Below are 144179 nucleotides of genomic sequence, written 5' to 3'. Positions count from 1 at the left end.
CCAATTTCTCCACATGATGCATATCATAGGTAATTTTAAATTCTGGGAATTGAAGTCCACCCACCTTAAAGTTGCCAAGTTTGAGAAACACTGCTTTAAACAACTCACATCATAAACGTCCAAGGTCACAACCAGAAATTCCAATTTATAATAAAACAACGTTAGCAGGCAGAGCTAACGTTCCCCCCCTATTTCACTCACGGACCCAGGTATTAGGATATTGAGGGGTCTCCTGCCTCCCCTGCAACAGTTGAGCAGCATCAGGTGAAATGATGTTGCTGACAAGCAGGAATGGTATCTGCTAGGATACATCTGGAAAAACAGTCAGGAATGGGTCCACCAAATTCAAACTAATTTGGTTGCATGATCAATGAGTAAGAGGCAGCTGGGTTTCTATTCCTCTGTATCTTCAGGGTGGGTTCCTAGAAAGACTCGGATCCAGGGTGGTCTGCTGGGGGGGCAGTCAAAAATCAAGGCCATGGGACTGAAGCCCCAACCTTTTTTATGTGGATTGCAGATGCCTCCTTCAGACCCCATTCCTCATGCCTTCCTGCCCATGGTTCTGCCCCATAGTGGCTCACCTTTCACCTCTCCCCTCTGGGTACCAGATGAATGCATGGGTTGGCCTCCAACTGTACAGTATCAATTCTGCATTGGGCCAGTTTCGCCCCGACCCTGCTGGTCTTCCAGAAAACGCTCAAGATCTGGCAGTTTGCCCAGGCATGAAGGTTGGGAAGGCTAAGCCAAGAAGAAGAGCAGTGTAATGGAGGAGGACTCTCTCCCTGCATCCCTTTCTCAGAGATGACATTGCGTTGACCCAAAGGAAGATATAACAATGGAGGACCTGCCTCGTCCAAAGAATTTCAGAAGGCTGTCATCTCTTGTGATGACATCTGGCCTGAGGAGGTCGACATCTGGCAAGATCTCCCATACAAATGTTACCATCTCGCAAGGTTTTGGGTGGTGGAAAATCCATGAGGTGGCATCTGGGCTCTCAAAAGGTTGGTCAGATATGGACTGCAAAGTGAGCGTCAAGTGCGCAAGTATTGAAAAGCACTGAAGACCGTTTATTTCTTTAATGACATGCTTCATTTTTTGGGGAGGGGCAAACAGGGAAAGGATAGTTTTATTTCCTCTCCCTTTCTCTCTCATATTTTGAAGCCATCCAGCTTAGTCTGACTCCTGACGGTATACATAAAACAGAAAAACAGCACAACTAATCCAAATAGTTGCCCGCACAATCCGCTTTAACCACCTAGCTCTTGAAAGTCTGTCAAACAAAACAGCTTTAAGGAAGACGGTTTCAGCCAGCTGGCAAAGGGTGCCAGGCACGGCTTCCAGTTTTAGGGACTGGAATGCTTGTAAGTGGCCCGCCTTAAGGGTTGTTGTGCAGGAAACAGTTGGGAAGCTAAAGTCTGTATTCCTTGGGGCAGCCCTCAGTCCACAGAAGGTCCATGCTTAGGCTGGGAGAGTTTCAGCCTCCTTCCCACCAAGAAGAAGAAGAGGAATTGGCTGAGTTGACAGCCACAATTTGTTTTGACATAATTTGTTTGGTTATAGCTTGGCTTGTTATGTGACCCTGCCAACAGTGGCTTAATTAAATGGTTAACCCAGTGTTTCTCAACCTTGGCAGCTTTCAGACGTTTGGACTTCAACTCCCAGAATTCCCCAGCCAGCAAGAAGTCCACACGTCTGAAAGCTGCCAAGGTTGAGAAACACTGGGTTAAACAAACCAGGACTTAAAGTGGCCCATGAACCAGGTCACCAACTCTGGCCTGATCAAGGCTGGCTGGGGAATTCTGGGAGTTGAAGTCCACACGTCTGAAAACCGCCACAGTTGAGAAACACTGGGTTAAACAAACCAGGGCTTAAAGTGGCCCATGAACCAAGTCACCAACTCTGGCCTGATCAAGGCTGGCTGGGGAATTCTGGGAGTTGAAGTCCCCATGTCTGAAAGCTGCCAAGGTTGAGAAACACTGGGTTAAACAAACCAGGGCTTAAAGTGGCCCATGAACCAAGTCACCAACTCTGGCCTGATCAAGGCTGGCTGGGGAATTCTGGGAGTTGAAGTCCCCATGTCTGAAAGCTGCCAAGGTTGAGAAACACTGGGTTAAACAAACCAGGGCTTAAAGTGGCCCATGAACCAAGTCACCAACTCTGGCCTGATCAAGGCTGGCTGGGGAATTCTGGGAGTTGAAGTCCCCATGTCTGAAAGCTGCCAAGGTTGAGAAACACTGGGTTAAACAAACCAGGGCTTAAAGTGGCCCATGAACCAAGTCACCAACTCTGGCCTGATCAAGGCTGGCTGGGGAATTCTGGGAGTTGAAGTCCCCATGTCTGAAAGCTGCCAAGGTTGAGAAACACTGGGTTAAACAAACCAAGGCTTAAAGTGGCCCATGAACCAAGTCACCAACTCTGGCCTGATCAAGGCTGGCTTTTTCACGTTTTCTTTGGAATGTTTTCTTTCGTTTTTGGACAGACTCCTTTACGGGGGGAACAGACCCACCGCTGGCTCCCCAACCTGCTGCCTCTCTTCTGCTTCTGTGTGTACAGGCTCGGTTTGCAAATAGTGACACGGGAGAGAGATCAGCAAGTTCCCTGACCCAACAGGAGAACGATGCACTTTTTTTTTCCAAGGAAAATAAAGGAAGCGAGTGATCTCACCCTGTAGGGACGCCATGTGCTCAGCGCAAGCGTGGCCAGATGCTAAGCAGTAGCTACTGGGCCTCGCCTGCTTGCTGCTCAGCTTCGTACCACAAACTCAGGAGCAGAAAATAACTTCCAGATTCATTCCTAGAGGCAGGAGGAAAAGCATCGCCCTGTTAGCAAAAGGGTAACATCCTCTCACCCTCTTTCCTGACGAATGGAGCTGTTCTGCGATGGGTCTGCACTTCAGAGGAAGTTAAACTTCAGCTTCTCAGCTTGCACTGGGGTCTGCTTCAGTGGGTCTGGCAAACTTCCTATAGAATATCCCAGCTTTGGTTTGAATGGCAGAGCAGGGCAATCTCAAGATGGTGCAATAAAAGTCTTTAAAACAAAAAAAAGAAGCGATTCATGTTCCATCTCGCAGTACAGAAGAGGTCCCGTCAAGAACAAGCATCAACTAATATTTACAGAAGCAAAACTGACTCCGTTTTTAATTTTTTGTTCTAAAATGGTGTTTTTCAAACTTGGCCACTTTAAGATATGTGGACTTCAACTCCCAGAATTCCCCAGCCAGTACTGGCTGGGGAATTCTGGGAGTTGAAGTCCACACATCTTAAAGTGGCCAGGTTTGAAGAATGCTGATCTAAAACATTGGATGTAAAATCATGCTTTGCCATTGCTACAGCTTAACATATTACATACATACATTGCTACAGCTTAACATATTACATACATAAAGCTTAACATATTACATACATCTGATATCACACAGTGTTTGTGCAAAGGTATCTGAGGAGGTCAAAAAAGTCAAGATGGCCATGGCCATGTCATTAAAGACCTGCTCCTTTTTTACATGTAGAGCCACCAACTGAAAGCTAAAAATTGACTAACCTTTCCCAAAATGGTGCCATCCAGATGAACTGGGTACATATGTCCTATTTTCCTGAATCTAGGAAGGGCATCACCTGGAAAAATGTCAATTTAGACCACGGTGGGCAACCTGTTGGCGACTTGAAGCCATCCTTAACATCTGGAGGCAGGACGTGGCATATAGCAGGCAGGATGATTATATAACATTGTCGAGACCACGTGAAGCATGATAGCAGGCCCAGCTTTTATTTTCTGGATATGGGACTGATATGTGTGTATGAGTGCGCACATGTGTGTTTAATTACTTCAAACCATTGTAGGGCTTATATAACAATCTGTGTATTTCCTGAGTCAAATGACAGGAAACTTTGTCACCGACTTTCAGCAATGTGATGCAAGGAGGTTCTCAGGACTGCAAAAAAATTCTCAAGATTGTAGGTGTCCACTTGAGTTAAACCATCAAAGCAATTTTCTAAGGAAAAGGACTTGGAACATCTTGGAGGGTAAGGTTTAACTCTTTCCAACGGTCCTGCTTGGGGGGCTTTACCCTCAGCTTGGCACACAGACATTTAGCAGATTAAACTTAACATGCATGCAAAGGACATTTTAACCTGGAGTGCTTCTCTGTCTCAAAACGCTGGTCAGAGCACAGGAGCAGAGATGGAATAAGCCCGTGGCAACTTCAGCGGCAATGATCATGTCTCCGGCAGAGGACTTGAACCGCAATGTTTCTTCCCGTTTATGAGGAGTCTGACCTTCAAGATTTAAGGGGAAGAGGCTTTCCAGCAATCCTTTATTAAGTGGAAAAGAAAAAAAAATCACACCACTTTTTCCATTGGGCCTCATTTTCGTTAATTTTTTGGCATTGCCCCGAACATTTCCAGCTTTTAAAGTTTTTCGTTTTTTAATGATGCTCTGTATGAATGGGTGGTTAATGCTTCAGAATTTGAGTCCAAGCCCCTAAGGCAGTGTTTCTCAACCTGGGCAACTTTATGATGGGCGGACTTCAACTCCCAGAATTCCCCAGCCAGCCATGCTGGGTGGGGAATTCTGGGAGTTGAAGTCCGCCCATCATAAATTTGCCCAGGTTGAGAAACACTGCCCTAAGGGGAACTTTGCTGCAAAGTTTTAACATTTTCCCCAACCTGGTGCCCTCCAGCCCAGTGGAATTCTGGGAGTTGCAGTCCTAGGACATCTAGGGAGAAACATGGACGTAACAAGACCCTCTCTTGCACTCCTGCTATTCATGTCATCTTGACAGTCATGGCTTCCCACCTCCAGCGCAGACAACAAGCATCTCTTTAAGAGCCGTACAAAGCTTCTTTGAAGAGTTGGGCCTGCTGGCAACTCTCCGTTCCAGAGCACCAGGAAGACGTTTTCCAAACTGTCACGCTGATTCTACGAAGGACAAGGCAACCATGCAACAGCCCTTATTTTCCTTCCTTCCCTGCAGAGCAACCTGCGTCTTCAACCTGTACCTTTCCCACTATTTCCCAGTCTTCCCCTATTTCTGCATGCAAACGTAACTGTGTCAAAAGTTTGGCGATGCCCTGCTGAATTTTGCCAAATGCCCACTTGAACCTAAATCAACAGTGGCCAAGTAGGATCCCTCAAAGTAGACCACACCCAGGGCAGAGGGGGAACTTCAAGGGAGCAGCCATGACATTCCCAGCACTCCTAGAGCAGGGCTGGATGAAACCAGCATCTTCCTTCCATCAGGAGCCAGTCAGAAGCTTTTGGAAACAAGAACACAGTTGGCTGCACTACTGTGGTCTCCAGTTTCTGGTACGGAGAAGCAAATTTGCAATTTCTTTCTACCCCAGACCAGTTTCTGGATGTCCTGGTAGGCCACAGATTAAGCATGAACCAGCTGTGTGCTGCAGCTGCCAGAACAGCCAACACAATCCAGGCTGCAGCAATACCGCAGCGCTGAGATCTTGGGAAGGGCAAACTCTGCTCTCTGCTGCACTGGTCAGTCTGTCCCTGGAATACCGTGACCGGTTTTGGTCACCGCCATACAGGTCGTCCCCGGGTTAAGAAAGCCTGGTTTATGGACGACCCCTAGTTAAGAACGGAGCCTATTGTAGCAAAATCCAAGTTAAATACACAATGGTTTGAGTTCATCACACAATACTACTTACCAGGAATGGTTCAAGGAACTGGGTCTGTTTAGTCTTAAGAAGAGAAGGCAAAGGCGAGATGTGATCGCGGTCTTCCAATCCTTGAAGGACTGTCTCAGGGACACCGGGGTATGGATCTAGGCTCAAAATAAGGAGGAATTTTCTGACCACGGGAGCTGTGAAGCAGTGGGACAGCCTGTTCTTGGTGTCCTGGGGGCTTCATCACTGGAGATTCTCAAGCAAAGCCCTTTGTCTGGGAGGATCTGTGAATTCCTCTCTGGGCAACGGGCGGGACCAAGACCTCCATGGCTTTTCCAGCGCGACGATGCTCTGTTTTGTCAAGATGCTCTTTCATGTAGCAGTTATTAGTTGGGAATTAATTGAACACATACCACATTCGGTAACATACCCTATTACCTCATTGAATTGTTGCAATGTGTTCATTTCCTGCCTTTCAGGATAATATACTTCCCAAGGGGCTGTATAAATACGTAAAGGTTTGTTTTTTCAAAAATCCAATTAAAAATAGGGAGAAACAAACTTCTGGGACTGTTCCCATAGGACATTTGGAGGTGGGGGGTGGGGGGTAGGATTGATATATTTACTTATTATAGCAGTGCTTCTCAACCTTGGCAGCTTTAAGACATGTGGACTTCAACTCCCAGAATTCCCCAGCCAGCCTTGCTGGCTGGGGAATTCTGGGAGTTGAAGTCCGCATGTCTTAAAGCTGCCAAGGTTGAGAAATACTGTATTATAGTATGGATCTCTGAAACCTCAAAGTGGTGCTCTCACAGTGTTGCCTCAATTCATTCCCCAAAACAACATTCCTGCAAGGTAGGCTGGGCTACCCGATTGAGTTTGGCCCAAAGTCACCCCGCGAGCTCCATGATCAAGTGAGGACCTGAACCCGGGTCTCTCTAGGCCAAGCCCCAAACATTAAGCACACCATTATATCAGCTCTGCACAGCCATTATATGCAACTTCCACCTAGGTATGTATGTATATATTTTAATGCATCTTTTTCTCCTAAAATGTTAGGGCCAAGAAGAGGCCCTCGCAGATTCCAGGCATTTCGGCTGGGTGTGCCATAACTGTGTTCCTCCTGGCAGCTCAGCCATTTCATCTAAAAGGAATCTGTGGTTGATTTCTTTTACATCCCTGGGTAAAAATAGAGTCCTCTGTCCATCCTATTTTGTATCTGAGGAGGTCTTGGAAGCCGAAGGACAGTAAAATCATTGAGGAAACTGTCAGGGTTAAGCCCCACCAAAACAGAGAGAAACGGTCCAGTATTATCACCTGCTAATTCTGGAGGACCAGCTGAGGAGAAGAACTGGGAAATGGCTGGAATTAGTGGCTGAAACTACATTTGCAATCCTGGGTAGGAATTTCAGACAAGTCTTGGTAGGAACCTGATGAAGAATTGGGGATGGTCTGCCTGATGAAGAATGGGGTTGATGGTCATCCTGGACGATGAAGAATTGCCTGATGAAGAATTGGGGATGGTCATCCTGGAGAGAAAAGGAGGAGAGACATAATATTAAGGTTCAGGTACATCATGTAACATAATAGGGAGCATTGTTGGGGCCTTCTCCGTGGCCACAGAAACAAGGACCAGAAATAACAGTATAATATAAGGAAGGACTTCCTTGTGGTAGGATCTGTGCCAGACTAAGGAGGCTGTGGGTTCTTCATCTCTGGAGAGCTTTAAGAGGCTGGACGGTCACCTCTTGAGGATGGTTGAATTGGTTCTCCTGTACATTGGAGAGAGTTGGACTAGATCAGTGTTTCTCAACCTCAGCGCCTTTAAGATGTGTGGACTTCAACTCCCAGAATTCCCCAGCCAGCATGGCTGGCTGGGGAATTCTGGGAGTTGAGGTCCACACATCTTCAAGGCGCTGAGGTTGAGAAACACTGGACTAGATCATCTTTGGTGTCCCTTCCAACTCTACCATTCTGTGATTCTTGACACTGAACTGGTAGAAATGTTGGCACATCACTCTTGAAACGGCTGTCTCATGGATGGGTGGCTTTTTGCTGGTTTAATGTAACAAATATACAAATAGACATTATATAAAAATATAATGGAACAGGTGAGCTTCTATCGCACTGTTGTGGCTGCCCTCTTGACTTTTTGACCATACCCTGCACCCCTGCCCTGTGACCATCCAAAAAGATCACCCCACCCCATTACTGGGGTCAATCCTTTCCCTACCACAAACCATTTTTCAAGGAAGCCGGTTGAATTTCCCTGGCCTAACCTCCAAGGATGTCCAGGAACTTCTCATTCTAAAGAAGCAGATGATGCTTTTATAATCTAGAGGGCTACCCAAACAGAAGATCCCTCGTATGTAGGACCTGTTAAGAAGAGGATCCCATAAACCAGGGTTCCTCAACGTTGGCAACTTTAAGACGGGTGGACTTCAACTCCCAGAATTCCCCAGCCAGCCTTGCTGTTGAAGTCTACCCATCTTAAAGTTGCCAAGGTTGAGGAACCCTGCCATAAACTACAATTCTTTACTCCAGACCGTTTGATACAAGAGATCAACCCATCCTGAAACAGAGTAGATGAAGAACAGAGAATGAGTGGGATTATTTGGGGAGGACAATACTAACGATTGTCTCAAGGGTTGCTATGGAGGAAAAACTTCCTTATATAAAAGAATCTGCTTTAATTCTGAAAGAGTGTTCCTCGATCTCCGCGCATGCAATTGAAAAGCAATACCAAACGTAATTCTTCCCCCGACTTCCCCGCACATGCACGGTATAATCAATGCAGGCCCTTTTCCTAATGCTTTTCTCATTCTGTTTATTTTTCTAACAAATTCTCTGTCTCTCTTTTTCTCCCCCACCCCAAAAACCCCAAGAGCCAGAAATGACGTCTCCAACATCAGAAGGGAGAAAACTTCAGTTGAGCGGAATGCGGCTTTGTAAATAGCAAACCGCAAGTACTTGATGGGGGCAACAGAGGTGAACTTTCCAGGTTAACTAATTCCACAGTTTAGAAAAAAAAAGACGGGGGGGGGAGAGAGGATATTTAAGAAGGTGCAGGGCCACCCTTAGAGTCATAAGCTCTGAGAATGAGGGCCATCAAGGTTGTTCTTTCCTTGCTGGGCTTCGTCTGTTATGTGTCAAGTCAGATGCCGGGTGGGAGAGGTAAGTGAATTCAATTACCTTTACAGGAGGGCTTAATTTCAGAAATCGATTTCAGATTTCCAGGTGGAGCACGATAGATCGGGTCTTTCTCGTCGTCGCCGTTTTTCCCTCCACCCCTGTGCTCGTTTTCTTAATAAATTCTGTTGCAGTTTCATTAGGATCGAGTTTTTATAGACACGCTTTAAGCCGGCAACAAATGTATTGAAAGGATTACCCGGTAGATTCTGAGTTGAAGATTTGGATTTTAAAAGTTCAGCAGAAGCCTTATGCAGAGGCTTGTGTTTGAAGTTAAACTTTTTACTTTCGATCGTGGAATATTGTTGCCCTTTATGGCCACGCAATATTTAATTGTATATATTTAATGGACGGCGATATACTGCCGTGCTGATTCATAATTATAGACAGCTACACAGTCTAGTAAAATCTCCCTTTCTCTCTACCCCTCACCCACTGGCAAAAATTGAGGAAATTCCTCCAGATTTGGGCACAAATAAGAATTTAATGAAATCTAGAAATGGGAAGCAGAGAAAAAGATTGTTCCTGTCTTATAAGCGGCATCACCGAAGGCTGGATGGCTTCTCGTGGGCAGAATTGTTCTGTACTATGGAACTCACTGCTACAAGGTTCGTCGGCAGTGTTTCTTGGAAATTGGCAAAAGAGGGAGGGTGGATACCCAATAAATATCAGCTCCCTGTTAACTGCTGTCTTCTTGCAACCAGGCAAACTAAAGATCTAGTACAGCGTTTCTCAATCTTGGCAGCTTGAAGATGTGTGGACTTCAACTCCCAGAATTCCCCAGCCAGCCTTGCTGGCTGGGGAATTCTGGGAGTTGAAGTCCACACATCTTCAAGCCGCCAAGGTTGAGAGTCACTGAACTAGGAGATGCAATGCATTGTTACCATGTTAATTTTGTCTGTTGTTCACTTGAGTTTCTTCGGTCCTTAGTAAGTTTTGCAGCCATAAACCCAGACAAATGGGCTAGTTCAGAACCAAGTTAAACATATTGTGCAAATAAAGGTGCTTTAAAGAAACACACTTTTTCAAAGGAAGCCTTTTAGCATCCGATCTGAGCCTGAAGTTACCAGGGCTGGGGGTGGTTGAAGGGAAGGAATGGGTGCTTAGGGCTGCTTTGCAAAATGTGTGTTTCTTTAGAAATACACAGGCTGAGCATAGATTTAACTGCCCTAGTCTGGCTGCCCTCCAGATGTGTGTTGCAGAATGTGACTTGCAGAATTCTTACCTATCTCTATTCTGGAATTTTAATTCCCGTACCTCCGGAGGGATCCCTCGCTGGCAAGACTGGCTTAAACTAAGAGGCAACTGAGTTATTCTGCCAGTCATAAGCAGTTGCCCCTGTTTGAAAAGCCCCACAAACTTCGTATCCCTCCCGGGCTGCCTTCACACAACAGCCTTGACCAAGTCAACTGCAAACCGAGCCATTGTGCTCTCACGACTGCTAACTTGGTTTGTTGTTATCCTTTGGTTAGTTGGGTTTTTTGGGGGGATTTGTGACCTAGTATTTTATGGTTCTAGATATTGCACAAATGCAGAAAATTTCTCTCCTCCCACGGTCCCTATATTGTCTTGTGTGAACAAGCCTCAATGTGTACAATCCTGGTCATCTCGAGTTTGCATCATTGTCAGCTCCTTCCCGCCCCAGGCTTGCAATAAACCAACAACTGTGTTAATCAAGTGTTGGAGGGTGGGGGGAACCCAGTCTAAGGCCCCAGTTGATGAAAAATCTCTGAGTGACCATAGGCCAGTCTCTCTGGGTCACATTCACACTACATGTAACCCAGTTACTGAATTAATCCACGTTCTGCCGTTGCAAGCTAACCAAATGAGCGAATGCAATGTGGTAAACTGAAGGAACAGAATAACGGGGAACCTGAACCTGCTTAGCCCTGAGTGTAAATGCAGCAACCGGGTTTTTCACTGTCTTGGTTCCTTTTAGGGAACTACACCTTCTCTCCCAGCCCAGCCTCCCTCACAGGGTTGTTGGGGGAATAAAATCAGGAGCAGCCTTGTATCCACGGCCTCCTTTTGCTTTCAGAGAAATGACAGGCTATAAATACCTCAAGGGAGTGACACCACCGCCCTGCACCTCAAAGGGACGCTCTGCATTTTTGAGGCAGAGAGGAAGGGCCTCTTCCAGGAGCTTTGGGGAAGAAGGGCGATGCATTATTTAGCTTTTACAGCAGTGTTTCTCAACCTTGGCGGCTTGAAGACGTGTGGACTTCAACTCCCAGAATTCCCCAGCCAGCATGGCTGGCTGGGGAATTCTGGGAGTTGAAGTCCACACGTCTTCAAGCCGCCAAGGTTGAGAAATACTGTTTTACAGGGAGGCATTTGTCTTAACAGGAGCAGGCATGTAAGGCAAATAAATGACTGGGCTATTTTCCTTGCAGGTCAGAGCTGCCAAACCTAACTGGGGCTGGCATGCTTATATAGGGCATTTAGTTGTGTGCACACAGACCAACCCCCCCCACCTCTGAACCCCTGGATTGCAGCTAGGAACCACACAAGATCATTGAGTGCAGAGCCCTGTCCCCAGCGTCTCAAAAAGGATATTGTGGCACCAGAAAAAATGCAGAAGAGGAGAGCCAGAATGATGGCAAGTTAGACGCCCTCCTGGCAAGGGAAAACCATGCTCTGGGAGGGGCTTTAAAGTTTGGGGGGGAAGCAATAGAGGGGAGCAAGAGGGGGTGTGAAACCCCCCCAGCACGGAGAAGGAGTCGGGGATGTTTCTTTTCGGAAGACAGTCGCCGAGGTTCCTCAGCTTAAATTGCCTGGAAGCAGAGTGAGAAGGGACCCCAGGCCCTACAATACATCAAGACCCCATGGAACTACTGACCACGAGATGTGGGGATAGCAAGAGCTTGAAATGGCTTCGGAAAGAGATTAGTTAGATAGAGAAGAGAGAAGAAGTCTGGCAGTTACTTATCAAGGCAGTTAAATGGGACTTCCATGTTAAGTAGCAGTCTACCAGTTTCTCAGCAGTTATAGCAGAGGAAGACTATTCCCTCAGCGCCCAATTCTCTCTGCTTGTCCCATGTGAGAACCAGGACGCTGGACAAGTAACTTAGTTGTTTGTTGGTTTATGAATTATATCAACACCTGTCATTGTGACATTGTTATAGCTTTGATCTGAGCGATCTCACCATTCTTAGGCCGGGTGCACCCAACTGGGAAAACCTCAAGCCGGATTAGCAAAAGACAGTGGCCTTTTTCTCATGAGATGGGGTGCCTAAACTATATTATGGCTTAATAAGAGAGCTTGCTTCACACAACCCAAGAAAATAGCTAAGTTCTCCCATCATGCTGAACAACAGACTGCCCAGTCTTATTTTAGCCTATCTAGGGCAGTGTTTCTTACCGTAGCAACTTTAAGATGTGTGGACTTCAACTCCCAGAATTCCCCAGCCAGCCAGGCTGGCTGGGGAATTCTGGGAGTTGAAGTCCACACATCTTAAAGTTGCTAAGGTTGAGAAACACTGCTCTAGGGTGTTGTGCAAATGCCCCTTTATAATGGGGGGGTGGGAATTCAGCGCCCAGTTAAACAGAGTTGCTCAATACAATCCCACCCTTGACTTCTAATTTGCTTAATTAACTATAACTATATCTCTCAGTCTATTTTTAAATGTTGGTAAACGACCCAGAGCCTTCCTCTGCACAGCAAGGTGGGCTATGAATTCAATCACAGATAATTCAATCACATAAAACTAGAACCCGAGGTCCATTGACGGGATGGAGCGCTAGTGGGGTTTTTTGGCAGGCTTTGGGCAAATCTGTATCTTTTCCCAACCCGAGGCCTTTTCAGGTGCTTTACTCTCATCAGGAAGAAGTAAGATGTGAGCAGCAGAATTTTTAAACATTTTAAAAAGAAGTCCTGACTTTGGGGCAGTGTTTCAGAAAAACACGGGCATTTCAGCCTTCCCCAGTGGGCGCCCACATCATGGGTTGCAACAGACCTAGTTCCCCCCTTCGGCCCTATGAAAATGTGCAGAGATGAGGCTGGATGTCCTGGGAAGGGCCACGTAGCTTCCCGAAGGATCGCAATCGGAGATGCTTTTGATCCGGCCCCGCTTAGCGCTTCCCTTCTCTTCCAGGAGGCGACTTCTCTCCCCAGATGCTCACCGAGATGAAGGAGACAAACAGGGCACTGAGAGAAATCAGAGAACTGCTAAAACAGCAGGTAAGAAGGAAGAAGTCAAGCCCCTTCTTTGCAAAAAGCTGAATTCTTCTTTGCAGCGGAAACAAAACAGACACAGCCCTGGTCCATTTTCAGCTGCGGAGCAAAGAAATGAACCTCATCCTCTAAAATTGCCAGCTGGGCGTTCGGTTGGGGGAAATGTTGCGGCTGCATCCGCAGGAAGCGTTGAACCCGGATCGCCGAAACGCGTCGTCGTCGTAGGTCGTATAAAGGAGGGAACGATAAACAAATGAAATCAGCTGAGTTCCCACCAGACGCGACGCGGCAAAAAGAAAATAAAAGTTAGCCCGAACCAAATTTAGCATGTTTCCCAAGCACAAATACCTTGATTTGGAAACTGTGCCAATAACCTGGGCTCCGTTTTGTGACGGAGAGAATTGCATAAATGCTGGTCACTATGGGAGGTTTATGCCTCAAGGTATGTAGGGTACCAGGGGGGTCGAAAAAGGCAAGATGACAAACCCAACCCTGTGGTTGAAGCCCCACTCTTTTGTGTCTGCATTGTGGCACACATTGAAAAAAAAGGGGGGGGTCATTGCATAGTTGTGCTGCCATCTTGACTTTTTTGACCCCTCCCTGCAGACATCCCTGCAGGGCAGAGTCCCAGAAAAGGGGCTAGTAATAACCCAGTGAAATATTTTGCATGGGCAGAGTTCAGTGGCAATTCGCTAATTAGTCCTTACACAAACCAAACTAAAGGCCTGCCTGGATTTTTCTGCAGAGTAATTTTTAGGGTGTGAATGTGCATCCTTTTCTTGAGGCTATCCAGTGCCTGACTGTGATACAGGAAGACTAGAAGCTGAAGAAAGCAAGATCTTGCTCTCTGGAAAGATGCATAAGGCTTCTGGGAAGGAGATGTCTGGAGCCAAAAAAATAACCCTTGGGCCTCCACAATCTGGCAAAAGAAAAAAAAGGAACAGCTGTGTGTACTAAATAGAACCTCCATGGGCAGGAGCAGTTTACATCTGACTGCTAAAATTCCGAGGCTGATGGTGGAGGAGGGCTGTTTGCCTTCAGGCCCTGCTCATGGACTTGCCTGGAGTGCCCAGCTGGCCACTGTGGGAAAACAGGACACTAAATGAAGCCTGAGGCGAGGGGGCACCTCTGATTCAGGGAGGGTGCTGGGCTCCCGCTGGGGAAGGGAGGCATCTGGCTGGAGCTGGAGCTCTTCCACCAGACTCTGCTTGGGTTCGCAAACGTCTCAGCGCAAGAGGTGCCTGGGGTCTGTGGGGCGCTCCCAAAAGTTGGGGGGACAGCCTTTCCCAGCCCTGCTCTGTCTGCCTGACTCTTATGCAACCCCGCATTCCCCGTCCTCCTTCCTTCCCACTCCTGGCCTCTCCCTGCCAGCTAACTGGAAAAGCAGACGGGCAGACCCCACATGCCAGGACAAACTGTGCAGCCCAGGGCTGGCGGGGGACGGAGGGAGGCAGCCTGCCCTTCCTGTTTTCCACTCCTGCTTTGTCCTAAATAAAATCAGCCTCTGGAGCGGTCCTGGGCCGCAGCCGGGCAGAGCTTCAGAGGCAGCGCTGGAGACCGGATACTGGGGAGATCTTGTCCAGTCACCACCATCCCCACTTCCCAGCACCCAGGGCCTTTTCTGTCGGCCTCACGGGGTAAATAAGACGGGAATCACCACCAGATGAGCTAATTCTACTTTATTGTAAAGCTACATTGATAGAATCCTGCAAGTCTCAAAGAACAATCCTCCCCCAGTCTCCTTCACAGCCCAAGAAACTAGGGAGGGTCTCTTCTGAGTTTCTTGCCCTGCCCACTATCCAGCTCTGGGCTGGGCTGCCTCTTATCTGACCGTTCCCTTGGGTGCGTCTTGTTGCCCTGTCTCCCAAGGTCTTTCCCACATACCGTGACAATTTCTTAATCTTACCATGAGATCTTCTTCAACGGCGTGTGATGCTGTCCATGAGCAGGGCTTCCCCCCTTCGACCCAGGGCTCCTATGATGAGGGCTAGCCATGGAGCTTCCATATTCAAAGGCAGTGTATCTCCTATTATCAAACCTCAGAGAAAAACTCTAGGGGTTGATTTCCTCCATTGTATCCCGCTGTGGACCGCTTGGGAGGGACTGCATTGGCAGCCAGATACTTCACCTGTATGTATGTGGGAACTTCTTACGGTTCCTATGGAGTTTCCCAGCACAGAGGTAATCTATCTACAATTAGCATATGCCAATTGTGGACACTTTCTCTTGTTTTTCGCAGTGTTTTTCAACCTTGGCAACTTTAAGACATGTGGACTTCAACTCCCAGAATTCCCCTGGCTGGGGAATTCTGGGAGTTGAAGTCCACACGTCTTCAAGTTGATGAGGCTGAGAAACACTTCGCTGTTAGAGTCATCTTACAGAAGTCTAGCATGGTGGAACCTCCAAGCACAGGGACAATCTATCTGAGGTTGGGAGGATTTCTGCAGAAAGAAGAATGTAGGACTAGCTGGATCCTCATCAAGACCCAACAAGGCAATTGTTTATGCCCCCCTCCCCTTTCTACGCTGCTTTTTCCATTACACAATCCCTTTTCAACAGGAGGAAACTTAAATGCAACCCCCACCTTCCCTACTAACCACCGTCCTTTTCTTCTGGAAGTGCCGGTCTTTAAAAATTTAATTTTCTAACCAATGCATTTGGCAGGGAGGGAGGGAGGGAGGGAGGTGCCCTTCGTCCTTCTGGAAGAGGACGTTCCTGTCTTCTCTGCCCCCACACAACTGGGGCAGAGAAGCCAACCCAGTTCTGCTCTGTCCTGCTCTCCAGCAAGGTCTGGATTTGATTAAGGACCTGAAAAAACGCAGTTGCATGGCAGTTGTTTATACATGTGCTGGAGAGCTCACTGTTTGCATTTTCTTCAGGTGCAATGGATGCTCACGAAGCCACCTTCTTCCACCTAACTGTGTCCCCCCCATCTTTCAGTTTGGCTGAACAGAGAGCAGGATCCAACCCTCCTATACTTTGAATTCAAATGGGTTGAACTGGTAAAGCAGTGTTTCTCAACCTTGGCCACTTGAAGATGTGTGGACTTCAACTCCCAGAATTCCCCAGCCAGCTTCAAGTGGCCAAGGTTGAGAAACACTGACCTAAAGACTTGCAGCTCTCCAAAGGGGGTGGGGGGAGGATTTAATATGGTCTTCACAAGGGAGTTCAGTGAACATCCATGGACAATAAGCATGAAGGGTATTCAATTCAATCAAACATTCTCAGTGATTTCACTCAGTCTTTCTCCCAGCTTCTTCAATCCTGTCCTTAACCTTTGGGGGGGTCTATTCGCCCCCACCGTGCTACTCCAAGCTCAAGCTGCAGCCTTTGACCCCAACATGGGGGCCCTAAGTTTTGGGGGTCTATTCGCCCCCACCGTGCTACTCCAAGCTCAAGCTGCAGCCTTTTACCCCAACATGGGGGCCCTAAGTTTTGGGGGTCTATTCGCCCCCACCGTGCTACTCCAAGCTCAAGCTGCAGCCTTTGACCCCAACATGGGGGCCCTAAGTTTTGGGGGTCTATTCGCTCCCACCATGCTACTCCAAGCTCAAGCTGCAGCCTTTGATCCCAACATGGGGGCCCTAAGTTTTAATCGCGCCTCCCGGAGGCAGGCCCTGAGGTCCATCCTGCCAATGCTTTTCCATCTGCTGCTGGGCATCCTCAACGCCCCCCCCGGGGGTCTTTCTCATTCCAAATATTACCACGTTTTGCAGTTACTAGGGACTATGAACTTCTTTTCCCGATTACGATCTTCGCAGGTCAAAGAGATCACCTTCTTGAAGAACACCGTGATGGAGTGCGATGCCTGCGGTGAGTCACGTCGAAAAGTGTGGGTGCTGGTTTTAACACTCATGTTTGAATTAGATGATTCAGACCAGAGATCTTAAATTAAAGAGATATTAAACCTTGAAGTGAGAAAAGATCCAGCAGCCAGACCAGTTGAGGATCAGAAACAGAGGCTGTGGATCACTTTTTCCTGAATGGGGTCTTGCCCATCGGCCCCCAAATCCTGCTTTGACAATACAACCCCTGCCAGCGAGGTTAAATAATTAAATAAAATAATAATTAAATAATTACTATTCATTGTCAGTCAGTTTATTAGTCTTCGACCGGTACAAGACGTTGGTCCCTAGTGATCTGGGAGCACTTATCCACCTATCTTAAGCAATCAGTAAATAAAATTGGAGACAAAATTCAAATTCTTCTGTAAAACAGAGGACTAGAACCCGTGAGTAAAGTCCAAAAGAAGCAATAAGTCTAGGTTATAAGCAAAGTAGTATCTAAAATTACATCAAAAGTGATCACAAGCAAAAAGCATGCTGGAGTGCTCTTCCTATGAGCTGAGATTGTGCCCCTTGAGGACAAGGGGCTACTGAAACCACAGCACACATCTTGCTATACTGTATTTTCTATAAGGACTCACGGACCCATTTCATAACTTCTCATCTGGTAAAATATCCTGGAAATTCGGATCTTTTTTACGTGCAGGTGTTGTCGTCTGATCAGAATGATTCCGTTTCCTTGAACGTAGCTAAAGCGTGTTATACTGTTTGTAAAATTAGGCAGACTTTGACTGCCCATTGATGATCCCACCAATCTGTAAATATATTATCGTGTTTTCCTTTACGTATTTCATTTTTAATGCATTTTAATGAATTTTTTTAACGTATTTTTATTTGTAATTCTGGTCTGTGACCGTAATACATATGATGAGTATTCTAAAAGTGCAAACGTGTGAGGATATCTAAAATAACATAACATTTAATAATAGGTAAAATTATGTAAAGGGCATCTGTGTAGCAGGAGCTTGGCCTATCGAGGTCGGGCGGATCTTACATGTTGGAATAAATGGCAACTTCTTTGTAGAAGCATCTGGTCGCAGGCTGAGTCCGAGTGAACAGGGTATCTGCTGATCCAGTGTTTCTCAACCTTGGCAACTTGAAGACGTGTGGACTCCAACTCCCAGAATTCCCCAGCCAGCATGGTTGGCTGGGGAATTCTGGGAGTTGAAGTCCACACGTCTTCAAGTTGCCAAGGTTGAGAAACACTGCGCTAATCGAAGGGATGATACTATTCATTGTAATCTGAGATAAACAAGGAGGAAACAGTAACCCGTTGAAAGCAGTAGAGAATTTTACCCCTTCTTTGCAAATTCCTCTCTGCCAAAGACTCTGCATTTCCATTTAGGATTACAGTGTTTTTCTCCTGCTAAGCAGCTGAGAATGCATGCGAAGCTGCCTTCCACTGGCAGATAAGAATAAATGGTTGAAAATGAAGGAACGAGCAAAAATGCCCGAAGCCACAGGCTTTTCTTACATTCTTACCGCTTACATTACATTCTTACGGCTAAGAATGGGTGCCTTTAAAGGCTACCTGCCAGGGGTCTCGGGGGAAGGGGGTCACAGAAGTCAAGATGGCAGTCACAGCCATGCGATTAAAGCCTCACCCTTTTTTTAACCCTTTTTTTTAACATGCATTTTATGTGCAATAGTCTGTGAGAATAACCTTGGGAGACAGGAGGAGGAGGAGCCGCAGCCTAGACAGTGGTTAGACAGCCTAGACAGACCCTCCCTAGTACTTTGGAAAGTAAAGGCAAGGGAGGGGAGAAGTGCCTTCAGACTTGCAAGATTTTGTTATTGTAGCCCAGTGTTTCTCAACCTTGGCCCTTTTAAGAGGTGTGGACCAACTCCCAGAATTCTGGCTGGGGAATTCTGGAAGTTGAAGTCCACACATCTTAAAGTTGTCAAGGTTGAGAAACACTGGCCCGTTTCTTGATTTAAAGGGGAATTATTGCTGTTCCCCTCCAAAGATTACCAGGGAATGCAAGAGAACATCAGTGACATGCAATAGCCAGAAAGGAGAAAGAGAAGGGGAAAGGGGAAGAAGGAGGAGGAGGAGGAGAAGTAATAATGGAGCCAACCAAGTCTCTCTCTCTCTTTCTCTCTCCAGGGATGAACACCGGCGCAATAGGGCCTGGAATCAGCCTGACAGCTCTGAACCACTGTTCCCCAAACCCATGCTTCCCAGGGGTCACTTGCACCAGCACCCCGAGCGGCTTCCACTGTGGGTCCTGCCCCTTGGGTTACACAGGCAATGGAACTCACTGCACTGACATTAATGAGGTCAGCTGCTCCAAAGGGCGACTCGCTGCCAGAGTCCTCCCAAAGAAAGGGCTGAGGAGGGTGGGTGGACGTGGGATGGGGGCTCCTGCCCTTGGTTTGCTCTTTTGCAGAGTCAGGCTCCAGGGGCCTTTCTCGGATTCAAGCCAGCAAAATCCCTGGGAGAAAAACAGACATTTTCCAACTGTCCCCTGGAATGAAATCCTTTCTGCCCCTAAAGTGCAGTCTTAGAATCTCAGAAGATCCTGGGACGTGTTTGAAGCTGTCTGGCTTCCGAGGGGAGGGGGCTTATTTTTCCTTGCATGGATCTAGAATAAGTTCTAGAGTGGAGGCGGCCCCTTTTTGTAGTCCTGAGAGCTCCTGAAGGTTGGGGGGACACAGGCTGTGGAGGGCTGGGGGATGATGCTCTGTGAGGGGAGACCCTTGTGGAAATGAGGGTGGGTAGAATTTTCTGAGTTTTTCTTCTTTGGGTAGGATCTCTCCTTCCCTTTTAACTATGCCAAGTTAGGCTTGAGGTCAGGGCTTTCCTCCTTAAAATGGTGGCGCATGAAAAAAATGTCTTGAGGACTGCAGGCTTAGGATTATAACCAATATTTTCTAGAGCTGTTGGTCCTGGGGGTGGTGTTTAAGGGTGGTGGAGCCAGGAGGGTGGGGTGGAGGTCAAAACACTCAAGATGGAGGCCATGACCACATAACTGAACCTTCAAACAAATGGTCAGGACCACCATCTTGACTTTTTTAACCATCCCTGTGGAGTCCCCTGAGTGTAGCAGAAGGAAGAAGCAGAAGGCTTCATATCCCTTCAAAGACACGAAGAGCTTTCAAGGGCCAGTGTTCCTATTCTCATATTGCAGGCTGGCATGGGATGGGATGAGGTAGATCTTCTTGTCCCAGTTTTCTGCTGGTTTCCCAGTCCTGAAAGCAGAGTCCCACCAGAAAGTAGGACCCTTTCCCCAGCAGGAATGACACTGCTTCCATTCTTGACCACCCTTCTCCAAGCTGGGGTCCTCCAGATATGTTGGACCCTCTTCCCAAATCCATGGCCAGCCCGCTGTTTTTAGAAGTGTGCGTGTCTGAAGGACACCAGCTTGCAGAAGGCTTTTCTTGCAAGCATGACAATGTCCTGCCCTCACCTTAGTGCTGTTCCATGATCTCCAGAGAATCAAGCTCTGGAAAACGTGGAGATGGTTGGGTTCACAGCCAATAGAGCCCCACCCCTTTGCGGACCAAGGAGATTCAAGTTGGATTCAAGCTGCTATGTAGCTGTTTCATGTTACTGAGGTCCAAGGTCCTGATGGAGGCCCTCTGCCCATCTCAGAAATGCCCTTTCCCAACAGGGTGCCTGGATGGGTGGGCCGCAAAGGCACAGATGTCCTCTCAGTCCCCAATGAGCACAACTTCTCTTTGCAGTGCACAGCCAACCCGTGCTTCCCCAGAGTCCGCTGCATCAACACGGCCCCTGGTTTCTACTGTGAGTCATGCCCACCTGGCTATAGAGGACCGGCGCTGGAAGGAGTCGGTTTAGCATTTGCCAGGACCCACAAGCAGGTAACTCCGAGAAGGATCTTCTTCTCTGAGAGGAATTTATTAGCATTGGCAGCACAGATACTGAAATTGGAACAATACAGAGAAGATTAGCATGGTCCCTGTGCAAGGATGGCATGCAAATTCATGAAGCGCTCCATGTTTTTCTCCTAGAGTAATTGAGAGTTGGGCAGCATACAAGTTTTATTATTATTATATATACAACAACGTGAAACCACAACTGCCAGTTCTTTAGCTGATGTTGGCCGTCATTCACATCAAGTTCTTCCCAAGAACCTAAGACAGTGCTTCTCAGCCTTGGCAACTTTAAGACGCATGGACTTCGACTCCCAGAATTCCCCAGCCAGCCACGCGTCTTAAAGTTGCCAAGGCTGAGAAGCACTGACCTAGGATGTTGTAATGTATTGGCTTAGTATATGTACAGATCCAAGCAGATGGAAATGTTGTCAATGCACAGATTTTCTAAGTGCCGTCTGAGATTTTTTGGTATCGCACCCCATGTGCCGATAACCACTGGAACCGCCACAGCTGGTTTTATGTCATAATCTTTCAACTTCGATTTTGAGACTTTGATACTCTGTGATCTTCTCCAATTCTTTTTCTTCTATTCTACTATCCCCTGGTATTGCCACATCAGTTATCCACACTTTCTTCTTTCAACCACAGTTAAATCTGGTATGTTATGCGATGATGATGATGATGATGATGATGATGATGATGATGATGATGATGATAACAACAACAGCAGCAGCAGCAGCAGCAGCAGCTTTTGCAGAGGGGAGAATGGGTGGAACCCTATTCAGATTTTTTTTTTTTGCAAAATAAATGAACAAAGCAACCATTTTCAGTCTGGATGGTGACTGGGGAATTAAATTGGTGAATGCATTTTCACGTGCTCTTCAGGAACTTGGGAAATCCAGAGCTGCCTTTATGGGGGAAAAAAGATAATTTTATCCAACTGGAAGGCCGAACTGGAATTTTATCCAGATGTGATATGACTCCCTGGGGACTGCCATCTAGCCTGACTTGGCACCAAATGGGCACATTCACATGTAAACATAGGAAAAATAAATGAGGGCCATGGTTGGGCATGACTGGAGGTTCATCTATCCCAGGATCTCCAGGGTTTTTGAATGGAGAATGCTCTCTGCTGTTGTTTTATTTTATTTATTGTTTAAATTTTAAGCCACCGAATTGCCGAAGCTGGGGAGGAGGGCAGTTTACAATAATACAGGCTACGAAATGCAATCCATGTTAAAGCCTACAGAATAAACTGAAGTAAAGTACAAAATAAGGACAGCACACAAACTAGGCAGCAGCAAGGCGGTGTTCAAAATCGAAAAGAATAGGGATTAAAGTACAATTAAGACACAGTTCAAATACAATTAAAATTAAAAAGCTTGGGACAATGGAAAGATTCAGCTGGCACCGAAATAATGCTAATGGGGGCACTGGTTGGGCTGCCCTTCTGTAAACAGGGTGCCTTTGCTGAGAAAGCTTGTAGAGAGAGGGTAGCGTCATTTCATCCACGGTGTCCCCATCACTTCCTCCTGACCTCTGTGTGTTTCCTTTGCCAAACAGGTCTGTAATGACGTTAACGAATGTGAGGAAGGGACCGCCAGAGTCTGCGTGCCAAATTCCATCTGCATTAACACCCCGGTAATTCTTCTTCGCCAGCCAGTCTCATACCTCCTCAAAGCTGGGCTTTGTTACCAATGGAGTGGGAAACAACTGGAGCAACCTTCTCCAACCTGGTGCCTCCCAGATGTCTCAGAGTATCATTCCTATCCCCCAGCAATTTGATCTTGCTGGGTTGCTTAGCTTGTCAAGATTGGCCACGGTCAGTTAAGTGCCGTCAGCTTCAGGCAACTATTCTGACTCACACTGCTTCCATCCCACTGATGCTTCAAAGGCTTGGCTCTAGCCAGCAATGCTGGCCTAAAAATCCTCATGCGTCTGTATTTGGACAAGCATCAGAACGCATGTCCCATTGAAAGCCATGGATGGCATCCAGTTGGACACGCATCCACTGAAAACCGGGGGAAGAATCTGGGTTTGGGAGGCCCATTAGAGCGTGTGCTCCAATGGAACCAGTGAGCGATGTCACACTGGAAGGCCTTGCGCTGAAAGCAAAGGGAAGCATGATATCTGTTGCGTATTGGGGAGGGATTCTATGAATCTCAGGGCATGACAACCCCACTGGGGTGCTGTAATGAAAATCAGAAAAAAGGATTTTTGGGGTCCTTGATGTTCTCTGAGTGGGGTTATTTTCCTACAGATGTTTCATTACCAGGCTAGGTAACATCACCAGGGTGAGGGAGAGTGGGATTTGTTCCCTGTTTATCTACAGTAGCTTGCCCTGCCAGTGTTGGTGGGTGGGTGTTCCTTCTTCGTTAGTTTCTTGAATTAGGATATTATTTCTTCCCTGATTATTTATCTGGTGCTGCTTCCTGCTTCTCTGAATGCTGGATGTTGGGGAAGATGTGCCCTGGGCTGTCTGTGTCCTTCCTTGACTTTTGGTTATGTCTTTTAAATGGTCTGTGGGTGGGATTATCATTATGTGTCTGTTGATGGCTGATTTGTCAGAATGCCAAAAGATTCTTCAGTGGATACACGGCATTTCCTACTGAAGGCAATGGGTGCTGTACAGACTTAGCTAGCAGGAGTCACTCCATCATCTGAGACAGCAGATGGAATAGTGTGAAGGGGAAGGAAGGACTCACGGGAGTAATGGAACTGGTTTCGCACATCTGCTGGGGAGGGAAGGGGATGCAAATCCAGCTGGTTGACTACCACATTTCCTTCTGGCAGGGCTCCTACAAATGTGGGGCATGCAAGAGCGGCTTTGTAGGGGACCAGACTTCTGGCTGCCGGGCCAAGACCAAGCGACGTTGCCCCAACGGTGAACTGAGTCCTTGTCATGAGAAAGCAGAGTGCATTGTCGAGCGTGATGGGACCCTCCTCTGCAAGGTGAGTTGGAGGCTTTCCTTGGCTCTTCACCTACTTCCCAAACAGTTCCAAGATTTGGGAAACTGATGCTGCAGTTTCTCTGTTTCGAATGGTGGTGAAATTTGGGTTTGTTGAACTGCTCAGAACCTGTTTTAGGTTCAACACTGGGTTACACTCAGTTTCACAGGACAGGGTGCCTTTGGGTGCAGAAGCTGTCCAATTCCAGGGAGATTCCATCTTTAGTCCTGGACAGGACTGTCTCTCCCGTATGGAATTAATTTGTAATCTGGATTCATCACTCCTGCTGGAGGGACAGGTGGCAGCCGTGGCTAAGAGGGCCTTTGAACAGCTTCATCTGCTAGGCAAGTTATGACCCTTCCTGGTTTAGGAAGACCTTTTCACAGTCACCCATTCCTACTACTGCAATGCACTTACTTGGGGCTGCCCTTGAAGACTCTTTGGAAGATCCAGCTGGTCCAAAATGCAACAGCTCAAGCAGAGATGGACGCTTCCTGGCTTGCACAAATATCACACTACTTCAAGAGCTGCACTGGCTACTAGCCAATGAGATCTGGAAGAATGAACTCCCTCCATATCTCTTCTCCAGGGAATGTTATCAGCAAGGAGTAGAGTCAGGCCTTCTCAGTTGCCGTTGCCTTTCTTTGGGGAACAGCATTTTCCCAGAAATTTGAATGGCCCCAACTACTGGAATTCAGAAACAGTACAAAAAGCCTGGCTGTTCCTGCACTCTTGGGGTGGGGATGGTGTTTCCTTTCATAGTAGGGTGTCTGCTGGATTTAAAGTGATTTCTGTTACTTGGTGTATAATCTTAGTACTGTATTGGTGCTGTTCTACTTTCAGTTTCTCATCTATGATCGTAATGATTCTACTGTTTTAACCTGGTTTACAACTGAAGTGCTATAGCATATCGGCCTAGGATATAAGAAAACCAACAAATAAAAAAAGAGGGTTTCTTTGAAATTACTCTCCGTTGCTTCAGATCAAATCAAACCTTTATCACGGCCTATGGGCCAGAAACACAACAGTAAAATACATAGACCTGTAATTATTAATAACACTTTAAAAATGCATTAAAATTACATCAAATACATTATTATAGTAACTGTGGTACACATAGCAGTGGCAATCACCAAAATTTGTGCTAAACTCCGTTGCTTCATCGCCAGGCAGAGTATAGCCTTGAATAATGTTTACTGGAGGGGGGAAGACCTGGGGAGTAATTTTTGTTATGAAAACAGGAATGTTAAAGCTGCTAGCAAAGGAAGAACAAGCTGTTGATCAAGGGATGTTGCAAGGGGACATGCAAGTTCCTGGTCTCTTTTAGAGGTAGATGCTAATCCAGGTCTTGACTGAGTCATTGTCCCACGTGGTGGTGGTGGTGATGATGATTTAAATTTATATGCTGCCCAACTCCCAGCGATTTTGGGTGGTTCAGAAGTAGGATTTGGTTCCTCTTCCCTGGCAGGCGTGTCCTATGCCTGGGTCTGCCCCGATTCAGAGCTGGGGTCCTTGTTTTCCTTGGGAGACGGTGGCAGACATGGGCATTCATGATTCCCTCTGCTTCTAGTGCATCGTTGGGTGGGCAGGAAATGGCTACATTTGTGGAAGAGACACCGACATTGATGGATTTCCTGATGAGAATCTTAGTTGCACTGATGAAAAATGTCGCAAGGTAAGAGACTTCCTCCGAGTTAGGGGTTCCTCAGCCCACAGCCTTTGGGCCAATTCTGATTTCATCTGTTCCTCTGGCTGCAGTGGGGATCAGGGAAGCCGCCCCCAAGGCAGGGGAGGAAGAGGGAGGGAGGGAAGTTTGGGGAGCTCATATTTCATTGGAGTGATGTTCATTATTTTGGGGAAGAGGAGAAAAATCACAGAACAACTGATATTATGGAGAGAGACACGGGCATACGAGCATCACCTTAGAATTTGTTCTGTATTCACTCCCAATCCAACCCCTTTCTCAGTCAATGTTTTGTTACAGAATGCATTAACCCTGCTAGAACTCTTTCTAGATGAAAATTTATCCTAGAGATTGTTAAGGAAAATATTGAAAATCACATTTTTAAAATGCTTGTATTATTATTATTATTATGGAAGCCCAAGTCTTTAATCTCAGAAGCATCTGGTTGGTTGATCTTGGAATTCATAGATTTTAGACCTTGATGGTCATAGCACACTCAGAAATTGGGGGAAAGGAAAAAAGGGGCTTTGAAAGTAAATTAGAATAATTTCAAAAATGTGGACGATGTTACTCAAAGGCAACCTTTCTGATCCTTATCCAAACAAGCAAAGAAAATTCAAAGAGATAGAGAAGTCGTATCAAAGATCTATAGCTGCAAATCAGATGTAGCTTTTTCCTTACACTATTATGTGACAATTGCCATGCCTGAAAAATCCACAATTGATTCCTGATAGATTGATTAACCCGAAGGACTACGTGTTTCTATTGGATCTATCAGTAGTCATATTGATACTGTTAATATTAGTCCCAAATGTGACAAGCAAATATTGTATGTATTCATGACCCAATTCCTGAATTTCATCTCCAGCAACAAGGCAATTTTATGCAGTCCTTCTTAAGCAATGTTGGAGGAGTTCAGTGTGCATGAAACAAAATGTTTTATTGCTATTAACCTCATGTGAATGCCACTGGAAATTAATTTCACGTTGCTTAAGCAATCCTCTGCTGGTTTTAACAAAACAGGACATTCCGGAGGTCATGTAAATAAGTCAGTCTTGTTCTCAACTTCTTTTAGCTTTCTATATGAAAAAGTTACCGGCTATAGTTAATTCTGCCAACATTTGTAACCACAGCAGTAGCATCTGGAGCAAATAGACCAAATAATAAATGTTGAATAAACTGCCAAAAAAATATTCTGAGATAAATCAACCCCATTTTTAATTCTGCACAAGCCTTTCAAATGGTTTCTTTGGAACCGAGTGGATTCAAAATAGTAAAACTCTGAAAGGCCCAGTTTACTCTCCCCTTCTCCCCAATAGACGTAGACACCATTTTAAAACTGAAATTGTCCTGGGATATAACTTTTCATGAGTAAACCGATTACACTTTTATCTATGACCCAATAATTTCAGTATTTATCCGGGTTTCAGTGGGGTCAGAGAACCCTCAAGCTGAGTCGAAAGAAGAGGTGAATTATGAAGTTTGTTATTTCAGCCAGCAAGTAAAGCCGGGATAAACATCCAAAGATTAGCTTGGAAGTATGGAAAATTAAATCCACCTTTCTCAATACATACTTATAATTGGTCCAGTGAAAACCTTGCAGGACGCCTTTGCCAATTAAAGGCATTCAATATCCTCTACATTTGTTAAAATAATATGATGGAAGATTTCTCAGTGCGTAGCAGCCATGGAGCTGAATTTCCTTTAATCACATTTCTCTTAAAGCAAATAGTCAAAGAATTCTAGATCATCTCTATAAATTAGTGTTTTTCAAATGTGGCAACTTTAAGATGTCTGGACTTCAAATCCCAGAATTCCCCAGCCAGCAAAGTCAAGATAGCGGCCATGACAGTGAGTTTGAAGCTTGGTGATGCACAGATAAAATGGCAGGGCTTTGATTGCACTGTGGTGGCCGCCTTGTTGACTTTTATGACTATACCCTGCAGACCCCCTTGGAAGTGTATTTCTTTGATGTATTTTTGGGAATTTGACTTTTTCAATCATATTGTTGGACTCTGTAAGCTTCCTAGATCCGACCGGAGTGGTGCAGAAGTCAGAGAAATAAATAGATAAATGTCTTAATTCAAAAAAATATATATCTTAATTTTCCTGGCACCTACAGACCAACATGGTCCAAATCTAATAAGGGAGATGTGAAAAATATTTTGCCGAGTAATTAAAAGTCAGCACCCCAGTTAAATGGTATCTGGTGTCACGGCTGGCACCCTCAGGATAAGATGAAATCTCTCTCAAAAAGTGACATTTCCCCTTCAGGATAACTGTGTGACGGTTCCCAACTCCGGCCAAGAAGATGCTGACAGGGATGGGATTGGTGACGCGTGTGACGATGACGCAGATGGAGACGGGATAAGAAACTCAGAGGTTAGAACTTCTCAAGACCATGACCAGCGGTCTTCAGCCTGTTTCCCTCCAGGGCAGTGTTTCTCAACCTCATCAACTTTAAGACGGGTGGACTTTAACTCCCAGAATTCCCCAGCCAGCCATGCTGGCTGGGGAATTCTGGGAGTTGAAGTCCACCTGTCTTAAAGTTGATGAAGTTGAGAAACATTGGTTTATAGCAGTCAACAATCAGGAGTCTGGTAGGACCTTTTCCAGTTAACCAATTTTCTTAAAAGCCACCAGCTTTTGTAAGGTGCAGCTCACGGCACGCGCTTGATGAAGTGAGCCGCCGTTCATGAAAGCTGATGTCTTTTAAGAAAATTGGTTAGCTGGAAAAGGTCCTGCCAGACTCTTTCCAATTTTAAGGAACGTTTGCTTATGTGAATGTTAACCTAATGTTATGCTGTGATTCAAGTGGATAACATTTCTTTCTTTGTTTAAAAATAAATGTAGATGGCCGCCCATCTCATATACGTGACTTTGGCCGGTATATGCAGCCAGCCATACACAAGACGGTTGATTCCCATATATTTCCTAAGACCCAAGAATCCTTGTTCTAACTCCAAGCCATTGTATGATGCCTAAAGAGAACATCAGCAGCTTTGGGACATGATGCTGGCTATTTCAGCAGATTTTCCCAACTTATCCTGCTTGCCAGCTTTCCTTGAAACATCTGGGTATTGCAGGGAAAAATCAACATCTGGACAAACAGGCTTTGTCAGCTGTTCCAGTTTTGCAAAGCTGCCCTGGTTTTCCCATTTCCTCCTGACTTACTAATCCTCGCCCCTCCAGGACAACTGTGTGTTTGTGCCCAACTCAGACCAGCGCAACACAGACCAGGACAACTTTGGGGATGCTTGTGACAATTGCCGGAACATCAAGAACAATGACCAGCGGGACAGCGATGGCGACGGATGGGGGGACCTGTGTGACAACGACATGGATGGGGACCGTGAGTTTGGGCAGTACCCCCAAAAGCTGGGCTCAGAAAGTGGGCAGTTATAGGGCCCTTTTAAAAAAAGTCTTTTCCCCAGAGACTTTCACAGAGCAGGATCACCACTGTGCAAAGCCTGTTTTTCAATCATGGTTTGTTGAATATACCATTATTTATACATGCTACTTTTTAGCTTGCTCTTCATTAAAAGGAATCTCCCAAATGTCCTAGTTCACACTATCGATGCCATGAACTTGGTACGTATTCTGGCAAGTGTGCCCCATTTGGGGTGCCCCCCAAATTTCCCAGCCTTGTCACAACTGAGGCTTAAGAGCAGAGACCCCATCTTGTACCCCCTTGACCCAGCGAATCCCCACATTCTTTGATTCTTGTGGTTTCACTCCTTCTTTACAGAAATTAAAAATGTTGTGGACAACTGTGTGAGGGTCCCTAACACAGACCAGAGGGACAGTGATGGGGATGGAGTAGGCGATGTGTGTGACAGCTGCCCCTTCATCAGTAACCCAGATCAGGTAAGTGAGACATTGGCTTGGATTCATGCAATATGCTAAGTCAGTTAATGACCTAAAAGGCTGCAGTTGCTGAGCGTAAGAGTCAATTGCCAGATTGATAAAGGGTTTGGAGACTGTTGTGTAAACAGCCAGCAGCAAGCTTCCCTGTCATCAGTGAGGAGACCTGTCTCCTCACTGGATCACAGGAAGGCTGTTAGAAAGAGAATCAGAAAACCTCCATCCCGAAGTACGTAAGGGTATATTGGTTCTAAAGGGGAATTGGTCCAGTGCCTGGAATTCTTGTAACCCCCTCTTTCATATCAGTGAATCTTACTTGTGAAAACTGTGTTTGGAGAAAAATCACTTGGGTTTTAGGCGGTTACCAAGAGTCTGGTTAACAATAGTGTTAACCTTGCTTAGGATTTTACAGAGCAAATTTGCCTCCCTCCACTCTTAGCAGCAAAAGCCACCCTTGGAAAAGATTCCATTACCCACACCTGTAGGTCTATGCCTTCCCACCCAAAGAAATAAGTAGGTTAGGCTGACATGCAAAACTAGTGCTTTGGGGTGAATCCAGAAAATGCTTCATTTAGAAGCTGAGTTAAGTGTATTATGTGAACTTATTTCTTTGGGTGGGAAGGCATAGACTAAACTACAGGTGTGGGTAATGGAATCTTTTCCAAGGGTGGCTTCTGCTGCTAAGAGTGGAGGGGGGCAAATTTGCTCTGTAAAATTCTCTCAAATATTTCCCTTATACCTGATTGCCTCTGGCATCACGGCAGTCCTCTGCCATTACGACGTTAGCCATCATTCCCAATCTTCCCTTGCAAAGCTGAGTCAGGGGAGGTATTCTGGGGACCCCCAAGATGAGTCCATGTGCAGAACATTTCTTGGAAGAAAGAAAGCCATCCATACCATCACTCGTAGATCCTTTGCCATTACCAGAGACAGTGCACGCTCACAAATACTCCACCAATTGAAGGCCAATCCTTTCTTTCTTGTGTGCAGGAAACGGTGTCAAAAAAGGGTGAAATTCTGTGACCTGTTTACATTATACCCATTATAAAGTCCTATACTCATTTCTGAATTCTACCTGCCTTAGATCTGCTCTGGATTATTCATTAATCTAGCCCCTTATTCAGTGTCCTGAGTGACAACCATTGTCCAAGATCTTGAACAGAGAGCTGTTTTTCCCAGCCTTTTTCCTAAGGCATTTTTGGAACAGAGATACCAGATTGGATGTATAATATTTTACATCTAAAAGACTGACCGCTGAGCTAAGGCCTGCCCCAAGTGAAATCTGAGTCTCTGAGAAGAGCTGCAGAAAAGTGAATTCTGTAGTAGTTTCTGGAAGTACAGAATGTCCACCCAACCCCCCCGATTGCAAGCCATCTATCCTGGCTTGACAATCTTTCCAATCCAGCTCTCCACTGAAGTGTAGAGGGCTGTTTTAATTGGAATTTCATTAGTCATAGTTTGGGACGGGGCCTTTGCTTTTCATTCTCCTGGGTAAATTAGCATGGAAAATCAAGCACAGAATGTAATCCTTATCTTTTGATCACGGGAAGCCCCTACTTCAAATGTTTCTGTAAACAAGTATGGCTTAAACAATTCAATAGAAATGTAAGTTGAGCGCAAGGGTGTGTTTACGAATTTGGGACTTCACGGAGAAGATTTTGAAGATAGAAGCATTGTTGGAAATGGAAAATATGTTACTTAAAATATTCAAGAATTCCAAGTCTGCATTTGATAAAAGCCTCTTAGGGAGGTTTCTAAAGGAAGGGAGCTTAAAAGAATTAAAACCGCTGTGTACTTTTCATTATTTAGAAAGATACTGACCACGATCTTGTCGGTGACCCCTGTGATACCAACCAGGACCAGTGAGTTAAAGAACGTCTGCCATCATTCCAGATGCGGGGAGGTTTGAATTTCTGGATGCATCCTTGCAAGAATAATTGCTCAGTGAATCCCTTCTAGCTGGAGGGAGACAAACTCAAGAGTAATAAGTCATACAGAGATGCTGCAGGCAGACTCTTTTGGTGACACACTGAGTTGGGGGAGCTTGAATGGCTTCAGTTACCAGACAGGACAGAAAGCTGATATGACTACCTTCTCTTTCCCCAAAGAGGTGGAGGAGGAGATCCACGCAGAGCACTGCCCTGCTACATCAGGGGCAATGGGGTCATTCAGGGTTCTCCTAATGTCAGGATCCAGCGAAGCTCTAGGCTAAGCTGATGGGAGAACAGTGAGGTGGAAATGAAGTTCTCGGTGGCTTCATTGGGAGGCACGTGGCTTGGACTTGGGAGTCTGAAAAGAATTCAAACGGGCGTGCCAACAGCAGTTGTGCAAGCAATTTGGGGGAGAATGAGCTTGGGTAGACATCTCCAAGATCTCCCGTTTCTGCCCTTCTTTTATTTTGGTCATCCCTAAACTTTACGTTTTCTTCTCTCTTGTCTGGCAGAGATGGAGATGGCCACCAGGATTCCCGTGACAACTGTCCTTCGGTGCCCAACAGTTCCCAGCTGGACTCTGACAGGGATGGGATTGGAGATGAGTGTGACGACGATGATGACAATGATGGCATCCCAGATCGTAAGGCCCCAGGGCCTGACAACTGTCGCTTGGTCCCCAATCCTGGCCAGCAGGACACAAATCGTGAGGATCACGTGCTTTCTTTCTCAACTCTTTCCCCGGGAGGCTTTCAAAAATGCACAAACGCAGAACAGTTGTCCCTTAGTGCCCACAACCAAGCCAAAACAAAATTGAAACACACACACACACACAATCCTGGATGTGGAGTGAGGCATAGAATTCATGGAGTCCACCCCCTGCCAGTGCAGGATCCACTAGGGCAGTGTTTCTCAACTGTGGCAACTTTAAGATGTGTGGACTTCAACTCCCAGAATTCCCCAGCCAGCCATGCTGGCTGGGGAATTCTGGGAGTTGAAGTCCACACATCTTAAAAGTTGCCAGAGTTGAGAAACACTGCCTTAGGGCATCTCTGACAGATGTTCAACCATCTGTTTGAAAACTGGAGGTGAAGAACTCATCATGTAGCAGCCTGTTCCACTAGCTGACAGGTCAAAGACAGGAAGTTTCTCCTCATATCTACCCCGAACCTTCTTCCTTGTCATTTTAACCCACTGGTTCTAGTCCTACCTGTTGGGGCTGTAGAGAAGAAGTCCACTCCCTCTTCTGCATGACCACTTTTCAGAAATTTGAAGCTTGCTATCATACCTCCCTCCAGTTGCCTTTTCTGTAGGTCAAATCCCCAGAAATAAGTTTTAACCATTCCACGTGGGGCTTGGTTTCCAGACCCTTCAGCATCTTTGTAGCTTTCTTCTGAGCAATTTGTCACTGTCCTTTTTGAATTCTGGTGCCAGAACTGGACCCTGTTCTCGAAATGGGGTCCAGCCAAGGTACAGTAGGGGGGCACCATTATTTTCCACCATCTGGATTCTATGCTCCTGCTGCTGCACCCCAAGATAGCATATGTCACCTCCACTTTCACTTCTTCTAGTCTGCTGTTTTATAAATTCACCGAAAAAAAATTAGTTAGGGCACAGACGAAGCCTATGATTTGCACTGGTTCTGTTTTGAGGGAGGGGAGCATTTCCAAGATTTGCGTAATGAGAGCAGAGAGCAAGTCCTCTGCAAATCTCTGAAAAAAGACTTTGATCCGTGCTTAATATGCTGCGTGGCTGTAAAAGTCCCATGTTAGCTAGTATGTGAAGCGCGTGGCCCTGGTGCCACCTTGGAACCCCAGGAGATGGCGGGAAGCTGATCCCCACTCCTTCTTCCGCAGGGGACGGTGTTGGGGATGCATGTCAAGATGACTTTGATAAGGACCTGGTGATCGACAGGATTGACGTCTGTCCCGAAAATGCTCAGGTGACGCTGACTGACTTCCGGGCGTTCCAGACAGTAGTGTTGGATCCTGAAGGTGATGCACAGATAGACCCCAACTGGATTGTCCTCAACCGGGTTAGTTATCAGCCCTGAGGCTGCTCAGTTATGCCCCGACGTGCTTGTTCTTTTGTGCCCCAACGCTGCTCTGCACGATCGAAAAAGCTTCGGACCCTTCTTTTCGGCTGCTGCTGCAGAATGATTGCTTTGCTCTCCAAATGCTCTGGTGGAGGGTGAGCCTGGATCTTCTATGGGAGCATCTGAGACGAGTCAGAGGCGTCTCCCCCCAACAAAGAACTCAGGTGGTACCCCAACTTTCACTGCCGTACTTTCCAATCAGCACAGCCAATGGCGAGGTTGACAAGGAATGATGGGAGCTGAAGTCCAAATGGTTGGGAATTGTGGGACTTGAAGTCTAACTTGTCTGAACAGCTTCAGGCTGGGAAAGGCTAGACTTCTGTGATGGAGAATAATTGGACTGGAGGACCTTTATATCCTGCTCCGGCCTGGGATATCACTTACCTTCCCAGGTGAAGATGATCCAAGGCTGCTGGGGCAAACCCTCGGCCACCATGGACACAATTCCGTTCTCCATCCAGTTAATGGCGCAGGAGGAGCAAACCAGGGTCTGGTCCAGAGCAGCTCCGTTCCCAACAATTTAGGACAACATCCTCCTTTCTCAGTTCCCCTACTCTTCCCCAAGTAAAGCAAATTGGGGAGTAACAGAAGAGACCCATAGCCCCCTCCCACTAAAGGGTTCTCTGTCTGCTGTTTGAAGGCAAGCCATCTTGAGGACCAAGCATGGATTAAAGAGCCATGCGGACGAAGCATACGTGTAGCCTAAGAGGTCCCTAGGCCTCACTTCTTTGTCTCCCTGCCTCTAATGTATTTCTTCTGGGATGTCTCTTGCACTGAAGGGTAGACTATTCCTGAATGCTGAGGCTCCATTTTGCTAGCACAATAAGTAGTGTTGAGATACCCCACTCCCCCATTTGTCCCATTTACAAAATGATATTCTTCCAACAGCAGGAGCCAGTCAGGGTTTCCACTCAGTGTCTCTGTTTCTCGCTTCCCAGCAATCTACAGCTAAGGTCCTCAACCTGGTGCCCACATGCATCACTCCATTGGAAGACAGTTCCCTTGGCACTCTCGCCAAACTCCTTTCCCTTTCTGACATTTCACACTTTTCATTTTTTTAAAAAGAGGAAGCAGATCTGCAGCCAAGGAAAACATCACCCATCACCCTCATTTTTTTATTTCCAAGAATGCTTCGGGGCCCAAATAGATTCCCTAAGTTTTCTTAAGAAATAAAAATGATAATTGTATTTCTTATTTCTTAAGAAATAAAAAAATCACTTTCAGCTTTGTTTGAAAGTGCGTACACTGTCTAGAAAAAGGCCATAGATGAGCAAGTCTACTGAAGAGTGTCTTGCTGAAAGACTACAGGGGGTATTCTGTGAATAAAATGATTTTTGTGGCATCTTCTTGATAGCCATTTTGTAGGAGGGCAAAAGCCCCGTTCCCCTATTTGTCACTTTCTGAAAATGTCCACGTGTTCTCGAAATTTTAGATGGAGGTTGGGGGCTCCTGATCTATGGCATTAAAAAAGAAATTCAAATTTTTGCAGGGCATGGAGATTGTTCAGACCATGAACAGCGACCCGGGTTTGGCTGTGGGTAAGTTACAGTGCAAGCGCTGAAAGAAAGCAATCACTTGAAAAATATTTTCAACAGACGCTCAAATATATATAAATCCTATATTAGCAATAATCTAACTTTACTGCAGTCCTTAGTATCTTTAACAAAAATACTTAAATCAATTATAAATCAGGCATAATTGTAGGTCGGTCATACTTAGTAGCAAGAGTTTAATAAAGAAAATAGATAATTTATGAATTGGTTGATGAACAGTCTTTCTCTGCTTACTTTATAGCAGTATTTCTCAACTCTCAGAATTGCTGGCTGGGGAATTCTGAGAGTTGAAGTCCACACATCTTAAAGTGGCCACGGTTGAGAAACACTGCTTTATAGAATACATATTCTGTGTATAACATTTAGCAAAAACAATGTATAGGCAGGAATGCAGAATCCTTAACTTAAAAGTTAAGCAAAAAGTTTAGGGTTCAAGATAATCAAGAGACGTGATGTGCATAGGAAGGAATGACTTCAGCCTAGCTACTACAATCTGTGATTTAATATCTCACAGGGCCAGACCTTTTAGCCTGCTTGCTACAAATGATCAGCTGGAGACTTCTACTTTTTTTCCAAGTTGCATCTCCTGGAAGGAGCGAAAACAGGCTGAAGAAATATATAACCCAGGAAGGAGAATGCAAGAGTAGCATGACATGCAGGATGCAGAAATGCTCCTTCTCGAGGTCCCCATGCCGTAATGCTCGCTTTTTAAGAGAAAGTCCTAGGGAAGAAATCGCCCAGAAGGGCCAACCCATAGAAGCCAAGAGTTAGAACAGAAGCCCACAAGTCAGTTGCAACGTTCAGCTTTCAGTGGCCTGTCAGTGTGCATGTTCCACGTAGATGAGGCCCAGCCAAATCTTCAATTTCATCTGGCCTGACTCAAGTTGGAGCAAAGGTCATTACATATAGCGAATAGGTTTACTCCTATCTGATCGTTTCCTTCTTCAGTCCCATTAATGGCGCTTGGGTGAGGGTTGTATGTGTGGTTTGGAGGAAAGCAGTGCACAATCCAGGGCTTGAGTTTTGCACCGCAGATAGACTATCGCCCCCCAAAGCTGTGAACCTCTCCGTTTTGGAGCTGGCGTGGGGAGAGCTAGACCGCTGCAGTGGAAAAGGGAGGGAGGTATGCATAAACAGAACACACAGTATTTGATGGAAGCTACTTCTCAGCTTCAGTTACTCGAAACGAGGCATGTGCACATTTCCTGAGAAATGTACCCATAAATTGCAACCTGGGAAAGCACAGGGTTGGGGTTGGGAAGAGAGGGGCTGCCTACAATGGGCTGCCTGTCCATTGAGAAATCAAGCAAATATTAAAGTCTCCTGGACTCTCACAGCCAAAGAAAGTCACCTCTAACATTGTTACCTCTGGAACAGGGACTTGCTTGTAATCTAGCAGCTGAATTATGATTTCCCAGGAATTCAACCTAGTTTATTGCCCTACTGCTGTGGCACAGGATGCTTCCCTCCCCCAGCCCCCCAGTCTTTTTAAGAACATCACTGTGACATCTGCTGTCCATCCATGAAGATTCACCTGCCCAGAATCCAGAAACGTGCGTATTTAGAAGTATAGCAGGGTGTGGAACTGCAGAGACCTAGATTCTAGTCCCCCTTGACCTGAAAGTTGGTAACTCATGGGGTTACTGGGACGATGATAAAAAAGAAAGACCTCCATGGAAACTGTCTTGAGCTGCCAAAGAGGGGAATGTGTTATGCTATGAGAATAACCTTGAGGGACAGGAAGAAGAGCCGCAACCAACAACAGTCAGAGAAGAGAAACTGAGTCGGAAGCAGGAATGTAATTTGAGAAAGCGTCTCAGGCTTGACCCTCCCTAGTTTTCTTGAATGTAAAGCAGGGAGGGTGGAGCACATTTAGACTTGCAAGATGTCAGCCCTATGAGGTAGTCCAGACCAGGAAACCAAACTTGTGAATGATGATACTACTTTTATTGTGACAGTAACAAAGTCTTGGAAGTCTGAATGCACATCTCCCTTCCCTGCCTTTACATTCAAGAGAACTAGGGAGGGTTAAGCCTGAGAGGCTTTCTCAAATTACATTCCTGCTTCTCTCTGACTGTTGTCTTGGTTGCGGCTCTTCTTCCTGTTCCTCAAGGCTATTCTCACAGTATATTACATGAGCTACAAGAAATAAAAATGCAATAAATATTGTGACACCCTTTGTCCTCTCCCTCACTTGGGTTTAGGGTACACTGCATTCAATGGAGTGGACTTTGAGGGCACCTTCCATGTGAACACAGCCACGGATGACGACTATGCAGGGTTCATCTTTGGCTACCAGGATAGCGCCAGCTTCTATGTGGTGATGTGGAAGCAGATGGAACAAACCTACTGGCAGGCCAACCCATTCCGAGCCGTGGCCGAACCTGGCATCCAACTCAAGGTAAGGGCAGAGCCGCCCTCTGGCTCCCTTCTCATCACAGCTCAACCAGGGAGGACGATCAGGGGAAGGGAGAAAACACAGCCCACTTTCAGGACACACCTGAATTTCTCTGGAAGCCATCTAAAAATTGGAGAGAGAAATGGTGGTGTCTTCCATCTCCTCTACCTGTTGGCACAGTATTAGGAGTGGGAAAGAGGGTCACACCATTGCTTCTCCTGCTCACAACTTTTCCTCTCCTCCCCAGGCAGTGAAATCAAAGACTGGGCCTGGAGAATACCTGCGTAACTCCCTCTGGCACACGGGGGACACTGCTGACCAGGTCAAGCTGCTGTGGAAAGACCCCCGGAACGTCGGCTGGAAAGATAAGACTTCCTACCGCTGGTTCTTACAGCACCGGCCCCAGGTGGGCTACATCCGGTAAGGAAGCAGACTGGTGGTCCAGGGCGGTCCCATTCCCAGCTCTGGTCGCAGAGCACCACAAGGACTCCACTTGGGTACATCAGGGATGGCACCTTCTTGGTGGTGGCTCTGCAAATGGGGGAACCTTTCCTGGTCCAACTGACTGGTTCTGTTCCCAAAGTTTATATAACGTTGGGAGAATTCGTTCTTTTAAGGTAGTCAGTAAGGCATCTGAGGCCAAACCTGTTGTCTTTGTAGGTTTGACCTGGGCTTTCCTCTCCAAAGACAGCCCCATGCTTTAAACTGAATAAGAGATTTTATTTATACAGACAGAACGTTAAGAAAACATCAGGGAGAAACACATGCCAGAGTAATAAAAATGGGGAAACCAGATAAACAATGAAAAACAAATAAAAACGTTTAGGAGCATATGGTTACCTTAAGGAGAAATATGGAGATTTGGAACATCCATATTCAGTGTTTCTATCTAAAAAGACTTTTGTATTGCTAAAAGTAACAGATTAGGAAATACTTTAAAGTAACTGAAGACTGAGTGAAGAAAAAGTCTTTACTTTGGAGGATATTTAAAGAATCTGTTCTGTTGTCTTAATTTTTCATCTAGTGCTATTTCCCATACTTTTAAGTATCCTGGATTTTTTTTAAAAAAGCACCTTACAGTTCTGTGAAAAAGAACTGAAGTTTTTTGCCAGTTCTGGGGCACAGGTATGCAGAACATCCAAAATGGAGCAGCTATTACAGTTTTTCAGCATTACCGAATAGTAAAATGCACCTATCAGAAAAAAAAAAAAATGAGTATCTTGGGAAATATGAATAAAAATTAATTACCAGAGATTGGGTAATTGAGTAAATTGGTCATTTTCCCAGTTTCCTTAAAAACATCAAATCAGAATGAATAAACTAAACGGGCATTGTCACCAAAGGTAGTAATTACAAACCTTCCAAGCTAGAAAGATTTTATTGATATACGGTAATTTTAAAAAGCTGTCGTCCCCTCTGTAAAATACTTTGGTAGTCAATTCTTAATGACTTCTTCATAGATTTGAAGGGAATTTTATATCATTTGAAGAGTTCCAAGCTGACTTGCGAGAGAGCCTTTATATTTAAGTTTGTCTAATACTGAGGCGTCTAAAAAGGTGTGAATATATACCGTTCTCCAAAAACGTTAATGAGATGTTCCTACCGATGTTTACAGCTCTCTGTTGTCAGTTGTAGCAATGTAATCTCCCAGATTCATTTGTTAAGTGGTGGGAAATGCCTTAAGTGGTGCTCAGAAAGTCTTCAACAAGACATAGGCTGTTCCCCTTTATTAAAAGATGCTTAATGGCAACAGAAGTGTTCAACCTATTTACAGAAATAGTGGGCAATCAGCCTTAGTTTATTCCTTTTTTGATTTCAAGATCAACTTTAAAAACTAGTCCAAGGTTTAGCTGTTATTTTAGAGTTTGGACACTGGGGTGCTTGCAGGATATGGTCAAACAGGTCAAGATGATGTCCGTGATGGCGCAGTCAAAGCTCCGCCTGTTTTTATGTGTCATGACACACATAAAAATAGGTGGAGCTTCGATTGTGCCATCACAGCCACCATCTTGACTTTTTTGACCAGACCCTTGTTGGATGCCCTGGAACATAAAAGCATTCAAGGCAACATCCTGTGGGACTCAGGATAAACTTTGCAACGGCCAGAAATTTTAAGCTAGATCCTTCTCCGGATTTGTACTTCAGAGCTCGGTTCTATGAGGGGTCTGAGGTGGTGGCAGACACCGGCATTGTCCTCGACACAACCATGCGAGGGGGCCGTCTGGGGGTCTTCTGCTTCTCCCAGGAAAATATCATCTGGTCCAACCTGCGGTATCGCTGCAATGGTGAGTGAGGCTCAACCCCGTCCTGTCATTTGGTCCCCAAAGCCATTTTGACTCCACGGGAGGGAGGTCTTGGAGCATCACTGGAGCAAGCATGGTCCTCAGCTGGGGGATTTGGAGAGCATTCATGAGCCAGAGCTGCCTTGCTCAGGATCTTCCACAGAGGCCTTTGGCATCCCCCCGAGAGGCTCCCCCGGTAGCCACCCTAAGGTGCCCCCGTATCAGAGCATCTTGGCATGCATTCAGCTGCTGACCTTCTCTTCTGGTCCACGTGCTCTCCCTTCCCCTTCTTGTTCCCAGACACGATTCCCGAAGACTACGAGTCTTACCGGAACCAGCACGACTACTAAACGCCACTGCCACTGCCCAGAAGGAATTGCCTGAGACTTCTTGTGCCAGCGCCACACACTGCTTCTGCTCTCTTCAAGATATAGCAAATTGTGAACGGTCCCCCAATACCTGGCAAGCACCATTTCCATCCGCCACCATGGCATTCCCCCTACCCCTCCTAGAACCGGCCTCTTCCCCAAATCACCCAAGTCGAGACCTGCTTCAACCCGCACCCTCCAAGCCCTCGTTGCTCTGCAGGAGTGCAGAAGAGCTGCTCATGTTCTGTGGCAGCTGCTGAGAAGTCCAAGAGGGTGGACAGAACAAAAGGCTCCTGCAAAGCTGAAGTGTCACCAGCAGAGAAGCGGCTTCCTTGGGCATCTCCTGCCCTTGTCTTGAGTCTACCTGGGCCAGCCACTGCTAATGCCGAGGTGGGACACAGGCCGCCGCCCACTGGGTCTCCTGGATTTGGCTCCACGCTCTCTGGATTCACCTGCAAAATCATCAAGGGAAGGGAGGGCGTCCTTTGGGGATCATTCCGGTTCTCCAATGAAGCCTTCCGGGAAGCGTATGTATAAGCTGAGGCTTCATCTTTGGTCCGGGAAAAGCCACCACCTCCACCACTCCAACGTACCTCAGAGTTGATGGGAATCTGCTTCAGAAGCCATGCAGGAGGCCTTCAAGACCTCCAAGCGTTGTGGGTGGGGAGCACGGCTTAGTAGTAGAATGGCTGCTTTGCACAGAGAAGGCCCCTGGTCCCACATCCACTTGAGGACCATGTCACAAGTGATGGAAAAGTCACTCTTGGTTTAAGTCCTGGAGAGCAGTGCTAGTTAGATGCAATAGTCCTTGGGCTAGTTTCCTGAAGTAATACACCTAACCCAATGAATCAAAGATGCTTGGCACATTCCACTAGGGCAGTGTTTCTCAACCTTGGCAACTTTTAGACATGTGGACTTCAACTCCCAGAATTCCCCAGCCAGCCATGGAAGTTGAAGTCCACATGTCTAAAAGTTGCCAAGGTTGAGAAACACTGCCCTAGGGAATGTAGCCCTTCCTTGTTTAAGAGAAACTCAGAGAGCCTTTTGTACAAATACAGACTGTTTGGTTAATAAAATAACATTTGTCTACCAAAGGGCAGGTTGTATTTCTTATCTGCTGCTCCTTTCAGAAAAGGGTTTGAAAAGGACAAAAAAAAGCTGGCTGGGTGGGGCACGCAACGGACGAGATGCACCTCAAAAATGACAAAACCTCCCATCGGTGACAGCGGAAACGCCACTTAAATAATTATTCCTCAGAAAAGCAGAGCTGAGCAGCCAGAGAGAAAAACAGCTGAACTTTATTACATTTCATTTACAAATAATGCAAAGTTACAAAGACAAAAAAGCCTTCACAGAAAAAAGGGAAACGGACAAACAAAAAGAGAGATTGAAAAGAATGTGCACAGAGTTTTGCTGTTTTTTTTTCTTCACATCATTGTCATGTCCTTAGTCTGCAAAAAGAAGAACGCACACGCACACGCACACACACGCACACGCTTACAAAGCCATCTTTAGGGCTTTTTTTTTTTTTTTGCCAAGAGAGAAAAAGCCACAATAAATTAAGCTTCTATGCTCCAGAGTTCCTTTGCTCCTGCCCCAAGTCCTCCCCCCTCCCCCCCGAAAAACCTGTAGCTCAATGGTAGGATTTGCATATATCAGTAAAGTCATTCTGCTAGTCCTCATGGTTTAAAAAAAAAAACCTTGTAAACAGGATGTTACACAGTTCAAATACAAAAAATGTAGACTGTTCCCTTCCCCTTTCAATTCACCCTCAGATATGAAGTGGGTATGTTGTTTTAGCTGCCTGTCTATAAGAGAAGCTGCTCTACGCAGCTGAATTTACATTATTCAGATAAAACTTCTTTTTCCCCTTGTATTTTTCATGCTTTCAGATATCCCGTAAGAAATTTGGAAAAAAAAAAAAGAAAAGAAAAGACATGAATTTCCTCCCCCAAAGAAAGCCATGTCTTAACAGCTACCATGCTACTAGCTAGAATTAACTACATTTTTACTTGCTAACTTTAGTCAAATGTTCTGGATGTTTCCAGTAATACAGTTAAAAGTTGTACTATAAACATAGATAATGTTAAATGTGCAACTGCTTATGCCCATAGTTAGGAACTACTTAAGGTGGGAAATACTGCATTCCCCAAGAAAGAAATGCAAGCCTACAGAATAAATACTGATGTTTTGGAATTGCGGTGGCCTCCCAATCAAATCCCCAATTAAAAATAAGTTCTGATGAATTGTGTTGCCAGTTTAAGCCCTGATTCACATCTCACATCTTTGCCCTGGAGGTGCTGGGAAGGCCTGCAGTGGCCCAATCCTCTCTGACGGGCAAGTCCACGTGCCCTTATTTTCACACCAGTGCCTTTGGGCCCAAGGTCTGCCACGACCGGGAGACCCTGTTTGAAAGCCACACCTTAGTCAAGTCCGTGGCTTTCTGTACTCTCTCACTGCAAACCTCCTACAGAATAATAAATAACCTTCCTTTCGCAGAAAAAAAAATGGAAAAGGAATTACATAAGCGGGATCACAAAGAGTTATTTTGGCTACAATTATCGGCAGCTTGGGAAATTCGGTCGTGACTTTTCAGGAGCCGAGAGCAAAATCATCTCATAACCTGTATTGACACTGTGATACGCAGCTGTATCAGGGCAAATAAGAACACCCACGCACAACGTGGTGCGGCTGGTCCTCAGGCTTTTAAACAATCCACTAAAAGAAGACCAGTTTCAAAGGAAGTTTTTGAGACAGAGCCACGGCTTGGACTTTTGCAACCTGGAAAAGCAGCCCCATGGCGTTTGCAGTCCTGACATCTGAGACCCAACCCTTGAAATCAAATTTGCCTCCCCCTCCAAAAGACCAAGCTTCCCTCTATTACTGAAACTATGGGGTATGCACCCAAAATATAGAGTCTACTTAAGAGTTTGTGCGCGTACTGTGCATGAGAGAAAAGGAAATAAAAATGTCTGACTTCAAAGCGGGGCCAGGGCCAACTGTTCTGAGCGCCGCAAAACAGGAAATTTTATCCCATGGTGTTTTGAGGCCACAGAGCTGGCTGGATTTTTACTTAAGTACTTCTTTCAAGCTACTGAAACTCAAAAGGACATTAGCCAGTAAAACAGCAGGCACAGGTTTCATTTGCTGTAATATTCTCCCTCTATGTTCTACGTGTCGTGGGCCTTCTTTTTCAGGGAGGCAGCCAAATGAAGAAACAACACAATGCGCACATTGTTAGGAATCCTCAAGCCAAGAGGCAGAAATGGGTATTTTTTTTGCTGCTGTTGTGTTGTTCACGGGCAATGGTGATGTGAAGACTCGGTTGCTTCTCTGCTGGCTCAGTTCTGTGGCTGGCTGTTTGTGCAGGCAGAGGTCATAAAAATATGCTTAATTTTTTGCTTCTATGGCTTGCTGTGGGAATTTTAGAAATCCCCCCTTTTTTAATGCATCCCCTTGGCCAAGTTTTCTTTGTTTACAGGTAGCACTCAGCAAGAATTACCACCCATGGACTTTGGTAGCCCTATGATAAAAAAATAAAAATAAAAATCAAGGAGGGAGGGCTTGTTTCAAGCTCCCCCAGTTTTCAATGGCAAAGTGTTCAAACATTTCATGTTTTGCTCCCCTGGAACTCAAACCACTCCAAATATTCAACAAGTTTGAATCGCAGCTACTTTGTTCTGAGGTTGGGTATACGTTCCCCTACTTTGAAGACCCCTTCATGAAGTCAGAAGGTGAAGCAAAAAAATGGTTAATTTAATCACTTAAGTTTGCAGTTAACTTCTCAGCTAAGCACCCCGTCAGCCTCACCCGCATTCTAGCAGGGATGTGAGACAGGGGCCAGTCTGACTGTGGGAAAAAGCAGCATCTATCTTGCAATCTGGAGTGGGAAGGGAGAGGCCTAATCAAATCAGGTGCCTCCATCAGAGCGCTCAGCAAATGGAAATGCACAGAAGCCATGGACCACGTATCAGCCGTGCGTCCACTCTGCAACCTCTGCATCAGAGCACTTGGGCAGCACGTAGGCCCCAGACTGGGGAAACTGCTGTGCGGTAAAGCCAGCCTTCCTTTTCATCTGGTAAACCAGAAAGTGGTCATCTTCACTGCACTTGCGAGGTGCCCTCTCCCCCCACTGGATTAAGGCTGGGTGCACAGAATCTACTAATCCCAGGTTAACAAAACACATGCTGTGCTAAAACAAATCCTTCTATGACTGAACGTGATGACCTGCCAAGACAGCGGTTGGGTTTCTAACAACACACTGAAGCACAAACTACTGAGCCCTGCGCAAACACAGCAACAGAGCTGCTCTTCTAATAGATTTTACCCTGCAACCAACAGAGGGGATCCAGTCATCTTGCATTTACAGGATGCCGGTCTGTGAAACTTCAGAGGGTGTAGGTGTATGGTAGCAGTGCGAGCCTAGAACTGGAGCTGGAGGTGACCCTGAAAGGTCATCTACTCCAACTGCCAGGTCAACACAGGATCTACAAGGCAAGCTTTCCCAGGAGACACTTTCAAACAAGGGAGAGCCCATCTCTTTCTGAAATAGCCAGGTTCACTGCCACATAGCTCTGGGGGGGTGGAAAGGCCTCCTCACTTTTAGCACCAGTCAGCTCCCCGGTTTCCAGCTGCTCATTCTAGCATCCTCTGGAACAAAAGAAAACACATTTGTCCATCCTGGGTAAGAGTCCCACAACAGCCTTGGGTCCTCCTTAGTCTTTTCCAGCCTAAAGGCTACATTTCTCTGGACTGGCTTCCCAGATTCCTCTTGGTCCCAGAGCCTCCCTGGAGGGCACGCTCCAGTTTGCCAATAGACCTCTTAGAATGTGGAGCCAAGAATGACCCTCCAGATGTGCCTACCAGCACAGGAGAGAGGGTGGCAAGGTGGACCTTAACACACTTCCAGCAGCCACACTCTTGTTTCTGGGCTGGGGGAGAGAGGGAAGAACGTTTCTTTTTAAAGTTTGGGGGGGAGGCAGTTTAGATTTTATTTTTATTTTGCTCTGAATGCTATAGGGAGCAGACCCAGTATTTTGGAAGCTTTTCTTGACACTTTTTTGTGGTTAGCCTTTTCAACGAAATAGGTTGTTTCTTAACATGCTTAATTAATCGGGTCAGTTGCAAACCTAGCAGCTGCCTTCACACAACGTGCTACACTTGGTCAGTTCTCTTCCGGAAGCCAGGCCACTTGGCTAGTTTATGGTTCAATGTATTGTGCCAACCCAGAAAACACATTAATGCAATAACCAGGTTAAGCATTGTATAAACACAGTGATAGGGGATTAAACCTACAGAGATTTAATGCACGCATTTTGCCTTTTCCTTTTTAAAATATGAAAAAAAAAAAATCACACCACGTGAATTCAGCAATTTGCCGCCAAATTTCTATGGACAACTGGTCTATAGCAGTGTTTCAACTTTGGCAACTTCAAGATGTGTGGACTTCAACTCCCAGAACTCCCCAGCCAGCCATGCTGGCTGGGGAGTTCTGGGAGTTGAAGTCCATACATCTTGAAGTGGCCAAGTTTGAAAAACACTGTTATGGACTGTTCTGTGTTCATGAGGCACAGACATTTTTGCATATTTATAGGCCCTCTGCCAAATATGCCTTGCGGATATTGACTCTTACTATATTTTGCTTTAAATAAAAAAGAACAATGCTCTGTCAAACAGTGGTTGCGTCGGGAGTGCTCTTGCATCTCCAAAGAAATAATACATAACCATCCCTTCTTTCTTTTAACAGTGAAAACTGGCCAATCTCATATTTATTTTTATATACAAACATATCACACCTTTCTCAACGAAAGAAAGAAATACAATAGCGAAAGCACAAACAGATTAATAAGTGCCTTGATGTAGTGTTTGTTATCACCCTTCCTGCCCTTTCACATTTTGCCACAAAGAACCACAAAAATGATACAAATTCTGCTTTTAAAAAGATAAAAATGATTCATAATATGCTATTAAATGTCACCATGATACTCATGCGTAGGTGTGAAATGCAGCATCACCCCCACTGTTGATACTCCTATAAAACACAGAAATGGTTTTTAATTTTTTCCTTTTTTAAAAAAAAAAGTGTGCATACGTAAATATTTAAATTGCTCTTTCACAATGTCATCACAGTGACAAGGGAGTTTTTTTTTTTTTAAATTAAAGCGCCTTCAATGTTTAAAAGCAGAGTTTTATAAGTCAGGGAGATGTAGCCTCATTTTGAATATTTTTGAACGGTTCATCCAATGGAGAAGGGAAATGAGAAATCGGTAGGCCACAAAGCATCCATGAGAGAAAAACAGAAATACTTATCTTCATATATATATACATATAAAAAATCTCTTGGGTGACTACTTAAAAAACAAAAACAAAACAGAAATACTTGGGGACATTATGCTCACATAAAACTATGTTTCCAAGGAGACTAAGCCCAGAGTTTTGCTAACATGCAGCAAATTCTAACAAGAACAAGATGCAGTTTCTTTGAACATGCAAATAGCCTGGCCTTTAGCAAAAGGTGAGCCGTCCCATTTGCCCACCCTCACCCAAAAAGTGCTGCTGAATCAGACAAGGGTCTTTTCTCTAATTCAGTCCCAGCGTCCTGTTGGGTATCTTCTGAAAGCCCACGAAGCAAGACAAGAAGGCAACTAACTTGCCCTGGTATTTCTCCTTGACGCCTGGAATTCAGAGGAAGACTGTCTCTATTCGGGAACGTCCCAGACTCTGGCTCCCATTCTCTTTTTCAAACAGAACTACTTAACACAGAAATAACTTATCCTCCCTCCTCTGCATTGTCAAACTCAAGTTGTACCAAATCTCAGTTTCCGCTTGGTCAGCTGAGAGAAAGGATTATTTACTCTGAAGTACCCTCCCTCTCAATCTTATGATCACCCCAGCCAACAGCAGATAGGAAAATCAGATATGTGAAATTAAAGCAACCCCTGATGCCCATTTGATTCTGATAACAGCTTCCCATTGGAACACCAACAGACCTAAAACGCAAAGACGACAGAGCCTTCTTGTTTCTTCACAGACCCAGAGCGGAAGCGGAGAAGGGAAGGAAGCTTGACAAGGGGTGGTTGGGTAGAGGGGGGGAGAGGAGAGAGGCAGCCCACCGCTTATACCCACCAAGTCCTTCTCTGCCCAGCTTATTGAGAGAGAAATGAAGAGATTCATTTGAAATGATATGGAAATCAAAAAGAAACAAAGGCTTGAGGAGAGGACAGGTTATTTTAAAAATGTATCTTCCAGCATTAAGAAAATATTTCATAAAAATTTCCCAGAAGAGATGCCCTTATTCGCATGATGTCCTTTGTTCTGGAGCATATCTGACCAGCAGCACTCTTAGCTTGGCTGTAGGACTGGAGGGGACCTATGGCCAGCTGGCAGGATGAATTAACGCATGTCACCCCAGCCCACAGGAACTGGTGTCCACCTAATGAATGGCAGCCTGGAAACTGGTAGACACAGCAGTAGCTTTGGATAATAGGCAACCTGGCGCCTTCCAGATGACTTGGATGGCAAAACCCACAATCCCTTGCCACTGACCATGTTGGCAGGGCTACTGGAAATGGAAAGTCAGCACATCCAGAGAGCCCCAGGCTTCCTCCCTCTGGATTTTAGTATCTGACTCAGATGAGAAATACAGGTGCTCCTTTGGGCCCCAAAACTGACTTAGCGATCTTGGGCCGGTAATTTTCTCTTGGTTGAGGTTCTCTCTTGTGCCGATTACAAGGCTAAAAAGAGGCTGGGGCAGAGAATGGTCAGTGTTGCCCCTGAGCTCCTTGGGGAAAAATGAGAATCAGGCTGCAAGGAATGAAAATACAGGACCACTTCATAACTATGCCCATTGTGGGGTCCAATCCAGCTCCAAATTAAGCTCACAGTTAAGACGTATCTGTTTTTTTTTTAAAATTAAAGTCTTAATTCTCTATCTAAACAACAGGCATCACTTTCTGATGGATTCTTCACCATTCATGCAGGCGCCAACAACCATAAAAAGGCTTACTTCCCCAGACAATCCTTTTTTGTTAGAACAAAAACACAGAGCAGAACCCAAAAAGACAGAACGGAACTTTGGGGTTTCTAAGCCCTACATATAACATAATTCCTTTGCCCTCCCCCGCCCCACATCAGTTTAGGCAAGCTGGAGATCCCATGGACTTGGAGCTCTTGTCCATTTATTTATTATATTTCTCCGCCCGCACTTCCTCAATCTTTAATGCAGATTTTACTCAAGGGCTGGAGGGAGGGAGGGAACTTTCCACATGAGTTTTATAAACCAACAGAAAGTAAGGTGCATAAAAGAGATCATCATTGGGCCAATAATTACTACCTCAACCAGCAAAATCAGATCCACAACACAGCTTATGTTACTGTTTATGTCTTCAATTTCTTCCTTGTTCTACGACCTTATCGTCTTTAACGTGCATTTCCAGCTTCTCCAGCCTAACAAGGAAAAATTGAAATAATATTTGTTGAAAACAAATGGTCCCTGATGCTCAGCTATTCCAAATTAAATTGCATTCAGATAGGGTTTTGTCTGGTTGCGTGTATGTATATGTGTGTGAGTACATGCACACATATACATGCACAGTCACATACAGTTATGTATATACATAAATAGTAAATTAAGGCCATTTTGTAAAACTACTTACAATTTATCAATACACAAGTTTTCCTATGTACATGTGTAAGTCTAAAAAATGAGAGAAAGAAAATAGCCATTTATATCTCCATGTAAAAAAACCCAGTTCAAGAATCAAGGAATCTTTCCCAAACTGGATTCTGCATTTTGCCTACCCACTGCCCCAACATTACAGATCAAAGCCCAAAGGAAATTTTGGCATGCTGATGAAATAAGACAAGAGATGAAGATATCTGAATGAACAATCAACACATCTAGCTGTGTTATCAGAAACTAGAAAGATGCAACTTGCCTGCTTAGCCCATGTTTAAAGCAGAACACAGCCTCTGGTTTCTACTTATGGATTCCTCCTGTCTATGAGAAACAGCCATAGCAAATTTGAAATAAATAGACCACGGGGAGTACTAGAGGCGGTCAAGCTAAAATACTGACAAGGGTTATGAAATGGAGAGAGCATTTTTCAGAATTTGAAAGTTGGGGTGGCTGGGGGGGGACACATCACATCAAAACGTTACACAAAGAACCTACAAGACTGTACACTTTTTAAAAAAATCCATCTCTTTAGTGCAAAAATTATAAACTGATTATGGCACAAACAAAACGTTAACCAAACACGTACTCAGAATGGATATCCCTGCTACCTGCACGTGTGTGGGCACACACAAAAATCCAGCTACAACTCACTGGGAAGGGGGAGTCTGAAAATGGGGGCAGCAAAGAATAGTAAGAGGCATTCAGGAGGGTGGAAGAGGAAGCCAGAGGTGATGGTGACATGCCTCAAATCCTAGATTCAAGAGATATAAGGTGGGGGGCGGGGCATTTAGTCTGGGGACCACCCATCCAGTTTTGGCCAAAGAGAGGGACTGCAAAGCCAGATAATTCAATTACTGCAAATACATACAACCTTGTCCCAGGGAGTAAGAATTACCTAAAGCAGTGTTTCTCAACCTCAGCAACTTTAAGATGTGTGGACTTCAACTCCCAGAATTCCCCAGCTAGCATAGCTGGCTGGAGAATTCTAGAAGTTGAAGTCCACACATCTTAAAGTTGCTGAGGTTGAGAAACACCGACCTAAAGGATCCTGTCGAGTGGACGGTGTTAGAATGAGCATTTGTCACAGGGTCATTCCAGAACCAACTAACAACTGGGATGAGTGTTAAAAACAAATGGGTCCTAGATCAGGAGAACCAGGAACTGTTTAATAAATGTTTTACTGTCTCCTGTTGAAAAGCTTCACTGGGAACCTCCACACTGAGTAGCTTTTCTGAGTTCTACAGTTCTCAGGATGACAGAGGTACAAAGTTCCAAACTGGGGTCCTCGTATCTGAATGCATCCACGCAACTATTCCTGCATTTGAAAGAAACACCCCTTTACTTTGCAACACTGCTGTGAACAGAGCAACACTAGGTTACTTTACGGAGCCCAGAATCAGGAAAGCATTGCCTGCTTTGCATAATATAACTGGACCCATGAGCCAGACAAATCCCATTATGGCTAACCCTAATGAATGACCCTAGTTTGAGCATGTCATGGTCTCCTTGTATAGTTGAAGCCACCTTAGAGGATTTCCATCTAATCAGTCTGGAGCACAGAGATAAACCAGACTGGTTTGGTTAGAACCAGATCTTTCAAGCACAAGAGAGAGGTTTCTTTTCTTTTCTTTTTTAATATACACAGAACAAGAACTACTTCTTCCAAAGCAGAGGGGGAAAAAAAGATTGCTGCCTTAAAAAAAAAGATTAAAAAAATAACCTGCAGGAGACGCAGTTCTTATTCCTTCAGACAAATGACAGAATTTCCATGTATAATTAGAAAAACATTTGTGCCTTCTTTTCCTCTCTCCGCTTGCCTTGCCTCCCCCTGAAAATTCTTTGAAGGAACAAAAATAAAAACAGTTTTACACGGTCAGTTTATCAAGAGGAATTATGTGGCTCATGCCACTAAATCTCCCGACAGGGGTGGGGTGGTCAGACAGCTGTTTCTGAAAGCTGCTGCATGCAGACAGGCAAACGAGTCCCATGGTGGGACTCCAGAAAACAGTCAAGGAAATGGACTTGGAGAATCAAGCAGACAATTGCAAGCCCCCCCGCCTCCCAATGCAAGCAGCTGCTTTACAGAGTTCACTGGGACAGCCACAATTGGCTTTCTCCACCTCTCCAGTTCCAGTCCTTTTCCATGGAAAGGCAGCGGTATTGACAAGGTAGCTCCAGAAGTCATGTACTTCTCCCCCCCCCAAAAAAATTCATCAAGCAGTCCCCTGATTCCCAGAAAATCCCTCAGTTCCATGCGGGGTATCTGTTTTTGTAACAGAAGCCAAAGGTTGGATAGTTTACACAGAGAAATGAAAACAAAACAATACACCTATTTTATCTTCTGGACAGCTCCTCTGTTTGGAAGGAGGAGGAGGGGGAATAACTTTCTCTGCCCCTCCACTTCCTGAACAAAAAGCCCAAAGCTTTTAGTGCAAAGGACAAAAGAGGACCAACTGCTGGAACTTTGGTGACGGAGGGAGGAGGCAAAGGGGGATTGGGGTGGAGACAGCTCTTTGAGATACGGTTCTCCCAACAGCAAGGCATGAACAAAGGTTTAAGTTGGTGCTGGGGGAGGTGGGGCGAGCAGGACGGCTGCCCGGCAAGTGTAGAACAAGCATTGCTAAATTGGACACACAGTGGAGCTGCGGCTGTCCAGGGACCCTGACTGGATGCAAGAGATCCAAGACGGGCTCGGCCCTATCTCCCTCCAAGCACCAGAGTGGCACGGACATTCCAGGACTTGGTGATTCTGATGCGCTCTTTTTGCGCAGCACCCCCTTCCCGTTCCCCTCCCCACTACAGCCGGTCCATCCGGAAAGTGTCCTCTGTGGCGGGATCAGCAAGGACCATATCGGGGTCGTTGAGCATGTGAAGCCCATCCAAGGTCAAGGGATCGATTTTTAGTTCGTCCAGAGGGAACTGGGAATCTGAGTCAAAGCCGACATCCCCCACCCCGGCCAAAGAGCTGGTGAGATCTTTCGACAGACTGGGAGGCGATTCCCCGGTCACTAGAGAGAGAAAGAAAAAGAGAAAGAGAGAGAGCATTTTGATTAGGCTTGCTCAGTTTCTCCTTCAGTCTGAGCTGTTTGTTCTAACACAGTGAAGCTAGTAAAAAAAAAGAGAAGAGAAATCTCCTGAAAATATCATTGGATTTTCTCTTCTAGCCCACATCCCAATAGTTCTGGGCATGGTAAAAACAACTCTCCCTTGTTGATTACCTCTCCAGTAACCTATGACAGAGGCCCCAGAAGAGAGCTCCACTAAGGCTCTGTGGTTTTTCTACCAATGAACAGGCTTAATAAAGAACTTCTGCCTAGCTTTGGACTCTTCTAGAAGTGACTTAACTGGCACTCAGCTAATGGCCCTTTGCCTATTGGTTAAAATACATCCTAACTTGTCCTAAATTTAAAAAGGTAGTTGCCGATCAGGCTGCAGACTCTAGGCTGACTCAGTGTGGCCTCAAGTTCCCCACACTGGAAACAGATGGTTCCTCCTGCTGTTTCAAGTCACAAGTGGGTGACCAACGGTCTTGAGCCAGCATCTCTTGTGTAAGAGTTGTAGGATGACGAAGGAAGCCACTTAATCCAGTCTCCTGTTCAGTGCGGACAATTCAGAATTGGTGCAGAATTAGGGGGGAGTGGCTAGCCTTTGCTTGATCTTAGGCAGCTCAACTTCCCTTGAATTCAAGGTTCAGCCATTTTATAAATAATAAATAAAAAGCAGAGAGTTCACCAAATTGCCTAAGTTCTTGATGTGTTCACTTATGAAATTTTGGGATGACACACAAGATCTTAGGGAGCTTTAAATTTTATTTCTGACCTAAATGGGACCATTTTCAAATTACTCTGAGAATCACAAAGTTTCTCCTTGTGTTCAGTTAAATGTTAAAAAAATCGGATCTAGCTTTGGCCTCCAATGCAGCAGGCAAAAAGTGTTCATCTTCTTCTGTACGATAGTCTTTCAGGTATTTGGAGGCAGTTATCTTGTCCCCACCCAGCCAACCTCCCATTTGTTATATCTATCTTTTCTTACTCCCCTCACTTCATGTATAGTTAGAAGGTTCATCAGAGAGGCCATAATCATAACTTGCTAAATACCTCCTTCCCCAAACAGGGTTGGCAACTCATAGTCTGCAGATCACATGTAGCAGTAACCAGCACCTCTTCTGCAGCCCCCTGAACCTCCAACACGTTCCTTTGGTTTTTGATGGTTATGAGGTATGAGTAAAAATAGTGATTTGACTCCTTAAAGCACTCCACAGCATTACAAAAAAAATCAGGCCAATTTTTTGTACGGAAGGGGGCAAAATGGATGCCTGAAGCTTCCTGCAAGGTTTGAAGTACCCATTTCAACCCATTAACGCAATTCCCCCAAAAAAACCTCCAATGACATTATGACATCACTAATCACATTCGCTACAGCTAGCAAAATAAATAAATAACTTATGCACCACCCCTAGGTGCAAGAAAGTTACCTATCCCTGATTCAAAGAGTTAGGGTTGCATTTCCTACTTTTCCTACCTACCTGCATTTCCCAAGGACCTAAAGCCGCCTAGAGTCAGTTACGCAGTGAGATGGGCAGCATATAAATTTGATCACTCAATCAATCTGTCAATCAATAAAACCACAGTGTTGCAGTACCTGTAAGGATGATGTTTGGGATGTTCCCGTGGCTGGTGTAATTGAGTTGCTGTGGGTCCTGGAGACTCCCGTGGCTCCCGGTCAGCCCCATCATGGCTGCCTGGGAGTAGTTGAGGGTGGAGCAGGGGCTGTACAAGCTATTGGAGCTGATGGCGTTTTCAATCATGTTGAACTGCTCGAGCTGAAGGAAGGAATCCTGGAGATCAGATCAAAGGCCTATCTCTAAGGCCCACCAGAGGTAGGATGTGAAGGCCACAACTTCTTCCCTATTTCTCATCCTCAGTCTACTGTGAGATAGATTGCACCTACAGACATAGATCCCACATGGCTCCATAATTTGTCCTCTAGAGGAAGAGCCCTGTTGAGCTGGAGCAAAAGTCCATCCCGCTTTGCAACAAGAGGCCTTTTACAAGCAAGGGCTGAAGGCAAGAGATTCTCCCTGCTTTTGCATTTGGTTCTAGAGGAGGTTGGGAGGCAATCATAGACTAAGAGTAGCCAAGTTTCATATCTAGCATCCAACCACGTGGTCTAGTCTATGACCATTTCCATGGTTCTTTTCTTCTGAGCAAATTATGCTTAACATTACTCCTGAAAACAAGGCAAATAACCTTTTTGTAGCCAGGGGCTACGCTTGTCAATTTTTTTTTTTTAATTACAAAAAGCAGTCATGTCAACAGAAAAGGAGAGCTCCCAATTCTGGGGCTCTTTTTATATTTGGAAGCTGTCATTAAAGTGTTTTTCAAACTTTTTTAAGGCTGTGGACCTGTTACTTTTAAAAAATAGACTCTAGAATCCCTGACCAAGAGGCCAAGCTCTAGTGATAGAAAACTGGCTGCTTTGAGTCAACTTTTTTTCCTTAGTCTCTCACAGAACCCTATCAAGTTTTTGTGGAACCCTGGGGTTCCCCCAAACACAGTTGGAAAAACCCGTGACTAAGCCAGTCAAAGTCTTAACCTGTCCACTTTGCTACATACTTACCACGGTCTTTATGGATCTTATTCCAAAGCAAGTATCACAGCCCAAGAGTTTAACAAGCATCCTTACTTTTTGCATCTTCCCACCAGAGGGCAGCAATGCCCCACAGCTGGATAGACCTTGAATTATTGCCCTAATTTTTATTCAATTAAATTCTTCTATCCTATTTATTTCTCATCATTGGCTGACCTTGTCTGGATTTGTAAATTAAGTAGGGTCAGGCCTCACTAGTATTTGGGTGGAAGACCATCAGGGAATTCCAGAGCTGTAGGCTAGATTAGGAAATTGAAAGAAAAAAAAAATCTCAAAAGAAGGCAAGAACAATCTATATCTGCTCTGTTGCCAAGAAAATTGCATGGATGGATCTGTGTAATCCAGGAATCAAGCTCAATTTTTAATCCTATTTATTTTCTGCATTTATACCCTGCTTGCCCAGAAGAAACAGAAAAAAATTAAGCTTTTTAACCACAAAGTTTGCAATTCAAAGGCAGTTTCAAGATGGAGATAGTAGAATGAATGTGTTTTTGCCAGTGATATATGCTGTAATGTTTCAAGGTAAAAAGATAATTGTTGGCATCTTTTACTGTTCAGCTGCATCAAGACACCCATAACCTCAGAATTGTAGAAATCTTTAAAAAAGGGTCTACGTAAGAAACACAGGACAATTCATTTTGATTTAGGGGATAGGTGACACCCTGAAATAAATTATATGACGTTTATTTTCCCACACTACTAATGGATTCACTTAATCGGACACCCCAATTAAAATAGCTTTACTCAAAAAGTATGTTTGAGAATGTGAAACAGCAAAGAATCTCCTCTCCTCAGCGAAGCCAACCTCCCCATTACATTGCAGGACTCACAACAAGCAACTCTCTCAGGGTTTCTGCCCTGGGAAAATCCGGTAATGAACTCAGCGCACTAAAGAACAGGAATCCCTGTAGAAGTTGCTTGGAAGGAGGCAAACCCAGAATGGCCCTTCGTGAAATTAAAGAACAAGCACCCCGTTCTGAGAGCACCAACAACTTCAGTGCTTGTTCTTTAATTTCACGAAGGGCCGTTCTGGGTTTCTGCTGAAGTTGTTGATGCATTTCTGCTACGGACCGGGAATGATTGCGCAATTCCATTACATAAATGAAGTACATTTCTTACTCACCTGATGAGATAAAGCATTTGCCTGCCTGGCTGTCATCTGCTGATCGTAACAAGAGTCACCAAAAACACTCCCTAGGATAGATGTTTGCTGCAAGAAGAAAAACAAGAATTAATGTAAAGTCAAGTCCACCTATTTTTACAAGTTCAGAGAAGAATGTGCCTCTCTCTCCTCCACCCCAAAATGGTGCTTTCAGGGTTTGCCATCAACTTCTGTTGATTACAGAGTTTGTTTGTTCAAATTCCATTGATAAGAAGGCAGTGTTTTCAGAGGGACTACCTGAAACAGAAGCTCATAAAAGGGAGGGATAATTTGGAGCGGGAGAAATAAAAGATGGGAAACAGAGAGAAAGTAATACATTGACAGCTCTCTCCATCCTAGACAGTGACTGCAGAAGAAAAACACAGACTGGGAGAGATACAATTTAAAAAACATTTATCCACATGGATTTTAAACACTTGGGGCACAGACGCTTACACTTATGACATTACAAATGTAGCAGTTGCTGAAGGGGACAATTACATGTTGATGTCACTCTCATGGGTAAATCATATGTGGCCCTCCAGAAGTTGACCTACATCTCCCAGTGTTTCAGCCACTTTGGACAACTCCTGGCCAATCCTCAAACTTTCCTTTCTGGTAATGGAGCTTCAGTTTCAGAGGGTTCTATAGGAAATGGACTTTCTAAAATATTTTCAGTCATGCTTCAGCACTGTTGTAACTTATCTCTCTGGACCATCTGCAGTATCTGCAAGGGGTGAGGATTGGAGACATAGTTCCACTCCTTCCTATGCGGGTGGCTCCAGTTGGTGAGTGTGTGGGAAAAACATCCAAAGTGGTGGTGGTTGTTCCAATGTGGGGTGCCACAGGCTTGGTCCTCTCCTCCATGCTATCTAACATCTACATGAAACCACTAGGAGGCCATATATTAATTTGGAGCGAGGAATCATTAATATGCCAAAAATTGTTACATATATCCCCACCCCAGGCTGGACCAGGTATGCCATGGAAGTTCTGAGGCTGTGAGAGCATGGATGCATCCAAAGAAACTCAGACTAAACTGCAGCAAACACTGTTGCTGTTTGTTGGTAACAGAACTGGCTCCATTCCTGATCCATTGGTTCTGGCTGGGGTTGCACTCCCCCTACATGAGCAGATCTGCATTCTGGGCTTCCCCCTGAATTCAATTCCTGGTAAAACAGCAAGTGGAGGCTGCGGCTAGGGGAGCGTTGCCCAGCTTTTGCTGCTGTGGCAACTGTGTGGTATCAGGATTAGGAGGCCCAGAAAACGTGACTGATTCTCTCATCATCTTGCATTTAGCCCACTCCAATGCACTCTATGTGAGGCTTCTTCTGAAGATATCCAGAAGTTTCAACCGGTCCAAACTGCAGTCTGAATCTGTGGGGTGGGGCTGAATCTTAGGTAAGGGGGTGAAGGAATGGCGGTCCTGGAAGTATCCAGGAGCTAAGCATACTGGGCTTTAAAGGTAATAAAAAACATTTGAGCTTGATCCAAAAGCAAATCAGTAACCAATGCAACAAGTCCAGGAGAACTGCCAGATTGGTCACCAGCATCTTCGGGGAAGTGTGACCACATCCAGGGACAAAATGTGAAACATCCATGGAACCAGAAGGTTTCTGTACCAACAGAACTCTGTCCTGCTATGATTCAATCTGAGCCTGCGTTGCCCTATCCAGACCATGACAGCCTCCAGGAACCAGGTAAGGACTTCTACTGCATACCTTGATCAGCCTGAGGCAGGGATATACAGATGACTTCCCTCATGTAGATGCTAAATAGCATGAAGAAGAAGCTTGAGCCCTGGAACAGCCAGGTGATGGTTTTTTGTATTTATGGCTGGTAGTATCACTCCCTACCATAACAATGCATTCATCACCTGTCATACTTACGCTGTTGTGCCTTTCCTGGCTATGCATACAAGCCAGGAGAGGCAAGGATCTAATTTATAGCTGGATCTTTAGGAAAATGCTCAAGCCCTGGTTTTGCATTAGGGTTGCCACATAATCAGTACTTTTTAATATTTTGCGGTTTTCTTCATGAATTCTTGTATCTCTGATTAACTGTAAAGGTCCTTGGATCTAACTTAGTACGTGGTATATAAAATTTTGCATAAACAAATGAATTCCTATCTATTATAGCAACTGTGGCTGATGGGAACAGGAATCGTGATGGTGGCAGGGGTGGGTTGGAATATCGTGGTGATGACAGGTATGGAAGATATGGTGGGAGACCGGGGCCGGCCACTCACAGGGAAGGCGGTGCCTTGTACTGGTTCCATGTTCCAGCCCCCTGGGACTTGACCACATTTCTCGGGCAGCAGACCTTCAGAGGCCCTGGCTTTCACCTGCTGCTCTTAAATGCCAGGTTGGCCTGCAATAAGGCCTCCATCATTTGTGATTTAATCACAGATGAGAGGGCCAACCTGGCATGTATTACTGAGACCTGGCTGTGTCTGGGGGGGAGGTTCGGGTGTGGCATCAGCTGAAACTCCATGGTGGGGGTGAGGGGGTAGCATTTGTCATCTGGGAGTCTCTTATGGCTTTCAGAGGTGCTGCTCCACAAATTGCCAGATGTGAGACCCTGTTCCTTAAGTTGGGCTCTAGGGATCAGCTGGGATTGTTGCTTCTGTACCAGCCTCCATGCTGTGTAGCAATCTCCCTGCCTGAGCTTCTTGACTCTGTCTCGGGGTTGGCAGTGGAGTTCCCCAGGCTTATGGTTCTGGGGGACTTCAATCTGCCTTCCCTGGGAGTGAGGTCTGAGATGGCCGGAATGTTCATGGCCACCATTACAGTTTATGGGCCTATCCCAGGTCATCCAGGGCCCAACATGGGACAGTGCTCACATTCAAGCAGAGGCAATGTGATGTGGAATTGGGGGAGCCCTCTGTGGCCTCCCATGATGGTCAGATCATGTCCTGGTAACCATGAGATTTTCTGGTACTGCCCTCTGCCACAAGGAGACAGGATCTATTAGCTTGGTCTGCCTCTGGCGACTGATGGACTCAGATAGATTCTAGATGGAGCTGGGGGTTATTCTTGATTACCTGCTGCACAGTCTGACTGAGGCCTTGGCTGTTGCTTGGAATGAGAGGGTGGCTGAGGCTTTGGATAGGAGCACACCTGTGCGACCTCTCTCCTCCTGCAAATCCCACTGCTCTCTGTAGTTTACAGAAGAGCTGAGGGAGATGAGACATCTGGAGCACCGCTGGAGGTTGACAAGGGAGGAATTTGACCAAACACATGTGAGAGCTGCTATTAAGGCCTACCTTTTGGCAGTAAGGGTGGCGAAGCGACAATACTTCTCCACCCTTATTGCGTCCACAGACGGCCACCCCCACCACCTTGTTTAAGGTTACAAGCCCTCCTGCGGAACGAGAACTCGGAAATTTACCTACAGGGTCATGCAGAGGAATTTGCTGAGCATCTGTTGGACAAAATTGCTTGAATTTGTTCCCAGTTGGATGCCAGCTTTGATATAGGTGTGATGGAGATGTCTGGAGTGCAGTCTTGCTCAGTTATCTGGGAATTATTTGAACCTGTTACCCTGAGGAAGCAAACAGGGTCCTTATGACTGTGAGCTCAGATCCTGCTCCTTAGGTCCATGCCCCTCCTGGCTAGTTCAGGCTGCCTGAGGGGTGTTGTGTGGTTGGGTTCTAGCAGTGGTTAATTCCTCTTTGAGAGGGGGGTTGTTCCACTGCCCCTTAAGGACGTATTGGTTTGCCCTCTCCTCAGGAAACCATCACTGGATCCCACCATACTGGGTAATTTTTGTCCAGTGTCTAACCTTGCTTTTTAGGGAAGGTGATAGAGAAGTTGCTTATGAAACAGCTTCAGGAGGCCCTGGATGAAACAGATTATCTGGACCCTTCCAGCCAGGATTCAGGAGATGGCATACAGTGGGGCAAAAAAGTATTTAGTCAGCCACCAATTGTGCAAGTTCTCCCACTTAAAAAGATGAGAGAGGCCTGTAATTTTCATCATAGGTATACCTCAACTATGAGAGACAAAATGAGGAAAAAAATCCAGAAAATCACATTGTCTGATTTTTAAAGAATTTATTTGCAAATCATGGTGGAAAATAAGTATTTGGTCACCTACAAACAAGCAAGATGTCTGGCTTTCACAGACCTGTAACTACTTCTTTAAGAGGCTCCTCTGTCCTCCACTCGTTACCTGTAGTAATGGCACCTGTTTGACCTTGTTATCAGTATAAAAGACACCTGTCCACAACCTCAAACAGTCACACTCCAAGCTCCACTATGGCCAAGACCAAAGAGCTGTTGAAGGACACCAGAAACAAAATTGTAGACCTGCACCAGGCTGGGAAGACTGAATCTGTAACAGGCAAGCAGCTTGGTGTGAAGAAATCAACTGTGGGAGCAATAATTAGAAAATGGAAGACATACAAGACCACTGATAATCTCCCTCGATCTGGGGCTCCACGCAAGATCTCACCCTGTGGGGTCAAAATGATCACAAGAACGGTGAGCAAAAATCCCAGAACCACACGGGGGGACCTAGTGAATGACCTGCAGAGAGCTGGGACCAAAGTAACAAAGGCTACCATCAGTAACACACTACGCCGCCAGGGACTCAAATCCTGCAGTGCCAGATGTGTCCCCCTGCTTAAGCCAGTACATGTCCGGGCCCGTCTGAAGTTTGCTAGAGAGCATTTGGATGATCCAGAAGAGGATTGGGAGAATGTCATATGGTCAGATGAAACTAAAATAGAACGTTTTGGTCTAAACTCAACTCGTAGTGTTGGGGGAGAGAGAATACTGAGTTGCTGAGAATGTGATTTTCTGGATTTTTTTTCTCATTTTGTCTCTCATAGTTGAGGTATACCTATGATGAAAATTACAGGCCTCTCTCATCTTTTTAAGTGGGAGAACTTGCACAATTGGTGGCTGACTAAATACTTTTTTGCCCCACTGTATCTGGCAGGATCCAGAAAACATGCCTTTTCTGCTGTGGCTCCCACTCTCTGGAACATCATTCCCCCTGAGGTGAAGTTGGCCCCATCCCTGTTAGCCTTCCAGAAAGCCCTTAAAATATGGTTTTTCTGGCAACCTTCGGGATCCCAGGGGGAGCCTGTGAGGTGGTTGTATAATATTAGGTGACTGTTATTCTCCCGTGATCTTGGCTTTTTCATGTTTTTATTTTGATTTATGTTCAGTGTTTTAAGATTGCCTATGTTATTTTAATTAATGTGTTTGTATGCTGCCCAGAGTCACATTATGTGAGGTGGGTGGTGATATAAATTTGCTAAATAAATAAATCTAATCATTTTTTGGAAGGCCATATTATTCCCTATTCTAGCCTCTAACTTTCAGAATTCCCATCAACCTGGTCACTGCCCACACATTTGGAAAGTATCCAGATTGGGGGAAACGACCATATGCTGTATAATAATGAAGAACTGCATCACACATGAGGTGGAATAAAGATTCTGAAACAGTACTGTGTGTTTGCACTGTAACCTTCTAGAACAGAAAGATTTTTTACTTTTTTTGCTTCAATAAGTCTTTTCCCCATTTTGTTCCATTAGAAAAATAGAAAATATGGTGAGAGAGATTCCTTTCCCTAAGATATACTTTAGTAACAAGTCAGCAATAGCCTATATCTCCAACGATCAATACCAGGTATATTAATTGTTTCAGAATAAAAACAAGGAATTTATGCTTAACCCAAAATCATACATTGATAACTTTTATCTTCATGTTATAAACTGGCCTGAAAACTCTGCTGAGGGGCATATCTACATCTGTTAAATATGCAGTGCAAACCTGTATGTATTTACAAAGAAAGAAATCCCAATTTATTCTTAGGGGAATACAAAACATTTTGGATTTGAAACTGGCCATACTTCTGAGCTCGAAACACTCCTTTAAGGTCAAAACAGATGTTCAGACTTGAAACAGGACAGTCCAAGTTTTGAATTTGAAATGTTTTACACACAGTTATTTTCCTCGCATAAACTGAGTATGCGACTGAAGCCTAAAAGAAAGCAAGTGTCATTTCAAAAGTGTGAGTGTCTCTACATTAGAAAACCTCAGCCAGTTCACACTACTGCAATATTCAAAGGATCCAAAATTTAAAGATAAAAATGGCCAGAGTGCTAGTGTTGCAATTATCTATGCCTGCATTACTTAGCAAGGCACTTGAGAAGTACATTACGATGCAGACTATGGAGCCAAATTCAGAGCCTGCCAAGAGAGAGTGGTGGTTGCAACAGAGCAGTAAAGGCTACCACTCCTTAATTACATTATAGGGATATTGAATTCTGGAGCTCACAATAGAATGCTTTGGTTTGTTTGTTTAATGCTAATATATTTGCTTCTCCAGTTGAAAAAAATCTGACAATCTTCAATATTCCAAGTCAGAGATGCTTGAAACTCCCCCAACACTGGATATAGTTTTAGAACAGCTACAGGTAGTCCTCAACTTACGACCATTTGTTTAACAACTGTTCAGAGTTACAACAGTGCTGAAAAAAGTGACTTAGAACCAGTCCTTGTACTTACAACCGTCACAGCATCCCCACAGTCACATGATCAAAATTCAGTTGCTTGGCAACCGGCATGTATTTACAACGGTTGCAGTGTCCCAGGGTCACGTGATTGACATTTACAACCTTCCCAGGCAGCTTCTGACAAGTGAAGTCAATAGGGGAAGCCAGATTCCTTAACGACCATGGCAAAAAAGGTTGTAAAATCAGGCGTGACTTGCTTAATGACCACATTGCTTAGCAATGGAAGTTCTGGTCCCAATTGCGGTCGTAAGTCAAGGCCTACCTGTATTATGCAAAGATCTAGACAAGCTGACTTCCCAAGTTTTTTTCAATTCTATAACCCTTTGAGTAGTTCACTGAACCTAAGGAATTTATATAGTTTTACTTTATTTTTATTTTGCCTTTTAAGGATCAAGACTGGTAAGGAAACTTAGAACAAAAGTAAGAATAAAATATCACAATACAGCAATTGCAAAGTAATCCATAAAAAAGATTAAAACATAACAATCCCAGCACTTAAGAGACTGGGAGTTACTGGGACTTAATTGGTTCGGACAAATTCAGGTTAAAGGGCAATTAATTTCTAAAGGGAAAAAGTCCACAATTGTTTCACACCACTTACTGACCATACGAGAGCCCTACAAAATACTAAAACTAGCATGCCCAATCCAGATTTAATCAAAAGGGCTGCCACTGATATACTGTATGAACGGATAACTTTTAGTATCTGAAAATGAGATAGAAAGTAGACTATGAAATGCTTACTGCAGAAAAGGACAGGAACAAAATGCGGTCCCATGACTCAAAATCCAGAAACTGACAATGAAATTAACTTACCCCTACTGCAGTTATATTACACTGGTTCTATCTAGTCACTACACTGCATGGTATTTTAGTCCAGGAGCACTTCAGCTAAGTGTCCTCAGGACTACCATTCCTACACGGCCACACTAACTGGGGTTGATGAGAACTGAAGTCCTAAAGCATGTGGAGAGCATGTTGGCTTTCCCTGCTTAAACAACAGCTGATTCTAAAACACATGTTGGCAATCCTCATGCAGCTTTTGCTCCCTCTCTTATATTTTTTTATTTATATTTCAAATTTAGATACTGCCCATCTCACAAAAAGTGACTCTGCAAAAATCATGAACTGGAATATCTGATAATGCCACATCAATGGTCACAAGCCCTTAAGAACATTAAATTGGCATAAACTGATTTAAAATTGGATATGTAAAAAAATGTGAGGGCTGGCTTATGGAAATGTGTAATTCATTTGGTTTTGAAAAGGCAATTTTTTCCCACTAATCAAAAGGTAAAGGAATATGTTTTTCTTTTGTACAGATTTCATGTTATTCTACAACAATGGAGTAACATTATGCCATGTTTTTCTCCATTTGATAATAATACAGGACTATAGGGTATTTTCTCCAAACCAGTAATTTCTATACAACATTTAATATGGGATTATAACTTATGTATTTAGAAGCTTAGTATTTTATCTATGCTTTGTTTTTTTGTTGTTTATTCATTGTTTTCTATATTTCACTGTTTACCTTTTATGTTTTTATTTTTGTAATCTTGTTATAAAATATAATAAAATGGGAGGGGGGAAGAGACTGCGTTACTAAAACTTGACAGTTAAGTGCCAAACATCAGGAACGCAATTTCCCATCAATTTCTGGAGAACACAGTACAAATAAGGCATGTTAAGCCTTTGGACAGGTTTACTATACCTCAAACAGTGACCTCTACCTCCAAGGAAAACAAAGTTGCAGGTAAAAAGGGAAGAAATGGACTTTGCCACTGTCCCTTGCTAGCAGATGAAAATATTATTTTAAAAAGGTCCCCCCAACTGCAAAAAAGCCTGCCCTGTTGTAAGCTAAATTTACCCACCGTGCTAAACCATGATCTAGTTCAGTGTTTTTCAAACTTGGCAACTTTAAGATGTGTAGATTTCAACTCCCAGAAAGCTGGCTGGGGATTTCTGGGAGTTGAAGTCCACACATCTTTAAGTTGCCAAATTTGAAAAACACTGATCCAGTTTATTTGACCTACAATGATGTGTGAACTCAACCACTGTGGTTGTAAATCTCAGTTTATGGTCAGTAATTGGGTAATCAAAATGGTTATTAAAACTAACCATAGTTTATTAGCATAACATATAAACCCAGCCAATTACTTTGGTTACTACTGTTTGCCAAAGTGGCCTAACTTCTTATGCTGCTATTTATGGTCAACAGTGGTTGGCCACTGGATAGTAAAGGATCCTTCTCTTGAGGCTGGTTTAAACAAGCATGCAAAACTGATCAGGCAACGCGGGAGGGACTGCAATTAAAGAAATCTGTGATATGCAGTAGCAAGATAATTCTGAATCTATTTTGATTTCCATGATTTAAAAAGTAAGTGTCTTCAGTTGCAATGTTGCAATTCTGTATGCTGTTTGGTGGGCGGGCAGGAGCCCATTCGCACTGAGGAATAGGATAAATGAGGAGAGACGTCACTGGATGTCCAGCACTCCAGAAGGGTCACTTGTTCAGCAAAAGGAAAGTGTATTGTTTTGAATCCAAAGGTAAAAAGATGCCTCAGAGCGGGTGTAGGCATGCACCGTACACCTCTCAGTGCCTCCTTAAGGAAGCTGCACCTTTTCCTGTGCTTGTTGCACAATCCCAGGAATATACACGCCGAGTTAACAGCACACTGGAAATCACTCAAGAACATTCCTAGACCATTATCCATCTTGTGAAAAACCTCTAGCTGCCCCACTGTGTTGGAAAATGGAACCCACCTGCTAGATTATTATAATTTCACCATCTACTGTCTTGTTTCCCTCCCAGCTATTGGAAAATATTCCATTTTATAACTGAGCAGTGATGCAAGACTATGTAATAAATGCTCTCAACCAGCTCAGTAGATCAGCAAGAATAGATATAGATTTATATAAATTTTCCCCCATGGAATCCTAAATGCAGTTTTAATAACTATACCAGCAGCAAAAGCTGTTCCAAAGATATTAAAACTGGGAAGTTTTTCACTGCTTCAGCACTTCAGGATCCAAGATTAGTCCCTTTGCTGACTTTCCAAAGAGAGTATTGTGCAAATCAGAGAAGAGTTTGCTCTGTCAACAGTTTCCTCTTTTCCATTTAATACACACTGTGGCTGAACACTACTGTAAGAAAACCAAGAGGTGCATTACAGCACCCAGCACCAGTGCTTTATCAGGGAAAGAGAATGAAAGCTGACTTTTAATGCTGCCCAATCCTTCAACCAAAGCTAGGACTGTGGGGCCCATGCAACTGTAAAGGGTCTCTATGCCTTGAGACCCTTATTACAATGTTTACAATGATTACAACTACCATATTACAATGTAACCAAAGACAGTCTTGCAATTTTGCTCTCCTGCACGAAGAGCAGCTTCAGGGACCCCGTTGCAAACCTCTTTTTTGCCTTCTGAAGTCAGACTGGGGTCCGAGGCAGGACCTTCCTGATACCACCCCATCTCCAAAAGAGCCTGGATGCAGTCATTTTTATATATAGCTCTATTGGGCCATGTTTTTTTAACTCTGCCATGCAAATGATCATGGGTATGGATATAACCCCAATTGGGGGGGAAAAAAATCACGCACTTGGAAGGGACCATTTAGGTTATTGAGTCCAACCCCCTGAATATATTCAATAAAAAGGAGCCACTACGTCTCTTGAGTAATTTGTCCCACTATCAAACTGTTCTTATTGTTAGGAAGTTTTTCTAACTTCCCCAATCATCCTAATTATTCTTCTCTGAACCTGACCAGAACAGAATGAAATGAAGGATTACTTCCAGTGATTTGGAAATTATACTTCTATTGAAGTATTTGCTTTTTTTGCAGCCACATCATATTGCTCACTTTCAGTTTGCAATCAATTACTATTCTAAAATAGTTCTCATAAATACTATTCCCAACTATGTATTGCTATCCCATACCTTTCCATTTTTGTTTTCTAAGTTAAGAATTTTATACTTCTGTTTCTTAAATTTATTACTTTCAGTCAATTTCTTTTTTGACCATTAGGAGTGATGTCATATTTCTAACAGGATCAGTCAAGGTGCTTTGGAGAAGCCCATAAACCCAGAATAAAGATCGCAGACCCCTTCCATTGCTTGTCCCCACAATTTGATATCCAGTAGTACCCTGTCTTATTATAGCTTTGATGACAGTCTTCAATAAATCTCTGTTCTTCCAGGTGTTTACTTGCTCCCTGGCATATTCAGAAGTAGACCACTTCTGAATGGGGGGACTCATTCCCACGACTGTGCTAATAGCTATTGACTTCTTATATTATTTTTAAAAGCCATCTAAACTAAAGGTGGTGGTATATCTTGTGGCTCCCCAAAAAAGTATTCATCACATAAAGTAGTAAAGAAAATAGACAAAATTTATCAAGATTTTTTATATACAGTGGCACAGTTCTGCTAGTTCTGTACAAGTTTGTTCTGTGAATATTTTAAATATTTAAAAAGCACAAAATCATATAAATTCATACTTTTCCATTTATTTCCCCCCAAATGTGCATCTCTTAATATTTCATCTAATCATATTTTGTATGCAGCCCAGAGTTCACTGGAGTTGGGTGACCAATAAGTTTAAATGAATAAATAAAATGCATTTTAAACATATTTTAATTCTAACGTGTGCACAGTGATATATTTTGGCATGCTTTTTGATCCAAGAATGGCATCATAACCTTTTAGAGAAGGGCAACATTTGAAAGCTAATTACATGATGATGCAGACGTTAGTATGGGAAGAGCAGTTCAGGCCAGGTGGCATCAGATTTTAGAAAGAATGAATACCCCAAAGTAGCCCAGTCATTTGAACACATCCCACCAACTTGATGGAGCATATTTTAAAATCATTCAAAAGGCTGGATGGAAAATTAAGAAGAGGAAGAAAATATATGAGAAGCATGGAAGCCAAAGGCCTTAGAAGCACACAGTCCCTTACTTGAGGGGAGCTGCCAGGAGAGAAAGCTTGATTGGAGACAGGAGAAGTGGGAGACTGGTTGGCCGGGGAGCCAGCATTGCTGCGGTACTGCTGGAGTGAGCCCTACAGAAGGACACAGTGTTAGAGACTGTGGGGAACAGGAGGAAAGGGAGAGAAAACACAGGTTTCTTTCATGTACAGGTGGGTGGGGGAGAAAATGATAGAAGAGAACAGAAGGCAAGAAAAGTCCTGGATGAATTCAGCAGCATAGTACTGTTAAACAATGCTCTGAGAAGTCATGAACCTAAAAAGGATTTCTGCTGCAACCCAGGATCACTTCGGTTGCCTGTTTTCCAGTGTTTCTTCCAGCTTTGGGGGACTGAGTAATCAGCGCTCTGAAATATCAGCTATTTCCACATGCAATCTCTTTCTTAATAATCCACAGTACCACACATGCCTTTTCCTACTCCTGCATCTGACTTGGAGAAAAGCCATTACTTCAGCTCTCATGTTTTTTTCATACCTGCACAGCCCACAGCACAGAACACATCTACTCACCTAACTTGCCAAGCTCAAATCCTTTATTTTTCAGAGGAGTACTGCTAGCCTGAGGAAATTAGCTAGGTTTGCTTTAGCTTCATGACAGATTCAGCTTTAAAACGAGGAAGCAAGCCTCACTGCAAAGATTATTGCTTGGAAAACTTGCACAGACTAGTGGAGAAGTGTGAAGGATTTGTAGCAAGCCCCCACCCCCGAAATGGTAAGAGGCAGAACAGGAACAGCAGTGCAGACTGGCAGAGTGTATTTATAAAGGCCAGTGCCATAGTAATCCTGTCTTTCTTTTTTTAAAAAGCCATCAGACATGCCTAATGCTAAAATATGGAGGGCAAGACAGAAAGGGAGACAGCACAATTAAAGCCATCATAGAGCATTTTGTCACATCACTACTCCCACCCCCACCTGAAGTCACTGGCACCTTAGCTAATGGCTGTGTCTGAATATCACGAAAAACCATTGCTTACTGCAAGGGCAATTTATTCTGGGGTGAAGGCCACACTTTAAGTGGAATGCCATGGCCCATACTCCTAAAATAATGCTTAAAAAAATTAGTTAAAGACAGCTAATATGATGATTGAGAGCCAGTTTGGTGTAGTGGTTCAGGCACAAGCTAGAAACTGAGAGACTGTAAGTTCTAGTCCTGCCTTAGGCATGAAGCCAGCTGGATGCTTTTGGGCCAGTCACTCTCTCAGTCCTAGGAAGAAGGCAATGGCAAACCACTTGCAAAAATCATGCCAAGAAAACTGCAGGGACTAGTCCAGGCAGTAGCCAGAAGACAACACTGACTCAAAGGAAAATATTAAGATTCCTCGTGTATTTAGCATGTTTCCTCTTCTGTCACGCTAAAACTTAATTTTTCAATTAGCTTGAAGCCTCAGCTTCTGTGTAGCTTTCTCCTATTTGCAAACCTGTTCTTTAGAGCTGGAAACTGTGATACCTTGACACTTGAAGTGGTGTCAATGTACCACTGGTGGAAGAGAATGTATGTGGCATTTTGGAAAAGAGCTTATAATGCCCCTTGGTGCAAGAGTTTCTTTCAGGTGGCTCTGAGAGCTGCACCAAAGGTTAATGTTTTCTGCCTTCCTCTCTAATGTGCAGTCACAAGGAGAAGCCTGAAGCTTTTACCTTGCTTTTCTATTATCTGCTGATAGTCTTGTCACCCTGCTATGCCCCAATGTCATGAACTGGCTTCAGATGAGGAAGAAGAAAAAGATGAGGCACCTACTGAATTTGGTGTGGAAAAGCTAAACTTTAGCACCAACAGCAAGGCAAAAACATGCCCCATGCTTAGGCTGCTCCCAAGTATCCTGGCTCAGAGCTACTTGATACCAATGCAGTTCAGGTAGAAGCTGGAAACTTCTGGCATTTAAGTCCTACTGATTGGATCACCAACTTCAGTTCTTCTTGCACATCTCCTGTCCTGTTTCTTGACCCCTTGTCTAGATCTGAGAAAAACTACCTTTCCCTGGGGTAAGAAATTTTTGCTTATCCTGAACTCTGCTTCCAATTTTAACTGTGAGTGCCTCTGCAATTTACAACCTTAGACTCTTAATGATTTTGCAGGTTAGGACACAATCAAGCTGAACAGAGGTGATCAATCTTAGGCACGTTTTGTCCAAAAAACAAAAACAAACCAAAAAACAATTCTACCACAAACCGTGGCTTGAGGGCTTATTTCAAACCATTAAAATTAAATGCAGTTCAGGGTTTAGCTGCTAAGCTACAATTAACCTAAAATGGAAATTTCCAAACTCCTTGCAGCCATACCAGAAGAGGGGGAAAGTCTGCATAAAATGGGGAAGAAGGATGCTAGGATCATCCGACCCAGTGAACTAATGGTTACCCATGATGTCCAAACACAGTGAGTGACAGGCTAGAAGCAAGCTTCTTTGGGGTTGGAAACCAGGACCAAATACATCAAGTGACTCTGTGTGTTCAGCTTTAAGAACAATTTACTTGGGGCTGATGGGCACTGAAGCTTCTGGACTGGCTAGATGATACAAACCCCTCCCACACTCCTGACTATAGGCTCTTACCCAGCCAGAACTCCCAGCTGCCAAGACAGAACTTCATTATGATTGGACGCTGATCTCACCTGGCTCTCCAAACCCTGGCTGGGAGACTGCCTGCGAGGAAAAGAAGTGGCATGGAAAGGATTGCGGGTGGCGGATTCATGCCTTGAGCTTTCCAGGGGAAACTGCAATGGCCAGCCACAGGTCAGGGGATGGAAACTTTTTCAGGCACCAGGCATCAAAAACTAATGAAAAGACATGGGCATGATCTTGTGAGATTGTCATTTATTAGTTGGGCCTCCATGAAGCCCAGCTGGGAGAATTGCAGGTGAGACTGCAGGTGAGGTAGCATTATCAGGATACGTTTTCTAATTCTTTCTCAGGAAAGTATTAAAAAAAGGAAAAAAGTCAAATCACTCCTAAGTTGTTGGCATGGGTTGAGGGAGGAGACCTTCCCCTCACTCGCAGATCGCAGCATCTGGCTGATGCCTTTGGGCAGGGGACCATCAAAAAAAAGGAGCCAGTTTGGTCTAGTGGTGAAGGCTTCAGGCTAGAAAGCATGAGGCTGCAAGTTCTAGTCCTGCCTTAGGCATGAAAGCCACTGGGTGCCTTTGGGCCGGTCCCTCTCAGCCCAACTCATCTCACAGGGTTGTTGTGGTAGGGAAAATAGGAGGAGGAACGAGTATTAGGTACATTTGCCGCCTTGAGATAATTATAATAATAATTTAAAAAAAAATCCTAGGGCTTTAGGTTATATTGATCTTGATTGATTACACACCATCAGGTTGTTGTCAACCCTTAGCAACCACATTGATAGATTTTCTCCAGGACTACCTGTCCCTAACCCGATCCTTCAGCTCTTCCAACAGTGTACTCATTGCCACTGTAACTGAGTCTATATATATTGGATGATTGAAAAAAAACCCTGGAACATGGCCAAGGCAAACCATTTCTACGATGTTGCTAAGAACAACTAATATGGACATCTCTGTATAGTCACCAAGAGTCAAGCTCAACTTGTGGGAGCTGTCGACTTCCCTCCAAGCAGAAACTGTATCTCAAACCTGTTCAAAAACTCAGTCCCCATCCAAGACTTTTGAGAACCGTATTTTGCTCTGATAAGATTTCCAACCCAGTCTCTTCACAGAAGTTTCTATGACATTGGAGAACTACATTTTCCAGATGCTGTCGGGGAAGAGTGGCAATAAACCACATATTTCAATCCAGTTATGAACCGCAGCCTTAACACATCCAAAGAATACACTTTTCAGGAGGCAGCCAGCTCTGATGGTTGGCAATGCGGATCACCAAGCATCTTCCTACTTCCTATGCTATTGTCTGAGATGTCTGGGAAGCTGGAGGTCCCACCTCCTCTTCCCAATCAAGCTTACCGAATTGATGTCTATCCCCATGGAAGTCTGGGTTTGGCTGCCCGGAGGAGACTGTGGGATTGTGGAAGGGATAGAGACCGAGAGTGGGGGGAGCTGAACGCCTCGCTGCAAGCCAGAGGTCTGCATCAGAGAAGCATTGGGTGGTAAAGCATTCGCCACCTGTGTCTGTGGCTGCTGCTGCGCACTGGTCTGGGTGAAGAACGGGTAGGGAGGAAGCTGCTGTTCCATGGAGAGCGCGTCCATTGCCACAGCCTTAAGAAGGAAGAAACAGAAGAAGGGTATCACTGCAGTGGAATCAGATTTCTTGGGGCCAGTACTTCAGAAGTAAGCACTGAACTCTAGCATCTTTTGGGGAGGGGGGAATGTTCCTATTAACAATCTGGCTTCTTAGCAGTTCCCAGGCTCTGTGAACATATTTATGGAATTGGTGAATAGAATATCCACTGTGAAACAGTTTATTTACCCATAGTTTACTAATTGTGCACTGAACCACCATTTGCTGGACTAACACAACATGGGCTGTAAACTATGACTTAGAGGCCAATCATGGGTTCACATGGCATGCTAAGCATGGCATCAGCACAATGAGTTACAAATCATTGTGGCTGAGTTCAGTTGACGTGTTAAGCCAAATGAATCTTACTGGGGCTTAGCATGAAATGAGAACTAGGCATGTGCAAAATGTATCGAAGTCAATGCACTGGAAACTTAGGTTTGTCTAACTGCCTGCAAGTAGGATTCCTGATTTTTTTTCAACAAAGTACATTTAAAATGGGCTACTGCAGAGATAGTCAGATGCTGGCATTTTGGACTACAACTCCCATGATCGTTAATGAAGTCCAAAACATCTGGAGGGTACCAGGTTATCCATCGTGGTTTGGCATTCCACCAGGATACAGCTAAATAACCTCAAACAAGGACCAATATGGAATCGTTTACCCCTCCCACAAGCCACCGAACTGCAACTGAAGGGAAAACTGTGATGGAAGCGACATCACTATCAGTGGTCATGTACCGAGGGAGTCATTCATCACTGTGGTCATGTACTAAGGGAGCCTACAATGTTATTATGCACCAGCTTTCAAGGCCCACTCCCTTTTGTACCTGAGTAATTGGTGAAAGAGGTGAAAGTGTGGGAGAGACTTGTTGGGACTGGCTTCTCCTCGAGTCTGCGTTCAGTGAAAGGGGACTGACGGTTGGCTGCCGGTGCTGCTGGGAAGAGGCTGGCGTTGTTGTCATTCCTGTCACCAACAGAGAAAATTAGCAGGCCCAATAAGATTCCAGAGGGATCTTCCAGAGGGATTTTCCAACTATTCTCATGTGGCTGAGTCAGAACACCAACACCATCAATATTTATTTCCCACCTTTTCTCCAGGAGCTCACAAAACAGCTGAAAAATGTCTTTTGAAATTGGCATCAGGGTCGAATCAAATCAAATCAAATCCTTCAAAGCAAAGAGGATCTGAGTTTTGCTCCTCCCCTCATCTCAGGGAGGATATCTCTGCTAAATCACTCTTCTCCAAACTGGTGTCCTCCAGATGTGTTGTGCATTAAAATATCAATGATTATCAGGCAACATACTGAATAAGAAATCAGAGGCCAACACATCTGGAGGGCATCAGGCTGGGAACGGCTGTAGTATCTAACACTCCTCAGACCATACCAGCCTCAAAAAACAGACTAAAGGAAGCAGTCCTGACTGAAATAAAAAGCCCAACTGTCCTGGACAAGATGGCAAGAAGATGTCATTCCAGAATGCGGTTTGCCATGCATCCAAACTGCTCACCCTGATTGGCTGTGCTGATCCCCATGTGCGTCAGATTGGCAGTAAGGTTCCCGGTGCTGTTGGAACTGCTCAAGGACGGAAAAGTTGACTCTTCTGGGTCTAGCGGTGTTGGGAGAGGAGAAGGGAAGTGGATATTTGTCAGGTCCGGCAGTGAGCCCCCTGTGTTGTGAGCAGCGGGGATAAGCGCAGTAGTGTTTTCTTGGTCAGCTGATGGAAATATGCTGCATTTATGACAAAGACAGAGAAAAGAAGTGAATATTTTGTTAAATGTAGGCCAAGGCCTCATGATTTAGTGGGATTCACAGAAGTAAACAGGGTGATGACTCCTGCTTGGAATCTGGATCATGACAATTTTATCCTCCTTTCTTCCCAGAAAGTAAGTATGTTCTTCAAGTGGCACTTAGAAACAACCACCATCTTTATACAAGTTAGCTATCTAACAGAATGAAGTCTAGATAGATATTAAAAAAAATCTTTCTAGAAAATGCTAATAAACGTTTTAAAATGTTTCTTGAGAAACCTAATCAAGGTAAGTACCCATTACAGAAACTTGAGGGTTTCTACAAACAAGGTCTCCCCTGACTACACTTTAAAACCCAGATCAGGACTGAGTTTCCAAACAATCAAGCCCAGATTTAGACCTGCTTGTTTAATCTCAGCTTCCTAACATTCCCATCTTCAGGTGCGTCTGTCTCTGTATATTCTATAAATTCATACTTTACATGAGACCATGGTTGGCACAAAATCAAGATTCACAACTAGAATTTTAAAATCATGATGCCTTGAACAAGCCAAAAATAGCCTAGTTTGCACACAATGCTAGAACATAATGAATGGGGTCACATATTGTGTTCAATTCAGCACAGGAGGGGAGAGAGGTCAAGCACAGTAGACTTGCCCTATTCACCCCATAAGAAGCCTCTAATTTTTTTTCAGCCAAAACCCCAATCAACCAAAATGTTCTGGGTTTCTGTTCAGCTGAATTTCTGAGCCACAATTATTTGGTTCAGAGTTGAAATAAAGCAAATTTTCTATTTTGTGCACACCGCTAATGTCAAGCCTACCTCTATTACAATAAGCTACAACGTCTGAATTGAATTATAGGGAAGGGTATTAACTGTGGGTTGTTCAATGCAACGGCAATCCTCAACTATGTTTAATAGGAACCATGACTAGCAGTAACATCAAAAACCATGGTTTGTTAATTCAGGCACTATAGCAAACGTGCTAAGCCAAATATCAAAGAAGCATTATCTTGCTTTGGTTCTCTCCAATTCTTGATATTCCCTATTGAACAGCAACTATTAATATTATTGTAAGCCATTACATTGGACTTTTCAGTTGTGCCAATCTGCTCAGAACACATGCACAGTCGGGCAAAAGAACAGAGATTTATTTTCACAAAATGTCAGATGATGGTCCTTGCTTCATATTTACCCAGAAACCAAATATGCCCTTCCCCTTAAACATACTTGATTCCTGGAACTTCACAAGATTTAGGCCTTGAGGATCCTGTCTGAAAGAGAACAGAGCAGAGTAGGTCAGCATGAGGCACACAGCTGCAAAAAAAAGAAAAAAAGAGGTCATTATATCAAAGAAGGGATGTCAAGGTTGCTGCTGCAGCTCCCTCCAACCTGGATCAACCCAGACACCTGTACTTGTTTATTGAGGGGAAAAAACTGCCTCTATGGAAGAACTGGGAGATGTCTCCTAGCTCGCTTTCTCCAAATAACAGCCAACTCTTTTATGCCCCCATGTGAATGGAGAGAGCTGTGGATGATAAAAATAATATTTCTGGGGAGCTGGGCTGTGAAAGATGGGGATTTCTATGTTCCCCCCTCTCCCTTGACAAACCAAGAATGACAGAAAACAAATTGTAGGAATATGCTGTAATCCATAACACAGAATCCAATTTCTGGCTGCTTTAAAACTAGCATTAAAAATATTCTTAGCAGAGTATTTCAGCCCTGATTTATACACCAAACATACCATTCACTTTAGAAGACTGAAATAGCCCCTTCCACTTCTATGATATTTGCTGTACTTTTACAAGAAAGCTCCACTATTTATTATTTGTTTATTAAATTTATATGCCACCCATCTCCCCCAGAGGGTGACTCTGGGCAGCTCACAATTAGAATCAAACTTCAAAAATAGTTAAAAATATAAATATCCACATTAAGTTAAAAAATCAAACTATATAAAAAAACTATATACATAAAAAGACTACAACATTCAAGATGATGGGGGGGGTAGAATCAATTACCCCACAAGCCAATTCCAATGATGCGAGCCCCCATCAGGCCCCCAGGCCATCTTGCATAGCCAAGATTTCACACTCTTCCTGAAGGCCATGAGAGTGGGGACGCACTGCACCTCATGGGTAAGTTGTTCCACAGAGGAGGGGCTACAGCAGAAAAGGCCCTCTTCCTAGACCCCGCCAGTCGAAATTCCTTGACTGGTGGGGTCCACAACATGCCCCTTCTGCCGGACCGAGTGGGGCAGGCTGATAACTGACAGTTGCAATGGTGTTAGTAGCTCATACAGCAGGACCTCAATTTTGAGCAGAATTAGTGCCAGTACCTTCTTAGTATCCCATCCTTGTTTTGAAAGATTCTTCTCTGTCTCTGATGCATCTTCCTCCATGCCTGGAACCGTCAGTAATAAGACTACAGTGTGAGAAAGAATTTATCAGCCAAGTGTGCTCTGAAAATCTGCTTCCCTGGGAAAGAGAAGTGGGCAGAGAGAATCCTTCCTAGTGATATCCCACCTCCTTTGTTCCCAGTGATTTCTCTACCTTTATGGTTCTTATGCATGCTCATGTGAGAGGTAATGGTGGGGGCAGGCTGTGTCCCCATGTCACCTCCTCAGTTCCTGACACCCCAGATATTGAAGGGAAAGGACAAAGGAGGTCCCCCCCAATTATTCGAACAAAAGAAGAAGCCTCAGCATAGTTGTGGCCTCTGCTTTTATCAGGATCCTTGTGTGCATGAAACATTTTCCTTACAGTTGAGCAAATATAAGTAGAAATCCTTTTAAAGAACAGAGAGGGCAGAACTGGGAGAAGGCTTGTGTGCATATCTATAGCCTTTCCCACTCTTCAGAGCTCATATGAACCAAGTGGACAGCTGTGCAGGGCTAGAGGGGGAAGGGAAGAAGATGAAGAGTTGAAGATCAATTCACTCTTATCAGGAAAGTAAAGGCAGCTGTTACTCAGGTAGAGTTACATTCAGCACAAGGCATTTTTCAAAGGTTCTTATGGGAGGATCATACACAGCTCCGTGACAAAACTACTGGCACCTCCAATTTAAACACCATCAAGAAATCCAGGGGGGCTGCTACCTGTCAGCAAGCAGACAAGCAGTAAGCTAAATACAACTTTATACTAACTTGGTATGAACTTCAGATATGATGAAGAGCACTAGGTTACCTATGTCATATGAATCTTGAGAATATCTGAAAGCTCAGAGATGCACTATTGAATGCTGATCCACTTAGTATATCCCTGAAAAGCAGGAGTATAGGAAGCTGCCTTGGACCTCATCACATTACTAGTCCATCTAACTCAGTAATGTGAATTGTGCCTAGTAGTAACTCAGCACAATATAGCACAGATTTTCATTGTAAGTCATTATCCACTTTATCTGGAGATGCAAGAAATGAGGGGAAAACCCAACTATTGTTTGTCATGATTAATTATGACACATAAACACAGGCATTAACACACCTTCCAGTGTTTTCAATGAGTCCATTTCTATTTTAATAATTATTCTTCTTCAAGATCAAATATGCATATAGCCAAAATGACTTCAGCTTTTCAACAGCATTTCTCTACAGTGAAATTTCACAATCTTTCCTAAATCTCTCCAACTCCTCCACCCCCAGCCTCTAGCCAAGTTTATGGGCCATCTTACAGCTTTTTTTCACAATTCCTGGAGCGTGCTTGCTTTTTTAAAAAAAGTCACCTCTTTTTTGCTGCATATCCTGTGACCCAGCTGAGAAAGGCTCTGTCTGAGTGGGGGTCATTGTGCTCTGGTGCAGGGCAGAATCAGAATTGGTCCTGGTGACATAGGGGAAGAAACCATTAAAACGCTAGCCAAGTAGAAAAAACATTTGGAATGTATACATCTTTCACTGGAGGCAAAAATTAAGCCCCCAAGCTGCTAAGTATTCCTTACATTTTATAATATCTTCTGCCTCGGATAGAGTTCACAGCCATGGTTCTTCATGAACTGGTAACCAAGCATAATGCAAGTGGTAGGAATGGCAAACTATTAGAGTTCAGTAAGCCATTCAAACTGACTACAAAGGTTCTGTTCCTTGCTCATACCAGCTGAAGGGAAACGGGTGATAAAGAAGAAGAGGATCCTGCCAACATTTTTTTTGTGGAAGTCCCTATTTTGTGCCTATGTGTGAGCAGCATTGTGGATTTATTTGCTCATGTCTTTTAGAACTTTCTCAATCTTGATTGCAACCTTGCTCCTTATGATACCTGACTCTTTGGTTTCATGTTTCATTGGTGGTTCTTACCATTTTTATTTATTGTACAATTGTACATAAGTGTCTCAGTCAGCTCAACCAGTTCAACCTCTGAAAACCAGAGCAAAAATACCTAGAGTTTAAAACCAACATACCCATAGCACAGTCTATTTATGGCTGTCCATAAGTGCTTGCTGGAAACTTCAGTTAATGTTCATTGAGACTGCCAGCTTCTTGCAATCAAGATTCAAAACAATGCTCCTTACTTTTAGAATTGTATGTTGAGATCTGAGTATGTGAAAGACCACAGTCATATACAGTGCATTCGGAAAGTATTCAGACCCCCTTCACTTTTTTCAATTTTATGTTGCAGCCTGATACTACAATTGTTCAAATTCATTTTTTTTCCTCATTAATCTACACTCAGTACCCCATAATGACAAAGTAAAAACAGAATTTTAGAAATGTTTGCAAATGTATAAAAAAGGAAAAACTGTCAGGTCTAGCCCAAAGAACTCCAAGAGACAATGCAAATTCAGTTCCACTGTGTTTATTAGTTACAACCTCTAGACAGAAATCTCCCCAGACTGAAACCTAGCTCCCAAGCCAGCCAGCCACAACACTGTGAATTCCTCAGGGAGGTGCTAGCCTCATCCTCTTGAACTTCCCACGCTCCTCCGGCAAACGAAGAACACACTTATCTCCCTGAGCCTGGCCTTCATAATTCCATTCCATCACAAAAATTGAAATATTACATTGGCATAAGTATTCAGACCTTTTGCAACACCACTTGAAATTTAGCTCAGGTGCCTCCCATCTCTCTTGATCGTTGCTGAGCTGTTTCTACACCTGATTGGAGTCCACCTGTGGTAAATTAAATTGATTGGACATGATCTGGAAAGGCACACACCTCTCTATAGAAGACCTCACAGCTGACAATGCATCCTGTATCAGAGCAAAAGCCATGAGGTCAAAGGAACTGCCTGCAGAGCTCAGAGACAGGATTATTGCAAGGCACAGATCTGAGGAAGGCTACAAAAAAATTTCTGCTGCACTGAAGGTTCCCAAGAGCACAGTAGCCTCCATAATTCTCAAATGGAAGAAGTTTCGCACAACCAGGACTCTTCCAAGAACTGGTTGCCTGGCCAAACTGGGCAATCGGGGGAGAAGAGCCTTAGTAAGAGAGGTGACCAAGAACCCGATGGTCATTCTGACTGAGTTCCAGGGATCCTGTGAGGAGATGGGACAAAGTTCCAGAAGGACAACCATCACTGCAGCCCTCCACTGATCTGGGCTTTATGGCAGAGTGGCTAGATGGAAGCCTCTCTTCAGTGCAAAACACATGAAACCCCACTTGGAGTTTGCAAAAAAGCACCTGAAGGACTCTCAGACTGTGAGGAACAAGATTCTCTGCTCTGATGAAACCAAGATTGAACTGTTTGGCCTCAATTCTAAACATTATGTCTGGAGGAAATCAGGCACCACTCATCACCTGCCCAATAGCATCCTAACAGTGAAGCATGGTGGTGGCAGCATCATGCTGTGGGAGTGTTTTTCAGCAGCAGGGACTGGGAGACTGGTCAGGGTTGAGGGAAAGCTGAATGGAGCAAAGTAGAGAGATATCCTCAATGAAAACCTATGCCACAGCGCTCAGGACCTCAGACTGGGCCAAAGGTTCACCTTCCAACATGACAACGATCCTAAGCACATAGCCAAGACAACACAGGAATGGCTTAGGGACAACTCTGTGAATGTCCTAGAGTGGCCCAGCCAGAGCCCTGACTTGAACCCTACTGAACATCTCTGGAGACACCTGAAAATGGCTGTCCACCAATGGTCCCCATCCAACCTGATTGAGCTTGAGAGGATTTGCAAAGAAGAATGGCAGAAAATCCCCCAATCCAGGTGTGCAAAGCTTGTCGCGTCATACTGAAAAAGACTCAAGGCTGTAATTGCTGCCAAAGGTACTTCAACAAAGTACTGAGTAAAGGGTCTGAATACTTAGGTACATGTGATATTTCAATTTTTTCTTTTTAATAAATTTACAGACATTTCTAAAATTCTGTTTTCACTTTGTCATTATGGGGTAGCGAGTGTAGATTAATGAGAAAAAAATGAATTTGAACAATTGTAGTATCAGGCTGCCACATAACAAAATTGAAAAAAGTGAAGGGGGTCTGAACACTTTCTGAATGCACTGTATATAAGCCTGCCCTTCTACTGAAATCATCCTCAAAGTGACTTCTGAAGTGATTCCTTGCCTTTTGAGGGAAGGCAGATGGCAACCAGGAAGCAGGCCCTTTTCTGTTTCTGTCTACCCTGGAAACATTTAAGGGGAAACATAATGGCTGTCTTCAAATATGCAAAGGACTGTAATGAAAAAGATACAAGAGACTTGTTCTCCATTACTTCAGAAGGCAGAACTGTGTGGAAATAGGTGGGGGACCTTGCTGGGAAGAAGATTAAAGAAGCATCTTAAAAGCAGCAATGGGACAAATGCTACTGAAGCTGGAGAGTTTTCCCGCTGGAGATATTTAAACAGAGGCTACACTGAAGACGTGGAAGATGCATCCTGAATTGCATAATTTGCCTGGGGTAGTGGACTGAATTAGATGTCCTTCGTGACCATTCTACCTGTGGTTGATATGCTGTATCTTTGGAATGCTTTCCTCAGATTACATAATGGGGAAGAGGATGTTCAGGGAGAGGTTAACTTCCTAGACTTTTAAAATGATTTCATTCTGCTTCTGTGGTTTTAATTTTTTTGTTACCTTAATGTTGTTGTTTTGACTATGTGAACTATTTATAGTAACTGTTACCTGCCTTAGAGTAGAAATAGTGAGGAGACAGATACCAATTTCCATGAATGCTGTTAAATTAAGAATTACAGATACGCTTTAGAAGCAACAACTGCCCCCACTTCAACCCCAGATCTAATTATGGCTGTTAGTCAGCTGAAGCAGTAAACCATCAGCAGTTCTAATCTGGGTTCTTGTTTAATGCAGTGCCTCATTTAAACTCTTGGTAAATTTAATCAATTACTATATGGTCCAGGATTGGCAGTCCACCAGCTTTTAACATTTTTACAATAAGAAGGATACAATTAAACACACAGAGACACATATATAACCAGTTAAACCAATAATTAAGCAGTGTAATTGCTTTGTTGAAAAAAATATTTATTCATTTATCCAATTTATATGGCCACCCATCTAAACGAATGACTCTGGGTGACTGTACAAATTGGATGGATGGATAAATAGATAAATATTTATTGGACAAAATAATAAATAATGTAATAATATAATTAATATAATATAATTTTTGCTAGGCCAAAGATCTGCTTTTAGAGATAATTGTGTAAACTGAAAAGTTAAACTTTTGTATTTCAAAATTAGTGTATACATACCTTCTCCAGCTTGTATCTGAAGGAGGAGACAGATAGACAGTACCATATGGACAGCTGTCCACGTGAATCAGACAGTCAAGGGAGAAATGTTTTTTAGAGCTTTTTATTCTCAAGAAATCGAAAAACACTTTTTTGTCCTGTTTGTTCTCTTCTTTTGGAAACAAATGATGACTTGTTGCTCATATGATGCCATTTTTATTCTAGGGCTGTTGTGTTCACTTAGTGATCCCAACCAGTCAGGATCACATAAAACAACGATGATATATAGCCAATCAGAATTAGCCAGGTGACAACACTGTAGAATCAGTTTATAGCTAGAGCAAAGCCACTAGCCTTTAGTGACTAGAAGTTAAATGTCCACTAACAGTGCAGAAGACTGATGAAAAAACAAGGTGCCTTGAAACGTATACTTAGCAGAACAGAAGTCTATACTTCCTCCCCTCCAACTTAATCAGCCTATTTTAAAGAGGAGAGTAAAAAGGGTTTTATCATCACTATTGTTAAACCCTTGCTACTGCATCTACTGAAAATCACCTAAAGATCTAAGAATATTTCTGCTTACTCCCTCCTCCTAGATTCTCATGCCATTTTATCAAATCAAAGGATATCTGTCTGCCATGCTTATCCACAGAGAGAGGGCGCCGGTGTGGTGAGCCAAGTCGATTCCTGTCACGATATACCCTGTCTACCAGGCCATGGTGTCGAGTTGTCCTACTGGTGTCCAACCCAGATGGCTGAAATGGAGTCTAAGGAAAAGACAGAGAAAGAATTTAAAACACAGCCTACTGGATGTCCCATCTTGGAGTGAGGCTGCTGGAGGGAGATAACTCATGCGACAAGCCCTTACCCACCTCAGCTCTGGGGAAACTGGTATTGTAAAAAGAGTATGAAATCTGTTTTCTCAAAAGACTCATTATTCACAGACACATAATTTATGCAGACACCTTCAACTTTTGGTACAGGACACAGACACTGGTTTCCAATGCTCCCATTATTCTTCTGAGCAGAGCTGGCAAAATTCACCTGGAAGGGCATGTCCATCGCGCTGTTGCCAATCTGATTAACATTTGGCAAGGATCCTCCATAGTACTGGCCACGGCTCTGCCCCAACTGCAAATACTGGTTTTTCTGTAGCTGTAACTAGAAAACAAAAGATTGAGAGATTAATTGAGAGAGAGAGCATTATCTAGTGCTAACTAGGAAGAGATACACTGATAGCTTCATGTGAAGTTTTCAGTGGATGGAGAAGGTCTGGAACTTAGTGCTAAGCATAATTAATTTGCAAGATTCAGGTTCAGTCCCAGGCTGCCAGAGGTATTGCTATCAGGGCTGATATTATAGCAAGGCTATAGGTACTAATGAACAGACTTGGTAGCTTATTATGAATTATTACTGTTTATTGCTAATTGCCATTTTTATACTGGTTGTTTCTTGTAAGCCACCCAGAATTGCATTGTTCGAGTTGGTCAGCCAGGTAAATTCTTTACATATATAAAGAGAAGTTTAGAGTTGGAAAGGGGGAAAATGGGTAAAAAGTTCAACCTTATAACTGGTTCAGTGCTGAACTATACCCACTTGAACTGTTGTCTGCAATAATTAAATTGTATATTGTAGTATACAGTGGTGTAGTACATAGGCTTTGCATTAGGGATGTGCAAGAAATGTAAAATGCATTATGTTTCAAACTCACAATAAACCAATGTGTTTTGGAAGTTCTACTGAAACATTTCAGACTGGCCATGGAGGGATCCCAAAGTTATTTTGGGGGGTGAATAGGACAAGGTTTATATACCTTCCCTCCCCTCCTTCCCTCAGCAGCTGTCACTGTTGGACATTCCACCAGCCTGCAGCTCCCTCTTCCCCTCCCTCTCCTCAGCTACCACCACCAATGCATTGGTTGGGAGACCCAATTTTTACTGCACTGGTCTCACAAGAAACAAGTTTGCAACACAGCCCATTTGCTCCTCAATCTCCCCGGTGCCTCCTCTTCCCTCCCTCCAGTCTCCTTTCATCTGCTGATGTCTTAGTACAGCTAACCTGCCTCTGAATCATCCCAGCACCTTCGCTTCCCTCCCACCCCTCAGCCGCTACCGAAATACTGGACTTTACACCTGTCCTTTACTGTTATGGTCTCAGCAGTAAGCAACAGGCTGTTGGCATGGCATCTCGCATTCGCCTCTCCATCTTTTCATTTTTGCCAGTGCCTTCTTTCCCTCCCTCTTTCAGCCACTGTCATTGATGTTCCGTGTTTTTTCCTCCTTTTACTCTACCACTTCTGCCCAGAATAGCTACAATTGGGGGGAAAAAACCCGCCCATTTCATTCCATATACAGACCAAAACATCCAGAACAGCATTTTGGTTTGGCACAGACTATCAAAAACAGCTGTTCCATGCATGGAATGGTTCATGCGTGGAACATTTTCCACATCCCTTTGCGTTTATATCATTTTTTAAAAAATCGGCTACCTCAGATGTAAAGGACTTAATTGCCATAATTACCAAGTTGAAAGGCAATTATGGGGGTTAGAGACATTTGGAGATTACCATGTAGGGAAAGAGTAATTTATATAAAAAGGTAGGACAAATGATTATTTTTCAAAGTATCATCCATACATTCTTTCAGGATACTCCATTCTTTCCCCTTCTTCAATCATAAATCATTATTTATGCTTATTATTCTCAAACATTTCCGTCCTTTATATTTTCTTTTAATACTAAATATTTGTTTTATTTTTCTGTAAATCTTGAATTTTCTCTGAAATTACTCATGGATTGTAATATTTTGGCTATACACGGATCCATATTTCGGAGAAGTTGCTATTAATGTATAGAATTTAGAGCATTGATTACGTACCTCTACAAACATTACAACACACATTTGTCAATCAAATAACTTCAGGATTAGACTGTCGCTGAACACATTTCATTTTTAAACCAAACGTTTACTGTTTTATTGATTTCTTAGTAGCCTTTTATGGTGGGGAGTGTATGTTTGTGCATTGCTCTGGGCCTTCTTTGGTCAGAAGGGAGGTAAGTAAATAAAATTAATAACAATACTCTTATTAACCCTTATGGCTAAGATAGGGAGTAAAAGAGAATAGATTGCTTTTATTCAGTTTCTGGCTGGTCCCTCTTTGTACATCCCCACCATTTCAGTTGCATAGTCCCAGCTGGGATTCCATTCATAGTCTCTCTAGATGCTAACTAAGGAATGGGAGCTTTGGATCTGGCTCTGTGTGCAGATATGCATTTGTATCCACATATGACACAACTATGTTGTCAATAACTATGAGAATAGAGGTGGTTTCCCTCTAAAAGCCAACTGATGGAAAGCCCTTGGGTGCTGCTTGAGGCATCTGGATTGATGCTGGATTAGATAGACTTTTAGTATGAACTAACCGGGGTCTCCTGTAAGTAGTGACACACTAAGGGTAGGAGTAAGGATGTACAGGGGAATCCCAGACACCACATCACTGCCCAGAAAGCCTGTCTTCCCATTTGCTGACTCTGCAATATAGGATGGTAAGTTACACATCATTATTAAGATTTATATCTTGTGGTTTAAACAAATAATCAAAACATTATAAAATTTTAGTATGTAATGATCAAATAAACCAAGAATGTGAGATAGCAAGGTAAAGAAATATTTGTAAGTAATTGACCAGGTTTAAAAATCCAGATAAAGGAGGACTTTGGTGATGGAATGGGCATAAGGGAAGCCTTATGGGGAACACTTCACAGACAGCACTACTGCTAAAAAGGTTTTCTTCTTAGAAACCAACTGTCATATCTCAGGCAATGGGTGAGTCTCGAAAGGCATATTGTCAAGATAGTATCGTTGCCCCACAAATCCTAGGGGAGTCCTATCCACAGCTCTAGAAGCTCATGGAAGAAGACCACATGTTTCTTCTTTAGGTTTTTCTTTAATTTTAATCCTATAAAACATGCATATTGTGCCTTATATCTCAGAAGACTTGAGAAAAGAAGCTCCCCTCCTTAAACAGCAGCCAGCTGGTAACAAGCAAAAGCTGTCTCTCCATGCTGGATCCTTGCAATAGACACAGCTGTGGTTGCTAAGCTGCTCCTGTCTGTATACAAAAACTCTCACTCTTACTATGCAACTCTTCCCACCCAAACAAACCATGTTAAAAAAAAAAAAAGGTCTTCAGGATTGTGACATTGGGAATCATCTTTCAAAAATTTAGATTTTCTCAAGATTCAACTTGAATTTAAAGATCTCATAGATCCACTGCGGTCCCTCTCAAAAGCCAAAATAAATTATCTGTATTTTAATGAGTCCTCAGAACAATAAGAATAGGAGGGAAGAGGTCAGATGGAAAAAAAATTGCTTTTATTTCAAATAATTCCACTACTTGCTTCTCTTTCTTTCTTCAAGATGATGCCTGATATATTTATTAAGCCATTAACAATCTACCATACCAACATGGGTCTTAGGCTACTTGCTATCCACACCATCTCCAAACTTACCGATTTTCACTCAGCATTCTAATAGCATATTGGTCAGTAGTCAGATAACTATCAAGAGTTGAGTATAATGCATAAGGAACCCATTTCCTCAAACCTTTTAACAGCTATTTTATTATAATAGTTATTGGTTATACAACTGACATTACTTTCTTCCACATGCACACTAAAGTCCCACCAGCTTTAAAGAGAACCCAATACCTGAAAAATACATTTCACATAATACTAGAGAGAACCTAGTGTGTGCTCTTATTTTAATAACATTACACTGAATATGGCCAATAAAATAAAATAATAAAAATATTTCAGTCTATATGCCTCAACCTTTCATCTCATAAGCTAGAGCAAGGGATACGGCAAAGTAAATTAAATCCAAGCTTCCTAGAAGCTGAAAAACGTAAGAGAAAAACCACTGTGTTTTGAGGCAGTCATTTTACTTATCATTTTTGAGGAAAAATTTTCATGATAACATCCATAAACATACATAAAAAAGCAACCTTTTAAAAAAAGGTAGCTGATAGGCAGAACACCTGCTTAAAAGACAGGATTATTCTTGCCATGAACTATCAAACCATTCATGGTGCACGAGACACAGGTGATGTGGCTCAGACTGCTCCCTGGGGAGAAGACTAATCCACCCCTTATTCTGCACCTCAGAAAACAAAACCTTGAAGTTCTACCCAGAGAAAGAATCCCTAATATAACCTCCATCTCTTCAGCCTTGCAGAAATTTGAGAATACAGAGTCAAGGGAAAGTCCTTTAACAATCCAGTTAACTCCTCCAGAGGGAATGGAGCTCATTACGCTACTGTTCATGGCTGCCTAATTAAAGCTTCAATTGGCTTTAGCTGAGACTTCATTCTCCTATTGGCATAGAAAAAGAGAATTTCAACTACCGAGGCTCGCTTGGAGCTATCCATGGTTCTGGTTTCAGCTTTTGGCTTGCCCTGGCCTATCGTGATTGAATTCTGTAACCTGACCCAACCTTGCCTGCAGAGATTTGGGTGTTTTACCAGGCCTCTTCCTACCTAAATCTGGCCTTGTCTGATGCTACTTCTGTGAGCCTCAGATAACTGTAGCCTTGTTTTTTTAAAAAATAAAATTCACTCAAGGATGGGAGCAGAATACCAGATTAGATGAATCTTTACTCTGATCCAGCAAAGTAAATGGAGACTAAAGGTAGTTTGCTTGGTTGCTTATTTATTAGCAATCGCTATAATCCACCCCAATCCCAAAAGACTCGGGGTGGCATACAACAGCAAAAAACAAAATAAAGAGTGACATAACAAAGATCACAAATTAAATACCCAAGATAGATTCTGCCAATCAGATCACCTAAGAACTGAGTTACTTATTTAATCAATTTATAAGCCACTTCAATCATCGTAGCAACTTTTAGGCAATATACAATAATAAATAAATTTAAGACAACAAAGTGAGAAAATAATCATAACAAAAGTATTGAGAACCAACATTAAGGAAGCAACACAACAATCACACAACCTACAAATGGACCCTTAACAGCCTTCATGCGTCAGAACAAATCCATAATATCATCCACCTGCTTGATCAGAGGGTGAGATACACGACTGGGTATCGTCTGCATACTGATGCTACCTGGCCCCATGCAGCCAGAGGGGCTCACATAATGGCCCCATGTAACTTTTAATTAGGAATGGGAAAAACTGTTGAGCCCTGAAAGATCCCAGGAGTGATTTATTTTCCTAGAATGGCAGAGTTTACCCTCACTCCCAACTCTTGCAGATAGTTCAGAAGGATACCATGATTGATGATCTTGGAGATACCAAGCAGGACCAAGGGAGTTGCACCACGCTACCCCAGTCCCAACGGAAGTCATTTACAAGTGTGACCAATGCCATCTCAGTAAAATACCTAGGCCTAAAACCCAAATGAAAAAGATCCAGATAATCTGCTTCTTCCAGGGCCCTCTGGAGTTGCAGCCCCACCTACATCTTGCCCAAAATGGGGAGGTTAGAAACTGGTCAAAAATTATCCAGTACTGCTGGGTCCAGAGACTGCTTCCTGAGAAGAGGATATATCACTTCAACCTTCAAGGCAGGTGAGAAGAATGAAAATTCACACAAGGATGAATTTTCCACTGCTGAACCCATCCACAACTCACCTCCCTGAAAGTCTTCATCAACTGGGAAGGACACAAATATCATGTACATGTGGCAGTGCTAATGGACTCAAGAACCTTGCCTGCTTGCTTGCCTTGTCTACAGGCTCAAACTCCTTGCAACTAACAGACCAAGCTCCTGCTTCAGCCAACTCAGCTTGGACTTGCCCAGCCAGAGTCCAACTTGGAATGAAGCTAATTTTATCTGTCAGATGCATAGACTATTCCTCATGGCAGCCTTTGAGATGTACTTCATACCTCTCCTATCTTAGACTCTGGGTTATCTTAAAAAGGACCACTGGCTGGCAATTTGCAGACATATGAGCAGAAACATAGCTACATTTTGTTGTTCCTATTGCAACTATGGGCTTGAATATATATATGGGCAGACTTGCTTTTCATCTTTTTCCAGAGGCTCTAGGTATCTCCAGGAAACTCCCCAAGTGCCCTCTGGAAACCAAGCACATCTATCAGGCACCTTGGGCAGACAGGTCCACCCTGCAGGCTTGCTGAAAGCATACAGAATTTAACTTGTTTACATGTTAACAAAGTTAACATGGTAGGGGTCGTTTATACTTCTGGAGGGATTTTTACAAACTGGGGGGTACTATCATCCTGACCACACCCCATATATTTGAAAGCAGAGACTTAACAGGTCTGTCCTAGATCAGCTGACTGGACAGGCAGATTCAGTTTTGGCTAGGTGTTACCTGATGTATCCGGTGCTGTGCCATGCAGGTTTTTAAATGTAACAATAAACACTCTGAATTGTAAAGCAGTGCCTTGCTCCTCAATGGATGGAGCCCTCCCGCACATTCATAATATGCCTCAAGCTTCCCAAAGATGTGTGAAAAACTGATTTTGGTTTCAGCAGATCCATGTACCTGGTTGCTGTCATTCTTGATAAAACTCAGCAGCTATTACACTGTGTTTGAGACAGAATGTTTGTAATCCTAATTCTTAGATTATAGAGAAGGGACCATCCCTCTGGTTCATATTTGGTGACCTAAAGGAGACCCTTTTTGAGTTATGTATCTTATTTCATTTGCAAATGGTGAAAATAAGTTCAAACATGATCTTAGTTTTAGGTCACAGAAGTCTATTCCAGCAAATGAGGAAAAATGTGATGGATAACAAAGGAACCATCAAGACTGGAGAGAAAAGCTCATACATAAACAGAATTTCAGATTACAGTAGTGTTTAAGAACCTTGAACAGCATTCCCTCTGAGATCTGTACAGTCCCAGCCCTGCTGGATTTTAGAAAGACTATTAAAACCTGGCTTTTCGAGAGGCCCTAGAGTTAGATGTGTGATGAATTTTGTTCCTTCTTACAATTTGGGGTTTTATTTTAATGGATTCTGGTATCGTTTCTCAATGGGGAAGTGTAAATTGATGTTGTTATGTATATGTATATATGAAGAAGGACCCATATAACACCTCTGCTCCGTGAGCTGCACTGGGTACCGGTTTGCTTCCGGGTCCAATTCAAGGTGTTGGTTATCACCTTTAAAGCCCTACATGGCATGGGGCCAGGCTACCTGAGGGACTGCCTCGCCCCCACAATTTCAACCCATCCCACCCGATCTCATAGAGAGGGCATGCTCCGGATCCCCTCGGCAAAAGAACTCCGATTAGCGGGGTCCAGAAGGCGGGCCTTCTCTGCTGTAGCCCCCGCCCTTTGGAACATCCTGCCCCTGGAGGTGAGACAGGCCCCCTCACTCCCGGCCTTTCGGAGGGATTTGAAGACCTGGCTCTGCCATCTGGCCTGGGGCAGGGAGAGAGGTTGTCAGAGATGGGGTTGGCTAGCCCCCTAGAGGCCTGGTGTGGCTTCCATCGGCCTCTTGGATTTTTTCTCTTCCTTCCATTTGTGTAAATGTGTTTTTCTTTTTATAAATTTTAATTATGTATTTATTGTTTTAATTTGATGTAAACCACCCAGAGTCCCCCATTGCAGGGAGATGGGCAGGGATAAGTCAAACAAACAAACAAACAAACAAATAATTAATTACTAACCTGACTTGTAGAATAGGGAATGTAAGCTGTTCAGAGTCTGGAATTCTGGAATAAGACATAAGAAGTGCTTCAAGAAGCCTCCCAGAAGATGGAAGACAGCAAGCAGAGGAGATGAAGAGAGGGAGGCGTGGGACATAATAGCCCAAGTCTCTCAAGAATAGTTCTTATTCTCTGGAGATTCAGAAGCTATTTTGGGGCCTCAGTGTTGATCAGATTTTTAGACCCCTGGATGAAAAGCAGCTGTCAAAAGCCTTTGGGACTGAGGAAGCTGCTCAACAAGATTCCTGCCTCTGTTCTAAAGAGGAGAAGATAAAGGGGTCACAGTGATGATTGGAATTTCCCTAATGAAAGAAAGGAAATGAAGCACCAATCTCTTAGCTAGACAGTCTATCAACTGAATTGTGCTCTTTTCCCGCAACATCCAGGATCTGAAGGAAAATATCTCAACACTCTGAAGCTCATTGAAAAATATCCTTTTCTACTGATCTGCGTTAGAAAGAATGACACAGTCAGTCACAACCCCGAAGATGCTGCAAGGGAGCAGGGGGCACAGGTTGTATTTTTTTCACTCTTTCCTCTTGAGGAATTTGGCCCAGGGACAGAGAGAAAAATACTGGAGGGGAACAACTGGCTAAGCAGGTTGTGCCAATCGGAACAGTTTAGATGATGGTATGTGTTTTCAAGATGAGGAATTCCTGGCAAGAGGTGAGCTGCACCTCACGAGAATTGGGAAGAAAGTATTTGGAAGGCATCTTGCAAATCCTGTGGGAGAGGTAGAAGAAAGTCCAGAAAATAGTGTAGTGCCAAGTATTGGGACTATACTGGGAGGGTATGCAGGATGCTGAATCACCCAATAACCATTATGTAAATAAAGAAAGGAATGGGCCAATTTGTATGATCCAAAAATTCCAATGTATCCATACAAACACAAAGCGTATGCAGAAAAACAGGATGAATTAGAAGTTTAAATGCAAGACAGCAAATATGATTTAGTAGGCATTAGTGAAACCTTGTGAGATAAAACTTATGAATGGAATACAACGTTTGAAGAATATGAAAATTCTCCCATACATGAAAAATATCTCAGGAACCACTAGATAACTAGGCATAATATTTATTTATTTATTTATTTACTTACTTACTTAATGGATTTATATGGCTGCCCAATTCCAAAAAATGTGACTTCAAGCTGTGTACAGGAATAAAAACAGAATTACAATATACAACTGAAAGACAACCAAAAATCACAGCAACAAGACACACTGTTAGGGTATGCCAACATATACTACACAATGAGCTTATCTAACCTCCTGGCCCCAATACCTGAGGGAATAACCAAGCTAACAGGGTCAAGGCCAGCCAAATCTCATCCCACAATAATAGCAGCCCACAAACGTCAAAATCACTCCAAAGCATCTTAAATAAAGAAACCCAAAGATCCAATTTTGTTTTTTAAGGACATGCTTATTGTATTAAATTATATAACTACTACTTGGAACTTAACGTGTTCTGAACAAAGATCTTTTTTTTGTGCTCTAGGAATAACAAAAATATAAATCCTTAGAAGATGGAAAAATACTTTAACTTCACATACAAATGACTGGGATTTAGAGATACGTATCTAATAATTTTTGTTAAAATTATATATTCTGTCAACCAGAAAATGTTACATTATTCTTCTCTCTGGAAAAAAATTTTGGACAAGTTTGGTGAATACTGAAATGTTAGTTTCCTTTTTTGAAGATTTATAAAATCAGGTGAATGTAGAATATATTTGTAATTATAGGCTTTTTGTCTTCTATGTTTTTATTTGTTGTGTTGTATCATTGTTTTTCCTTTTTGAGTGGTAAGCTGTTCATTTTTATTCTATGTATATTTGTTGGAAAATACTCTCTTATCTAAGGTAATTAAATAAAACTGTGGGGGGGAAAACTGCCACTCCCACTCCCCCAAGGATCCAACAACTAAAGATGACAGAAGAGGACTGATTTACAACTTATGAAAGGACTGGGAAAGTCACTACTGTATGTAGGATAAACAGGCAAAAGATTAACAGAATACATATATCCATGAACATCAGTTGGCTGTCAGCACACGTGATGAAACATTTTTAATTTCACAAACATAGATAAATTTAACCAGGAACCTGTGACCATTTTTTATTAACCCAAATCCAAAACTGCAAGAGAATTCCTAGAAGCTTAACATTTTGATAGATCAGGCAATAATAGACTCAAAGATACAGTGGGGCAAAAAAGTATTTAGTCAGCCACCAATTGTGCAAGTTCTCCCACTTAAAAAGATGAGAGAGGCCTGTAATTTTCATCATAGGTATACCTCAACTATGAGAGACAAAATGGGGGGAAAAATCCAGAAAATCACATTGTCTGATTTTTAAAGAATTTATTTGCAAATCATGGTGGAAAATAAGTATTTGGTCACCTACAAACAAGCAAGATGTCTGGCTTTCACAGACCTGTAACTACTTCTTTAAGAGGCTCCTCTGTCCTCCACTCGTTACCTGTAGTAATGGCACCTGTTTGACCTTGTTATCAGTATAAAAGACACCTGTCCACAACCCCAAACAGTCACACTCCAAACTCCACTATGGCCAAGACCAAAGAGCTGTTGAAGGACACCAGAAACAAAATTGTAGACCTTCACCAGGCTGGGAAGACTGAATCTGCAACAGGCAAGCAGCTTGGTGTGAAGAAATCAACTGTGGGAGCAATAATTAGAAAATGGAAGAGATACAAGACCACTGATAATCTCCCTTGATCTGGGGCTCCACACAAGATCTCACCCCATGGGGTCAAAATGATCACAAGAACGGTGAGCAAAAATCCCAGAACCACACAGGGGGACCTAGTGAATGACCTGCAGAGAGCTGGGACCAAAGTAACAAAGGCTACCATCAGTAACACACTACGCCGCCAGGGACTCAAATCCTGCAGTGCCAGATGTGTCCCCCTGCTTAAGCCAGTACATGTCCGGGCCCGTCTGAAGTTTGCTAGAGAGCATTTGGATGATCCAGAAGAGGATTGGGAGAATGTCATATGGTCAGATGAAACCAAAGTAGAACGTTTTGGTCTAAATTCAACTCGTCGTGTTTGGAGGAGAGAGAATGCTGAGTTGCATCCAAAGAACACCATACCTACTGTGAAGCATGGGGGTGGAAACATCATGCTTTGGGGCTGATTTTCTGCAAAGGGACCAGGACTGATCCGTGTAAAGGAAAGAATGAATGGGGCCATGTATCATGAGATGTTGAGTGAACACCTCCTTCCATCAGCAAGGGCATTGAAGATGAAACGTGGCTGGGTCTTTCAGCATGACAATGATCCCAAACACACTGCCCGGGCAACGAAGGAGTGGCTTCGTAAGAAGCATTTCAAGGTCCTGGAGTGGCCTAGCCAGTCTCCAGATCTCAACCCCATGGAAAACCTTTGGAGGGAGCTGAAAGTCCGTGTTGCCCAGCGACAGCCCCAAAACATCACTGCTCTAGAGGAGATCTGCATGGAGGAATGGGCCAAAATACCAGCAACAGTGTGTGAAAACCTTGTGAAGACTTACAGAAAACGTTTGACCTCTGTCATTGCCAACAAAGGATACATAACAAAGTATTGAGATGAACTTTTGATATTGACCAAATACTTATTTTCCACCATGATTTGCAAATAAATTCTTTAAAAATCAGACAATGTGATTTTCTGGATTTTTCCCCCCATTTTGTCTCTCATAGTTGAGGTATACCTATGATGAAAATTACAGGCCTCTCTCATCTTTTTAAGTGGGAGAACTTGCACAATTGGTGGCTGACTAAATACTTTTTTGCCCCACTGTAAATCCAGTCTACAAACTATTACAAAAAGCAAAGAAAGACCCAAGAAAGAACCAAACAAGGGATATCCTCCCTTTCTGCACACCTAGTAATAACCAAATAGATAAACAAGAACCAATGTAACAGGCAGGAACAATCCAGGATGAAACAATGCAAACAACCAAGCCAGGTAGGCCAATCAGAAATAGGGACAAAAACTAAAACAACACTCATCCAGACAGGTAGGACAAGCTGTCACACATAAAAAACCAGCTAACCTAACTTCTTTATATCAAACAAAGCAATGGCAATGTTTCCTAGTTTGGTAATTAAATTTTTGCAAGAAGAAAACCAAGCTCAGTGAACATCAAGATCCCAACATTCCCACCTTGAGCTATACATACAGGTAGTCCTCACTTACTGACCACTTGTTCAGTGACCATTCAAAGTTACAATGGCAAAGCTGCAGCCATTGCAGCATCCTGCGATCACATGATTGCCATTTGCGACCTTTACAGCTGGCTTCTGACAAGCAAAGCCAACAGGGAAGCTGACAGGAAGTCGCAAGTTGCAGTCACATGACGTCATGCTTAACAATCTGTGGTGATTCACTTAACGACTGCAGCTAGAATTGATGTAAGTCGGTGCAATCACATGATGTTTCGGTTAACAACCGCGCTGCTTAGCGATGGAGTTGCCAGACCCTACTGCAGTCTGTAAGTGAGGAGGACTTGTATTCTCACCATTACTACTGAGCTAAGAGTCTAAAAGAATGAAAATGGTTTTGTACCTATTTCAGCAGTAAAAGGAAGAAAAAGGAAGAGGCAGACCTTCTGCTAGAATATGATAGGACAGTAACACATGAGCATTTAGCAAATGAAGACTGAACTACACTACTGTTAGATGGATATATAACTGGTTGAAGAACTGTTCCCAACAAGTATATGTTAAGGGCTCTATGTCAAATTGGAAGGAAGTGTCTAGTGGGGTAATGCAGAGTTCCATTTTAGACCCTGTGCTATTCCACATATTTATAAATGACTTGATGAGGGGTTGCAGACAACACAAAGAGGGAAGCAAACATCTTAAGAGGACTAGATCAAGATGTGACAAAAGACAGAAACCAACAATTTGAATTTCAGTAGAGAAAAATGCCATGTCTAACATTGGGTAGAATGAGAGGAACATACAGGACAGCAGCACATTTGAAAATGATCTGGATGTCTTGGTGGATCCCAAGTTGAATAGAAGCCAACAGTGGGAAGCCACTGCAAGCAAAGCAAATGCAATCCTATGTAATATAATCAAGAATATAATGTCAAGATAAAAAAAAAAGTGTTCCTGTGTTGGTCAGACCACACCTAGTTTTATTTATTTATTTAATCAATTTGTATAGCCGCCCATCTCAACAAGTGACTCTGAGCGGCAAACAATATTAAGATAAAAATAAAAACAATTATAGCAACAAGTACAAAAATAAAAAACTCACAGCAGCTGAGAAAATGTCACAATAAATGATGGCTAACACAGCCAGGAGATGGGTCTCTTCACGCATTTGGGGCCCCCAGGCCCGGGCACATCCAGCTCTAGGCACATTTTAGGGAGGACACTGACAAACTGGAGCGTGTTCAGAGGAAAGCAACCGAACTGACAAGGGCCCCGGAAGGAAAAACTTATGGGAATGGTTGGTGGCAGCAGGTAGGTTTAATCCAAAGAAGAGGAGACTATGGGGAGAGATGTATTAGACATGAGCTACTGCAGAATATAAAATTTAGCAGAAATGGAAGAAAATAATCAAACATGTTTGCCACACAATTACTAAAGTAAAAAGATGTCCCAGCCAACACAGTCCATCAGCTGTGATAGTATAATGTTTAACATGCAACTCCACTAGAAGTAACATGATGATATTAAGGAGAGAGATCCAATTTGCATGCAGAAGACCTCAGCTTACATTCTTGGCATCTGCAATTAAGAGGACCTTAAGTACTGGATGACAGGAAAAATCTCTCTTCCCCCATAACTTCAGAGAACCAGTAATTGAAACTACTATAATATAGCTTAAGTTTTGTGTGGACAACTGACTTCTGTACAACTTACGGTAATTTTAGGTATAGTATTTTACTCAGAGAAATGCCCACTGATTTTTAAGATGTCATTCTTGAAAAAATGCATTCTGCTATCTTTCTCATGGTGCAGACACTAATATGCGAGCTTTAGTCAGTCCTACTGAACTCAAAAGATGCTGCTTCTGAATGGATGCACACTGAAAACATCAGATCTAGTTAAAGTCCTATTACACAGTACAGGTAGTCCTTCCTTAACGACCTTTAGTTTAGTGACCATTCGAAGTTACAATGGCGCTAAAAAGTGACTTATGAACGGTCCCCAAAATTACGATTGTTGCACCACCCCCACAGTGGAGTTACTTCAGTGGAGTTGCATGTTAAACATTATACTATCACAGCTGATGAACTGTGTTGGCTGGGACATGATCACAATCTGGGTGCTTGGCAACTAGCTCACATTTATGATGGTTGTAGTGTCCCAGGGTCACATGATTGCCATTTGCCACCTTTCCAGCCGGCTTCCGGCAAGCAAAATCAATGGGGAACCGCGTGATTCGCTTAATGATTGCATGATTTGCTTAACAAGATTCATTTAATAACCACAGTGATTTGCTTAATGACCGTGGCAAAAAAGGACGTAAAACCGGGTGCGGTCATGTGATGATTCACTTAACGACCACATTGCTTAGCAACCTAAATTCCAGTCCCAATTGTGGTCATTAAGCGAGGACTACCTGTATTGTAACAGCTGCTGTTCTTCCCATCTTTCAATTCTACTAACTTATTCCTTCTATTCCCATTTTCTTGGATTGCATGAGAACTCAGTAATACAGTAGCTTCAGATGTCTTCTTTTATGCAGAAGTCCTCTGACTATGCAGCACAACAAGAGTTTTTAAAAAGTTATAAAAGTAGCTGCAAGCAAGCTACTTCATCAAGAATTGCATATAAAATACACTCCTCCTACCAATTTCAAACAGGGGTTGGGAAATGTTCTAATTGCTTTTATATTATTAATGCAACTTGGTTAAAAATAAAAGAAATCAATACAGATTGTTGAAAGCCAGGAGGAACAAATTCAGAGCCAAGTATTTTGTCAATCAGCTGACAGTCCATTCTGCCAGCTTGAATCCAGAACTTAATGAGGTAATTGTGGTGTGCTTCCCATCCCAAAACAAACAGAAGGCTCTGTCCTTTTCATCGATTCACCACACTGCATGTCTGATCTGCTAAGGATAAGGCGTCAAAGAGGACCTTGTGGGTGGACAAGAAAAATTGCCTTGTATCAGACCAAGGTCCACCTACTCAAACATTCTGCTTTCTAAAGCAGAACAGATGCCTCTGGAAAGCTTGCAAGTAGAGCAATAAAGGCTATCCCTTGTTGCTGGGGCTGGACATCTGGTGCTCCTTGATTTGGATAAAGAAGCTGGGTTTACGGTAATGTTTTTCTTTAACTACAGTTACACAATTCCCTGATTTCTTTATTACGGAAAAGAAAAACTGGCATATTGAGCCTCAGACAGCTCAACACATTTAGAACAATGGAGGAGGGGGAACCCAAAGAGAGAAGCTGGAAATTGCATCCTGCCTCCACTGATGCTTTCAATCCTCCCTCCAGTTTCTTGGAAATATCCTTGCTAGATACCATGGAAAGCTGCTGAGAATGCACAACACTGAGCTAAATTGACTAAATGGACTCATTCACCATGAGGCAGCTCTGACTGGTCATCAAATGCTCTCTTTCTTCCATGGAATTCACCCAGGCTTGCATCCTAACAAGTTTGCAAGACAGAGTAATTTAAGAAAAGCAACTGGCAACATTCAAATAATGGGCTTTTGGGCTGAATGGGAATTAGAACATGAATCTTCTCAGACGTATTTCAGCATTTACCCACTATTCCACACTACCTGGGTTGCTTTAACTATCTGAAACAGTGGACAATGGCTGATACATTCTCAAAAAACAGAGACAATTGAAGAAGATTCCCAGCAACTGGGGATCTCTGAGGAATGTTGTGATCTCCCTGGAGAAGTAACAAAAACGATGCACAATGACCTATGCTGACACACAATGTGTTTAGTTTAACAAAAGATCAGACCATCTTGTGAGCACTGGCTATCTTTTCTATATGTTCATAATAGATAACAGCTCTCAATACCTATTGTTACACTGGTTAGATTACAGCTAATTAGGACAAAGTTTATTTAAGGATGCATCAAATAGCAGAAGAATCTTACCTTTGAATGTGACTGACATTCACATGGGCTAAACTGTGTAATACATGACTTGCATGTGCAAAATCAACCTGCTTAAATATTGCACATTTTTAACTAACGCAACATCAATTCTGAAAGAATAGCTTGTTTGTTACAAAGCATCTGATCATCACTCCTTTCTACTGTTCACTATTTCCCTTATTTCTCTTGCATAACAGTTTAGATAATCTGCCAGGCAGAAAATGTTTTAGTGTACTTTGTAAAACAGAAGCCTGGAACCTGTGGTTCACTTTTTGTTGAATCCCCAGTATCTCTCATCTCAGGTCCTAGCACCTGGGGTTGCTATTAGCTGTAGTTCAGGAACATGTAGAGGGCTGTATGTTAGCCACCTTGCTGTAAAACACTGTTCGGTGATCATTTATGACAAATATAATACAATACAGTAGATGATCTTGAACAAACTTCTACTATTTTATTATGTTAACTTACAAGTGTTTAAGTAGGACCTGCTTGTTTTTTAGTTTCTGAATAGCAAGTTATGATTTAAGACTTATTAAAAAAAAACTAGGAATAAAAATAACACCCAGATATATAGTTCTATTTTCTGTATGTCTCATTGGGCAATTTTTATATTGAAAATAACACTTTTGAGTGTTCAAGCCATTCCATCTATGTAAGGCTGTAATTTTCATAATTCCCTGTAAGTATTATTATCCCCCTATTACAAGTGGGATAACTAATGTTTGTGATTTGCCTAAGGCCACCAAGGAAATATCTAGCAGAGAAGATATTCAAACCGAAGACTTCATAATTCATAGCTCAATTCACAGCCATTATGCTGTTACCTATAGTCAACTTACCTACCCTTTTAACTAAATTATCTATTCAGCATACAACATTACTCAAAATGAAAATGCAACACACACAAAAAAAGGAGAGATGCCCACTGCTGAGCAAGATTAAAATAGTTTTTCTGTTCCCATTTTTATTTTTAGCAGCAGAATAAATATGCACTTATGTAACTGAGCATAGTTCTGACAAATCTGAACGCAAACAAGGGATGTTTATATTTTTTAGAGTGTAGTGGCTCTGCAGCACGTGCAGGTAGTGTTGGGGGGAGGGAACACACAGACTATCATCCCATTACTGAGTGGCATAAATAAACAAGATGCTACTGCCACTGGGCAATCTCCCATGAATCCCATGAGGAATAGGAAAATGGCTTTAAACATGATGTCTGCCAAGTTGTCAAACCAAAAGATCTCTCTCTCTCTCTCTCTCTCTCTCTCATACACACACACACTATATCCAATGAAATATCAAAACGATAGCTTCAGAAACATTTATCTCTTACAGTCCAATATCGGTTTGTTTTTTATGAATCCATCTATCAAATTGGCTCATTGGTGCCATTAGCCCAGTCCTGCCTACTCCAACTGACAGCAGTTCTTCAAGTCTCAGGCACAGAAGACTTATTGGAGGCCCATCACATGCGGGATGCCAAGAACTGAACTTGAGTATGCTTATACATTCACCCCATGTGTTGTGTAGCACTTCTACTCTCAATGGTAACAGTTCTCTAAATCCCCAAGGGGAGAGGCAATTTTAACCAAGGGTGCCAGAGACTAACTTCTGCATGCAAAGCCATGTGTTCTGTCAATCTATTAACTAAATTCTATAGTCAGACTTTCAAACAATTGAGCCAGAGTCTGTCTACTTGGACTGGCTGCAACCAGGCTGCAATAAAGGAAGTAAGTGAGCTGTCTTAATCTTTTCAGACAAAACAGGAGCTCTACCACTAGGGGCTATCCTCCCTTTTTGAAACCCACCCACAACTTTTAGCTTACGTGACACATATTAAGCAGCTCAACCCCACCATGACAAAGGAATCCAAGAAAAAGTCGGGAAGCAAAGTAAAGCCTACAATAATGTTAAGAATACAAAAGTACACAAATAGTACTGTCACTTTCAACTAAAAGGTTGACCAGCTTGATGAGAGTTGTTGCAGGCAGGAGAAGGGGGTCTTGGGCCAGTTGCCAACTTCTCCAATTAAAATGATTTCAGGCCATTAACAAGGACTTTCACAGCAACAGAATCATCTGACTGATAGTACTGACCACAGCTATACTCCCCAAAGCTTTGATCACACCTACGTGGAAAATCAAAATCGAACAGGAAGCAGAACTAGAACCAAAGGACACCAGAAAAGAAGCCAGGGAGGAAAAAAGCCCAGGAGACAGAACAGGAGGATAGGTCAAAAAGGAATGAAGAAAAGACTGTAAAGGGGTGGAGAATGGATTTAGCCAGAAATTGCAGAGGTGAGAACGGCCAATTTTCATATACTGGATAGGAATAATGAAGCAGATCTTCAGCAAAGAGCCTCAGGTATGAAGAACTTCAACCAGTTACGTATCCATGTGTGGGACTACTAGTAAAAAAGGAAATGTTTTGCATGGAATGAGTATCATAAGCTAGATTGACTAAAGAGAAGGTGGACCATGAAGTATCTGCAGCCTGTTTCATATTTGCTTCAATTTCTAGGAATAATCCCACACATTCAGTGTAGAAATTCTTGTCTCTCATCTCAAATGAGTCTAAGGCAGGCCAAAAATTGGGAGAAACACAAATAGACGTGTGTGTGTATTTCTCTACTATCAACTCTTGTAACTCTATCTACCACACCTTTTGGTCACTCTTTCTGAATTTAAAAGTTTATCAGTACTGCCAATATATAATCAACATTTTTTTTGTATTATACAACTATGTGAATGTTCATTGCAATATTCTTGGGAAAGCTGTCACGGCTCAAAAACAAGACATACATATAAATACACAAAATCAACTGTATACTACTGAAATAGGTTTGAGATTTTGATTAGGACAAAAAGTCACAAGAAAGGCAACATATTCACATTCAATAAAATTAACTTTTAGTTCAACTCAGCTAATAAAGATGTATTTAAAGCAAAAACAATAGCCAACTACGGATTATAAACGTTTTTTTTCACAGCAGCTACTAGTGCGGCATATCAGTTTGTCCATATAGTGGATGGGTTCCTTGCTTCAATCAGGTGTCAACATTAGATTTTGAGGTGTTCTTTCCTATTGAGGGAAGAGAAATGCTGCATGCTGAAAATTAGAATATCAAAAAGAAAAACGCATTTTATTTCAAAGTGAGTTTTGTGCATATAGTCATACTCTGTGGGACAGTTTGCATTTCTTTTCCCCTTTTGAAGCAAAACTAAAAAGATATAGCAACTACCAGAACTTTAGGCTGTGACTTTCATTATTGCCTTGACGGGGTAGAAACCCCTGGGCACTGCAGCAGATTCTAAGGAGCTCTTCTACAGCAACATTTCACAACCTTTATAAACCCTGAAGTATAGTCATGTTATCTGGAGATTATGGGAGCTGTAGTCTAACACATCTATAAGGCATGGGTTGTGGATGGCTGCTCCAGAATATGCTTCCAGCTTTTGTGGGATGTAGGCCAAACCTATTGGTATCTGAAGTGAATACATTCTGGAACACGGCCAGCAATCTCCTGCATCTGTCCAAGGGCAGAGAGGGAAGGTACTGGGGAAAAAGTGGGCAGATGTGCTGGTGGGATGTGCTGGACTGGGATATCAGCAGCTTTGGGGACTGAGATCCAGGGGAAGGAAGACCCTGCAAACATCAGTGGCAAACAGGCCAGTGGGATATGCTGCACTGAGACACTGGCAGCAGCTACTGAGGGGAGGGTGGGTGGGAAGGAAAGGTGCTAGGAAGAACAGGTAGATGGCAGGCTGGTAGAATAGGCCACTCTGGGAACTGCTGAGGTGAAAGAGAAGGCAATGTGTACCAGCCTTGCTCTATTTGCCCCTTCTGGATTTTGTTTTATCTAAATCCTGGAACCACCTAAATGGGCCAAGTTTAGTTCTGCCAAAACATGGCTGGCTGGGAACAGTTTGACAGAACTTCCAAAACTTAGTAGTTTGTTCTGGGTTTGAAACAAAACAACTTTTCCAATGTGTGCGCATTCCTAACCAGAACTACTTCAGACTGCATTCAGATGAATGCAAAGTATTGTGTCCCTGAGCCTCAGAACTAGATCCAGTCAGCTTCATAAAGATTCCTTCTAGCAAGAGGAAAGTATGCCAATGACACACTTACAACAGACAAGTCACCTGACAATGGCTCTTACATTCTCTAAACTGTCTCTTCCCCTAGTTAAAAATACCCAAGTTCCTTCAATCTTTCCTCACATGACTTAGGTTTTCAGGCTCTTTAGTATCTTTATCACCTGCCTTGGGATACATTCCAGCTTTTAAACATTCTTTTTAATTTCAGCATCAAACCAGATACTGCAGTTGAGTTCTGATTCAATCAGAATACAGCAGTACAACTGTTTAATTCAACCTGGGGCCACATAATCTGGAATTGTGTTAGCCATTTTAAATGCCGCATCACACTGGTAGCTTATGATAATTAAAACTCCTAGATCAGCCTTCCCCAACTGTTACCCCAAGACTACTGCTAAGTTTGCACTGAATAAAGGAACAACCTGGCTTGATATTCATTTGGAAGGACTGAACGTGGAGCTGACAAAGGGGAAAGAAAGTAACAGATGTGGATTTCCAATGCTGCGCTCCCTCCTATCACAGTTCTGAATTCCAAGAAAGGAATCAAGACCTAGCTACTTCTGTCTTCCCCTCTGCAGAAGTTCACTTACAATCTAGAAATGGTAGCAATTTTTGGCCTCTAAGTACCTTGCAACAGTGACCCCTTGCTCTAAACAAGCTGTATTCTTTTCAGCAGAGTAAAAAAAAAAATTAAGAAATGCCATTTCCCCAGAATTAACAGCAGCACTAGGGTACGGAGTGGTGACTTTTCTAGTTACTAGCAAAATATATTGCTTATTCCTAGCCATCATGGTGTGAAAGTTAGCTCTTTGAAATGGACTTCCCCACCACTACCCCATTAAAAAAATTGTTGCTCAGTAATAAACAGAGCAGAAATGAAGTATCTTTTTCATATTTGGTTTGTAGATCATTTATAAGGATTTACTGGCAAAGGGAGGTGGAGGGCGAGGAATACATAGTCAAGCATTTGCACCAACAGATTCTATCAAGAAAGAAGCAGCCAGAGTGCTCAGCTGATCATCTGTACTTTCTACTTCTGAAGCGAATTAGCAAACATGGTAACATGGAATCCAGCAGACTTTGGCTCTGCCAGCAAACTTACACACAGGTTTTGCAACCTATACCATAATAGCACATTACTTAATTTTTGCCACAATTTTATTTTCATACAGTTAAAATACATTTTGTTCTTCCCCAACATTACAGACAAGTGTAGCTACACAGACTTCCTTCTGGCAGAGATTCACCTTACCTTTCATTTCCATCCCTTACAAAACAGAAATATGAAGACAGAGTCTAGAGGTGTAGAAAATCAGAAAGTCAAGGAGAAGTCTAAGCAAGCTACCTGAAGTGTGGAAGATGAAAATGTGGGAGAAAGCCCTCAGTGGTAGCATCCTATCTATGCAATCCTCATTTCAGAAAGACACCTGGCACTGATATCATTTTTATTCCAGCAAAAGATCTTTGTAGGCAGTGCCATTACACAGAGACGTTTCTGATGATCTGAGAACTAGAAGGGCCACGTAGACAGGACTCAATGGCACATAATCAAGAATGAACTGGAGGCTGCAAAGAGCTATGCCAAAAGCTAAGGCATAAAAAGGAAGGAAAGCTTGCAAGAGAAGAGATGCAAAGAAACAGCAATGACTTTACTATGTTGTAGTAAAACAAACAAGATAGAACTGCTGCTAGCAAAAATGTTAAGAAATTTGCTTGAGTTTTCTCCCATGAGATGAACCCTATTCAAGCCAAGAGAAGAAATCTCTCTCTATATATATACACATATATATTATCACATTACATTTATATATTAATTGTATCTCTCTCTCTCTCTCTCTATATATATATATAAATAATTGCATTACATTTATTGAGCATGAAACTGAGCAAACTCAGGGAGGCAGTGAAGGACAGGAAGGCCTGGCGCAATATGGTTCATGGGGTCACGAAGAGTCGGACACGACTTAACGACTAAACAACAACAACAATTACATTTATATATTAATTAAATCTCTCTCTTTCTCCATTATTGTATTGCATTTATAGGATGCCCAACTCCATTACAATTCTGATCATTACAAATGGGAAAACTATAGCCTTGTCAGGACATACCTTTGTTGTCAGTGTGATGTCTCTGTATGTTAATATTGCATATAGACTTGTCATGCTCTTTCTCCCAAGTACAGATGTCTCTTTATTTCATGGCTACAATCATCCCTGTGAATTTTGAGGGCTAGGAACATAAAAGTCTGTTATTACTTCAACTTCCTATCCACCTATTTATACTGGGCATGCATGTTGACATGTTAGAGGTTTTTTTTTTTTTAAATATTGAGCAGCCCACCAGCTTTTGCAATCTCTTCTTTCATCTTCAACAAGTGATTCCCTACGTCTTTCTTGCTTCCAGCCAGCAGAGACTGATGTTGTATCTCGCAGCAATTTAAATTCCAATTTCTGTTTCTTCTAGGGCAACATTTTTCATGAGGTATTATGCACATTGGTTAAATAAATCAGATGGCAATATATAATCTTGGCATGCTCACTTTACCAATCTGGAAGCATTTAGCTGCTTCTGTGGTTGTGGGTGAACTGGAAGCTGGGTCTCCCATTTCTAGTTCAACACCTTAACACTAGCTTTTGGGTTAAGAGAAAAACTGTCCCAAAGTCACCTGGTGGGCTCCCTGCCTTTTCTATTATCCACCAATGTTAGCAATGTAATCTCAGGCACTCCTGCCTTTTCTGAATCCAGCTTGTATGTCTGGCAGGTCTTATTCCGTGTACTGTTAAAGTCTGGACTGAAGAATCTTGAGCGTTATCTTACTACCATGTGAAGTAAGTGCAACTGTTTGGTAGTTTCACTGTGCCCTTTTGGGGTATCAAAATATAATATGATCTTTTCTAGCTCTTCAGCCTCTCTTTTATTTTCTGTACCTGCAGCTAACTGTGTCATCTTGTAAGATTTTAAACCATTCTGCTGCAGCACTGTTGTTAATATTTATTAGGGCCCAATTCACTTTACTTCCCAGAAGATCTCACATAAACTCCTGGAACTCTTGGTTGTATCCCATGCAAATATTAACCAGAACCAATTCTACTTTGCTTCTGAGCCCAGATAGTCAGCCAAATGCTGCCACCTTCTGAGGCATGAATTTATCCTTTTTAAAAACATAAACAAGAATTCAAAATAATTCAAATATTAAGCACCCTTTGCTGAGTTCAGCCATCATAGCATCAGGAGTCCTGTGTTTATAAGATTGAAAAGAAGCTGCCATTTGAAATGAAAGCTTTAATAACAGAATCACAAGGCTAGCTAAAGTAGATTAATGAATTGCCTTAAGGAGCAATGGCTTAGATTACTTTCTGTCAGAATAATGGTGACTGATTTCCACATTTCCCTCCATGGAACTGAAGTGATCATATGGATATATATATTGTTTTTTTTAAAAAGAAATACTGTTAGTTTGCAGGTATATCACCTATTACTGTTTATACCTAAAAACTATTACTTTTTTTTTAACAAAAGGTGGAAAGATAAAGAAAGACGTGGCAGAGAGCTAAGCTAGTAAGATAAATCATAAATTCTGAAATACCAGAGTAAAAAAAAATAAAAATAAAAAAGGTGTGCATATAAGTGTATGAAATACCTATGGAAGTTCAGATGGGTAAGCAAGAGATGGGCAGGAGAGGGGAATTATAAGTGTCAGTGATGTCAAAAACTCTGTAATTTAGGAACACAAAGCATAAACAATCATCCACACATTCAGAGATTTGCTCTTCTGTTCTATGCCTTTCAACCTTAAATGGATTATCCTAATTAAGAAAATAGGATAAAAATGTCATCTGGAAGCCCTATGAAATTATCATAATGAATGCTGCACAATAAAAGGTCTGCCTGGAAACAGCCCAAAGGAGTTTGTTGACATTATTTCAGGCTGTAATGTTGGATAATGTCTGAGGTGCTACAAGGCTGCAGATAACTATACGTTCTCCCCTCTTCAACAAGAAAGAAAAGTTGGATCTGGGAAACTATAAACCAGTTAGCTGATGTCAACACTGGGAAGAGCTTTAAAACAGTTCATTATGGATCATTAAGTGTTTGATCAGTCTCTAACAAGGCTCCCAACATCCATGGCTTAATTAAAGATGAGAGGGCTGACCTGGCATGCATTACTGAGACCCAATTGGGCACGAAAGGAGGGTTTCCCTCCAAAGTGTGGCCATCTGGGTTTCCAGTATAGTGCCAGCTACAATCCCAGGAGAGGGGCAGGGAAGTGATTATGGTTATCTGAGAGACTTTGGAGGTTGTCAGGGCACTGCCACACAGGTGAGTGAGAAACCCTACATGTAAGGTTGATCATTAGGAACCATTTAGGGCTGCTGCTTGGCACTTGGTGGATAAAGTTGCTTAGATTCACTGAGTTGAACTCCAGCTGTGCAGGTCCTGTGCAGCGGACTGAGACACAGTTTTGCTCAGTTACCTGGGAGGAGTTTGACTCTGTTAGTCCTGAGGAAGGGGGCAGGGTTTTGGGGGCTATTAACGCAGCTACCTGTGTTTTAGATTCATGCCCCTCCTGGTTGAGCAAGGTTTCCATTCAGGGGGTGTACAGATGGATTCATGCAATAGTAAGTGCATCTTTGAGAGAAGGGATGGTTTTGCCAGTTCCAAAAGAGATGATGGTTCGCCCCCTCCTCAAGGAGCCATCACTACAGCCAACAGAATTGCACAATTTTAATCTTTTTTAGGGAAGGTGGTTAAGAAAGTGTTGGCTTACAAAGGGTCCTAGAGGAAACAGATCATTGGGACCTTTTCAGTTTGGATTCAGCCAGGGCATAGTACTGACGCAGCACTGGTTGCCTTAGTTGATGACCTTTGCAGGCTAGGGAGGGGGGAAGGGTATTCATTCTGGCCCTCCTTGATCTCTCAGTGGCTTTCAGTGCCACAGTGTGGTATCCTTCTGGACCAGGTCAGGAGATTGGCCTCGGCTGTACAGTATCTCTCTGCCCCGGCTGATCAAGTACAGGTGTCAAGGTTCTATTCCTGTGTCAGGAGGCTGGGAGGGTCTGGATGGCTCAACTCTAGCTAGATGAGTTGCAGCGCATTGCAATTAATCCAGAATGCAGAAGTGCAGACACTTATTTTATTGATTGATTGATTGATTGATTGATTGATTGGCTGGTGTGGGTCTTCCGGGCTGTGTGGCCATGGTCTTGAAGTTTTGTTTCCTGTACGTTTCGCCAGCACCTGTATGTTTCGCCAGCACCTGTGACCGGCATCTTCAGAGTGCAGGAGCACAGACAGGAGCAGTTCTCTCTGTGCCCAGGGTGATGTGACCCTTTTGTGGGTATTTATAGAGATCTGAGGGGGGGAGGGGGGATTGGGGGTGTGTGGGTGGGGTTGGGTTACTGAGTGGCTGCTTGTTTTGGTGTCAGCATCTGTGTGTATCTTCCTGGGGATTAGGCAGGGTTTTTTCTTCTATTGAATTGTTAACAAGGGGCTGCTGGGGGTGATTAGCAAGTTCATTGTGTGAAGTGTTCACATGTCCTGGTGGTTGAGCTGAGTTCGTTGACCTTTTGCAGGCTGTATTTTTCAGGATTGGTAGCCAGGTTTTGTTGATTTTTAGAATCTCAATGGCTTCCCGGTATAGCCTGGTATAGTGGCTGTTGGTGTTGTCCAGTATCTCTGTGTTTTCAAATAGGATTTTGTGTCCAGTGTGCTTGAGAGCATGTTCAGCTACTGCAGATTTTTCTGGTTGCTGTAGTCTGCAGTGTCTTTCATGTTCTTTTATCCTGGTATGGATGCTGCGTTTTGTGGTCCCGATGTATACTTGCCCGCAACTGCATGGTATGCGGTATACTCCTGTGGCAGTGAGGGGATCCCTTTTGTCTTTTGCTGATTTTAGCACTTCTTGTACTTTTCTGGTGGGTCTGAAGATTGTTTGGAAATTGTGCTTTTCCATCAGTTTTCCCATGCGGTCTTGATATAGGGCAGAAATACTTTGTTGGTGGGTGGCTGTTTTTCTTCTTCAGTCGCATGTTGCTTTCTTGGTTTGATGGCTCTTTTTATTTCATTCTTGGAGTAGCCATTCGCTTGTAGGACCCAATTAAGGTGGTTAAGTTCAGAGTTTAGGAATTGGGTTTCGCAGATCCGATTGGCACGATCCATGAGGGTTTTGATAATGCCTCTTTTCTGACGTGGGTGGTGGTTGGAGTTTTTGTGTAGGTAACGGTCTGTGTGGGTGGGTTTTCTGTAGACTTTGTGTCCTAATTTGAGGTCTGGTTTGCGTATGACCAACATGTCTAGAAATGGAAGTTGGCCGTCCACTTCTTTTTCCATGGTGAATTGTATATTGGGGTGGACGCTGTTTAGGTGGTTCAGGAACTTCTCTAGGTCTTCTTCATCCTGACTCCAAATTGCGATGGTGTCATCCACAAATCGGAACCAGACTGTTGGGGTAATGGGTGCGGTTTCTAAAGCCCGTTTTTCAAAATGTTCCATGTAGAAATTTGCTACAACTGGGCTCAGGGGGCTTCCCATGGCGACACTGTCCATCTGTTCATAGTACTCATTATCCCATAGGAAGTATGTATGTATGTATGTATGTATGTATGTATGTATGTATTTATTTAATTTGTATGTCACCCATCTCCCCCAGCAGGTGACTCTGGTAGGCTCACAATGGAAATAAAACCCACAAACAGTTAAAAATAAATATCCCATTAATTAATTAAAATGAATTAATTAAAAAGTCAAACTACAAAAACAAGCCCTATACATAAAAACTAAAAACATTCAAGATGACAGGGGAGTAAAATCAATTATCGCACAAGCCACTTCCACTGGTGTGAGCCCCCATCTGGCCCCCAGGCCATCTGGCATAGCCAAGATTTCATGCTCTTCCTGAAGGCCATGAGAGTGGGGGCACACCACACCTTGGGTAGTAGGTTGTTCCACAAAGCGGGGGCCACGGCAGAAAAGACCCTCTTCCTAGATCCCACCAGTCAAAATTCCTTGACTGGTGGAGTCTGCAACATGCCCCTTCTGCCGGACCGAGTGGGGCAGGCTAATATAACAGGGGTGAGACAGCTCCTCAGATAACCTGGTCCTGTGCCATGAAGGGCTTTAAAGGTGATAACCAACACCTTGAACTGGACCTGGAAGCAAACCAGCAACCAATGCAGCTCGCATAACAGTGGTGTTATATGAGCCCCCTGGGGGCATTCAAAACTGTTTGTGCCACTGCATTCTGCACTAGCTGTAGCTTCCAGATACTCTTCAAAGGTAGCCCCATGTAGAGCACATTGCAGTAATCCAACTGGGAGGTGACCAGGGCATGAGTGACTTATAGATGCACTACAGTATGTCCATGTAATACCACTACCTTGTGAGCTACACTGGCCCCCAATAGGCTTCCAGATGCAATTCAAGTTTCTGGTTATCACTTATAAAGCCCTACAGGGACTGAATTATTTGACACTCCCTTCCCATCCCACATGCTCTACTAGGATGAGCATGCTTCTGTTCTCTCCTTGAAGCAATGCCATTTGATGGGACCCAGGAGGTGTTCTCTTGTAGCGCTTGTCCTCTGGAATGATCTCCACCCCCACCTCCCACATATGGTTGGCCCCAACTATTTTGGCCTTTAGAAAGATATTAAAACATGGTTCTTCCTCTGGGCATTGTAGCTAGGATAATAGGCGTTTCCACCTGGAGAAGCGTTGTGCATATTGTGGGTTCCCAATCACGTATTAACTGTAGTTGTTGTGATTTTAACTGTATTCGTATTTTTATTTCATAACTTAAAGGTCTCAGATATAATCCTGTCCATATTCCTAAGAGCACTATTCTGAGTACCTTGCTGCATCTTGAATGCAACACTTTGTTTAGAAACTAGGAATCCAGAGATCACATATACTACCTTCATTTTTGGCTCAAGCTTAACTTTCCTAGCAACTTCCTGGCTGCCATGATCCTTCCTGATAATTTTTTCTCTTCCTGTAAAGTGAGAATCCAGAGTTAGTGACGCCAGTGTGGCTTCTCAAGTACAGCCCACCTGGTAATGGGACTACCAAGAGCTGGAGCCACAATCAGGCAGCAAATGTTTCACATAGTTTTCCAGGTAGAGCAGGGCAAATTAGATCACTAACACCAGCAGTATATAAATAGGAAACTTTTCACACCAGCAAATTATCTATTCAGTATTACCTGCCCGATGCGCTGCAGAGCTTTTTCCATAGCCCACTTTTAATGTTTTGCCCTCCAAAGTTTTGGATGGTAGGTAGAATCCCACTTCTGCAGAGTGAACCTACCCCTGTGGCTGGAGGAAACTGAAACTGTAGCCCACATATTTTTTTATATGTCCTTTCTATAGCAACTTGCACCCTACCCTTATAACTCCACTTACTAATTGTTCTCACCAGTTCTGAGAAGTATTTCATTTGCTTCTTACTGTTGGACAGGAACCGTAACATCTCTAAGAGAATTGCAAATTTCTTTCAGCCACCATCGTTTTACACAGGAAACCATTTTAACTTTTAGGACTCTACCGCTATACAATTCCATTTTTCTCTTTTAAAATGACTTTTAACTTCTTTTAAGCTTTAGTCCTCTGTTGTATTTTACCAATCATTGACTTTAATAAGATTTATAAACATATACATATACTGTATGCACAAACACACTCACTTAGCAGCTTAGTATTTAGTATATTGGCATTTTAGTTTCTATTTATAAAGGAGCTTTATAATCCTGCTAATTAATTTTAATATTTAGATTCCTTGGTATTTATTTTCCATATTTACAGCACTATAGTAAATTATTTAGTTTGCTTCTACTGATTTTAAGAAAATGTCTATGCTTTTTAATTTGTAATTATAATAATTGCACAAAATGCTGGTGAGTGACCATATTAAAGTTAAAGTTAACGTACTGACCAAAACTAGCATGGACAAACATTAACCACATAAACTAGCCAAGACCAAAACAACAAGAGTGACGCTCATGGGGACAGAAGTTCCTGGAATGGTGTGTTTGCTGGTAAAGTCAAAAGGGAAAGGATGAAGTTAATGTAATTCACAATGGCAGCAGCTGAGGCTCTGCAGACATGACAGAAGCCATATCACCTATGAGAAGGAACTCTGAAATCAAATCTGGAAGAAGGTAATGGCAAACTGCTTTAGTACTATTGTCACGGGTTTCCTACCAGATGATGACACCTCCAGGCCAGAACGCATTTCCCTAGTTATGGAGAAGAATACTGAACTTTCACAAATAGATCTGATCATAACCACAAGAAATTCTCATCACTGATGATGCCGTTATTAGAAAAGGAGTTGCTTTTTATAAGGACACATACGACTGGAACATGGAATGTGAGAAATATGGACCGAGGAAAAGTTGTCAAAGTAGAAATGAAGCATACTAAATTAAATGTTCAGGAATCAGTGATCCAAGATGGATCGGAACAGGCCACTTTGAATGAAAACTAAAGAATGAACCCAGCATGGGTTTATCAAGAATAAATCATATCAAACCAAACTGATCTTCTTTTTGACAGGTTGACCATGACAATGCAATGAATATAGTGCTTCTTGCATTCAGTAAAGAACTCACCAAAGTTTCCCATGAGATTCTAGTATAGAAGATAGCAAAATATAGCCAATTGTTCCAAAAAAGTGCTTTAATAGCTCCTCATCAAGCTGGAAGGGTCAAATGACAGGCTATAGGATTTCATTTTAGGTGCTGTGCTATTCAACATATTTATAAAACACACAGAGATGAGGATCAAAATTCCAAAGGATTTTGACAAGCTGGAACAATGGGCAGAAACCTGTAAGATGAATTTCAGTAGGGCAAAGTCTTATATTTGTTTAGGAAATATTGAAAACTTGAGTATAGGATGGAGAGACCACTCTGAGCAACAGTACAGGTGAAAAGGTTCTGGGTGTTTTGGTGGATCACAAGCTGAACATGAGCCAATATTTGCTTCAGCTGCAATAAAAAAAAGTTACCTGAGGTTACATCAAGAGAAATATGGTGCCAAGATCAAAAGAAGGGTTGTTTCTTTCTATTCTGCATTGGTCAGGCCATACCTATAATACCGCATCTAACTCTGGGCACCATATTTTAGGAAGGTCAATCAAGATGACAAGAGGCCTTGAAGGAAAAATGTATCAGAACAGTTGGTGTTGGATGTTTAGCCTGGAGAACAGAAGATTGAGGGGAAACATGATAACTGTCTTCAGGTATCTGAAGGGCTGTCATGCAAAAGCGAGATCAATGTTGTTCAGAGATATTCCAGAAGCAGAACAAGAAACAAATGTGTTTAAATTACAAGGAAATAGATTGGCTGGACATCAGGCAAAATTTCCTAATGTTAAGAGTTGTCCAACAATTGAACCGACTGCTTCAGAAGGTGGGAGACTCCTTCACTAGAAAGGTTTAAATAGAGGTTGGATGCCAATTTATCAGGGATATTATAGTAGTGGATTACTATAGTGGGCAGGAGAATTGATCTCCAAGATCCCTTCAACCCTTACATTATATGATACATTAATGGCATGAAGATTCAGGGTATGAGATCATACAAAAGAATAGAATGGCAGTGATACTTTAAAAAGACACTGCTAAATAGGTGCTTTGTGATAACCCAATAAATGACCGGATTATATCTATTAGGTGGCTGGTGTGGGTCTTCCGGGCTGTGTGGCCGTGGTCTTGAAGTCCGGAAGACCCACACCAGCCATCGTATGCCGGCCGTGAAAGCCTTCGACAATACATATATCTATTAGATTTAATAACCATCAATATTATATAAGCCTATCAACTACTAAGTCAGTGAATTACTAAGTGTCAGTGGAAGACACAGAGGAATTCTATGGTAAATTTCAAGAGGTGCTGTTTATGTATGTGTGTGTGTGCGTGTGTGCACACCTTCAAGTCAGTTTTTGACTCCTAGTGACTGCCTGGACAAATCTCTGCAGTTTTCTTGGCAAGATTTTGAAAATGGTTTGCCACTGCCTCCTTCCTAGGGCTGAGAGAGAGTGAATGGCCCAAGGTCACCCAGATGGCTTTGTGCCTAAGGCAGGACTAGAACTCCCAGTCTCCCAGTGTCTAGCCTGGTCCCTTAACCGCCACACCAAACTGGCTAAATACTACTTTAAGAAAATATGTATTACTACTAATAGGTGAACAGAATGCCTGAACTGGAGACAAAGAGGAACCTGGAATTACAGAAAGATTTAGAATGGTAAATGCAATTCTACAGGAGATACTTTGAGTTTTGTGATGAAAATTTTGTTTATTAGCAATAGCTACTTTAAGCAACATAAACTGAAACTCTAAACACATATATCACTAGTTGTAAAACACTGAACTCAAACAGAAACCAGAAGACAGAGGAGTGCAATCTATTCAATTCAGAAAATTAAAAAGGGTAGATGGAGAGAAAAATGCCAAATGAACAAGGCAGAGGGATAGAGGATCAGACAGAGAAGCGGAATAATGCAGAGAGCAAGATAATAGAAGTTTGATTTGATTATGTGTCATCAAGCCAGTGTCAACTGTTAGTGAACACACAGATTTCCTCCAGGATGATTGGTCCTTAACCTGGTCCTTCAGGTCTTCCAATGGTGCACCCATTGTCACTGTAATTGAGTCCATCCACCTTTCTAGTCATATCCTTCTTCTCTTTCTTTCCACCTTTTCTAGCATTATAGACTTCTCCAGAGAGCTAGATCTTTGCATAATGTGTCTAAAGGATGATCATTTGAGCCCGGTACTTTGAGTGAGAACTCTGGGTTGATCTGTTCAATAATCCATTTTTTTGTTTCTTGGCTGTCCAGGGTGTTCTCAGGAGTCTTCTCCAATATCAAAGTTCAAAACCATCAATATTCTGCTTCTTCAAAGTCCAAAGTTGGTTTTCATAGAGTATCACAGGAAAAAAAATTGCCTGCATTTTTCTGATCTTTGCAGGGATAAACACATCACAGCATCTGAATATCTTTTCCAAGGCCTTCATGGCTACTCTACCAAATGCTAGTCTGTGGCATCTTTCTTGACTGCTGGTTCCTTTACTGTTGAAGCTGATCCTAAAAGGCAGAAGCTATTCACTGCTTCAGTATCTTCACTGTCAATTCTAAGGCTGTTTGTTGTACTTGGTGTTATTAGTTTGGTGTTATTTATTTAATCTTAGTCCCATTTTTTTCTCTGTGCTCCTTGACTTTCATTACCAGAGCTTGCAGTTCATTTGCACTTTTCAGCTATCAGAATAGTGTCATCAGCATAGCTCAGGTTACTGATGTTTCTTCCTCTAATTTTAAAATCACACTCATCTTCTTCCAACTCACCTTCTTTCTTTCTCTCTCTCTCTTTCTATATATATTGCATATAGGCTGAATAAATAAGGGGAGAGTATACAGCCTTGTCTCTCAAACAGGAGTCTGAAAACACTAATAAGCTGAGATAAGTAAATGATAACAATTTATTAGCAGAATGTAAAGAAAACTTGGAAGATTTCATGAGAACAAACATGGAAAGTGGAAAATCTGGGTTAATGTTAAACATTAAGAGTATCAATTAGCATACTTAATGAACTTACAGTTGAGGGTAAAAAAAGTGAAGGTGTAGATAGTTTTGTTTTCTTAGACTCAAAAACAGGTGAAGATGGCCATTAAGCAAAGAAGAGATTAATCTGAGGGAGGAAACAATGACAACCTTATGCAAGATCACAAAGGATAAGGCTATTTCTATGACAACAAAGATCAGAATAGGTAAAGTACTGATCTTTCCAATGGTAATGAATGGCTGTAAAAGCTGGACAGAGAATGAGTGAAAGACAGACACCTTCAAATTATGGATATGGAGACAGTTATTGCAAGCACCAAGATCTGCTAGAAGAACCGATCAATTCTGGGTCAAATAAAGACCGACTGTTTCCTTGAAGCAATGATCAGCAAGCAGAAACTCACACACTTTGGACTGTGATGAAAGAGGATGACGGATTAGAAAAAAACTGCTTGGCAAGGTTGAGGGAATTAAAAGAGTGGGCAGTTTGTGGGGAAGGCAGGGCCAGTGGCTGATGCCTCTGCTGCCCTGATCCATGAGCTGATTGTGGATGAAGCAGCCACCCTGGAATGTAACTGGGATTCAGATAGGCCCGGAGGGGGGAGTTCCCCTCTTGGGGATATGCCCACCTGTTTTTCACATTTGGCAATACCTGAGAAATCCAGCAGGAGTGGGGCATGGTGGCAATTGTCATTCGGATGTCTTTGAGAGCTTTCAGAGGCTCTGCTCTTCACATAACCAGGTGTGTGAGACCCTCTGATGGAAGTTGGGCTCTAGGGGGCAGTTGGGCTTGTTGTGCTGTACTGGTCTCTCTGCTGTGCAGCAATATCCCTGCCTGAGATGGTGGATTCTATCACCAGGTTGGCATGGAGCCTGAAACAGCTCAGGAATTCATGGGCACCATGGACCTGATGCAAGTCATCAAGAGCCAAACACACACTGGGAGTCACACATTAGACCTCTTTTGTTTTGGGGCATTTGTGGCATGATTGGAGAGTAGAGGATATTACTATTAGTCCTTTGCCATGCTCAGATCATTCTTTTACCACCTTTGGGCTTGTGAGTGCTGCCCTCCCCCTTGCAACATCTACACACTATTCAAAAGAGACAATAGAAAGGAAAACAAAAGACCAGAACATCTCACCAGCAACCATCACCCAGATAAGCAGAGATTAACACCAGATTACCACCAGACATACAAGCAGTAAACAATACGTTAATCAAGGAACTACCAGAGGGAAAAATAAAACAAAGCAAAACCCCCACCCGCACCAAAACTGGCAGGGCAGGCCACTGGATATAAACAGAGAGCAAACCCCATTCCATTCTAGCACTGAAGATGTTTTCTAGCCGGATAATGAAACGTTTGCAAGAAAACAACCAAGCTCAGAGAACCCCAAGGACGCCACAGTTCAATCCTGAGCTACACATATTCGCTTCTGTTGGTACCTGTATTGGTTTAGTAGTATTTGTGTTATTTTTCCAAACATTTTTTTTCCTATAATTTTGTATTATATTATTTTAAACTATTTCACATTATATGCTGCTCAGAGTCACGATGGAGTCATGTGGCCTACAACCCTAATAAACAAGATAATGGACAAAATGAATGGATGGAATCAAAGAGATTACAGGGTTGCACTTGGAAGCATTGCTAGATACCACTAGAGATCAAAGTAAAAGTAAGTACAATCCATTGAAATTTTTGACCTTTTTCAAGATACAGATATTTGATCTTCATTTCAACATTATTGATAAAGGGGATATAATATAACAAATATAATGCATCATTTACATTTTGTTGTCCATTGTGTAATTTAAATAAACATAAATGCAAATTTTGCATTTGGAAAAAGTACACCCCTACATCACTACCTCAAATACCTAAAATTAGAATCAGGTGCATCAGATCAGGTTAGAGAGGATCTGGAGGGGAATGTGTCTTATTTAAACCTCAGGCACTTAGCTTGATTTGCTCTTTGTTGGTAAAGTGTGCAGTATCACCATACACAGATTGAAAGAGCTCCCTGAGGCCTTCAGAAAGAAGGTTATAGATGCCTATGAGTGTGGGAAGGGATTTAAAAAGATCGCCAAACAATTGGATAGCAAATCATTCCAATGTCCAGAAGATCATCTACAAGTAGAAATTTCAAATAATTGTCATTTTGCCCACCAGGCTGTCCCAGCAAGTTCAGCCTGAGAGAATGCAAGATGCTGAAAGAAGTCTCTAAGAATTCCAGATTTCATCATGTGAGCTAGAGGTAACTCTCACCACTACTGAGGTCAAAGTGCATGAGTCTATCATTAGAAAGAAGCTGCACAAATTAGATCTACATGGGAAGTATGTCAGGAGGAAATCACTATTGTCCAGAAAGAACATCAGGGCAGGACTAAAGTTTGCTCATGAACACCTAGGCAAAGACCAGGAGCTCTGAAACAATGTGCTCTGGACAGATGAGGCAAGATATAGTTATTTGGCCACAGTCCCAGAAAACCAAATATCGCATTTCACCAGAAGAACCTGATACCAACTGTAAAGCATGGTGGTAGAAGTGGTCTGCTTGCTGTATCAGGCCCTGGCCAGCTCACCATGATAGAATTCACTATGAATTCTTTATTGTACCAAAGGGTGCTTGAGGGTAATGTGAGACCATCTGTCAGAAGACTAAAATTGAACTGAAAGTGGACCTTGCAACATATGACAACTGATCCTAAACATTCTAGTAAATCTACCAAGGAATGGCTGAGAAAAAAAAAGAAAGGGAGGGTTTTGGAATGGCCAAGTCAAAGCCCAGATCTAAATCCCTTTGAGATGCTATGGAGTGATTTGAAATGGGCTGTGGATGCAAGGAATCCCTCAAACATCACACAACTGAAAAAATTCTGCATGGAGAAGTGGGACATCCACCCAGTCAACATCAGACTGGTAGACAGTTATAAGAAATGCTTACTTGAAGTTGTTTCTGCCAAAGAGGGCAATACCAGGTATTAGAGCCAAGGGCGTATTAACTTTTTCCACAGAAGGAAATGGCACGTTATTTTTTTAAAAAAAAATACATGATTGCAAAGTTAATTTTTCAGTTTTTTTGTTCAGTTATATCACCTTTATATACTGTTTGAATGAAGGTAAAATATTGATATGTCCATACATATAGACCTATGTGTGAGCCACCCAGTTGTGTTTAAGATGGGCGGCCATACAAATCTTTTAAATAAATAAATAAATGTTTAAAAGGGTGGAGGGAAGCTTTACATGGGCTGTACCTACTTTTTTACATGACAGTCTACTATATCTAGTCAAACTGTCATAAAGAGAGAAAATTAGTCTGACATATATTAAACTAACTGTTCTGCAATTTCCTAGGTCCTCCTTTTCCCCTTTTGAATACTAGGATTATGTTTGCTCTTCTCCAGTCTTCCAGTATTTCACCAGTTCTACAAATGTTTTTGAAGATTACAGTCAACAGTTCTGAGAACACTTCTGTCAGCTCCTTCAATGCCCTGGGTGGTAATTCATCTAGCTTCCGAGACTTTAATTAATTTAAGAAAGCAAGGTGATTCTTACTAAGACTTTCTTTTCCCTCTTCTGAGAGAAGACACAATGAAAATATTAAGCAACCCTATTCCCCACAAAACAGAATAACAGCTTCCTTGACTCTTATTTTGGACATATCCTCCCAAAATTCTTCCTATATTTTGCATTTCTCAGCAGCTTCACTTCATTCTTAGCTTCAGCTTTCCTAACCCACCCTACAGGCTCAAGCTAACTCTATTCCTCCTTAGTTATCAGTCCCTGCTTCTACTTCCTATACATCTCCTTTTTGTTAATAAGCTTGTCAGTAAGCTAATTACTCATCCACATAGACCTCTTAAAGCTTTTCCTATTTAATCTGTTCAAGACGATCCTTTTTTGTCCATTAAAATATGTGCCTTCCTGAAGTCCAAGATCTGTAACTAACTTATCTTAGTTTTTCCTCTCTTAGTTATATTGAACTTCAACATGACATGATCACTTTCTCCCAAGGTATCTGACCCCTTCAATCCATTGACCAGTTCCTCTCTGTTAATCAGGATTAGGTCTAAGATAACTGACTGCATTTTGTCCACTTTCTGAAACATATAATTACCTGCAAGACATCAGAAATCTGTTGGCCCTCCATCTTCCAAATGAGTTAGATTTTCAACACATATTGAGATAGTTGAAGACACCCTTCACCACCAGCCCTCTTTGAAAAGTTGGTAAATTGATTTAGAGAAGCACTGCCCTTATTTTCCACCTGGTTAGTGGCCTATACTAAAATTAAAAATGTTTATTATTCACACTTTGTGCACTGTCTTAAAGGCACCGGAAATTGGAGGATGCTCCTGTTTAACTGACTCCCTTCTGCCATATATCCAGTATTTCCAAGTACTCTTTTCTGCCTCAGACCTCCACCATTATCAAGTGCAGCCATGTTCCTAATGACCAATACTTTGTCACAGTCTGTGCCTCTGACTTCTTGCCCCTTCCAGTTTAGTTTAAAACTCCCTTCAAAAGGATTGCACAATACATTTTCCTTTGCCCTTGTTGGGTGCAGCCCTTCCTTTCTTAAAAGTTCCTTAATCTGGAAAGATGGATAAAACACCACCGCTTGTAACCTCATCCCTTCCCCTTGCTGCCCAGAGCTTAGTTGTTTATAATCACCTGAATTATATGTCTTCTGATAATTCTGTTTGTTCCCAAATAGATAAGCAGGAATTAGGACAATTATAGGTTCCTCATCCCTTGTTTAGAATATATAACTCAACATGAGAACATCAGTGGAGTTTACTGGCAAGAAATAAACCCATTTAATACTTTTCAAAAAGCACCACTGTGGTCCAATTCAGGAGCAAGGCCAAAACCAAAATTTAGTATTATATGCATGGATATGAATGAGCCTGCACAAATTGCCACACTCAAACAATTCCCCTTTCCCACGTGACTGAATAAATCAGACTTTACTTTCATGTTTGCAAATCCCTGGTTTGCTATTGTGTATGAATAAAAGTTGAGTTTGCTAAGCAAGTTAGAAAAGCAACCTTGGTTTGTTTATTTATTAATACAACCATTTATGTAGTTTAACAATTCAGGTTTTGATTTAGATTTAGAAAACTGACTACTCTATCTATCTATCTATCTATCTATCTATCTATCTATCTATCTATCCATCCATCCATCCATCCATCCATCCATCCATCCATCCATCCATCCATCCATCCTTTTCTCTAAAAGGTTAAGGTGGCCTACATAAAAAGCTGCTTTGAGTATATCCCCACAGCAACCACTCTTTAAGATAAGCTGGATTGCTTCCATGGTTGAGTGAGTGGATGTGAACATGGGTCTCCACAGCCCTAGTCCAACACATTCATCACTCTACCACACCAGCCCTCAGAGTTGCTTATAATTTAATTAAAATATATGCCAGAAACATTTACCTTGCTATCTAAATATAGTTAGGGCATTATTCCAGTAATCATGGTCACTGTATTTGTAATTTTTTTAAAAATTTTTTTTACTGTGTTGAAGTTATTTTATTGTAAAACATCCCTATAGATGCAGGACATGATGGTATATAAAACAGATCAGGATTTTGAAGGACTACTGTAGTCCAAGCAGTCACCAAGAGTCAACAGTGACTCGAAGGCACAAACACGCACACGCACACACAAACACACACACACAGACACACAAAACCCCAATGGGTAATGGTATTAGGAAAAGGTATCATAAAATAAATTTGAATTGTTATTCTTCTATTCATAAGAGTTCTTCGCTGAGTTTATCAGTAATGTACGTACAATACAAAATATAAGTTAAATACTTAAGTAGTTTTAATAGGAATTTTCAATAAAACACTTTAAATGTTTGAAATATACTATATTTGATAATTTCATAATAACTAGAAATTTCTTTTTTCCTGAAACCTTTGTATTGTTTAATGTCATCGTTAATGTTATTCTTAATATTTTATCAATCACATTTGCAAAACTATCTGAACATGCTATCAGAAAAATCCACATTCACAGGAATGACTTTTAAGATGCTTGGATTCAGTAGAAATGGAAAAAGTGACACATTAAGAACCAACTCTTATTAAATAAATTGACAAACAAGAAGCCACAAGTTATTCTACACTGCAGGAGTTAGCAACGTGGCATCTGCAGACAAGTTTGTGCCCTCAAAAAATTTACTTGGTATTCACTAGGCTTCCTATGCCATCATTTTTTAAGGATTGTCATAATTAAAAGAAATTAAATAGAAAACTGGGATAAATGGATCAAAGTACCATCCTTCACCAACGTATTTATTTGCAGGAATGTATTTGGGCACCATATAGGGCTAGTTCAGCTTCTGTTAAATAGATACTTTGTGAGTTGCTAGGCCTTTTATGGCAGCCATCTTGTGATTTGGCAAGTCTCCTATGGCAGCCATTTTGTGAGTGTGTCCTTCACATGCTTTCAAAACTCCAGATGTGCCCCCAGCCAAAAACATTTGGTTACCCCCGATATACTATAAACAGCAGTATAACGTATGACACAGGAAATTGTTTTTCTATTTTTACTTGTATTTCTTTAAAACAATAATTAAGTGGGACAATACTTAAGTGCACCGGGTTGCAGCCTAATTGTTTTGTCAATTAACTGTGACAATAAGGGTTTGCTCATACTAATCTATTTGGGGGAAAGTTCTGATAATGAAAAGAAAATGAAAGATGGGGTTTCCTTCTAACAATGAATGGAGGTTTTGCTTTATTAAACTGTACTCAGTGCTACATTTCCTGCAATAAGAATTCATTCTGCTAACAGAGCAGTATCTCTGGTCACAATTCTTAGTTTCTTTTACATACTGCAGGTAATAAAATAACCTAAATATAAGCACATTAGCTATATAGTTACTCTCTAAATAGAAATAAAGCCTCAACAGATGCACTGAGTTAAAGGAACTCTTTCAAAATGAATAAATAATCTATTTGGTTATTTTTCAAATGTTTTTACACTCAAATAATATTTATCAAGCATAGGCATTTCATTTTTACCTGATGAAAATAAGCCACTCTAATCTGGCCAATACTAATCAGACCTTACTTTGATCTATTCACCATAGACGAATTTTGTTTGCCATTTTATGGGGGAAGGAACTAAGCCAAGTCAGAGTGAAGCTGAAAGGAGTAGAACTAGAAAAAAAGGAAGACAGAACTATCCATTTCACAAGTTCCTACCTGTACATTGTTTTTTCTCTCCAACAAAGACCTGATATAGAATAATTTAAAGCAATTCCCTCAACAAGTAAAAAAGGAAACATGCAAAATATGTACAGAGTAGCAGAGGAATACAAGGCACTGAACTACTGCCAATGTATTTAGTTTGGGGGGGGGGGGTTCCTGACTTAAATTACTTTAATATTCATCAATTTGCAAGGATAACCGTGATAACTCTGACAATGGCATTCATAACATAAACTGATAAACCTTCCTTCCATTAATTTCCCAAACTTCCCTGCAAGTTCTCTAAGCTACCAATCATCTACAGCTGTGATCATTGAACATGAGACGATTACATGATATGCTCTTGGAAATTAATCTCAATACTTTATCAACATGGGGATATTTCCTACTAGAAATTATTTTGCTTATTTTGTTACTTGTATTCCATCAGATCTCAAGTTTGATAAAACAAAGGAAAGATGTTTAGTAATGTTATTTTTTAATACATTCCTAAAAAAGAGACTTTTCTAACCAAGAAACAAAAGGTTTAAACACAGGTGGAGGGATAGAGAAAGCCATGTCTTAGTAAAATCCCTCTATCTTATTTCCAGACAGCTGGACAATATTACCACTAAATTAATTTTACCTCCCTCTTTGTCTGGAAGAATCCACTCCAATAATCAATCATTCTAGATTCACAGAGCTGATGGAAACCTCTGCTATGATGAAGCTCCCAGGGAGGCAGTTCCTCTTGCTTCCCAGGAAGAAGTTTATGGCAAGGTGGAGACCAACCAGAGAAGGAGCAATTGCTCCAGTGCTTTATCTTCCTTCCCTCTATTATCTATTATACAATAATCCTCCATTTGGGACTGTGGGATTGTATTACCTTTCAAAATATTTAGAAGCACTTAAAATTGACGTTATTAGTAATAGTAGCAAATATCTACTCTCTCTTTATTTTGCTGTAACAAAGCTGGGCTGAAATACAACAGGTAGCAGAGAATGATCCACCTGTACTTGGGTTCAAAACTGAGCAGAGAAAATGTATTACCTCCATTCTACACGCAAATTCTCTTAAGGAATAACCTTAACACCCCCACTGTGACAAGATGGATTCCCGCTACTTAGAGATGTGTACCACAAAAGCAAATCCCTCCTCCTTCAAAGCATCCTTACTGCCACATGGTCCCCATCATCAGCCATCTGCCTCCCACACTAAGTAATACAGCAGAATGTCTGAATACTCCCTGCTAATACTTAGACACCTCCCCTCCACCCCCTCATTCAAAGGCTTATCCGTTCTTCACAGTGAAACTGTTTCCAGGGAAAGAGGATCTGAAATAAATCTCCAATTTCCAATCAAATAGTAATAAAAGATAACATAAAAAGGTATCACCACCCACCAACACAAGATTTCATGAAAAATCATAGGTGTGGGAGTGGGCAGCATGTACAATGGGGAAAAAAACAGGCGTTCAAGATCGAAGATGAAGATGAAGTAAGCTGTAGCGAGACAGCAGTTCACAGCCTGTGCTGTAACAAGTGCTGGATGTGAGAGTGAGAGCATGATGGTAAACAATGCTTAATGAAGAAAACCGGGGGGAGGGGGGGATATACACAGGCAATAATGAAAAATACTTGAGAGAAAACTGTGATTCACCACCTCAGAAATGGAATGGCCAAGCATCTTGTTGCAAAAAAAAAAAGGGGAGGGGTAAAGAAATAGAGCAATACTAACCACAATTGATGCCAGTATTTTCCAACTTCACATATCATTTTTATAAAAAAAATAGTATGAGAAGCAAATTAGCTTAGAGACATCCAAGGGTAGAACTACCATCATCCAGAGTTCCAAAAGCCAAGAATCTTCTATTACTGTATCCTGATAATGTCTCAAGAAAAAGGTATTTTATACTTTGCTGGATTCATATCCTGAAGGCATCCTGTATGTAGATTCTCGAGTGTGGAAATCCAAGCATCATCAGAGAAGAAAGCAGTTGTGATGCTTTCTCCATATCCATACCAAGAAATCACTGCTGGTCACATCAACCTAACCCACTATGAATAACAACAACAACAACAACAACAATAGCAGCAGCAGCAGCCATAATGCTCCTGCCTATTTTCCCCACAACAACCCGTGTGAAATTGGCTGGGCTGTGAGCAAAAAAACAGGACACCTATGCAGCTAGAAGCTGGCCTCTGACACATTCTTTTGGTGCTCAGTGTCAAGTTTCTTTAACTTCTTAACCCACCCACACTAAACACACAAATAACGACAGAAACCCCTCTTTTACCAAGTTCCTTTTAGGTTCATAACCCTGTATTAGATACTCTGATTAGCATTAACAAGTAAAGTGCTAAAGTAAATGTCTTTCTCATAATTTGTCACCCAGTCATTTGGAGATTGAATCCAGGCATGCAAAACCTGTACCCTTAGCACTAAGCTGAAGATGCTTCCATAGACCTACTCTCTTGAATATTATTGTGCAGAGAAAATCAAAATCATGTCCATGAAACACTCTGAATCCATGCCAAGATAAACCAGGTGCACATATGATGTGTTTTCTGAACACTTTTCCCCTCACAAAACATGTTTTCTTTCTTTCATTGACTTTTTGTCCACTCTCTTGGCTCTGCTGACTGTTTACAATATATTTTCCTACCGGGAAGATGAGAGGATACACTACAATTGGCAAAGTAACCACGTGAATGGTTGTGCGCTCTGTTCAGTCATGAAGAAACAATTAGTTGGCAGGACATGAATGGGGATAATGTCCTAAAGCACCTTCTGTTCTAACGAGCAATATTTTACTTAAACACAGTTGAAGTTAAAGCAAGGCAAAAGCCTTGCTGAGCAGAGCTGACAAGCAACAAAATCCCCAATGCAACAATAAGAGCACTGCCTGGTTTCTGACACAACACAGTCATATATGTTTGCCATCAATACCATGAGCACTTAGCCAAATCTAACTGACCATATGGCACTACAGCACAATCAGATTCACCAAATGATCACTCACTGGCTGGATTCAAATTCTAGTGAATAAGGAGTGGACTGAAACTGAATTTCACCTCAACTGATTCACCTCAACCAGGAAGCTCATTAAGCAACCTTGGGACAACACTTATTTGTCTAAACGGCCTCAAAGAGTATCTGTGACAATTAAATGACAAAGGGACAAGCTATGCATGTCACCCTAACCAGAACTAAGGAAAAAGGGAGGGGAAAAAACCAGTTTTTTTCCTAATGCCACAGTTACCATCTAGGAGGTAGTCCTCAACTTACGACTGCAATAGGGACTGGAAAATTTATTGTTAAGCGGTGCAGTTGTTAAGCTGCACCTGATTTTATCACATTTTTAGCAGTAGCAGCACCTAAATTTTGATCTGTGACTGCAGGGACACTGCAATGGTCGTGTGAGGACTGGTCATAAGTCACTTTTTTCAGCACCATCGTAAGTGTGAATGGTCGCTAAATGAATGGTCGTAAGTTGAGGACTACCTGTAATTGGAGAGGATTTTTTTTGTATATAGCATACATTTCACACCTAGTTATAATAGGCAGCATTCACACAATACACATTTTAAAAAACCCTACATTTAATATTTTGTGCAATATAGTTGCTACATTTGTAAGTGACTTGCTCATGAACACAGCTTTTATTTATTCTTGGGTCATTTTTAGAATACTGATATCTTAAAAATATCTCAAATATTTTTAATTTATCCATTATTTGACAGGATTCAACAAAATGCAGAATCCTACTGCTGATGCATCTTTATTACAGAAACTGCAAATGCATGAAATCAAAAGTAAAAATTTCCTTGAGCTTGACTCTTGTTGATAACATGAATAGTCTTCTCTTTGTTGGCTCTGATACATGTCTGAAGAGATTCGTACCTGGTCAAACTCTTCAGATGGAGTGAATGGAAAAAGAATATCCAAATGGACTGTTCTTTTGTGCTTAGTTGGCTATTTGTGGCATGTTGACTATTTAATTTTTATGAAAGATGGAGGGAAGAAGCATCTATTTTTAAATTTTTTAAAAAATGGAGAGATCTCAACTCATGAGAAGTTGAAACAAATGGAACTCTCTACCCCCAGAGATACGCCTGGCCCCTTTTCTTCTGGCATTTAAGATGATGCTAAACCTTTCTTTTGTAACAAGATTGTGGTGCATAAGCTATATTGATGAGCCATAATGTAGTTTTATTGTATTTGGTTTTATTGTTTCCTATATGTTATTTTTATTGTTGTACGCTTACCAGAGTTTTACTGTTGAACAATATAATTCTTTGTAATAAAATAAATAAACAAATATGATAATAATAAAAAGAACTGGTTCCAATTGCTTCAAGCAGGCATCTTTAAAATACTGCATAAAATGGCAAAGAAAGCTCTATGCAGCATACATTGTTTTCTGTTATGAAAACATATAATCAGTTGCCCAAATGACTCCCAACCGAAATTTCAGAGCCTTTGAAAGAATCTTTATATGAGGGATTTGCATCCCCTTAGGTGCCATACTACAGACAAGGGATATAGATAAAAGGTACATAGCACTGCACCAACAGCAGATTTTGAAAATGTGTTGATTATTTCTCCCGCTACCACCTTTGCCTTTCTAACAAAAATAACTGCAATATCAGGATCCTTCTGTCATGGGACAGAGGATAAGGAATTTATTGAAGGAAGCATGGAGTTGACCAGTCATGGAAGGGATACATTCTTCTAAAGATCACAGTTTCCAGAACAAAAGCAAAACCAAGTTAGTAGAACAATTAAGCTACTTCTGACAAAGAGCTACCAAAAAGTACCGTGAACAATATTAGCAAGCAGCTGAGCCCAGGCAGATCCATTTATAATATTCAAGAATCCACTGGAAAACAGTAATAAACCCAATCATTTCTTTATTACTTGGTTATCTTAGAGCTTCAAAAACACACACACATACATACACACACACACACACCCAATGTATGTATGTATGTATGTATGTATGTATGCATGTATACAAATGCACATGCAGCACAAGATAATGCAGAGATGGGAATGAGAGTTAAAAATCCACAAAATCTAAGAAGGAAATTCATTTTTCAAAAAAGCATGTAAAACTGTTCCTGGATGAGTATAAAGCTAGACTCACAGCTTTAATAATTACTCTGTAATTTGTAGTTACATTTTTGTTTTTGGGTTGTTGTTTTTTTGTAATAACCACAAGGGACTAGGAGGAGCTGGAGGAAAATGTATTTTCAAGCCCTGGATGCCAATTAAGGTATTACAGGAATAATATTACAGTACAGTATCTGCACCGCATTTGCCATGGATGCTACAATTCCACATTTGAATTTATTCAATGTACAAGAACAATAAGAAAGGAGGAAAAAGGGAGAAAACCTCAGACTCATTGATTTTCCAAATGCAATAATGGTAACACAGCTGATTTAACAATATGTTGTCAATGACAGTAAGAACTCATAGGAATGGACACTTTAAATAGCAAAGCACAGAGCTACATCACTTTCATCAGCCCTCTGTAAACCACTGCCATTAATGTAGCCCAATAAATGTCTCCACACCCCACAGCACATCCTGTTTAATTCTCCATATCGACTACATCTGTTCTTCTGCAACAATGAACACTAGTTAGTATGAAGGTAACAAGAAATGAAGAGTCAAGACTGGCTCAAATAGTCCACTCTGTGTAACTAGATATTAATTTGTCTGTTGTCAGATACTATGGGACATAACTGGAATTCCCTATCATGGGCCTTATTCAATTTTTCAAATGCATATTGTGATCTTCCTTCAGAAATCCAAAGTAGCATATTCCCCCAACTTTAAAAAAAATTCTTACATCAAGCCTGTAAGGTAAATTAGACAGGGCCCAAATTCACCCAGCGAGCTCATAATCAGGTGGATATTTTAAATCTGGATTGCTTTATTTCTAGCCCAGAGCTTTCCTAATCCTTATATTCTAACACATGATATAGTTTCACAACAATACAAGATAGCATTAGTGATAAAATATCATCATTAAGAACATGTCTGGCCAGCAGGAATTTATCCAAAGTGTGAAAAGGAATCTATAGAGAAGATAGTAAAGAGATTTTAGGTTGCACCAAGTTACTAAAACATTAACAGATCCACACACAGGAAACACACACACTCAAGAGGAAAGAGTGAGCTTCAACTCAGTTTGTCCTTCTGCCCCGATCTGGAACATAGTTTATCCCACAAACCCAATTGCCTAATTCTTAGTGCCTTTTGCCAAGTTGCCCCCAAATAAATTAGATGTCTTTACGCTAACTAGGATCCCAAATATCCAGCTGCCCACCTGAACCATTTACAAGCTGATGATCCCGCTTCTACTGTAAAAAAAAATCAAGTCTTTTTTACCCCAGCTCTGAAAGAGCTTTTATGCCAGCTATAATTTTTAACAGGTGGGAAGAACTTGCAGGATGACCTCCACCAGCATGAATCTTCAGCGTTAACACACAATATGGCTCCATCAAAAACCAGACCACATATATTTATTTATTATAAAGATATATATGTTCCCCTTCCCCCAGTCGACATGCAACTCTGGGTGGCTAATAATCAATAAAATAACCACAGTAACCATTAAAAACAAACATTGGTAGCAATAGATTTTTTTTCTGTGCCAAACAGGAGATACTGATGAATGAAGCCATGTGGACCCTACAATTTAATTCCAAAAAGGTTTCTGGAACCCATGGAGACATGGATTCACAACTCTTAGCTGATGTGTCTTTCCTGAAGTAGCTGCAGATGGTAACCACACAAACCCAGGAAAAGATACTGGTACTTTAAAGAGTTGCAGACAGATGCTATGTTCACACTCCTGTGTACTTTGAAGTACCTTTTTTTGTATTATTTAAAAAAATGCTGCATAGTGCCGGTGACCTTTTCATGGAATAGTAGGCTATAACTTTAAAATAGCAAAAGCAAAATCCTGTTCTGTTCATCCCATCCATCTTCTGAAACAGAAAGTCATCAGTTAAATTGCTTCTATTGTTAATTCTGTGACATAAATTGCATTTAAAAACAGTAAAAGATAAAAGATGGAAAGCGTGACAGACCAGAGGGAATGAAGCGAAGGGGTTTACTCTCCCTGGTCAAAGGCCTGGGTGAAGAGCCAGGTTTTCACCACTCTTTTGCACACTCTCTGAACCCTCTCTTCTGGAGGCCATCCAGATCTCAGAGGGAACCTCATTCCAGAAGGCAGGCGCTGTCACAGAGAATGTGCACTTCTGGAGTCCCGATAGACAACATTGTTCAATTGAAGGAACCTGGAGTGCACCAACCCTGCAAGACTGAAGTGGCTGGGCAGATCCTATGGGAGACAGGTGATCTCTCAAGTAACCAGGCCACGTAGGGCTCTATAGGTAATAACCAGCACTTTTATGGAGGGATGTTCATTTTACCCCATTATAATATTTATAATTATAAAATGTATAATTAGCTATCTGCATTGCAACAGACATTCCCCCATCCTTAAAGTCATTCCTCAGAAGAAGATAGATGTTCCTACTGTTGATACTTCATTTAGAAAACACAATATTCCTCTTTAGTTAATAACTTTGTTCCAGCACAAAGCCAACCTTTCTCACTGAAAGAACAGTAAGTGACTTCAGAAAAGATAGGTACACTACAATGCAATTGAAGTTCTAAAAGCATTTTATTACTAATATAGACAGCTACAATACTATTGTAAATTCCTAGTTATAAAGCAATCCACATGACAAGCTAATACCCAAACCAACTCTAATGGAACCAACTGTTTAAAATGCCCTTTCTCATACAGTTATATAAACTAAAATGATATAAACACTATCTTGAACTAACTCTTTGATATTCACAATTACACAAAATTACAAAGATGGGGAATAAACAAAATTATTTTCTTTAACATTTTCTTTTCCAGTAGGAGCAAGTGAGTATTAAATATCCTTGATCTCATATATCTCCACCCAGAGATAGACAGAATGCGAAGGAAAGATATTTTTCCATGTTTGTTCAAATCCAGATACTCCACCCAAACACGAGAGTGTTAATTGTATTCTAACATGGAAAAGAGTGCTTTTCCCTGATATAAGAACAACATCTTGATGACAATCTATTCTGAAGCATATTGTGATACTTGATCACACCAACCCACACTACAAAAACAGGTAACAGATTCACAAAGGCTGGATACTTGTTTCTTTAAATGAATGAATATCCCAGAGTACAGACTGGAATCAAGCCCTTCCTTTGTAATTCTCCCTGCTCATGTACATTAAGCAGTTGCTTAACCAAATGGAAAGAGAGCCTCTTCTCACAATGCCCTCTTCCTATATAAGTACAGGAAAGTATACTACCACCTAAAAGCAAAGATGGGTAGAAGTCATCCTTTCACAATTTGCCCACAACCATGTAAATTAGATGCCAGCATTTTCTAATCCTGCATTTTCCCTCATATTCACATTCCACTTTTATCCAGGAAAAGGTTTTTAACCACTTTTCTTAATTTGCTCCTAAACACACACAAGGAGAATGAATGATTTCCCTTTTGCATAAATTAAGGGCTAGTTAACTTCCTCCCCATCTCCATTTCCCCAAATACACAATATTGCTCATCCCTCAATGCTGCCCCTTCCTACATACAAATAAAAGAATGGGAGCCATGAACCTCCCCATTTCTCATTATAAACATAACAAGATGGGGTTTAATTATCACACATTTTGAATGTTTTAATTAAACACTCCTCCCAATATACACAAGACTTTTCAATTCCCTGTCCATAAATTGGGAAGAGAGTTATTGTTTCTTTCCCATACATAGTGGAGGGGACTTACAACTTCCTTATATATGTATAAGGAAGACTTATAAATTATTATTCTCTTATCTATACATTGAGCAGGGGATTACCTGCTTAAAAATATAGGCACTGCTAGCTTCCTCCCCATATTTTCCATTCCAGTATATTAATTTGCCTATCCCTTGAGTAAAATGTAGTTTGTCATTATGACCCCTTTTTTCAGAACCCACCCATTCTCTCTCTTATTCCCCTAATATAATATCTAACAAAATAAAGACAAAACTGTTATGATCCCTTCTGTTTTGGAGAAGAATGCTCCCCCACCCCTATTCTTGCCCCCTTATTAATCCAGCTTGACAATATATAGGAGGCAGAAAGGAATTAAGATTCCTTCTCCCAACCCACTTATCTCCCATGCTTGTTATCTTTTTGTCCTCTTCCCATCTTTTAATAACTCCATGATTGGTTGGAGGAGGTGCTTAATTCCCTTCCTTGTACCAAAAGAAGAGCAAAGGTGGTTCATTTCATCCCCCTTGACCTCCTTTCTTTAGTTCATCAGTCTTCACACTCCATCTCTCGCCCAAACCATGGAAGGGGCTTTAATTCCTCTTTCTTTTCCAAGGGGAGAGAATACACCAAACATTTTTACATGTGTTAATTACAACCTGCCTTTCTGAAGACAAACACTGCTAAGGCCCCTTACAAATCACAACATTAACGGGATTTTTATTGATGGGATTTTCTCCCTTTTCCCTAAACCCATTTTGTTTTGATTCCCAGTTCCATCCCTAATCAGGGGGAGTCAGCTCCCCACTCAATTGGCCCCCCTCACTTGAATGAAAGGCCCATCAGTTCTCTCCCCCACGCCCACTTTGTGAGGGAAGAGAGAAAAAGGATGCCACTCCGGCATCTCCCACGCCACATTTATTTTAATCCCCTTCCCTCACCCCAAATTCAGGGGGTGGTCTTTAAACACCTCCCCTTTTCTCGGGGAAAAGGAAAAACCAGAGGGAAAAAATAAAACAAAACAAAACCCACACCCCCACCAACACTGGCAGGGCATGCCACTGGATATAAACAGAGAGCAAACCCCACTCCATCCTAGCACGGAAGATGTTACCTAGCCGGGTAACCAAACGTTTGCAAGAAAACAGCCAAGCTCAGAGAACCCCAAGGACTCCACAAAAGGAAAAAGGGGGTGTCCCTAGACCCCCCTGACCTCCCCTTCCGAAATGGACTTTAAAAACGCCCCCATGCCTAACCCCCACACTGAGGAGAGGCGAATTTCGGTGCACCCCCCTTTCTGAGGGGAGTCGGGCAGTGCGTCCGTCCGTCGGTCCCTCCCGCTCTCCATCCTTCCCCTCCTCCGTCGGGTCCTCCTCACCCGGTGGGCACGCGTCAGGCTGAGGTCTTTCATAACCTCTTCGAAGGCCGCCGTCTCCTCGGCCTGCTTCTGGTTGTGCAGCGCGATCTTCTCGCTGAATTTCCGCGGGTTGTTCGACGACGCCGCCGCCATCTTCCCCCGTCCGCATCCCTCCTCCTCCTCTTCCCCCCACCCCGACTCCCCCCTCCCACCGGGCTCCAGACACCACCACCACCAACCAGGCGGCGCCAACTGCGCAGGCGCGCCAGGAGGGAGACGAGGCCTGAAGCGAGCGCCTGAAAGGCTAGGACCGCGTTTCTGCGCATGCGCCGCCCAAGCGGAGGCTGCGGAACGGCCTGGATTGCGCAGGCGTAAGAACAGGCAGACTAGGGAGAGGGAGGTGGAAGGAGTTCAGAGCCGCGACTTGCGAAGCTAACTTGGAGGCGAGGCCTTTTTGGCGCATGCGCGATGCTTTCCCCGGCTCGTCGCAACTTCTTGAAGCAGGAGCACAATGGATTTTTTTCCTATCTCTATGGGCCGAGTACTTCTTTCTACGCTTGCGCAGGGGTTCTTCACAGCCCCCTTCACACTTGGTAGGCAAGTAAGCGGGCTGTGTCACGCATGCTCAGAGCGTTTCTCCGAAGTTGCTCGTTTGAAAATCAAAGCAGGCTCTCTCTCCGTTCCTTATCTCTAGTTATTCTCCCTTATTAGTGGAGCTTTATTCTCTTTAAAAAATGTTCCTCCTTCCCATGTCTCTCTCCCATTCTTCAGTGGCTGCATTTACCCAACGGCCATTTAGCCATTTTCTCAGTTGTGCCATCCTGTCAATCCTCAGCTTAGCCAACAAGCTCAGTTTGTGCCAAGCTAAGGCCAAACCCCTAACCAATATTAAACTTTGTTGATGAAATGGATTCAGAATAACACCAAGATTTTATATACTTGCATGACTTCCCATGCACCCTCCTTTCATATCAATCCAGCCCACCATGGCTTGTTTAACAAACTTACCACAAACCGACCTGAGGGAGCAGTGATGTCTGAATACAGTACAGACATTCTCTAAATATGGAGGCTGTTCCCATGGACCTCTTTCACCCTCTTTTCAAAGCTATCAAAGCTAGTAATCACTGCAACAACCTGAGATGTACCTCAAGCGTTTCCTTCCTTATGCTTTGAATCTGCTGTTCCTTGATACACCTGGTTGCTTCAACCATTCTTTTGTTAGTCATTCTAATCCTTTGGGAGCTTCCCTTAAGGCAAGTTGTAAATAAATAAATCAGCAATAAATAGCCAACGATAGTAATTAGGACTGCTGTATCTAAATGAGCACTAGATGACAGAATCCAGATTTGCATAGCCCAGATATGGTACCTCTAATAACATAGTAACACTGACCACGGTATATATAAGATCTGGCTCTGCCAATTTGTGTGGGGCATGAAGAAGGGTAACCAACCCTGTGGGTGGCTGGCACCTTGAAGATGCTCCCGGAGGTTAACAACCATCCCTTCTATTACCTTGGAAGATGTTATTTATTAATTGAACATTGGTTTATTGTATTTTAATCAGTATTTTAACCAGCATTTTCATTTTTACAGTAACTGCCAGAGTCGTTCATTGAGTGAGATGGGCGGTGACTAAATTTGAAATATAAATAAATAAAGATACACTCTTAATCCCTCCAGGATCAGAAACAGGATACTTCTGAGTTTGAGTGGCTGGCAAGAAACAATGGAGGAGATAACTTGTCCAGGAAGCCTTTGAAGCAGATGATTGAAAACTGGGTCCTCCTGCACAGTAAGGGGTGATTAATTATTTTGAACTTTTCCTTAGCGCTATATAGTAGAATTGCTCTGTATATTTTGGGGGGAATTTTGGGGGGTATTTTTCCCCATGCTGGCTGGGGAATTCTGGGAGTTGAAGTCCACTCATCTTAAAGTGGCCAAGTTTGGACAACACTGACCTAAGGCTACTAGATGTGCCAAAGTTCAGTTCCTAAAATTAGCAGACACCTACCAAAGAACCATAGGGTTGGAAGGGGCATTTAGGCCCTCAGGTCCAATCCCTGCTCAGTGCAAGAATCCAGGCTAAAGTATGCCAGGCTGTTTGCTGACTAATCTCCACTTGATCTTCTTTTGTTTCCGTGGAGGAACTCCTCTATTAGAAGTTTTTCATAACATTTAGTTGGAATCTGCATTCCTATAAGTTAAGTCCATTACTCCATGACCTGTCCTCCAGGGTGATGCAAAATAAGCATTATTTTGTGATGTTATTTGGATATTTGAAGAGTGTTATCTCCTTGTATGATTAGATCAGTGTTTCTCAACCTTGGCAACTTTAAGATGTGTGGACTTCAACTCCCAGAATTCCCCAGCCAGCATGCTGGCTGGGGAATTCTGGGAGTTGAAGCCCACACATCTTAGAGTTGCTAAGGTTAAGGAAAAACTGGATTAGATACTGCCTTGCCTGTAGCCATAACCAATGAACCAAGCACTGCCCTAGTTCCCCCATTGGCTGTGTAACTCCAATTGATTAGCTGCTGTTAAATTAGGCAGATGTTATACAATTAAAACTCAATTTAACAGACCAATTGAGGAATGCAGTTCCATTATGTTCAAATGTCTGTTAAATTCCAAATTATATCACTTGGGAATTTACATCATTTATATAGTGACGTCATTGTGCAAATGACATAAAATTGATACAAATGACCTATTAGCTGCCCAGAATGGGAAATGGGCATCCATAAAAATTTAAGAAAATAAATACATAATACAGTATATGTCATTTTCATAATGATGTCACTGAGGCATAAATTGCTACGAACAGCATAGAACTAGCATAAATTTAATTGTCCTGTCTGGATTGCTTTAGATGCAAAAGATTTGTCCATTATTCCTGAAGAATATCCAGTAAGCAACTTGGTCTGTTGATCTGAAATCTGCTAAATGGGGGTCCATTAAACTGACTTTACAATGCATATCCCTGGCACTCAACCAATTACTTTCTGGGTAATGTGGGTTTGCTTTCATTGCTGTCCAGGTTGTGCTATCTTTTGTTTTTTATCATTGTATTATTTTATTCTGTGTATTTTTATTGCTGGGAGTCAGGCAGTATAAAAATATCATAAATAATAAATAAAATTTTAAAAAGCAGTACTTGTTGGGTCCGAGAGGTTGTTTGGAGAGTCTTCTGAAGTCCCAGGCCAGCATCCTTGTGCACCCCTGTGGCAATCTTATGGAAAACAGCAGGATGGCCACTGTGGGAATTAGGATGCTGAGCTGGCTGAAGCCTTGTTTTCACCCAGCAACACTATTCCAAAGGGGCCATACACTGGGGTTTAATAAAAGTGTGGCATGCACCTTCCAATTTATGATTCAAATGATCTTGCAGCATGAGTATATTTGCATGTATCCCTGAATCATTATGACGTCAGCCCTTTGAGGTAGGAAAGGTCAAGAAACAAGCATGGCAGGGACTCTAGGAATGATCTTTATCCTTGTAGGGTAGAATAACAGAATCTTGAGAGTTTGTCTGAGTTTCTCTCTGCCCCATCTTATACCAAAGAAAATCAAGGTGGAGTTATTTTGAGGGTGTTACTCATACCTTCCTCTTTCTCAGAAGTGAGTAATCTTTTCTGCAAGTCCCCACTTAATGGTTTGCTCATCCTTTCCCAATTCCCAAGGCCAGGTCTACACTCTTTCACAGAATTCACAAACATGCACATCTCCACCTTATTCCATAGCCTATGTAGCCCCTTCCACTTGGTGCCAGCATTGGATGATAGACAAGGCAGTTAAACCACCATGTCCTTCTCTCACATCTCCCACTTGCCCCAAACATCCACCCAGGTTAAGTGGAGGAGCCAGCCCTATACATAAGAAATGTGGTTACCTGGTTGGTGCTGGTGGTATATGTGGCTGTTTCTCAGTGGAGTTCATAGAGAAGGCAGTGGTGAGTGTGTGTGTCCAGGCTAGAGGGCAGAGGCCAAAAGTTAGGAGTGGTGGCAGTGGCATAGCTGGAAATGACTTCAGTGTTGGGTGAGACAGCAGCAGCTCAGTTGGCAGTGCAGAGGTCAAGAGGACTGGGGGTGACCCACAGCAGCACCAAAACCTCAACAACAGTCCTCAGCACTGAAGCAAGAAATCCTTTCCCCTCAACTTAGAAGAGATGGTGGACAACTCAAAGTGACAATAGCCCAAAGGCAACTAAGTTGGGGGCCACAGGAGAAATCAGCCCAGTAACAAAGGCTGTCAGGATTTGAGCAGTTGAACATGTTGGGACTGGAGGAAAAGAGCCTTGGCTTCTGCCCCAAACCACAGCTGGAAGAATGGTCAAAGCCAGATGAGCCCCTGATAACTGCCAAACAGTGGCTATAAGAATGGGTTGGGTGATAAAAGGAGAAGAGGAGAATACATTTCTCCTCTGTTATTGCATCTGCAGAACGCTGCCCAGCGGCCCTGTTTAAGATCACCTGATCTCTTCTGGGAAAGGTGGGCCCAGTGACCCACCTGCAGGGCCGCGCAGAGGAGTTTTCTGGGCATCTGGAGGATAAAATCACTCGGATACGTTCCAGTTGGACACCAAGTGTGTGCCATGGCCTGTAGAGATGCCTGGGGTACATACTTACCCTGTTATCTGGGAACAGTTTGCAAGAGGAGTTTCACCTGATGGGACCCAGGAGGATGTGCCCTTTAGAACATCATTCCCCCTCCTCCAAAGTGAGATTGGGCCTGACCCTACTGACCTTCTAGAAGGCCCTGAAAACTTGGTTTTGTCATTGGGATCCCATGGAAATATGGAACTCATGGACTTCCGGTGGGGACAATGGTAGCTTAGTCATCTCCATGAGAGGGGAGACAGCACTGCAGCTGGATCCATGGCTGGCAGCAAGCGCTGACCACCCAACTTTCTCCAGATTAAGAAGAAAGCAAGAAATCAGTCTCTGGGATGGCCGTTCCTTGCAAGCTAACAAGAGAAACACAAGCTTCTGTGAACGGCTTGAGAGTGAGTGGCTGGGAGGCAGGGGATCCATCTTCGTTCACAATTGTGGTACAGCCTAAATATGGACACTAGAGCCGGCCGAACCCCATTTCTAAATCATTATGGAATATAACTATTTTTCAATGTAAGAGAGACCTTCCTTTGCAACAGTTAAGTAATTCTCTTGGTGTTTTTTTTATTATTTCTTGGACTATAACTTTAAAAAAAGAATTAGAGTTTTACTGTAATCTGAACAATTTGCAAAAAACTGGAAGATAAGGAGAATACAGAAAAGACATAAAAGTTACTTATGGTGAAATGGGAAGATCTATTTGTTAAAAGTTTAATTTTATGAAACTCCGTCTGTATTAATTGGATTTGATTTTTCTATGGGAAAATCTTTTGTTTTTCTGTGATATGCTTGTTGATTGGTTGGATTTTCAAAACAGAAGGAGGTAGTAATTTGAGTTCTCTGTGTATTTTTTGCTGGCATGTGCCTGCAATTACATAGTGAAAGGCAACTGAGGGTGAACTGTCTGCTTACTTTCACTTATACAATACCTACGGTTGCTTGCTTTGGGGGGAAAAATGGCTAGAAGGGGCCCTTTGGGGCAGCCATTAGAAGATAAAACGACTTAAGCTTACTCCAATCAATGTTTGATGAATTAGGAGCTAAATTCGTGTCCCTTGAAAAAAAGACAGAGGAAAGATTGGATAAGATGGTTCATTTTGAAATGGAGGTGGAAACTGATTTGAATGTGGATTTGGAGTTTTAAAAAATGCTGGATTATGAAGGTGGTACAGTGGTACCTCTACTTACGAACTTAATCCGTTCTGTGACTCTGATCGCAAGTTGAGTTGGTCGCAAGTCGAAGTAAATTTTCCCATAAGGTTCAATGTAATTACCGTTAATCCGTTCCGGCGTCCGCGGACCACGCGTCGGGGCAGAAAAACGGCCGCTGACCACGCAGCAGGGCGGAAAATGGCCGTGGACCACATGGAACGGGCGGAAAAATGGCTGCGGACCACATGGAACGGGCGGAAAAATGGCCGTGGACCATGTGGCACGGGCGGAAAATGGCTCGTAAGTCGAGGCGAGTTTGTAAGTAGAGGTAAATTTTTGGGGCCGGAGCTGATCGTATCTTGAAAATTTCGTAAGTAGGGGCGTTCGTAAGTAGAGGTACCACTGTATAAACAAAGATGCTATGGATTTAAAAATGGATTTAAAAATACCAAAGGATAAGAGTGATATGAAAAAGGATGCCATAACAGATTTACAAATGAAACTAATTGATGTCACAGTGATCAAAGGGGACATACAAATAATGGAAAAGAAGAGTGACTTGGAAAGACTTTTTATCTTGGATTTGCAAAAGGAATGTGTTGAACTGGTAAGTCTGTTCCTGGGAAGAGACAAAGAGAAATTACTGGAGCTGTTTCTGGAAGAAGACAAGGAGAGAATGATGGGGAATCAACTTGTGAGACACTATTTGAAAGAATTAAAGATTAGCTTTTTAAAAGTAAACAAAGTGAACATTTTATTATGGTTAATATATATATTGAGGTTTTTCGTAGTTATTAATGGGATTTTTTTGTGACCAGGATTGAATGACGAGATTTTAAGGATCTGTATATAAAGGGGGAGAGATTTCATTTGCTTGCTTTTTTTTTTTTTTTAGAGAAAATGATAAGTTGGATTATAAAATGGATTTATTTTTGACTAAGGTTAAAATACATTTGTTATTAAATTTATGGAATTTTGTTCTTATATATGATAACAGCAGTAAGGTTTTTATATGTATAAAGGTGAAAGGATGTGATATTACCTACAATGGAAGAATGGATGATGAAGCTGATGGAATTGGCAGAGATGGTGAAATTGATGGCTTTGATTTGAGAAAAGACATTGTGTAATGTTACTGTTAATTGGAAACTTTTTTTGGACTTTCTGCAGAAAACAGAAAAAAATGAAATTGTGTTGTATGAATTTGATTATTAAAAATAATATGGGCTTATAGTCATAATGAAAGCTATGTTGTAAACTTAGAGCAAGAGATTGATGTATACTGTTATTTATATCTGCTGTGAGGAGAGTTGGAAGTCAATTTTTTTCTTTATCTTTCTTTTTCTTTGTTTTTTTGCACTTTTGAGCTAGGTCATTCTTTTTTTCTAATTTTCCTTTTTCTTATTTTTTTCCTTTAATATTAGTTTTTGTTAGTTTTTACTGTTTCTATTTTAAAAGGTAATAGTTATTTAAAGAAATATGGAGCCCATGAAATGGCTGTATTGTATGTATGATTCTGAATGCACTCTCCGTGTTTTCTCTTTATAGTTTTTAACTGGGTTGATTGGTTTTTAATAATTTTGTTTTTAATTATTTTGAATGTTTTTTGTTTTTGTTGTTTTAATTCTGTGCACCACGCAGAGTCACTTATGTCAGATGGGCATCTATATAAATTCAATTAATCAATCAAACCATGGGAGAAAGAACTTAGGATACAATATAGGAAATAGAAATATTTGCATAGAGCTATAGATTAAGAACGTGGATGCTTATATCATATGAAATTAGAATACTACGGATAATAAGTAATCTGATTCTTTTTTCTTGGAGATCAATGCTTATTTTGCATACCATCTGCTTTTATCATTAATCCTTTCCCTAAGGAGTGGCCTGTGCCATTCTGAACCCAGGAATCCACTCTGTTAGACTCATCCAATCTCTGACCAGCCATAGTTCTTAAACAGGATTCACCAAAAGCTTAAAGATAAAGGGGGGAAATCATAGTGCTCTTGGCATCTCTTCCTAGGTGGTTCTTCACAAGGGTGGGCCCAGTTGAAGGCACTGCCCCTTTGGGAGTGCTCTGCTCAGGGACTAGAAACAGAACAAAATCCTTATTGGTTTACTTTAATCCAGGGTTGATTTAAATTGATATATGTTAATTAACCTTGTATGTGAGAATAGAGGTGAGAAGAGGTTGTTATGGAGCAGTGATGAAAGGGAGGGCTTCAAAAAATATTTTTTGGTGGGGCAGAAGCCTTATTGTCACAGCACTGAGCTGGTTCTTTGTCCATGGGGGGGGGGTGTCACATTTTTGTTGTGATGCTGGGTTTTAAGCTCCTACTGAGTAGCAATCTTGGCTTAAAAGTGAGGTAGAATGTCACCAAAGCCAGACAGCAATATACAAGTTGTGTGCGTGGTCTCACACATCTGTGATATAACACCTGAGAGTGACTCAGCCATTATATGTTGTGTAAGAGGCAGAGAAGACTGCCACTTTCTTGCAGAGATTAGCCCTGGTGTGCTTGTACATACACACACACACACACACACACATACACACCATCACTCAGGGGAAAGAATGCATTTTTGTGTTGGAGGAACAGCATAATATGTCCTTGATGTGCAATTCTCCTAACAATAGCTTGGGAAACAGAGAGTCAGCAGTCAGAACAGAAAGGCATATGGGAAATAGTTGGCTTGGCACTCTTCTTGGCATGGTCATAACGTGAACCTTACAGATGGCTACAAATGACCTACGCACATAGCCTAAAGGTGATGTCCACCAACGAGAGCTTTAAAGGGAGAGGGATGGAGATGAAATCTTTGCAGTAACAACCTCAGATAAAGACTTGCGCACTGTAGAAAATGGGAGTGTTGCTGGAATTGGGCCTCTGGAACCACACAAATTAAAATAGAAAAGAACATTGGCTTATAAAGTTCATGGCCTTTTCTATCTAATGCTCAGAGTATGGAATATAAGCAAGATGAGCTTGGGCTTTTGCACAGGAGAGCACATATGATTTAACAGGAGTAAGAGACCTGGTGAGATGGCTCCATGACCAGAGTATGGATGCCACTTGTTCTAAAGGCAGAAGCAAAAGAAAGTGAGAAGGAGTCGTGCTGTGGAGGAGATTAAAACAATATGGTCTGTGATGTCTACTGTCACCCAACCAATTATGAAGAAAATTTGGATGATGCCTTCCAAAAGCAAACTGCAGATCTTTCCAAGAGGCATGAAGTCATCAAGATGGGAAACTTCAATTACCCCAACATCTGTCAGCATGGTCCTTCCAGGAAATTCCTGACTTGTCTTGTTGACACCCTTTCCTTTCAGCGGGTGTTGGAAGAGGCAAGCAAATCAGCTATCCTTGACTTGAAACCAATACAGAACACTTAGTTAAGGAAGTGCCAGGAACATTGGAGGAAAATGTACAGGATACGCTGGAATTCTTATTTTGAGAGCTAAAACAGAGTATGAGAGCCAGTTTGGTATAGTGGTTAAAGCACCAAGCTAGAAACTGGGAGACCAGGAGTTCTAATCTTGCCCTAGCTACAAAACCTGCTGGGTGACCTTGGGCCAGTCCCTCTCTCACAGCTCTAGGAAGGAGGCAGTGGCAAACCGCTTCTGAAAATCTTGTCAAGAAAATTATAGGGACTCGCCCAGGCGTGGCAAGGACTCGTTACCAGGAGTCAAGACTGACCCAAAGGAAAAAGAGTATAATCAACCAAGCTTCTTGGGCTTGTGGATTTTAGTAAACTCAAAACATGGTAGAATAAGTTAATGGGAAAAGTTGTAGAAAATTTATGGGAGTTCAGAGGTAGTAAAAGCACAATTACAAACAACTGCAATGAATCAAAAAAAGTGGGGGACAGCAAAAGAAGCCAATGTAGTTACTCCCAAAGCTTAGTAAAACCTAAAAACAAAAAAGGAAAAGGAGATATATCAGAAAAACAAAGAGTTGGCTTATAAAGGCAGAATATAAACAGGTAGACTAGGCTTGTAGTGCTGGTAATAAAGTGAAAGCTCTGAAGTTGAGTTAACAAAAGATGCTAAGAACAATAAATGGGGTTTCTTTAGATACACTCAGAATTAAAATAACCATTATATCAGCTGCTCAGTGAAGAAGAAAAATGCTAAGAGCTGTGAAGAAAAGGGTGAGAGATTCAATTCTTATTTGCCTCAGTCTTTTGCAAGGGGAAAAAAAATGCATTCCACCAACAAATTGTGAAGGGCAGGATACAGGGGCAGGATTGAAGCTTGAAACTGAGAGGAACTGCTAAGAGAATTCCTCTTTATTTTGAATCCATTTAAATTTCCAGGGCCAGATGAATTGCATCCTAGAACGCCGAAGAAAGAACTGATGGTCTGGCTGAACCGTCTGGAAAATCCTGAAGAGCCAATGAAATGCCAGATGATGGAAAGACAGCAAATGTTGTCTGTATCTTCAAAAAGGAGGAAAGGAAGATTGGGCAAGTGACAGCCAGTCTGATATCAAAACCTGGAAAAATTCTACTCCAGAATGCTCTACTCATCTGGGTGAGGTCACTCTGCTCCCTTGGTATCACTGCCCTGCCCATCAGTAGGAGGAGAAAAGTTAGTCCACGGTAGCCATAAATCAGAAGGATTTCTGGTAACACCTTTTTGGACTAACCAATTAAAAATGTACTACCGAACTCTTCCTGATTTTTGCCCTGCCCACTGTCTCTCTCATTTCCACCCAATTTTTTCTGAACAAAAAATTGCTACCTTTGTTGTACAGTCAAGCTGCCTACCTACAATCTGTGGGCAACATGCAACCACAAGCCCCATCTGTCTCTTTATCAAGTATTTGATAAATACTTGATAAAGTATTTGTGTAAATGTAAATACTGACATTTTATTAGCAAACCCGATCAGGGTGGGAATGCAAACACAAAGATTCTGGGAGGTGAAACGCTCCCCTGTCTCCTTTAAGAACTAAAACTCAACCCACCATTTTCAGCTCTGCCCCTTCTGATGACACCAATCTGCTATGGTCCACTTGCCATTTTGAAGGATGAACTACAGCCTCCAACTACTGTAGATCAAGGCTGGAAATCTTTCTGGTGTCAAAAACCTAGTATCCTCAACGCAGCCAGAAGTTGATCAGTAGATTTTTGATGCCAGCTGGGTCTGCACAAGCCACTTAAGTTGGCTACCGAACTTAAGGCATTACCCAAGTTCACACAGAACACTTGAATTATCATCTAATCAAGTGGGATGAGGAGCAGAACCCTCTAAGCCATAAAATAAATAAGCTAATCCGTTTTAATACGTTAAATGCAACCACTAGGTCTTTGGCCTACGTAAGTTGTAGTGTGCAAACTCAGCCCGTGTGCCTCATGTACTCCCATGGTCACACACCCCACATTCACACAACCATATATGCAAAGTGTCAATCTAAAACATTGTTTTTCAAACTTAGCAACTTTAAGATGTGTGGATTTCAACTCCCAGAATTCCCCAGCCATACTTCATGTGTACCCTAGAGGCTTTCTTTAGAAGCTTGTCCAGAAAAAGAAGGAAAACTGACTTGTCAAACCATCCCACAAAATTAGAAGTGCAGCCTTGCTTTCTGTTTTGTGACCAGCTGCCTTTGTGCTATCAGAAAAGACATTTGTCACAATGCTCAGGGAGACCTGGGGACTCCTACAGTACAAGAATGACTCTCCCTATTTAAATAGCCCAATCTATGCACGAAATGCAGCAGTGGGGACCTGAGCAAAGGTGGGTCAACTGCACACTTCGTGGATCCTGCTGTAGCCAATATACAGATATCCCTTGACACCATAAACATTTTGGCCATTTATAGGGATGGTGAGTCAATTCTAATTCCACCCTGCTGTCAAAACTAGTAAAGGGTGCAACTCAAGATGCTGATGGTTACTTTTAAAAGCCTGCTAAGCTAAGCTGGGTTACTTACGGGAGTGTCTCTCCCCGGTGGGATCTACCCATGCTATTAGATCCGGCAGGAGAATCATGCTCTGTCTCCCGTCCACAGGTGAGTGCCACTTGGCGGGGCCTGGGAAGAGGGCTTTATCTGCCGTGGTGCCCACCCTCTGGAATATCACCCCCCCTGAGGTAGGACTTGTCCCAACCCTGCTGGCCTTTGCCAATCTAGCTGGGGTCCTGGTAACATGGATGCGCTCACTGTATGCTTGATTCAAATGTGTGAAGTTCTGAATTTTCTCAGCAGCGATTCTATGCTATTGAAGCTATTTTATTTTAATTTTGGTTGTTTTATCTTGTCTTTAATGGTTAGCCACCCAGAGTCATGTATATGAGGTGGGCAGCCATATACATTTAATTATTCTTCCGGGTAAAAGCAACTTTGCACTCCCTTATTCAAAAACCTGGATGCGCAAGCCTACCAAAAAATCAGGGAGTTGGGTCCCACCTTTTCCAACTGACACATTTTATTAAAAGACTTAAGCTTTTGTGAGCCGCAACTCACTTCATCAGATGTTCCCAGATTCCTTTTGACTTTTTTGCTACCATAGACCAGTGTTTCTCAACCTTGGCAGCTTGAAGATGCGCAGACTTCAACTCCCAGAATTCCCCAGCCAGCAAGGGTTAGGCTGGCTGGGGGATTCTGGGAGTTGAAGTCCGTGCATCTTCAAGCTGCCAAGGTTGAGAAACACTGCCATAGACTAACACAGCTCTCTTTCTACAATGTCTAGAAACTTACCAAAATGTTGAACCTTATTGTATAATCACTGCAGTTGCATTTGCACATGGCAGAACAGCTTTCCAGCAAAATCTTTCCCTAAGGCTGTGAAGACAGACCCGATCCTCTTTTACAGGAGTTAATCGTGGCTGTTATGAGTTGGAGTTGGGACCAGGTTTGTATTTTGATTGGCTATTTGTGGTGGGTGTTTTCATTGCTGCTTAAATCTAGATCAAATTTGTATTGGACTGTAAACTCCCAGAGCCCCATTAATTACAGTAGTCTGTAAATTAATTAAATAAACATGCCAGGCTGGGTTAATTTTGACCATAGATTTTTGCTGGCTTAGCAAGCTGAACCTAGCCCATTTAGTCATTCAAAAACTCAGAAAATGGGTTAATACAGTAATCAGGTTAAATGGTGGATTGTACAAATTCAGCCAGTATGTAAATTCTATCAAGAATGCTATTACACAGGAGATTTTTTTTTCTGAATATGTACCATCAAAACTTTTTTCTTA

General features: G+C 42.5%; 2 protein-coding genes, 1 long non-coding RNA gene and 1 other non-coding gene across 8 annotated transcripts in view; 2 read left to right on the top strand and 2 right to left on the bottom strand.

Moving 5' to 3' along the window:
* Positions 1-3786, bottom strand: part of LOC148214657 (uncharacterized) — a 4477-nt gene extending 691 nt beyond the window's left edge. The window contains exons 1-2 of the long non-coding RNA XR_015797698.1: positions 3538-3786; positions 2849-3027 (exon numbers count right to left, since the gene is read on the bottom strand). This is a non-coding gene — a long non-coding RNA (uncharacterized LOC148214657). The remainder of the gene's footprint in view (positions 1-2848; positions 3028-3537) is intronic.
* A 4822-nt stretch (positions 3787-8608) lies between these two features.
* COMP (cartilage oligomeric matrix protein) lies at positions 8609-40866 on the top strand. Its single transcript, XM_007430330.3, has 19 exons — positions 8609-8789; positions 12899-12984; positions 16740-16791; positions 18931-19103; positions 20511-20648; positions 22227-22304; positions 23457-23615; positions 25183-25287; positions 27571-27678; positions 28489-28648; positions 29045-29163; positions 30970-31022; positions 31604-31797; positions 32948-33126; positions 34676-34724; positions 36944-37140; positions 37385-37557; positions 39283-39422; positions 39720-40866. Exons 1-19 carry the CDS (start codon positions 8714-8716, stop codon positions 39767-39769), a joined length of 2289 nt encoding a protein of 762 aa, XP_007430392.2. The 5' UTR covers positions 8609-8713; the 3' UTR covers positions 39770-40866.
* Positions 20685-20791, top strand: LOC112540888 (U6 spliceosomal RNA). The gene has a single exon (XR_003084933.1). It is a non-coding gene; the product is annotated as a U6 spliceosomal RNA (small nuclear RNA).
* A 4404-nt stretch (positions 40867-45270) lies between the features above and the next one.
* Positions 45271-131388, bottom strand: CRTC1 (CREB regulated transcription coactivator 1). Of its 5 annotated transcripts, XR_015797641.1 has the most exons (15): positions 131228-131388; positions 81385-81501; positions 80970-81107; positions 80362-80423; positions 76439-76533; positions 75057-75142; positions 73946-73989; positions 72474-72694; positions 71792-71928; positions 70688-70939; positions 66748-66849; positions 55237-55323; positions 53106-53301; positions 49503-51472; positions 45271-49379 (listed from the first exon to the last, which is right to left on the bottom strand). XR_015797641.1 is itself a non-coding variant. In XM_025167996.2 (14 exons), the coding sequence occupies exons 1-14, from the start codon at positions 131357-131359 to the stop codon at positions 51261-51263; spliced, it is 1881 nt and encodes a 626-aa protein (XP_025023764.1). In that variant the 5' UTR covers positions 131360-131388; the 3' UTR covers positions 45271-51260. The 5 variants fall into 5 exon arrangements, 4 of the variants coding, with proteins under 4 accessions (XP_025023764.1, XP_025023766.1, XP_025023765.1 ...); XM_025167996.2 differs by having other exon boundaries at positions 45271-51472; XM_025167997.2 differs by having other exon boundaries at positions 45272-51472; positions 53106-53286.
* Positions 131389-144179: the final 12791 nt, after the last annotated feature.

Source organism: Python bivittatus, unplaced genomic scaffold, assembly GCF_059951505.1.
Source record: "Python bivittatus isolate LINGU-HERP-01145 unplaced genomic scaffold, Pbiv_v1 ctg000580_np1212, whole genome shotgun sequence".
Lineage (NCBI taxonomy): Eukaryota > Metazoa > Chordata > Lepidosauria > Squamata > Pythonidae > Python > Python bivittatus.
This window is presented reverse-complemented; position numbering and strand designations above follow the sequence as displayed.

What these genes read in the sequence shown, in the direction of transcription:
- COMP (XM_007430330.3), top strand. Translation starts at nt 8,714, where the DNA reads ATGAGGGCCATCAAGGTTGTTCTTTCCTTGCTGGGCTTCGTCTGTTAT. An exon ending in GAGAACTGCTAAAACAGCAG is followed by an intron (nt 12,985 to 16,739) that starts GTAAGAAGGAAG and finishes CGATCTTCGCAG; the next exon opens with GTCAAAGAGATCACCTTCTT. An exon ending in CAACGACATGGATGGGGACC is followed by an intron (nt 28,649 to 29,044) that starts GTGAGTTTGGGC and finishes CCTTCTTTACAG; the next exon opens with AAATTAAAAATGTTGTGGAC.
- CRTC1 (XM_025167996.2), bottom strand. Translation starts at nt 131,359, where the DNA reads ATGGCGGCGGCGTCGTCGAACAACCCGCGGAAATTCAGCGAGAAGATC. An exon ending in TGTGAAGTTCCAGGAATCAA is followed by an intron (nt 72,695 to 73,945) that starts GTATGTTTAAGG and finishes TCATAAATGCAG; the next exon opens with CATATTTCCATCAGCTGACC. An exon ending in CAAATGCTTTATCTCATCAG is followed by an intron (nt 53,302 to 55,236) that starts GTGAGTAAGAAA and finishes TCTGATCTCCAG; the next exon opens with GATTCCTTCCTTCAGCTCGA.